At 46.5% G+C, this 144179-nt stretch overlaps 1 protein-coding gene across 3 annotated transcripts; it reads left to right on the top strand.

Annotated features, from left to right (window-relative positions):
- Positions 1-30248: 30248 nt before the first annotated feature.
- PRRG1 (proline rich and Gla domain 1) lies at positions 30249-94877 on the top strand. 3 transcript variants are annotated; one of them, XM_063953462.1, is made up of 4 exons: positions 30249-30680; positions 37062-37110; positions 75802-75962; positions 92311-94877. In XM_063953462.1, the coding sequence occupies exons 2-4, from the start codon at positions 37101-37103 to the stop codon at positions 92821-92823; spliced, it is 684 nt and encodes a 227-aa protein (XP_063809532.1). In that variant the 5' UTR covers positions 30249-30680; positions 37062-37100; the 3' UTR covers positions 92824-94877. The 3 variants fall into 3 exon arrangements, with proteins under 3 accessions (XP_063809532.1, XP_063809534.1, XP_063809533.1); XM_063953464.1 differs by lacking the exon at positions 30249-30680 and adding an exon at positions 31248-31270; XM_063953463.1 differs by lacking the exon at positions 30249-30680 and adding an exon at positions 32938-32961.
- The last annotated feature ends 49302 nt before the right edge of the window (positions 94878-144179 follow it).

Genomic DNA, 144179 nt, shown 5'->3' with positions numbered 1-144179 from the left:
GTAATGGCAATCCTGTACTGCGAATATCAGATAAGCTTGGAGAGGAGGATAAATGGGAACATGTAAGTAAGCATCTTTTATGTCTACTGACATCATGAATTCCCCTTCCTCCAGACTGGAAATCACTGCCCTCAGAGATTCCATTTTGAACTTGAACCTTTTGAGGTAGAGTTTCAGATTTTTCAGGTTTAAAATTGGTCTGACCGAGCCGCCCGGCTTCGGAACTACGAAAAGGCTTGAATAAAAACCTTCTCCTTGCTGTGACAAGGGTACCAGGACAATGACTTGATCCTGACATAATTTTTGAATTGCAGCTGTTACGACTTCTCTTTCTGGAAGAGAAGCTGGCAAGGTCGATTTGAAAAATCAGCATGGGGGGACCTCTTGAAACTCCAGTTTGTACCCATGGGACACTATTTGTAAAACCCATGGGTCCAGGCCAGATTGAAGCCAGATCTGACTGAAAAGTTTCAGACGTGCTCCCACCCGAGCGGACTCCCGCAAGGGAGCCCCAGCGTCATGCTGCAGATTTGGCAGAAGCAGGGGTTGATTTCTGCTCCTGCGATCCTGGAGACGCTGCAGATTTCTTTCCTCTTCCCCTTCCTCTTTCTGCAAAGAAGGGGGAACCTTTGGCCTTTTTGTATTTGTTGGGCCGAAAGGACTGCATGTGAGAGTGCTGTGTCTTTTTCGCCGGTGCAGGAGCATAAGGCAAGAATGTCGACTTACCTGCGGTAGCCGCAGAGACTAACGCACACAGCCCATCTCCAAACAAGGCCTCAACTTTATACGGGAGAGCCTCCATATTTCTTTTGGAATCTGCATCAGCATTCCACTGGCGAATCCACAACGCCCTCCAAGCTGATACTGCCATGGTAGCGGCTTTTGAACCCAAGAGTCCAATATCTTTCATGGCTTATAGCATGTATGCAGCAGCGTCTTTGATATGACCTAACATTAGGAGTATCTCGTCTCTATCTATCGAGTCAATTTCTGATGACAAGTTATCTGACCATTTTTCGATAGCCCTACTCACCCACGCGCAAGCGATGGTGGGCCTGAGCAACGTACCATTGGCCACATAAATAGATTTTAACGTAGTCTCCAACTTGCGGTCTGCCGGCTCCTTCAGTGAAGCCGTCCCAGGTGCAGAGGGAGAATAACCTTTTTAGTTAACCTTGACAGGGCACTGTCTAATACGGGGGGGGGGGGGGGGGGTCGGGGGGGGGAGGGTGACTCCCAACTTTTCCTGTCCTCTGCCGGGAAAGGATAAGCAACCTGAATCCTTTTGGGAATCTGAAATTTCTTTTCAGGGTTTACCCAAACTCCCTCAAATAGAGTATTAAGCTCATGAGAAGGAGGGAAAGTTACATTAATTTTTCTTTCTTTATAAAAATATGCCTTCTCCTGAGGTACAGGAGGAGCTTCCGTAACTTCCAAAACTTCCTTTATAGCAACAATCATATATTGAATGCTTTTTGCCAATTTAGGATCTATCCCCCTGGAATCACTATCGTCGACACAGGAATCAGAGTCAGTGTTGGTATCAGTATGTACTATTTGTGCAAATGGTCTCTTATGTGATCCAGAGGGGTCGCCTGCGGATGAAAAGGCAGAACTATGAAAAATCACATCTTCCACTGATTTTCTCCAGCTTTCGGCATGAGACTCAGACTTATCTAATCTCTTAGTGATATGATTCACACTATCACGTAATTCTTTCACCCATTCAGGCTCGTGGTGTGCCGGCAGCGCCACCACATTACAACTCTGTGTCCCTAAAATGGCTCCCTCAGGGGAAGAGCTCCCTGCCTCAGACATGTCACACACGTGCACAAACACACCACAAACACTCCGGGGCTTATAGGGGACAGACCCACAGTAAAATCTGTCAGAAGGACATAGATAGGATTTGCCAGTTCACAATCCAGCGCCAGTAATAAATTGTCTGTGAAACACAAAATGCCCACTGACATGCAGCGCTTTTATAATGGTAATCACACAATATATAGCGCCAAATTTCACTGTGCCCTCCCTGTTTTGCACCCTGATACTTGGTTCAGCAGTGGAGGAGGACCAGTGTTCTTCTCTGCAGCCTGGAAGGAGAGAAAATGGCGCTGAGCAGTGTGTTGGCTGACTGAGGAGGAAGCCCCGACCCGTAATGGCGCGTTTCTCCTCAGCATTTATGAGGTAATTTTTTATACTGGCTGGGGTAGGACTGTGCCTCAGCATCTTATGCCCCTTTATTTGCCAGTTTTACTAGGTTTCATGCTGCCCAGGGCGCCCCCCCGCGCCCTGCACCCCGCAGTGCCTGTGTATGTGTGGGTAGCATGGCGCGCAGCGTTCCCGCCCGCTGCGCGGTACCTTTTAGCCGTCACGATGTCTGAAGAATTCTTCTTACACTCACCTGTCTTCTGACTTCTGGCTCTGTACGGGGGGTGGCGGCGGGCTCTGGGAGTGAGCACATAGCCGCAGCTAGCGTTCAGTTCCCTTCAGGAGCTAATGGTGTCCTGTCAGCCAGAAGCAGAGCCATGAAACTATTCAGGAAGCTGGTTCCTACTTCTGCCCCCTAAGTCCCATGAAGCAGGGAGACTGTTGCCAGCAGTTCTCCCTGAAAATAAAAAACCTAACATAAGTCTTTTCAGAGAAACTCAGTAGAGCTCCCCTGGAGTGCATCCAGTCTGCCTGGGCACATTTTCTGAACTGAGGTCTGGAGGAGGGGCATAGAGGGAGGAGCCAGTTCACACCCTTGAAAAGTCTTAAAGTGCCCATGGATCCTGCGAAACCGTCTATACCCCATGGTACTGAAGTGGACCCCAGCATCCTCTAGGACGTATGAGAAAAGGGCCTGTACCAGCCAAAAAGGTCCAGCTGGAGGGTATGCCACTGCATCTGCAGCAAGTCTCTGCGCAGTAGATAGGGAAAAAACATCCTTTTACTGCAGCGTCCTATGTCCTGCTGCCAGTCCGCCTGCCCCCTCCAGCATCAACAATCCCCACTCCCTAGCCGCAGCGCAGGTGTAACAAAAGCTGCTGCGGCCAGCGGCATAGATGTGTATGAAAGCGGCGCAGCAGAAGGCTTTCATAGCCCTCCCTGCGCCGCATACTCTCTGAGCCCCGGAGCCTCCTCTGCGTGTGATGTCACAGAACTGCCTCCCAGCCACAGCCACGCCCAGATCCCCAGAGGCCCTGACTCTGCAACAACAGCACCTGGGCTGCCAGCCTGGAAGCCCCGAGATGGCTAATGTAACGGATAGAGTGGGTGATATCGTGGAGGGTAATGTCTGGGCGCTGAATCAATGTAAAAGGTGACAGTGCTGTGCAGTGCAGTGGGTGTGCAGTCTGGGCCGGTGCTAGGGTGTTCGGCGCCCCCCTGCAAACTATAAATTTGCACCCTCGCATACTTTACAAAGGCACAACGCACATAATACCCCCTGTAGTAGAGACACTTACACATGTAACGCCCCCTGTACCAGAGACGCTTACACATGTAATGCCCCCTGTACCAGTGACGCTTACACATGTAACGCCCCCCTGTACCAGTGACCATACACAAGTAACACCCCCTGTAAAAGTGACGCTTACACACATAACGCCCCCTGTACCAGTGATGCTTACACACGTAATGCCCCCTGTACCAGTTATGCTTACACATGTAATGCCCCCTGTACCAGTGACGCTTACACACGTAATGCCCCCCTGTACCAGTGACGCTTACACACGTAATGTCCTCCTGTACCAGTGACGCTTACACAGGTAACGCCCCCTGTAGCAGTGACGCTTACACACGTAACGCCCTCTGTACCAGTGCCGCTTAGACACGTAACGCCCTCTGTACCAGTGACGCTTAGATATGCAACGCCCCTGTATCTGTGCAACTTAGACACGTAACGGCCCCTGTACCAGTGCCGCTTAGACATGTAACGGCCCCTGTACCAGTGACGCTTACACACGCAACACCCCCTGTACCAGTGCCGCTTACACATGTAACGCCCCCCTGTACCAGTGACGCTTACACACGTAACGCCCGCCTGTACCATTGACGCTTACACACGTAACACCCCCTGTAGCAGTGACGCTTACACGCATAACGCTCCTCGTAGCAGTGACGCTTACACACGAAACGCCCCCTGTACCAGTGACGCTTAGACATGTAACGCCCTCTGTACCAGTGACGCTTACACACGTAACGCCCCCTGTACCAGTGACGCTTACACACGTAACACCCCCTGATCCAGTGACGCTTACACACGTAACGCCCCCCTGTACCAGTGATGCTTACACACGTAACACCCCCCTGTACCAGTGACGCTTACACATGTAACACCCTCTGTACCAGTGCCGCTTTGACACGTAATGCCCTCTGTACCAGTGACGCTTACACACGTAACGCCCCTGTACCAGTGATGCTTACACACTTAACTCCCCATGAACCAGTGACGCTTACACACATAACGCCCCCCTGTAGCAGTGACACTTACACACGTAATGTCCCCTGTACCAGTGCCGCTTACACACGTAATGCCCCCTGTACCAGTGCCGCTTACACACATTATGCCGCAGTCACACATACACACACACAACAGACATATATGTGTATATATATATACACAAACACACACACATACATACATACTGTACATACATTACACACATATATACAGTATACAAAGACACTGTATATACACACACACACACACACACACACACACACTCTCTTTCCAAACACTGAAGTCTGGCTGGCCGAAGCTGTAGCAGCTCATCCTCCTGCTGCAGCATGGGTCCCGTCTAGCGCCGCCCCTTATTCCCATCTAGCTCCGCCCTATTTGGCTCCCGCTCGGGCCACTGAATGTCACACAGGGGAGTGGGGGGAGAGAGGAGGCTTTGTGCTGCCAGCGCCGAGGAGGAGAGTAGGTTTTGTGCTGCTGGCGCCGCTGCATGTGTGGCAGCAGCCGGCAGCAGGGATAGCAGCAGCTGCTCAGCACAGGGATGCAGAGCAGGGAGAACGTCTCTCCTTCCTGGTGCCTCCCTGCACTGCATCCCTTTGGTGAGCGGCTAGCGCCGGGCCTGTGTGCAGTGTCTCTGACACTGAACAGCACTCTCACCTTTTACACGGATTCAGCCAGTCACTCAGTTCTGCCAGCCAGTCACTATTGTTAGCACCAGTGTCCCAATAAGCCGCATTAAAGGGAAGTAGACGCACTAAATAAACTACAGCTCCCAGCAGCCCTCAGCGCCAAAGCATTCCGGCCCTTAGGGCTGCTGGGAGCTGTAGTTTATTGAGTGCATCTTCTTCCCTGTAATGCGGCGCGTTGGGACACCGACGCTAACAATAGTGACTGGCTGCTGTGCGAGACTCCAGGAGAGCCACTGCCAAAGGGAGGACAGCAGCTCGGCTGCTGACAGGAGGAGAAGCAGGATAAGCATTACCCGCCCCTCCCTCACTCACAGTACCTCCGGGCCCCATCCGCGCCACCCCAATACACCCGCACCAGCACCCGCGGTAGCTCCGGACCCCCTCCCCCACCCGCAGCAACCCCGCACCCGTCCCTCCCGCCGCACCACCGCATTCGCCCCTCTCCCACCCGTGGCACCCCCGCAGCTGCTCCTCCCCCACCCACGGTGGCTCCGGACCCCCACCTGCAGCACCACCGCACCAGCCCCTCCCCCACTTGCGGAACCACCGCAACCGCCCCTCCCCATCCCGCGGCACCCCCGGATCCCATCTGCGTCTTCCCCACCCGCCACTCCCCCAACCAAAGCACCTACTAGTGATTCATCAGGCCCTACATGCGCTGTTCACCCCATTGCAAGGGGCTTCGACCCCTTAACCATTGCACGCCCTTTGTCCGTGCAATATTTAACCACTCACACAATTATGATTGGAGGTAATACTCCATATAATAAAAATATTGCATGCCACAAGGGTGTGCAAGGGTTAAGGGGGAGTAGCCCCTTACGACGGTGTGAAGAGCGCCCGTAGGGCGCGATGAATCACCTAGTGTATATATATATATATATATATATATATATATTTCATTGCCATTTATTTTAAATCACACATTACTTGGCAGTCATACCCATGATTAGAACCCATAACTTGGTACACTGAAGACAGACACCTTACTGATAGAACTATTTACTTCTGCATATTAAGCTTGCAGATTCTAACTATATGAAGGTACTTTGAATTGTCTGTTCCAAACCATTGCAGCTAGGCAGATATTTGTAGTGTTCAGGCACATACTGTAAGGCCTAATTCAGACCTGATCGCAGCAGTAACATTTTTCTCTAATTGGCAAAACCATGTGCACTGCAAGTGGGGCAGATATAACATGTGCAGAGAGAGTTAAGTTTGGGTGGGGTGTGTTCAGACTGAAATCTAAATTGCAGTGTAAAAATAAAGCAGCCAGTATTTACTCTGCACAGAAACAAAATAACCCACCCAAATCTAACTCTCTCAGCACATGTTACATCTGCCCCACCTGCAGTGCACATGGTTTTGCCCATTGGAGAAAAGTTTTGCTGCTGCGATCAGGTCTGAATTAGGTCCATAGGGGGTCATTCCGAGTTGATCGCTAGCTGCATTTGTTCTCTGTGCAGCCATCAGGCTAAAAAGCGGCATTTCTGCGCATGCGTATGCGGCGCAATGCGCACTCGCAACGTACAAGTACAACAACCAATGTAGTTTCACACAAGGTCTAGCGATGCATTTCAGTCGCACTGGCTGCCGCAGAGTGATAGACATGAAGTGGGCGTTTCTGGGTGGCAACCGACCGTTTTCAGGGAGGGTTTGAAAAAACACAGGCGTGCCTGGAAAAACGCAGGCGTGGCTGGGCGAACGCAGGGCGTGTTTGTGACGTAAAATCCGGAACTGAATGATCTGAAGTGATCACAAGCGCTGAGTAGGTTTTGAGCTACTCTAAAACTGCACAAAATAAATTTGAAGCAGCTCTGCGAAAGAACCGTTCGCACTTCTGCTAAGCTAAAATACACTCCCAGTGGGCGGCGGCATAGCGTTTGCACGGCTGCTAAAAACTGCTAGCGAGCGATCAACTCGGAATGACCCCATACTACATAGATCTGCACAGTCGCTCACAAGGCTGATTATTTCTGTAACAATCATTTTGCAAGTGTCACACGAAGGGTTAGACCCCACAACCTATTAGGCTGGAAACAGGAACCTTACTGATAGAGCTACAGTATTTGCTCCTGCATAGGAAGGATGAGAATTATAACTATAATACTAAAGAGGGTGTAACGTGCAGGGACTAATGGGGTAGTCGGTCATGGAAGAAAATAAGAATTTACTCACCGGTAATTCTATTTCTCGTAGTCCGTAGTGGATGCTGGGCACTCCGTAAGGACCATGGGGAATAGCGGGCTCCGAAGGAGGCTGGGCACTCTAGAAAGATTTATGACTACCTGGTGTGCACTGGCTCCTCCCACTATGACCCTCCTCCAAGCCTCAGTTAGGACACTGTGCCCGGACGAGCAGACATAATAAGGAAGGATTTAGAATCCCGGGTAAGACTCTTACCAGCCACACCAATCACACCGTACAACTCGTGATACTATATCCAGTTTGACAGTATGAAAACAACTGAGCCTCTCAACAGATGGCTCAACAATAACCCTTTAGTTAACAATAACTATTTACAAGTATTGCAGACAATCCGCACTTGGGATGGGCGCCCAGCATCCACTACGGACTACGAGAAATAGAATTACCGGTGAGTAAATTCTTATTTTCTCTAACGTCCTAGTGGATGCTGGGAACTCCGTAAGGACCATGGGGATTATACCAAAGCTCCCAAACGGGCGGGAGAGTGCGGATGACTCTGTAGCACCGAATGAGAGAACTCCAGGTCCTCCTCAGCCAGGGTATCAAATTTGTAGAATTTTGCAAACGTGTTTGCCCCTGACCAAGTAGCTGCTCGGCAAAGTTTGTAAAGCCGAGACCCCTCGGGCAGCCGCCCAAGATGAGCCCACCTTCCTTGTGGAATGGGCATTTACAGATTTTGGCTGTGGTATGCCTGCCACAGAATGTGCAAGCTGAATTGTACTACAAATCCAGCGAGCAATAGACTGCTTAGAAGCAGGAGCACCCAGCTTGTTGGGTGCATACAGGATAAACAGCGAGTCAGAGTTTCTGACTCCAGCCGTCCTGGAAACATATATTTTCAGGGCCCTGACAACGTCTAGCAACTTGGAGTCCTCCAATTCACTAGTAGCCGCCGGCACCACAATAGGCTGGTTCAGGTGAAACGCTGACACCACCGTAGGAAGAAATTGGGGACGAGTCCTCAATTCTGCCCTATCCATATGGAAAATCAGATAAGGGCTTTTACATGATAAAGCCGCCAATTCTGACACTCGCCTGGCTGAAGCCAAGGCCAATAACATGACCACTTTCCACGTGAGATATTTTAGATCCACGGTTTTTAGTGGCTCAAACCAATGTGATTTTAAGAAAACTCAACACCACGTTGAGATCCCAAGGTGCCACAGGGGGCACAAACGGGGGCTGAATATGCAGCACTCCTTTCACAATGCATGAACTTCAGGTACTGAAGCTAATTCTTTTTGAAAGAAAATCGACAGAGCCGAAATCTGTACTTTAATGGAGCCTAGACTTAGGCCCATATTCACTCCTGCTTGCAGGAAATGTAGAAATCGACCTAGTGGAAATTCCTCTGTCGGGGCCTTTTTGGCCTCGCACCATGCAACATATTTCCGCCACATGCGGTGATAATGCTTTGCCGTAACATCTTTCCTGGCTTTAATAAGCGCAGGAATGACTTCTTCCGGAATACCCTTTTCCTTCAGGATCCGGCGCTCAATCGCCATGCCGTCAAACGCAGCCGCGGTAAGTCTTGGAACAGACAGGGCCCCTGCTGAAGCAGGTCCTGTCTGAGCGGCAGAGGCCATGGGTCCTCTGATATCATTTCCTGAAGTTCCGGGTACCAAGCCCTTCTTGGCCAATCCGGAACCACGAATATCGTTCTTACTCCTCGCCATCTTATTATTCTCAGTACCTTTGGTATGAGAGGCAGAGAAGGGAACACATAAACCGACTGGTACACCCACGGTGTCACTAGAGCGTCCACAGCTATTGCCTGAGGGTCCCTTGACCTGGCGCAATATCTCTTTAGCTTTTTGTTGAGGCGGGACGCCATCATGTCCACCTGTGGCCTTTCCCAACGGTTTACCAACAGCAGGAAGACTTCTGGATGAAGTCCCCACTCTCCCGGGTGTAGGTCGTGTCTGCTGAGGAAGTCTGCTTCCCAGTTGTCCACTCCCGGAATGAACACTGCTGACAGTGCTAGTACGTGATTTTCCGCCCATCGGAGAATCCTTGTGGCTTCTGCCATTGCCATCCTGCTTCTTGTGCCGCCCTGTTGGGTCACATGGGCGACTGCCGTGATGTTGTCTGACTGTATCAGTACCGGCTGGTTTTGAAGCAGGGGTCTTGCCTGACTTAGGGCATTGTAAATGGCCCTCAGTTCCAGAATTTATATGTAGGGAAGTCTCCTGACTTGACCATAGGCCCTGGAAGTTTCTTCCCTGTGTGACTGCTCCCCAGCCTTGAAGGCTGGCATCCATGGTCACCAGGACCCAGTCCTGTATGCCGAAACTGCGGCCCTCTAGAAGATGAGCACCCTGCATCCACCACAGTAGAGACACCCTGGTCCTTGGAGACAGGGTTATCATTTGATGCATTTGAAGATGCGATCCCGACCACTTATCTAAGAGGTCTCACTGGAAGGTCCTCGCATGGAACCTGCCGAATGGAATTGCTTCGTATGAAGCCACCATTTTTCCCAGGACTCGTGTGCAACGATGCACCGATACCCTTTTTGGTTTTAGGAGGTCTCTGACTAGAGATGACAGCTCCTTGGCTTTCTCCTGCGGGAGAAACACTTTTTTCTGTTCTGTGTCCAAAATCATCCCCAGGAACAGTAAGCGAGTGGAAGGAACCAGCTGTGACTTTGGAATGTTCAGAATCCAGTCATGCTGTTGTAGCACCTCCTGAGATAGTGCTACTCCGACCAGTAACTGCTCCCTGGACCTTGCCTTTATAAGGAGATCGTCCAAGTATGGGATAAATAAAAACTCCCTTTTTTTTGAAGGAGTATCATCATTTCTGCCAATTACCTTGGTAAACACCCTCGGTGCCGTGGACAGTCCAAACGGTAGTGTCTGGAATTGGTAATGGCAAACCTGTACCACAATCTGAGGTACTCCTGGTGAGGAAGGTAAATAGGGACATGCAGGTAAGCATCCTTGATGTCCAGGGATACCATGTAATCCCCCTCGTCCAGGCTTGCAATAACCGCCCTGAGCGATTCCATCTTGAACTTTGTTATGTAAGTGTTCAAGGATTTCCATTTTAAAATGGGTCTCACCGAACCGGCTGGTTTCGGTACTACAAACAGTGTGGAATAGTAACCCCGTCCTTGTTGAAGTAGGGGCACCTTGACTATCACCTGCTGGGAATACAGCTTGTGAATTGCCTCTAGCACAGCCTCCCTGCCTGAGGGAGTTGTCGGCAAGGCAGATTTGAGTAAACGGCGGGGGGGAGACGCCTCGACTTCCAGCTTGTACCCCTGAGATACTACTTGAAGGATCCAGGGATCCACCTGTGAGCGAGCCCACTGATCGCTGAAATTTTTGAGGCGGCCCCCCACCGTACCTGGCTACGCCTGTGGAGCCCCCGCGTCATGCGGTGGACTCAGAGGAAGCAGGGGAAGAATTTTGATTCTGGGGACTGGCTGCTGGTGCAGCTTTTTCCCTCTTCCCTCGTTTGACCCGCCTGCTTTTTTTTTGAAGCCGAAAGGACTGTACCTGATAATACAGTGCGTTTCTTAGGCTGTGAGGAAACCTGAGGTAAAATATTTTCATCCCAGCTGTTGCTGTGGATACAAGGTCCCAGAGACCATCCCCAACCAATTCCTCACCCTTATAAGGCTCTATGTGCCTTTTAAAGTCAGCATCACCTGTCCAGTGTCGGGTCTCCAATACCCTCCTGACAGAATGGACATTGCAATAATTCAGGATGCCAGCCGGCAAAATATTCCTCTGTGCATCCCTCATATATAAGACGACGTCTTATGTTCGCAAAATAGTATCCCTGTTTGAAAGGGGTACAGACCACGCTGCAGCAGTCTGCAGGTCTCAGTCTAGTACCTGAGTGTGTAATTACAGACTTCAGGATAGCCTCCTGCAATTTATCAGCAGGTACCTTCAAAGTGGCCGTATCCTAAGACGGCAGTGCCACCTTGACAAACGTGTGAGCGCCTTATCCACCCTAGGGGATATCTCCCAGCGTAACTTATCCTCTGGCGGGAAAGGGTACGCCATCAGTAACTTGTTAGAAATTACCAGTTTCTTATCGGGGAAACCCACGCTTTTTCACACTTCATTCACTCATTTGATGGGGGAACAAAACACTGCCTGCTTTTTCTCCCCACACATAAAACCCTTTGTTTTTAGTGGTACTTGGGTTAATGTCAGAAATGTGTAACACATTTTATATTGCCGGGATCATGTAACGGATGTTCCTAGTGGATTGTGTATATGTCTCAACCTCGTCGACACTGGAGTCAGACTCCGTGTCGACATCTGTGTCTGCCATCTGAGGGTTGATGGCCTTTGAGACATCTGGGCAGGCGCGGGCTGAGAAGCCGGCTGTCCCATAGCTGTTACGTCATCCAGCCTTTTATGTAAGGAGTTGACACTGTCGGTTAATACCTTCCACCTATCCATCCACTCTGGTGTCGGCCCACAGGGGCGACATCTCATTTATCGGCATCTGCTCCGCCTCCACATAAGTCTCCTCATCAAACCTGTCGACACAGCCGTACCGACACACCGCACACACACAAGGAATGCTCCAATGAGGACAGGACCCACAAAAGCCCTTTGGGGGGACAGAGTGAGAGTATGCCAGCACACACCAGAGCGCTATATAATGCAGGGACTAACTGAGTTATGTCCCCTATAGCTGCTTTTATATAATTTATACTGCGCCTAAATTTAGTGCCCCCCCTCTCTGTTTTAACCCTGTTCTGTAGTGTAGACTGCAGGGGAGAGCCAGGGAGCTTCCCTCCAACGGAGCTGTGAGGGAAAAATGGCGCCAGTGTGCTGATGAGATAGGCTCCGCCCCTTTTTCGCAGCCTTTTCTCCCGCATTTTTATGGAATCTGGCAGGGGTTAATATACATCCATATAGCCCTGGGGGTTATATGTGATGTATTTTTGCCAGCCAAGGTGTTTATATTGCTGCTCAGGGCGCCCCCCCCCCCCAGCGCCCTGCACCCTCAGTGACCGGAGTGTGTGGTGTGCATGAGGAGCAATGGCGCACAGCTGCAGTGCTGTGCGCTACCTTGGTGAAGACTGATGTCTTCTGCCGCCGTTTTTCCGGACCTCTTCTTGCTTCTGGCTCTGTAAGGGGGACGGCGGCGCGGCTCCGGGACCGAACACCAAGGACTGGGCCTGCGGTCGATCCCTCTGGAGCTAATGGTGTCCAGTAGCCTAAGAAGCCCAATCCGGCTGCAAGCAGGCGAGTTCGCTTCTTCTCCCCTTAGTCCCTCGCTGCAGTGAGCCTGTTGCCAGCAGGTCTCACTGAAAATAAAAAACCTAAATCTATACTTTCTTTCTAAGGGCTCAGGAGAGCCCCTAGTGTGCATCCAACCTCGGCCGGGCACAAGATCTAACTGAGGCTTGGAGGAGGGTCATAGTGGGAGGAGCCAGTGCACACCAGGTAGTCATAAATCTTTCTAGAGTGCCCAGCCTCCTTCGGAGCCCGCTATTCCCCATGGTCCTTACGGAGTGCCCAGCATCCACTAGGACGTTAGAGAAATATCGGCAGTTGTCACGGAATGGAGGAGAGGTGCCCCCTTCAGAGCAGGAGCCCAGCTGACTCCGTTGCCTCCCATAATTACGCCTCTGGCCCCAGTGTCCCTAATGTTTTATTATTCTCCATTGTTAGGAATCTTGGTGGTCATTCCGAGTTGTTCGCTCGCAAGCTGCTTTTAGCAGTTTTGCACACGCTAAGCCGCCGCCTACTGGGAGTGAATCTTAGCATAGTAAAATTGCGAACGAAAGATTAGCAAAATTGCGAATAGACACTTCTTAGCAGTTTCTGAGTAGCTCCAGACTTACTCAGCAACTGCGATCAGTTCAGTCAGTTTCGTTCCTGGTTTGACGTCACAAACACACCCAGCTTTCGCCCAGACACTCCCCCGTTTCTTCAGACACTCCCGCGTTTTTCCCAGAAATGGCAGCGTTTTTTCGCACACACCCATAAAACGGCCAGTTTCCGCCCAGAAACACCCACTTCCTGTCAATCACATTACGATCACCAGAACGAAGAAAAAACCTCGTAATGTCGTGAGTAAAATACCTAACTTAATAGCAAATTTACTTGGCGCAGTCGCACTGCGGACATTGCGCATGCGCATTAGCGACTAATCGCTCCGTTGCGAAAAAAAAATAACGAGCGAACAACTCGGAATGACCACCCTTGTCTTTACACAGTGCTGTTCAGTGTTTCTGCACTCTGCTAGATGAGACTGATGTTAGTTTTGTTAAAGTCTGCCCTTGTCTAGCTTGTTTACCATGTGACAGCTGACTATGCTAAGCACTAACGGGCTAAATCAGACTGGATCGCTGCAGAGGCAACGATCGGCTGTGAATTTTTTTGTGGAGTGTGCACGCGCACCCCAGGAGCCCAGTGAGATGCTAAAAGCATCTCTGGCCTGCGATCACCTCTGCCTGATGAACAGGCAGAGGCGGTCGCAGGGCGGGAGGGGGCGTGCCAATGGGGTTAGAACGCCATTGGCGGAGCCTGGTCCGGACAATGGAGGCATATTGGGAGGCGTTGGGAGGCGGGCCGCGGCGGCTGCGTCACGTCACACGCAGCAACTGCGACACGGGATGCTGCGGGTAATGGCATGCCAGCACGCAGGAGCTCCGCTGGCAGGGAGCTACTCAGAGGGTGCAAGAGCATCACTACCATGCAATGCTTTTGCACCTGGGCAGGGGGGGGGGGGGGGGGGGGTAGGGCCTGACGTGCGGGGCGGACTGGCCCTGTGCTGGGCGTCCCCCCGCATGTCTTAATAAATGATCGTAGATGTGCTAAATTTATCACATCTACGATCAGATCTAAATTAACCCCTATGTTGTGTTACTTAAGGTGCATACCAGGGACGTGCAGTCAGGGGAGGCAGTGCCTCCCCTGTGATTAATTATTAAAATAATGTAAAGAAGATACTTATGACACATATTCTGTGTCATAAGTACTTTCTTTATTTAATTCTAATAATTTGCTGTGCTTAAATGTGTTTGGGAGGCACTGATAGCAGTGCCTCCCAAACACAATGCAGACAGGACAGAGCGGGCGGCGGGGCCAAGCACTGGGCTTTAAAAGCCCATTAAAAAACTCCTAAAAGCGGCACTGAAAAAAGTGCCTCGCTGACAGGAACACCACCCCCATGTCAGCGAGGCACTTGTGATTGGACAGCGGATCCAGTGCTGGATCCGCTTGTCCAATCACCCAGACGCGGCGGGTCCCGGCGGTGAGTGTTGTAGGAGGTAGCCGGGATGGCCCTGCAGTGTGTCCGGCTCTCCCCCCCCGTCCTCCTCCCGCTGACAGCAGCCTCAGTGTGTGGCTCTCCACCCCCCTCCTCCTCTGCCCTCCGCTGAGCGCTGACAGCAGCAGCGTGTGCGGCTCTCCCCTCGTCCTCCTCCCGCTGACAGCAGCAGCGGTGTGCGGCTCTCCCCCCGTCCTCCTCCCGCTGCGCAGTGTGCGGCTCTCCCCCTGTCCTCCTCCCGCTGCGCAGTGTGCGGCTCTCCCCCCGTCCTCCTCCCGCTGCGCAGTGTGCGGCTCTCCCCCCGTCCTCCTCCCGCTGCACAGTGTGCGGCACTCCCCCCGTCCTCCTCCCGCTGACAGCACCCGCGGTGTGCGGTTCTCCCATCCCACTGACAGGAGCAGCGGTTTGAAGCTGTCCCCCGACCATCTCCCGCTCACAGCCAGCAGCAGGTTAGTCAGAGAGTCTCTCTCTCTTCTTCCCCTCCACCTGTGGATTGCTCTCTCTCTCGCTCTCTCTCTCCTCCTCCCCCCCCCCCACCTGTGGATTGCTCTCTCTCTCTCTCTCTCTCTTTCCTCCCCCCCACCTGTGGATTGCTTTCTCTCTCTCTTCCCCCCCCCCCACCTGTGGATTGCTCTCTCTCTCGCTCTCTCTCTCCTTCCCCCCCCACCTGTGGATTGCTCTCTCTCTCTCTTTCCCCCCCCCCACCTGTGGATTGAAGTTTAATGTTCATGTATACAGGTACCGGCCCTATTGGATTCTACTGGACAAGTGGACGTGACCGGCGTGGGATGTAGGTAAGTATGTGTGATTGTGTCAGTGTGATATAATAAATTTTTACTGTCACGGTGTGTGAGTTGTGTTTTTATTTGGGTATTTTTGTTGTTGTAGAACTACAGGCACCAGCGGGCCCATTATTTCCCCGCATGCTGGTACCTGAGGTTCTCCAAGTACCAGCAAGCGGGGGAGGCTTGCTGGGCCTTGTAGTTCCACAACAAAAAACAATATTCTTTTTTTAACACTCTTATGGCTATCAGCCCGGCACACACCGCTCACGGGTGCTGGGGACAGCCTCGGGCTTCACCTCTGGCCCTTGGGTGCCTGGAGGGGGGGACCCCTTCATCTAAGGGGTCCCTACTCCTCCAGGGAACCCCCGGCCAGAGGTGACTAGTTGGGGGGGTAATGCCACGGCCGCAGGGACCTACATAAATGTGTCCCCCGGCTGTGGCATTATGTCCCTGGCTAGTGGAGCCCGGTGCTGGTTTTAAAAATACGGGGGACCCCTACGTCTTTTGTCCCTCGTATTTTTGGAACCAGGACCGGACTAAGAGCCCGGTGCTGGTTGTCTAAATACGGGGAACCCCTCTTCAATTTTTTTCCCAGTATTTAAACAACCAGGACCAGCTTAAAGAGCCCGAGGCTGGTTATACTTAGGAGGGGGGACCTCACGCAATTTTTTTTAACATTTTTTAACCCATTCAGACCCTTCTCCATTAACTTAATGGAAGCCCTGGACAACAGAATTGCATTCATGTCCTCCTCCCACTCCCTTCCCAGTACCAAACACTATTTTTTTTTTCTATAAAAATGTACAATATATCACAAGTATAATGAGCAGGCAGGCAGCGGGCATTGGCAGCATCGGAGTGAGATGCAAATTAGTGGCGGAGGGCTGGGTCAGTTGATGGTGGGCGAGTTTGTAAGCTGGCTCGGGCAGTAGCGGGCATTGGCTCGGCGGCAGTAGGGGTCATCGGCAGGATTCGGTGGGCATTATGGCTGTAGTGCCTCACCAGCCACTGACCTCACCGCACGCCACTGGTGCATACACACGGTAGACGTGTGTATGCACCTTAAGTGTTGGTGTTAACTGGTAACTGTGTAACAGCAGCAGCAGGTGGAAAAGCATACCCCAGATTGTAATATACAAGTTTTATTTTTAAATGCAAGGAAAAAATGTTAAACCACTGCAGGTCAACTGACTTTAACTTTCAAAGTGTGGCAGCAGAAGTCAGTTTCATAAAAAAAACACAATGGGGGCGATTCAAATGTTTGAAAAGTCGGTTGGGTGTCTGTTTTTTCCTTATTAAATAGGAAAAAACAGACTCCCAACTGACTGTTCAAACATTTGAATCTCCCCCAATATACGATAACTCCACAGATTCATATCTCATAGGGGTGTGGTTCATCAAATCGACAGTATCTAGGTCGACAATGTTTAGGTCGACCACTATAGGTCGACAGTCACTAGGTCGACATGGATGGAAGGTCGACAGGGTTTCTAGGTCGACATGTGCTAGGTCGACAGGTCTAAAGGTCGACATGAGTTTTTGTGTGTTTTTTGTGTCGTTTTCTTCGTAGAGTGACCGGGATCCCAAATTAGTGCACCGCGTCCCCTCGCATGGCTCGCGGCTTCGGGCATGGTGCCTTCGCTCCGCTACCGCTTCGCTCGGCACAGATTACCGTTCCAATCGTAGTCCACATGGATCGTTAAGTATGAAAAAATTCAAAAAAAGAATTTTTTTTTTGAAAAACACATGTCGACCTTTAGACCTGTCGACCTAGCACATGTCGACCTAGAAACCCTGTCGACCTTCCATCCATGTCGACCTAGTGACTGTCGACCTATAGTGGTCGACCTAAACATTGTCGACCTAGATACTGTCGATCTTCAGACCGGATCCCAGCTCATAGATGGGTTGCAGCGCATAAACTGCTCATCACATCTGCTAATGCACATTCGTGAGTTTAGTGGTGTAAATAATACGGGCAATGCACTATCAAACAGTAGAGGGCAGTGATATGGTTATACAAATCACAGTACGGATGGTGTAATGGTTAGCATTACTGCCTCACAGAATTGAGGTCATGGGTTTTATTCTCACCATGACCCTGTGTGGAGTTTGTATATTCTCCCCCTCCCACAAACCAAAAAGATACTGGTAGGTTAATTGGTTCCCAACACAAATGACCACTAGCAGGAATGTGTGTGTGTACACGTGGTAGGTAATATAGATTGTAAGCTCCACTTGGGTAGGGATTGATATGAATGGCCAAATAAATAACCGATAAATAAATTAATTATATATTTCACTTTAGTATACTGTATTATACCCCTTTCAGACTGCCAGCAATATTGAAGTGAATTGCAAAGTGAATGTGCAGCAACCCAGGTTGTGGCGAAGTCTGAAAGGAGCCAGTTGAAATAATCTGGTTCAAGCAACCCGGTATTTCAACTCGGGTATTGAGCAGGGTTGAACACGTGGTGTGGTGTGAATGGGTAAGCCGGGTTGATGTGACCTGGCATCCATTCACTGCATAGTTGCCTAACCTTCCTCATTCAGCAGGAGACTCCCTGAAATAGCAGCAATCTCCCCGACTCCCTGAATAGTCCATCAATCTCCCTGATTGCACCTTATCCCCATTATATAGCGGTTACATTTTTTTGGGGAAAAATAAATCAGAAATACAGACTTTCAAATGGGATCATCAGTGCCATTTCCCTGCCCTGGGTATAAGGCATAATTGCCCTTATTTATCAGAGTGATACATTTCACTGTGAGTAATAAATTGCACCAGCCAATCAGCTCCTAACTTCCATGTCACAGGCTGTGTTTGAAAAATGACAGATAGAAGTGGATTGGCTGGTGAGATTTATCATTCACAGTAAAATTTATCACTCATTGATAAATAAGGGCAATATGATCCCTATGGCTGCATGCATTTTAAAATAAGATTTTACTTACCGATAAATCTATTTCTCGTAGTCCGTAGTGGATGCTGGGGACTCCGTCAGGACCATGGGGATTAGCGGCTCCGCAGGAGACAGGGCACAAAAATAAAGCTTTAGGATCAGGTGGTGTGCACTGGCTCCTCCCCCTATGACCCTCCTCCAAGCCTCAGTTAGGATACTGTGCCCGGACGAGCGTACACAATAAGGAAGGATTTTGAATCCCGGGTAAGACTCATACCAGCCACACCAATCACACCGTACAACTTGTGATCTGAACCCAGTTAACAGTATGACAAACGTAGGAGCCTCTGAACAGACGGCTCACAACAATAACAACCCGATTTTTTTGTAACAATAACTATGTACAAGTATTGCAGACAATCCGCACTTGGGATGGGCGCCCAGCATCCACTACGGACTACGAGAAATAGATTTATCGGTAAGTAAAATCTTATTTTCTCTGACGTCCTAGTGGATGCTGGGGACTCCGTCAGGACCATGGGGATTATACCAAAGCTCCCAAACGGGCGGGAGAGTGCGGATGACTCTGCAGCACCGAATGAGAGAACTCCAGGTCCTCTTTAGCCAGGGTATCAAATTTGTAGAATTTTACAAACGTGTTCTCCCCCGACCACGTAGCTGCTCGGCAGAGTTGTAATGCCGAGACCCCTCGGGCAGCCGCCCAGGATGAGCCCACCTTCCTTGTGGAATGGGCCTTGACAGATTTAGGCTGTGGCAGGCCTGCCACAGAATGTGCAAGTTGAATTGTGCTACAAATCCAACGAGCAATCGTCTGCTTAGAAGCAGGAGCACCCAGCTTGTTGGGTGCATACAGTATAAACAGCGAGTCAGATTTTCTGACTCCAGCCGTCCTTGAAATATATATTTTCAATGCCCTGACAACGTCCAGCAACTTGGAATCCTCCAAATCGCTAGTAGCCGCAGGCACCACAATAGGCTGGTTCAGGTGAAACGCTGACACCACCTTAGGCAGAAACTGAGGACGCGTCCGCAGTTCTGCCCTGTCCGAATGGAAAATCAGATATGGGCTTTTATACGATAAAGCCGCCAATTCTGACACTCTCCTGGCTGAAGCCAGGGCCAGTAGCATGGTTACTTTCCATGTAAGATATTTCAAATCCACCGATTTGAGTGGCTCAAACCAATGGGATTTGAGAAAATCCAAAACTACATTAAGGTCCCACGGAGCCACTGGGGGCACAACCGGGGGCTGTATATGTAGTACTCCTTTTACAAAAGTCTGGACTTCAGGAACTGAAGCCAATTCTTTCTGGAAGAAAATCGACAGGGACGAAATTTGAACCTTAATGGACCCCAATTTGAGGCCCATAGACAATCCTGTTTGCAGGAAATGTAGGAATCGACCCAATTGAAATTCCTCCGTGGGGGCCTTCCTGGCCTCACACCACGCAACATATTTTCTCCAAATGCGGTGATAATGTTGTGCAGTCACCTCCTTCCTGGCTTTTACCAGTGTAGGAATGACCTCTTCCGGAATGCCTTTTTCCCTTAGAATTCGGCGTTCAACCGCCATGCCGTCAAACGTAGCCGCGGTAAGTCTAGGAATAGACACGGTCCCTGCTGAAGCAGGTCCCGTCTTAGAGGTAGAGGCCACGGATCTTCCGTGAGCATCTCCTGAAGTTCCGGGTACCAAGTTCTTCTTGGCCAATCCGGAGCCACGAGTATCGTTCTTACTCCCCTTTGCCGTATAATTCTCAGTACTTTTGGTATGAGAGGCAGAGGAGGAAACACATACACTGACTGGAACACCCACGGTGTTACCAGAGCGTCCACAGCTATTGCCTGAGGGTCTCTTGACCTGGCGCAATACCTGTCCAGTTTTTTGTTGAGGCGAGACGCCATCATATCCACCTTTGGCTTTTCCCAACAGTTCACAATCATGTGGAAGACTTCTGGATGAAGTCCCCACTCTCCCGGGTGTAGATCGTGTCTGCTGAGGAAGTCTGCTTCCCAGTTGTCCACTCCCGGAATGAACACTGCTGACAGTGCTATCACATGATCTTCCGCCCAGCGAAGAATCCTTGCAGCTTCTGCCATTGCTCTCCTGCTTCTTGTGCCGCCCTGTCTGTTTACGTGGGCGACTGCCGTGATGTTGTCCGACTGGATCAACACCGGCTGACCCTGAAGCAGGGGTTTTGCCAGGCTTAGAGCATTGTAAATCGCTCTTAGCTCCAGTATATTTATGTGAAGAGACATCTCCAGGCTTGACCATACTCCCTGGAAGTTTCTTCCCTGTGTGACCGCTCCCCAGCCTCTTAGACTGGCATCCGTGGTCACCAGGACCCAGTCCTGTATGCCGAATCTGCGGCCCTCTAACAGATGAGCACTCTGCAACCACCACAGAAGAGACACCCTTGTCCGTGGCGATAAGGTTATCCGCTGATGCATCTGCAGATGCGATCCGGACCATTTGTCCAGCAGATCCCACTGAAAAGTTTGTGCGTGGAATCTGCCGAATGGAATCGCTGCGTAAGAAGCCACCATCTTTCCCAGGACTCTTGTGCATTGATGCACAGACACTTTCCCTGGTTTTAGGAGGTTCCTGACAAGTTCGGATAACTCCCTGGCTTTCTCCTCCGGAAGAAACACCTTTTTCTGAACCGTGTCCAGAATCATTCCCAGGAACAGCAGACGTGTCGTCGGGGTCAATTGAGATTTTGGAAAATTCAGAATCCACCCGTGCTGTTGCAGCACTACTTGGGTTAGTGCTACTACGTCCCCCAGCTGTTCTCTGGACCTTGCCCTTATCAGGAGATCGTCCAAGTAAGGGATAATTAATACGCCTTTTCTTCGCAGAAGAAACATCATTTCGGCCATTACCTTGGTAAAGACCCGGGGTGCCGTGGACAATCCAAACGGCAGCGTCTGAAACTGATAATGACAGTTTTTCACCACGAACCTGAGGTACCCTTGATGTGAAGGGCAAATTGGGACATGCAGGTAAGCATCCTTGATGTCCAGGGACACCATAAAGTCCCCTTCTTCCAGATTCGCTATCACTGCTCTGAGTGACTCCATCTTGAACTTGAATTTTTGTATGTACAGGTTCAAAGATTTCAGATTTAGAATAGGTCTTACCGAGCCGTCCGGCTTCGGTACCACAAATAGTGTGGAATAATACCCCTTTCCCTGTTGTAGGAGGGGTACCTTGACTATCACCTGCTGAGAATACAGCTTGTGAATGGCTTCCAATACCGTCGCCCTGTCTGAGGGAGACGTTGGCAGAGCAGACTTTAGGAACCGGCGAGGGGGAGACTTCTCGAATTCCAACCTGTAACCCTGAGATACTACCTGCAGGATCCAGGGGTCCACCTGTGAGTGAGCCCACTGTGCGCTGAAATTCTTGAGTCGACCCCCCACCGCCCCTGAGTCCGCTTGTAAAGCCCCAACGTCATGCTGAGGGCTTTGCAGAAGCCGGGGGGGGCTTCTGCTCCTGGGAAGAAGCTGCTTGGTGCACTCTCTTACCCTTTCCTTTGCCTTTCCTTTGCAAATATGACTGTCCTTTCGCCCGCTTGTTCCTATAGGAACGAAAGGACTGCGGCTGAAAAGACGGTGTCTTTTTCTGTTGGGAGGGGACCTGAGGTAAAAAGGTGGATTTCCCGGCTGTTGCCGTGGCCACCAAATCCGATAGACCGACCCCAAATAATTCCTCCCCCTTATACGGCAATACTTCCATATGCCGTTTGGAATCCGCATCACCTGACCATTGTCGCGTCCATAAACTTCTTCTGGCAGATATGGACATCGCACTTACTCTCGATGCCAGAGTGCAAATATCCCTCTGAGCATCTCGCATATAAAGAAAAGCATCCTTTAATTGCTCTAAAGTCAATAAAATACTGTCCCTATCTAGGGTATCAATATTTTCAGTCAGGGAATCCGACCAAACCACCCCAGCACTGCACATCCATGCAGAGGCGATGGCTGGTCGCAGTATAACACCAGTATGAGTGTATATACTTTTCAGGGTAGTTTCCAGCCTCCTATCCGCTGGATCCTTGAGGGCGGCCGTTTCAGGAGACGGTAACGCCACTTGTTTTGATAAGCGTGTGAGCGCCTTATCCACCCTAGGGGGTGTTTCCCAGCGCGCCCTAACCTCTGGCGGGAAAGGATATAATGCCAATAACTTCTTTGAAATTAGCAGTTTTCTATCGGGGTTAACCCACGCTTCATCACACACTTCATTCAATTCGTCTGATTCAGGAAAAACTACAGGTAGTTTTTTCAGACCCCACATAATACCCCTTTTTGTGGTACATGCAGTATCAGAGATATGCAAAGCCTCCTTCATTGCCGTGATCATATAACGTGTGGCCCTACTGGAAAATACGTTTGTTTCTTCACCGTCGACACTAGATTCGGTGTCCGTGTCAGGGTCTGTGTCGACCGACTGAGGTAAAGGGCGTTTTACAGCCCCTGACGGTGTCTGAGACGCCTGTACAGGTACTAACTGGTTTGCCGGCCGTCTCATGTCGTCAACTGATTTTTGTAATGTGCTGACATTATCACGTAATTCCATAAACAAAGCCATCCATTCCGGTGTCGACTCCCTAGGGGGTGACATCACCATTACCGGCAATTGCTCCGCCTCCACACCAACATCGTCCTCATACATGTCGACACACACGTACCGACACACAGCAGACACACAGGGAATGCTCTTATCGAAGACAGGACCCCACTAGCCCTTTGGGGAGACAGAGGGAGAGTTTGCCAGCACACACCCAAGCGCTATAAATATATAGGAACAACCCTATAGAAGTGTTGTCTCCCTTATAGCAGCTTAATATATCAAAAAACGCCAAAAAAGTGCCCCCCCCTCTCTGTTTTACCCTGTTTCTGTAGTGCAGTGCAGGGGAGAGTCCTGGGAGCCTTCCTCGCAGCGGAGCTGAGCAGGAAAATGGCGCTGTGTGCTGAGGAGATAGGCCCCGCCCCCTATTTCGGCGGGCTCTTCTCCGGTGTTTGTGAGACCTGGCAGGGGTTAAATACATCCATATAGCCCCAGGGGCTATATGTGATGTATTTTTTAGCCAGAACAAGGTATTCTCATTGCTGCCCAGGGCGCCCCCCGCAGCGCCCTGCACCCTCCGTGACCGCTGGTGTGAAGTGTGTGACAACAATGGCGCACAGCTGCAGTGCTGTGCGCTACCTCATGAAGACTGAAAAGTCTTCTGCCGCCGGTTTCTGGACCTCTTCACTTTTCGGCATCTGCAAGGGGGTCGGCGGCGCGGCTCCGGGACCGGACTCCATGGCTGGGTCTGTGTTCGATCCCTCTGGAGCTAATGGTGTCCAGTAGCCTAAGAAGCCAATCCATCCTGCACGCAGGTGAGTTCACTTCTTCTCCCCTAAGTCCCTCGTTGCAGTGAGCCTGTTGCCAGCAGGACTCACTGTAAAATAAAAAACCTAAAAACTTTTTCTAAGCAGCTCTTTAGGAGAGCCACCTAGATTGCACCCTGCTCGGACGGGCACAAAAACCTAACTGAGGCTTGGAGGAGGGTCATAGGGGGAGGAGCCAGTGCACACCACCTGATCCTAAAGCTTTATTTTTGTGCCCTGTCTCCTGCGGAGCCGCTAATCCCCATGGTCCTGACGGAGTCCCCAGCATCCACTAGGACGTCAGAGAAATAAGATTTCTCGTGGCCACTTACAGTATAAGGAACCTTTCCTAAAACACAATACACAAACAAATCCTGAAAAATATCAGTGTATTTTCTTCTACAAGTAGATCTTACAAACTTTGGGCTCATTTACATTTGGATGTAAGTCATTTTCATAAAAACGTCTCTCAGATAACGAGATTTATTGTAAGAACTTACCTTTGTTAAATCTCTTTCTGCGAGGTACACTGGGCTCCACAGGGAATGACATTGGGGTGTAGAGTAGGATCTTGATCCGAGGCACCAACAGGCTTAAAGCTTTGACTGTCCCCAGAATGCCTAGCGCCGCCTCCTCTATAGCCCCGCCTCCGTGCACAGGAGCTCAGTTTTTGTTAACCAGTCCAATGCAGTAGCAGGCAAAAGAGACTACAACTGTTAGTAGCCACAAACACCACACACTCACAACAGGAGAGGGTGTCAGCGGCTAATGCCATACAAACCCAAAGCAGCTAAGTGCGTCAGGGTGGGCGCCCTGTGGAGCCCAGTGTACCTTGCAGAAAGAGATTTAACAACGGTAAGTTCTTACCATAAATCTCGTTTTCTGCTGCGGGGTAAACTGGGCTCCACAGGGAATGACATTAGGGATGTCCTAAAGCAGTTCCTTATGGGAGGGGACGCACTGTAGCGGGCACAAGAACCCGACGTCCAAAGGAAGCATCCTGGGAGGCGGATGTATCAAAGGCATAGAACCTTATGAACGTGTTCACTGAGGACCACGTAGCCGCCTTGCACAATTGTTCAAGGGTCGTACCACGGCGGGACACCCAAGAAGGTCCAACTGACCGAGTAGAATGGGCCTTTATAGTAGCAGGAGCTGGAAGGCCAGCCTGTACATAAGCATGTGCAATCACCATTCTAATCCATCTGGCCAGGCTCTGCTTGTGAGCAGGCCAGCCACGTTTGTGAAAACCAAACAGAACAAAGAGAGAATCCGACTTCCTGATGGAAACAGTTCTCTTCACGTAGATACGGAGAGCCCGTACCACATCCAAAGACTTTTCTTTGGAAGACAAATCGGGAGAGGCCAAGGCCGGAACCACAATCTCCTGATTAAGATGGAAAGAAGACACCACTTTAAGCAAATATCCAGGGCGTGTTCTAAGAACCGCCGGATCACGGTGAAAAATCAGATAGGGAGACCTACAAGACAAGGCACCCAAATCTGACACCTGTCTAGCGGAAGCAATAGCTAGCAGAATCACTACCTTAAGAGTAAGCCACTTAAGGTCAGCAGATTCAAGAGGCTCAAGCGGAGACCCTTGCAATGCCTCCAGAACCACCAACAAGTCCCAAGGGGCCACAGGCGGGACATAAGGAGGTTGAATCCGCAACACACCCTGAGTGAATGTATGCACATCAGGTAATGTCGCAATTTTTCTCTGAAACCAAACCGACGAGGCAGAAATATGAACCTTGATGGAGGCCAGACGAAGGCCCAAGTCCAGGCCTTTTTGTAGAAAGGCCAAAAGTTTGGCTGTACTAAACTTGTAAGAGTCATGATTGTTAGATGCGCACCAAGCAAAGTAAGAATTCCAGACCATATGATAAATCCGGGCAGAAGCGGGTTTCCGGGCCTTCAACATGGTTTGAATGACCGCCTCAGAAAATCCTTTGGCCCTTAAGACGGAAGCTTCAAGAGCCACGCTGTCAAAGCCAATCGGGTTAAATCCTGATATACACAGGGGCCCTGAACGAGGAGATCTGTGGAAGTAGAAGGGGACACTAACGAGAGACCCTGAAGGTCTGAGGACCAATGCCGTCTGGGCCATGCCGAAGCGATCAGAAGTAGGATTCCTCCTTCGTGTTTGAACTTCCTTATTACTCTGGGCAGGAGTGACACTGGAGGGAATACGTATGGCAGCCGAAAGTTCCACGGAATTGCCAGTGCGTCCACGAACGCTGCTTGAGGATCACTTGTCCTTGCACCGAAGACCGGCACCTTGTGATTGTGCCGAGATGCCATCAGGTCCACACCTGGAAGGCCCCACTTGTCCACGAGGAGTTGAAAAACTTCTGGATGGAGGCTCCACTCTCCGGCGTGTACGTCCTGACGACTGAGAAAGTCCGCTTCCCAGTTTAGGACCCCCGGAATGAACACTGCCGATATGGCTGGTAGATGGCATTCCGCCCACTGAAGAATCCGTGATACTTCCCTCATTGCCATGCAGCTTCGAGTGCCGCCATGATGATTTATGTACGCCACCGTGGTGGGGTTGTCCGACTGTATTTGAACAGGTCTGTTCTGTATCAGATGCTGGGCCAAGTTCAATGAGTTGAACGCCGCCCACAATTCCAGATTGTTTATCGGGAGGAGAGACTCCTCTTTGGTCCACCGACCCTGAAGGCAGTGTTGCTCCAACACTGCACCCCAACCCCTCAGACTGGCGTCCATCGTCAGAAGGACCCAGTTGGAGATCCAAAAGGGACGACACCTGCTCAATCGTTGGTCCTGAAGCCACCAGCTCAGTGACAGGCAGACCTCCGGAGATAATGAGATCATATGAGACCTAACCCGGTGAGGCAGGCCATCCCATTTGGCAAGAATCAGCCTCTGGAGAGGGCGGGAATGGACTTGAGCATACTCCACCATGTCGAAAGCCGACACCATGAGACCTAGCACTTGCATTGCCGAATGTATCGACACTTGCGGACGAGATAGGAAGCATCGAATCCTGTCCTGAAGCTTCAGGACTTTCTCCTGAGACAAGAACAACCGCGGGTTGTGAGTGTCCAACAACGCTCCCAGGTGCATCATGCTCTGAGTCGGGACCAGGGAGGATTTCTTCCAGTTGATGAGCCACCCTTGGGCTTGCAGGAACCGGATAGTCAAATCTATATGACGTAAGAGAAACTCTGGGGAATTTGCCTGATCAACAAGTCGTCCAAGTACGGTAGGATCCTGACCCCTTGACGGCGGAGTACAGCCGTCATTACTGCCATAACTTTGGTGAAGACTCGCGAAGCCGTGGTCAAACCAAAAGGTAACTCCCAAAACTGGTAATGGAGGTTTCCAACCGCAAACCTCAGGTACTGCTGATGCGACACTGCAATGGGAATATGTAGGTAAGTATCCTGTATGTCCAGTGAGACCATATAGTCCCCAGGCTCCAAGGCTAGAACAATAGAGCAAAGAGTTTCCATATGAAACTTGGAGACTTTCACAAACTTGTTCAGAGACTTGAGATTGAGAATGGGCTGGCAAGACCCATTTGGTTTTGGGACTAGGAACAGCGGTGAATAGTACCCCTTGCCTCTCTGAGCCAGAGGCACCTGTACTCCCACTCCTGTGTCCAGGAGGGACTGTACCACCGAATGAAGAGTCTTTGCCTTCACCTGATCCAAAGGGATGTCTGTCAGGCAAAATCGATGAGGGGGACGATTCTTGAAGGATACGGCGTAACCCAGGCATCGGAAGTGGTCTTCAACCATTCCTGGGTAAACCCTAGAAGTCGGCCCCCCACCCTGGGATCTCCCAGAGGGAGACCCGCCCTGTCATGCGGCAGGCTTGTCAGTCTTGAAAGCAGGCTGACGGGCAGCCCAGGCCCGTTTGGGTTTGGGCTTATTGGGTTTGGAAGTGCGAACCTGTTTCGGGTACGCCTGACCTTTTGCTGACCTTCCTGGACGAAAGGAGCGAAAGGAAGTACTTTTGGCCTTCTGCACCGAAGGAGCAGTACTAGGAAGACATGCTGTTTTAGCAGACGCTAAGTCAGCCACTATCTAGTCAATGTTTTCTTTGAAAAGAAGGTCTCCTTTGAATGGGAGTACCTCCAGGGTTTTCTTAGAGTCCATGTCCTGCGAGCCAAAATGGACGTAGTAGAAGCCTTGGCTACCAGAATACCGGCATCAGATGCCGCCTCTTCAATGTAATGAGACGCTGTAACAATATATGACAGGCACTGTCTAGCATGATCAGAAGCATTGGAAGGCAACTCCGCCTCCAGCTCCTGAGCCCACGCTTCCACATCTTCTGCATCCCACGTTGCTGCAATAGTGGGCCTATGCACCGCACCGTTTAGGGTGTAGATTGCCTTCAAACAACCCTCCACACGCTTGTCCGTCGGCTCTCTCAAGGACGTGACAGTAGTTACAGGCAGAGCAGAGGATACTACCAGCCGCGCCACTTGCGAATCCACTGGCAGTGGCGTTTCCCAATTTTTACTAAGCTCCGCAGCGAGGGGGTAGCGAGCCAGCATCTTCTTGTGAGGAGTAAACTTCTTTCCTGGATTTTCCCAGGACTCCTGAAATGGTCAGAGTGGGGTAAATCCTGTTTAACCACCTTCTGACGTTTAAACCTGTCCGGTTTCCTAGGGGCAGTGACAGACTCCTGTTCATCATCAACCTGAAGAATGAACCTAATAGCCTCTACCAAGTCAGGAACATCCACCTGCGAAACAACCTCCCCATCAGAGGCATCAGGATCAGAATCTGTGTGGTCCGTATAATCGCCATCCTCATCAGAGGAGGTGTCTGGGATATGGGTGGATTGTGAGGAAGTAATTGCCCACTTAGAGGACCCCTTGGTCTTAGGCGGATGAGGGTTAGACTTTTGAGTAGTCAGTGATTGGTTCAATTGCTGTAACTGATTGGACAGTTGATCTGCCCATGGCGGATTAACCGTGGGGACCATAAGCGGTTGTACCGGCACAGGAGGTCCCATAGGGGGCGTTAGTCTAGTTACCAGCGTATTTAATAGCGTGAAGAAGGTAGCCCAAGGTGGGTCGTTTTGCCCCCCCCCGTTGCTACAGTCCCACTGGGGGGCAAGGAACCCCCAGAACCAGAACCCTCAGCTGCTATGTTATCCTCAAATGTGTCTGCAGCGTCAACACCACACAATGTGGGATCAGCCCCAGCTCCGTTGCCCTTTGTAGCTGACATAATCAAAAGCTCAATGCAGGGCAACACAGTACAATATCAGCAGTACAGTACCTGACAAGAACCCCCTGTGCAGTGTATTTCAGCACAAACAGGGGATTCAAGAGGTATATCGTGACTAGAAATCACAGAGAAAAATACACACTGAGTATATCCTGTGAACTGCCTATATTATGGTAAACCTGACGCACTTAGCCCCCTCAGGTTATAGAATATAGGGATAGCAATCTGAGTGAGAAACACGAAATGGAGGTCACACAGCAGCTATATGCACACACACAGTCACAGTTTGTACAATGCAGAAATTATGACATGCAATTAAACTGCACTGGTCTAGCAATACAGAGTAGTACTATCTTATCTATAGCTATACACTGAATTAGATATAACAATGCACAGTAAAAACTGGATGTATATCACAGGGTACTTGTACTAAATAACCCTGACTAAATGCACTTTTTCTTAACTAACACTGTCAGCAGACATGTAGAATACTTAAGTGTCCTGTAAAATGCACAGCGCTGACAGCCAGGCGGCTTTACAGAGGAGAATTTGCCCAAACAGTCCCAGGAACAGTGTTGCCCTGTGTAATGACGCCCAAACACTGACTGGGACTGGGAGTGAGGGAGAGAGAGATGTACAGCTCCAGGGCGGGAACATTTACTCTAAATGGCGCCCTGGGGCTGGGGGAGGGGCTACATATCAAAGCCTTATCCCCCTGCTGGACTTCACCACCGGGTACTGGGGGCTTAAGAAAACGGTTTTGTGAGAGAAAACCGACCTGTGCCCATGCCCTGGTGGTCTAGTGGGGTCCCTGTATTGCCACAGTGTCTAGGCCAGCAGGTGCGGCCCGCCTCCCACCGGCCACGCGGGATCGCGATTTACAGTGGGTCCCGTTGCGGGGACCCCTTACCTCCTCCCTGTAGTGCGGCCATGCGATCCGGGAGAACAGCAGCCGTGTGTGTGACTAACATTAGAAGAAAACCGGAGCCTCCGCTGTAGGTACCTGGCAACCAGGGCGCGGGAGTGTACAGCGCCGCTGGGGCAGGTGATGGAGCTGCAGCAGGAGATGTCTCACTGACATCTAACCCCCCCCCCGTTAAGTGCCTGTTTACCCTACTCTACACACCAATGTCATTCCCTGTGGAGCCCAGTGTACCCCGCAGCAGAAATAGCAGTGCTGGTCCACGCTTATAGGCGTTACTTTCACAGTTTACCTGAAATGCGTTTTCAAAAGTAGGAAGGTAGGACGCAAGCTCACAGGTGTATATGCGGGATCCTCATTTGTGGCATCAATATTAATTAATTTATTTATTTTCGATGACATTGCCAGGGGCAAAACTTTTACAGATATAACTGCTTAAACTCGTAAGACCGGTCGGCGTTCCCCTAAGGGCTAAAACACACTACCCGGCTTTTGCCGGCCGGGAAAAACCGGAGTGTGTGTTACAGCCCTAGAGTGCATTGTGCAAGACTTTCGATGCTTGGAAAACCGTGTGAGACAGGACTTTCACAGAGTGAGACAGTTGTTCGTAAACAGCAGATGCACAGCATGCGCAAGGCGTGTGTCAGGGTGGAATAAAGATTCGCCCGGCTGAAGCATGCCACCGGCGGCCGCGCGGTGTGCTGGGAGTTGTAGTTTTCCCCCTCCCTCCTCCTCCCAGCTGTATGTGATCCCGGGATCCTGCTGCTGCTCATGGAGGGATCCGCATCAACGAGGGGACTGTACAAAGCCGCCGCTGGAGCTGCAGTGTGACCCGCTGCGGGTCATCACATCGGGGCTGCACTAGGTACTATACTGCTGTATATATTTCTTACTGATGCTCGGGGTGGTCCTCACCCAGTGTACCGCTTTATACTATACTACATTATACGACCTGCACATCTTTCCATGAGTTGTATCTTCCGTTAGTACAACACGACAATCCTGCTATACATGTCCTGCTGTATGCACGGCTTGCCCTAGTGAGAGAGGCTGCATGTTACGCGATGGCTGCAGCAGTGCTACTTTCCAGGAGACCCCGCTCCCACCCATATGCCTGTGTAGTATACTGTATTATACACAGCCAGACATTTGGCAAAACAACACCGGGAACGGATCGCAGCTGCCGCCCCCTATACAGCAATTCCCAAAGTTCCATTCTGAACGTCCCCGCCTAGCATACGATAAGGCATTATTATTGCATCCCTTGCATATTTATCCTTGGCAAATGTTGGGATGAGGATGTGTTACTCATGCATGGTGTGTGTATGTGATGACACAGTTGGGTGGATACAGTGTTGTTCTTCCATAGCTGGGTATTACTGCCATTTACTTGTTGTTAAAAGCCAGTTACAGTCGGGTAATAGATCAGATATGCTGGTAGCATCACCTTGTTAGGTATTTGTTTGTTTATTGCATTACACGTATATTGATGTGTTTGCTTATTTCCATTAGATAGTTTTTGTATATTTATTATTATTATTATTATTATTATCTATTGTAGCTGCCATTTCTATTTTGGGGTTGTTATAGAAAAAATAAAAATTGTCTGTGCTCTTTAAAAATAAGTGACTACAAATAACTAACTTTTATTGTATACTTATAAAGCACTGTACAGTATCATGTAAAGATTGAAGCGGCTTATTGAAACAAGTTTAATTAGCGATGATAATATAAATTTATATTGGTTATGACATTTATATTGAATTTCTGAAATCGTTGTCATTGGCTAAGACTAAAAAAATCTAATATTTTGATGATTTACTGAGCATGGTACGGTCCATTGTGAATTAAATGATTCTTAAAATAAAGACACTGCTGTTTTTGTTTTTTTAATTCTCTTTTCTATAATGGCATCAATATAATGTTTTTCTCTGCAGTTTATAAAAGTGGTTGTGCCACATTAGACAATTAGTTTGAGAATAGTTTAGACTCCAAAATAGCAACAGAATGGTTTGTTTGTTTAATACTGAGTGGTACACTACATTGGTGCTTTTCATGTTCCTGATGTCATATGCTAAGTACACCTTGGCCCTCATTCCGAGTTGTTCGCTCGGTAAAAATCTTCGCATCGCAGCGATTTTCCGCTTAATGCGCATGCGCAATGTTCGCACTGCGACTGCGCCAAGTAAATTTGCTATGCAGTTAGGAATTTTACTCACGGCTTTTTCATCGTTCTGGAGATCGTAATGTGATTGACAGGAAATGGGTGTTACTGGGCGGAAACAGGCCGTTTTATGGGCGTGTGGGAAAAAACGATACCGTTTCCGGAAAAAACGCAGGAGTGGCTGGAGAAACGGAGGAGTGTCTGGGCGAACGCTGGGTGTGTTTGTGACGTCAAACCAGGAACGACAAGCACTGAACTGATCGCAGATGTCGAGTAAGTCTGGAGCTACTCAGAAACTGCTACGAGGTGTGTAATCGCAATATTGCGAATACATCGTTCGCAATTTTAAGATGCTAAGATTCACTCCCAGTAGGCGGCGGCTTAGCATGAGCAAATCTGCTAAAATCCGCTTGCGAGCGAACAACTCGGAATGAGGGCCCTTACCTGAACCGTACCTACAAATAGGGGTAACTGATTTCTAGAAAGACTGAAACATTTGCATAAGTGATCAGCCGCAGTGAACATAGGATGAACCACAGATGCATCCATAGTCTGTCCTGCTTTTACTATGACTGGTCTTATAGTCATTGTTGTTCCGTTCCTAACATAGAAATACTAAAGCGATAATGGTGATCTTCTGTTACAATGTTGGAAAAGTCATTGACAAAGGTTTAAATTAGAAAAAAAAATGAGTGACATGACTTGTCAAATGTTATATGGAACCAACCTTTGGTACTGTTTGAATTTGCAGTGTGTGTTTTGTCTATTGCATAGCAAAAGTCACCTGTATAGTGTAAAAATTCTGTTTGCCTTATATATTCATAATTGTGTTTTTGATTAGTTGCTGAGAGACATACACAGGGGAGAAAAATAGTTAAATACAGGCTTTCTTTTTTGATCACCAGATTAAACAACATTGGTATTATATCGAGGGTGGTACTTGGACCAGTCAAAAGATCTGTTGGGCCAGGTTCTGTGCCATGTATGTATGTATGTATGTATGTATGTATATAACATTTTTATTTTTATTTTTTTGCAAAGAAAACCATAGGTAGTGCTACACTGGCACTTTGAATGCTAGTCGGTTTCCTTCTTGATAATGATCGAGTTCATAACACAAGAATGCTCCAGTTCTGCACAATGATGTACACACCACAAGGACCCAGTGTGACAGGGAATGAGTGTTCACCATTAACACAAATGTGTCATCACGGGAAACAACCCACTAGCATTCATAGTGACAGTGTTCACTACCCTGAGTGGTTAGGAAGAGCTATGTCATAAAGGAAAGCAATGTATATTATGTCATGTAGCCAGTCACGCAAAATGAAGAAGAAAAAAGCGTTTCTGTGGTATTATTTGGTAACCCTATGCATGCAGCTCTTCTATGTCTTAGCAAGGTCCTATCCCAGCAGAAATGGTCAGGGAGCTCCTCTTTCTTGCTCCTATTTATTATTATTATCAGTTTCTTATATAGTGCAGCAAATTCTGTTGCGCTTTACAATTGGAAATAACAATGATATAACAAACAGTCAGTCATAGAGGTAGGAAGGCCCTGCTCAGAAGCTTACAATCTATAGGGAAATAGACATGGATACACAAGGATAGGTGCAATATATTGCATAGTTGTCCACCAGATTGAAAAGGTTCTTGGTGGGCTGTATGATATGGTCACACAGCAATGATGGCACTGTGTGAGCAGTACTGCTTGCAGTGCATTTTTTCCATAGCATGTTTAATCGCAATAAAAGAAAATATTGTATGGACTGCATCACATTTATGTGAGCATTTACAAACCTGTGGAATGACAGATGGAAAAGCTCATTAACATCATCTCATTGCATTTTATTATGTGCTCCTATTGAGAGGAATATGTTTACTTCCAAGCGCTGAAATGGGACAAGAGCAGTTGTAAACCAGTGCAATATTTATAGCCTGCATATAATTCTATCACTAAGATTCATAACTCGATACAGCTTAAAGTTTTATATTCTCATACAATTATTATATACCTTTTTAATGTGAAATGCGTACGTGACTTTATTGTACCTTCCGGTTATTAAACAAGTTTATAACTTAAGCAGTGTTTTACAGGACTTTAGACTGTAATTAACTTTTTTTTTTTAAATAGGAGCAATTCTATTTACTGTTGATAAACACAAGGATATCAGTGCTGCGTATTCCCTCTAGATGTAATTCTAGTTATGTGACAGCGGGATGTAGTTATCATCACGGCGATCGGGATCCTGGTGGTCAGCATACCGACGCTTGAGCTGTCCTTTTATTTTATCACAGTGCATTCAGTATTATGTGACATTAAGACCTGTAGTATATACTCCTCAGTTGCTGTGATATGAGAACTACTTGAACGTATTGTAAGGTAACAAACTGTGCCTTGCATAGGTATCAGCCAGCAGATTATCTACTTGGTAACTAATGGATGTGGTGCAAAGTACACACTTTATAGAGTCCAAAAGACAAGGCTGGTTAAATATTGACACTTTTTTAATATAGCTATTGAAAGCAGACGTACTAAGCTGCATTACATCATTCTGCATTTTTAAAGTAATCTTCAATCAAACATTTTTTGGCAAAATCATTTAGTACGTTTATGTTTTTTCATTAGGGCTATCGTAAAGCTGATTGTAGTATTCATCTGTAGGCGGATGGGGAAGGGCGCACACTGCACCAATTTTTAATACTTACCTTTCCGGAGTACAGCATCTGGTGCTGCAGTCGCGGCGAAAGTCACAGCCAAAATGGCCACCGCACATGCGCAGTAGTGATTTTGCGCATACGCAGTAGACTCTGGCACAATTCCGGAGTCTACAGCGACGTACAGAGGAGGAGGCCCATCCGGAGGTGCACACGGACCGCCTCCTCTGTTGAAATGCCTCTGCAGTGACCCCAGTAAGTATTTATGCAACACTGTAATGCCCCAGTTTGTATTGGTAGACAACAGCATGACGTGTGCAGGTGAGTCGGACACCCTAAGCCTCTGGGCCCCATACCAATGGCACCCACTTTAGCTACGCCTATGATGACAAGTGTTATGGAGGGCCAGTATCTAAGGCTACTATTCAATTGTTTGTTTCATGTTAGGTACCCTCTAAACTGATCACAAGCTAATCAATTGGCTTTTGCGACCAGCCTGGAGGCTGCAATTATTGTGGATCTCTGCTGGCACCCTCCTGAGATGCAAGCAGAAATATGTGTAAAATAGGGCTTTGTTGCTGGCCGCGACTGCTGGGAACACCGTAACCGGAGTGCTTCTGGCACTAAGCACTGGAGAAGCTGCTTAACACTAAACCTGTGCATTCGGTCTCAAAAATGCACCCACATGGGAATTAATCGAATAGCTCTAGGCACTTAGCCTGAGAGCTACATTCCTGTCCACAATTTGAATCACCCCCGTGGAGTGGAAATGTTCTGTACATGTTGAACAGTCTCAACAATTAGTTGCAGTTGATATGTACAATGGAACTAATTCAGACCAGATCGCAGCAGCAAAATTGTTCTCTAATGGGCAAAACCATATGCACTGCAGGTGGGGCAAATATATAATGTGCAGATAGAGTTAGATTTGGGTGGGGTGTGTTCAAACTGAAATCTAAATTTCAGTGTAAAAATAAAGCAGCCAGTATTTACTTTGCACAGAAACAAAATAACCCACCCAAATCTAACTCTCTCTCTCTCTCTGCACATGTTATATCTGCCCCACCTGCAGTGCACTTGGTTTTGCCCATTAGAGAAAGATTTTGCTGCTGTGATCAGGTCTGAATTAGGCCCAATATCTAAACTGAATGAATGCTGATAAATGTGACTGAAAGTGTTGTGTGGAGTGGTTGGAGTAATAGGCCCTACACACTTGCCGATGTTTCCGATTTGGACGATGTTTGTTTTCAATGATTAACGACCATTGTCCAAATTGGCTTGCTGTGCTAAACGAGGGGAAACCAACGATGAACGACTGCGGGGGTGCGTGTCGTTCATCTTTGGTGCTTACACCCTGAGCGATATAAACAATTTATCGTTCATTACTGACCGAGATCGTTCATATCGCTCATACACATCGGCAAGTATGTAGGGCCCATTAGGTAGGCCACAGTCATAGCTAGTTTGCACTGAAATTTAAAATCTTTCTTCCAAGTTGCTTGTAAATTGATCGTTTGCAGCATAGTTTAGAAACTTTGCATGTTGTCTGTTGACTACATTCAAGCAAATTGTTTTATACTGTATCTGTATTTATTTTGCAACTAAATGTAAGCGTTTCAGTTTTGCATTTTTGGGAAAACGTAGAAAAGAAATTTGATTTTCAGTTTGTTTTTGTTTTGCTAGTTATGTTAAAGTATAAAGCAGTCTGAAACAAGTTCAGTGGTCTTGTCCATCTTGTCTAGAATATGTTTGTATCCATCAATGGTCATTGTTTGATTAGTCTATTGACAGGTGGTTGTAGACTCTAAAACAGAGGTTCTCAAACTCGGTCCTCGGGGGCACACACAGTGCATGTTTTGCAGGTCTCCTCACAGAATCACAAGTGAAATAATTAGCTCCACCTGTGGACCTTTTAAAATGTGTCAGTGAGTAATTAATACACCTGTGCACCTGCTGGGTTACCTGCAAAACATGCACTGTGTGTGCCCCCGAGGACCGAGTTTGAGAACCTCTGCTCTAAAACGTAAAGAAAAAGCCACTGCTGCTGGTAATCTGCTTATGCAGATTTGAGCTTTTTCCCACAGAGCACTTCTTTGTCGTGTCTTTAGTTTACTCGTGAGCAGGGAAGTTTGTACAATCTGTTACCTGGCAGTATGAGACGAGTGCTGCTTCAAAGCAATGAGGACACGCAGTGTGAACAACACATTGTGGTCTCCTATTGAATGTTATAATGGAAGGAAGTGAGGCTGAATTCAGGGAAGTTCCTGTTGCTTATTAGCAAAAAGGCTGGTTTCTTTCTAAATACCCTGCAAGTGAGTGCCATGAAAATGGGAGTTTAAAAAAAAAAAAAAAAAAAATGTAGAAGTTTATTTGAATATGTTTCAACAATTTGTTATTTTAATGGCTATTCTTCATTTTATTCTGCAGGCTCTTGGTTATTTATTTCTTTGCTGAATCAGCAGAATCATGGATAATGGTAAGTAATGTAAGAATGTATCTCTATATTGTAAAAAACTAATTCCACCAAAAAGTGAAAGGAGAGAGAAAATTCTGTTCCATTCTGTATTTTTTTTTTTTTTTGTAAATAAATAAATGGAAAGAGTGCATTTGAAAAACCTGGCTGTTTCTTGTAAGCTATGGGCCATAAAATATCCTCCAGGAGTCATATGGTGTCTATAAAAAACTGAAAGGTCTAGCTTGTATGGATAGCAGCAGAACAAATACTGGGGTTGCTCAAGCACCGTCCCAAAGACATGGCTTCTGTGATATAAACCTATTTTAATTGGTTGCATTATTAATTATGGCTGATTTTCCATTATTATATTCTTGTTGCATATCTAGTTCTACCAAGTCCCTCTTGTATTAATGGATACTATCGCATAAAGCACAAAGAGAAAAGACAACTCTCTTTTTCATGGGGCACTCCTAGAATAATTTAAAACGTAACTTTTAATTAGATTTCAAAGACTTACACTGACATACAAACATGTAACATCTAAATATAAAAAGCAATTGCTGGTGATAATCGTTAGACCTCTGGATATTCAGAATATATTCCTGTATTGGAATGGAATGGCCTTATGACAGAGTTGAAGTCTATGTAATAAATTTAGTTAATACAATTGTTCCTCCTGTATAACCTTATTTTGTTGCAATATTTGAAGAATTAGCAGGAATCCCATCATAGCCAACCATTGAAAACAATATTGCCACATGCATTTTGTTGCAAGGTTTGAAGAATTAGCTTTACAAAAGTCACATCATAGCCAGCCATTGGAAACAATGTTACCACATGTACATAAACATTCATTCCATGGCCATGTTGTGCAGCAGGAAAATAATGTAACAAGTGTAATGACAGTTTTCAGGGCCTAATTCAGAGTTGATTGCAGCAAAACCATGTAACATGTGCAGAGAGAGTTAGATTTGGGTGGGGTGTATTCAAACTGAAATCTAAATTGCAGTGTAAAAATAAAGCAGCCAGTATTTACCCTGCACAGAAACAAAATAACCCACCCAAATCTAACTCTCCCTGCAATTGTTATATCTGCCACACCTGCAGTGCACATGGTTTTGCCCAACTGCTAACAAATTTGCTGCTGCGATCAACTCTGAATTACCCCCTCAGTCCCAAACCATTATAGATGACTGTATTATTAAAGTAGCTGACTGATCCAATACAAGCAATTATACAAACTTTTGTTGCTGTGTTAAATTTGTAAATAGAGGATTAGGATCTAGTTGTGATCACAAAGAAAAAAGTCAGAAGGAAGTGGGGCATAAGTGACATGTACCGGGTTTCTGCTTTTCAAAATTTGCTACACAAGCATCGAATTTCCAATGAGAGAACCACCTGGAGTACACGCATAAGTCCCAAGGCCTGTATCTGCTGTTAAGTCTTGATATGCCCAGTTATAGGCATCAGGTAATGAGAGTACAGGGGAGAGGTCCCTAGCTGAAATCCGTTAATCACCTTTATTCTTCAAATTTGACGAAAAATATTATAAATAAGTAATATAGCATTAGTGTAACATACATGTCACAATTGGAATAATAGCATCCTTGGATAATAGAGGTAAGGACATTCCTTCAATACAATTGTTGATATATATCAGACACATTATAATCGAATAGAAAATCTAAGAAAAATAGGTTTCACATGCACGTAGCATCCAGGGTTTCTGCTGTCTTCAATCATATCTAGCGACATCGAATTGAAGATGAGAGAACCTTCAGACGCCTATGCAAGGATGAAAAGTGTACTTCTGCTGTCGGTATCTTAATTATTAGTTGCCCGATGAGAGAGCACAGAAAATAGAAGAATAAAGGGATGTTATAGAAAAATATTGTGTCTGCAAACTTTTTTGTAGTTATAGTGTTGACTCGCTGATCTTGTGTAGGTCACAGTATATATTTCAAGGGTGATGATAATCTATATCGCCAATACAAGATACCGTACTTTCAACCATGCAATTTGTATATCCAAGGATCATACACATGCACCTAATGAGAGCAAGTATATTATAAGCCCTAAATAGAATATGATAATGTTATTTGCGATGCTGCAAAATAATACATTTGGGCAGAGATGGAATCAATAAATTTAAATGCAAATAGGGTGCTTTTGCAATAGAAAAATGTTTATATAATGCATCTAATTTGCAGGGAGCGTTTTGCATGCACGCCACCAATTACCACATACAAATATAGAGTATATTTACAGTTCACATATGTATATATGATCACTACGATGCACTTCTGTGGAATCTCTATATATTGGTATGTGGAAGTGCTGCTGTTTAGAGACGTGACTTATCTCATCTAGTTATCCGCTCGCCGTTTGGTAAGGGTTTACTGAAGGCACTCGTTTCTAATTTGACCCATCTGGCGCGGCTCTCCGTTCCCTGTCCGTTAGTCTTCACTGGAGATAGTCGTCTAAAGCGGGACTGATGGCATGCTGTTACCCACTCCTGGTCCGGACCTGTTCACAGGGGCAGCAATGGTGGCGTGCACGTGCGCTATCCGTCCGACGTGCACATTTCGCCTGACCGGCTTTGTCAGGGACTGTGATTCCCTACCTATCAGCCACGATACTTACCTCTCCAGGTGTAGCCCCATTGGCCAATCGCGGCATGTCTCTGGTCTCCTCCAATGAGGTTAGACCGGATGTTGCATATTGAATCATGGGATATGTATTTTATTGCACTAGACCTAACAGAAAATGTAACTGCATATGAAAAAGGCATAATTATTAAAAATATTATTGTTGTTCAGGAGATAGAGAAATAAAATAACAAGTATGACAGTGAATCATTATATTAATAAGGCACGGTATGTCACTGGTCTCAAATGAGGTTAGAACAGATGTTACTTACAATAAGTACAATTCGATGCTCGTGTAGCAGATTTTCAAAAGCAGAAACTCCGTACATGTCACTTATGCCCCACTTCCTCTGACTTTTTTCTTTGCGATCACAACTAGATCCTAATCCTCTGTTTACAAATTTAATTTGGCTATGATGTGATTCCTGTAAAGCTAATTCTTCAAATAATGCAACAAAGTAAGGTTTTATAGAGGAACAATTCTATTAACTAAACTTATTACATAGACTTCAACTCAATCATAAGGCCATTCCATTCCAATATAGGAATATATTTTTAATATCCAGAGGTCTAACGATTATCACCAGCAATTGCTTTTTATATGTTATACAGTGGGGATTGAAAGTTTGGGCACTTCAGGCAAAAATTCATTTTAATGTGCAAAAAGAAGCCAAGGAAAGATGGAAAAATCTCCAAAAGGCATCAAATTACAGATTAGACATTCTTATAACATGTCAAAAAAAAGTTTGATTTTTATTTCCATCATTTACACTTTCAAAAGAACAGAAAACAAAAAATGGCGTCTGCAAAAGTTTGGGCACCCTGCAGAGTTAATACCTTGTACTGCCCCCTTTGGACAGCTGAGACCTGGCAGTGTCATGGCTTGTTCTCACTCATCGTCTGGAAAGACCAGGTGATGTCAATCTCAAAGATTTTAAAAGCCCAGACTCATCTGACCTTGCTCCAACAATCAGCACCATGGGTTCCTCTAAGCAGTTGTGTAGAACACTGAAACTGAGAATAGTTGACGCTCACAAAGCAGGAGAAGGCTATAAGAAGATAGCAAAGCGTTATCAGATGCCCGTATCCTCTGTTCGGAATTTAATTAAGAAATGGCAGTCATCAGGAACAGTGGAAGTTAAAGCAAGATCTGGAAGACCAAGAAAAATATCAGACAGAACAGATCGCAGGATTGTGAGAAAAGCAAGTTAAAATCCATGTTTGACTGCACGATCCCTCCAGGAAGATCTGGCAGACACTGGAGTTGTGGTTCACTATTCCACTATAAAGAGATACTTGTACAAATATGGTCTTCATGGAAGAGTCATCAGAAGAAAACCTCTTCTACATCCTCACCACAAAAATAAGCGTTTGAAGTTTGCAAATGAACATATAGACAAGCCTGATGCATTTTGGAATAAAGTTCTGTGGACCGATGAGGTTAAAATAGAACTTTTTGGCCGGAATGAGCAAAGGTACGTTTGGAGAAGGAAGGGCACAGAATTTAATGAAAAGAACCTCTGTCCAACTGTTAAGCATGGGGGTGGATCAATCATGCTTTGGGGTTGTATTGCAGCCAGTGGCACAGGGAACATTTCACGAGTAGAAGGAAAAATAGATTCAATAAGATTCCAGCAAATTTTGGACGCTAACTTGATGCAATCTGTGAAAAAGCTAAAGTTAAAGAGAGGCTGGCTTCTACAAATGGATAATGATCCTAAACATACCTCAAAATCCACAGTGGATTACATCAAGAGGCGTAAACTGAAGGTTTTGCAATGGCCTTCACAATCTCCTGACCTCAACATAATTGAAAATCTATGAATAGACCTTAAAAGAGCAGTGTGTCACAGACAGCCCAGGAATCTCAAAGAACTGGAAGACTTTTGTAAGGAAGAATGGGCGAAGATACCTCAAACAAGAATTGAAAGACTCTTGGCTGGCTACAAAAAGCGTTTACAAGCTGTGATACTTGCCAAAGGGTATTAACTCTGCAGGGTGCCCAAACTTTTGCAGATGCCATTTTTTGTTTTCTGTTCTTTTGAAAGTGTAAATGATGGAAATAAAATCAAACTTTTTTAGACATGTTATAAGAATGTCTGATCTGTAATTTGATGCCTTTTGGAGATTTTTCCATCTTTCCTTGGCTTCTTTTTGCACATTAAAATGAATTTTTGCCTGGGGTGCCCAAACTTTCAAACCCCACTGTATGTTTGTATGTCAGTGCATAGGTGCCGATTTATGTTTTTGCTGGTGGGTGCTCGGCGGGAGGTGGCAACGGGAATGAACGGACGGCCACGGCAGTGACTAATTCCACGTTATGCCACACACCGTAATGCCTATTCCACGTTATGCCACACACCGTAATGCCTATTCCACATTATGCCACACACTGTAATGCCTATTCCACGTTATGCCACACACCGTAATGCCTATTACGCAATATGCCACACACCGTAATGCCTATTACGCAATATGCCACACACCATAATGTGTTATGCCACACAGTTATGACCCTGACACCATTTTATGCCCCACACAAAATAATGGCCCTCTCAAATGATGCAATACAGTAAGGCTTCTAATTACTTTTAAATTACCTGCCTGTTGTCAGGGGTCTCATGCTCGTTGCCAGAGGTTTCATACGCGTTGTTAGGGATCTCCAGCATGTTGCCAGGGGTTTCATGCGCGTTGCCAACAAAGTATGGGAGGGAGGGTCTGGTGTCGCGCACACACACACACACACACACACACACACACACACGTACAGTGGGTCTTGGGGGAGGGGTAACACATACATACATACATACATACATACATACATGCATGCATACACTGCGTCCTGGGGGAGGGGGGCCTAGTGTCACACACACTGCGTCCTGGGGGAGGGGGGCCTAGTGTCTCACACACTGCGTTCTGGGGGAGGGGGGGCTTGGTGATAGTTTGCCCCAATTGCCCCTAGCCGCCGCAGCCCCCGGAGTGCATTGAGACGCGTTTGGGGCTGCAGAGTTCTGTGCAGTGTGAAAAAACAAAACACCACCTCCATTTTTGGTGTTTTTTTTATTTTTATTTTTTTACACTGCACTGTACGGAACTCCGCAGCCCCCAGCACGTCTCAATGGGCTGCGGAGGCTAGCGGCAACTGGAGCAGCACGGCTGGCTTCCGTGGGTGCTCCTGAGTGTCTGTGTGTGCTCAGGCCCGGGAGCACCCACGGAATCGGCGCCTATGTGTCAGTGTAAATCTTTGAAATCTAATTTTAAAGTTAAGTTTTAAATTATTCTAAGAGTGCCCCATGAAAAAGAGTTGTCTTTTCTCTTTGTTCTTTGTGATTTGTTTTTACACCTCCAGGGAGCACCACCGGCTCTGTAAATTACTAGGTGCTCATTCTTACTCACTTTTAGGAAGTGAATAGTATTTACATTTTGTTTCATAATCTCTCTATATACCGGTCTATATATTTATAACTTTAACCCAGTGCGCTATCTTATCCCCAAAACATTCTCCTTTCTCTATTAATGGATACTAAACAGATCAACATTTACTGGATATTTTATTTTCAGCTTTTCTAGACATAGGGGTCTATTTACTAAACCTTGGATGGAGATAAGGTGGACGGAAGTAAAGTAACAACCAATCAGTTCCTAACTGTCATTTTTCAAACCCAGCCTGTACATGGCAGTTAGGAGCCAATTGGCTGGTACTTTATCTCCACCCAAGGCTTAGTAAATAGACCCCTAAATTTCCTGTTACTTCTGTGCCATGACTACATGCTACACTTCTGGTGCTGCCCATGTGAGTGAGGCCTCTTCTGAGCCACTTGTAGTTGCCATTTCACCTCTGTTTGCATTTTCTCCTATTTCAGTTAACTATACTTGTGAATTGCAAATGTCCGTTGTAATATTTATCTTGCCAATTTTTGTTAGATTTTTTTTATTCCAGTTTACTGCGACCATTAGAAAACCTTATGTAGGAGCTGGGCACTGGGGTGATGCCAGGGTACCAGGGGAAGGTGCCATGAAATGTTTAACTCTGCATCTGACCCTAGTATTGCTGCATGTAATATCCATTGTGAGTGCTATGTGCTGCTTTCTGATATAGAGAGAGATTGGTACAAAGAGATCTTGCTTCCTATTTCAAGGACATGATTGATAAAATCCAAAATGAAATGGTATCCTCTTCCTCAGCCAGCAACCTGCTCAATTCCTTTCACTCATTGGGGTAAATTTACTAAGACTAGAGTTCTATTTAAGATGGGATGTTGCCCATAGCTTCTATATTCTACTTCTTTATCCAGAACCTTCTAGAAGATAATACCTGGAATCTGATTGGTTGCTATGGGCAACATCCCATCTTAAATACAACTCCCATCTTAGTAAATTTACCCCATTATCTCCTGCAAGACAGACTCTCACCCCTAGAGTCCATTTTTATTGCAGCTGTCAGTCCCTCCATTGGTTACGGGTATTCTACCTAATTCAATATAAAATACTTTAACTTACACACAAGGCTATTAACCAAACTATACCAACATACATCTCTTTGCTTATCTCAGAGTGTCTCCCGACCTCTCCGATCTGTACAAGATCATCATCTCTCATCAACATTGTTGCAGAAAGGGATGCTATATGTCCCAGGTTTACCGGGAATGTCCCGGATTCAGGGTGTGCATCCCAACATCCCGGACATTGTGTTCAGAATGCCAAAGTGTCCCAGTTCCGGAGGGAAGAGGCTGTGGTGGTTAACGGTGCAGACCAATGTCTCCTGCCTGTCGAATGCTTGTACCATTACGTTTTACACGTCCCCCTGCCTGTCGCATGTGCGCATTATTACGCGTCCCTCTGCCTGTCGCATGCGCACTATTATGTATCCCTCTACCTGTCGCATGCGCACACTATTACTCATCTCCCTGTTGTCACATGCGCACTATTACTAGGGATGCTATGCGTCCCCGATCATTGTCTTATAGGTACCCTAGTCTCCCAGTTTCAGAGAGGGAGACTGGCGGGTAATGGCAGGGACCAATAAGAAAGGTGAGCAGTTACAGGCATAGAAGGAAGAAAGGAGTGAACACATGCCGGGGGAATAGGTGGAAAGGGAAGGAGAGCAGTATAGCTGATGGAGGTTAGGAGAGAGTGATAGAGGGAAGGAGAGGTGTATGGTTGATAGAGTGAGGGGAGGGAGGAAGAGGGGCAATGGACGAGAGGGAGGTAAGGATAATTGTATGGCTGATGGAGGGAAGGAGGGGGTGAGAGATGCAGGTGTAATAGATGGACAGAGGTACAAAGGGTGAGAGAGGGAGGAAAGGAGGAGTGTATGGCTGATAGATGGAAAAGGAGTGAGCAGTGCATTGGCGAGATAGGTGGGGGGGGTATAAGGCTGATAGAGGGAAGGAGGGAGTAAGAGGTACATGAGTGAGAGATGGAAGGAGAGAATAAAAAGTGTAGGGAGAAAGAGGGATAGAGGCTAGGGGAAGTTCAGTCAGTAAATAAGGGAAGGAGGAAGTAAAAGTAGCAAGGATGATGTGAAACATTAAGGAAAGGGGAAATAAAACAGATGAAGTGGTGGATTTACACACGGAAAATAGTATTTTTAAAATTTTATTTGGGTAGGGGGTGTGAGAATGCCCCGGATTTAGCCATGCCCCAGAATTGGTCATGCCCCCACTGCATCCAGGACTTTTATTTTTTAAATATAACAATCCTAGTTACATGACTTTTTTTTTTTCAGGCTGCACCCGTTCTGTGGAATGTCCTCCCATGTACAATACAACTATCCTTTAGTCTTCAAACCTGCAAGCGTTCCCTGAAAACTCACCTCTTTCAAGCAATAGTATCAAACTCCATAACCACCCACCTCCTTTAATCTCTATTAGCTATCGTATCCAATTATAGCCCCTCAATACAGTCCAACATAACTTCGCATATTTTCTTTTTCTTCACCTTTCACATCCTCTTGACCCTTGGCCAACATTCATTTGTGACTGGATTATACAGCCCACATAGAACTTTTGCAGTCTGACCAGACCTTTATGTAGTGCTATTTCCCTATATATTGTAAGCTTGAGAGCAGGGCTCTCTTACCTTGAATCTGTCTGTTATTACCCAGTCTTGTTTTATTACTGTTTGTTCCAAATTGTAAAGCTCAATGGAATAAGCTCCCATGGACTTCCAACAACAAAGAGCAGCCCAATCCCAGAGCAGTGTAGGAGAAACATGTGTCAGACATCTCCTACATGCTAGCACTGTGAGATCTACTATATATTGGCCCTTATAGAAACCTCTCTGTTAGATTCATTTTGTAGTGGATAATTTTTCATATTTTCAAACCAGGTAAGTTCTTGCTAGCATTTATCAAGTATACTCTCTAAAGTGATAGGTGGAAGCTGGTTGGTTGCTATGGGTAACTTTTCCACAAGTCACATAGTTACATAGTGAGGTTGAAAATAGGCAAAATGCCCATCGGGTTCAACCTGTATTCTCTGTTAATCTGCTCATATTATAATGCACCAAAGTCCATTTCTCCACTGTTTACATTGCCAGCATGTTATGTGAGTAGGTAGGATGCTAATGTCAAAACAAAGCTCAGAAGGGTGTGCCAACGCGCCTCTGCTCATTATGTCATGTGACCATGTTAGTCACATGACATTATGGAAAACTTTCAGAATTGTTAAACATTAATTGCAGTCAGTAAACAAAAAAACAAAAAAAAGGAGAAATGGTATATGATGATTGTTATAACTTGCCTGCTTTTTGTGGGGTGTTTTTGTAATGGAATTGCAGTTTTTAAGTAAGAAAAGATGCAAGTTCTTACTGTACTCCAGTGGTGCCCAGATTTGGTGGGTTCCATGATACTTTTATTGTAGCCCACCACATTTGGTCTCTACTATTGTCAATATGCATGAATAGGAATACATTTATGGAGGCATATAATGCAATATGCTTGAATAATAAAATTGAGGAGGGGCATCTACAACCTTGTGGGTATCGCTTAACAGTACAGAGAATTTATCATACAAGTCCATTCAAAAAAATTTTTGGTAGTCTGTGGAATTGGTTTTTAACTTTTTTATAGGACCTCTAACCTCAATTCTAAAGATGTATAGGGTTAACGTTAGAAAGTAACGTAAAGTACATTCATATTCCACTGTAATACACTTAAAAGTTAAAGTATTACCTCCGACGCCAGGATTTAATGCCATCTCTAACATGATCAGGTGCTCAATGTCCTTATGATATATGATAAGTGAAAAGAGAGAATGCAGTAATTGTGTATGATTGACTACCACGCCACAAATTACCTTTCTGCAGAAAAAGTCATGTAACCGTGTGCTCTCGCATAGTGGTCATAGGGCCTAATTCAGATCTGATCGTAGCAGCAAATTTGTTAGCTAACGGGCAAAACCATGTGCACTGCAGGGGAGGGGGGCCGGGTGTGTTCAAACTGAAATCTAAATTGCAGTGTAAAAATAAAACAGCCGGTATTTACCCTGCACAGAAACAATGTAACCCCCAAATCTAACTCTCTCTGCACGTTACATCTTCCTTGCCTGCAGTACAATGAATTTGCCCATTTGCTAACAAATTTGCTGCTGCGATCAGATCTGAATTAGGCCCATAGTCATGCAGATGCATCCCGTGCAGAGCAGGACATCAGCTAAAACATGCCTCTTCCATATCGTACGCACCTAGGATAGGAGAGGTACTAGTACTTTCTAGTGATTATGATGAATAGTAGCAAACCACAGGTGTACATACGTGAATACATACATTTTTTTTCTGTGCATGCCTCAAATATGCCAGATTTACTTTCAACTCTGTGTTGAGGGCCTGACTTCTAAGAAAGCCCTCATCCTAACATGAGACCCTACTTCAAATAGCAATTTGAACTTTTTTACACAGTCACCTCCTTTATTAATATAGTATTCAAATCTGATAAATATGTATATATGTATGTGTGGATATAGAAAATATTTATATACACAAAACATATGACTATAGCAGCACTCCAGACATATAGTAGACACTTAGGCAGCGTAATGTGGCAATGTTGCCACATTACGCTGCCTAAGTGTCTACTATATGTCTGGAGTGCCGCTGTATTCATATGTTGCATCTACATTCTATGCGAGCAACCAGTTAATAATAATAATAATAATAATAATAATAATAATAATAATAATAATTATTATTATTTTCTCTAACGTCCTAGTGGATGCTGGGGACTCCGTCAGGACCATGGGGAATAGCGGCTCCGCAGGAGACAGGGCACAAAAGCAAGCTTTTAGGATCACATGGTGTGTACTGGCTCCTCCCCCTATGACCCTCCTCCAAGCCTCAGTTAGGTTTTTGTGCCCGGCCGAGAAGGGTGCAATCTAGGTGGCTCTCTTAAAGAGTTACTTAGAAAAAGTTTTTAGGTTCTTTATTTTCAGTGAGTCCTGCTGGCAACAGGCTCACTGCATCGAGGGACTTAGGGGAGAGATTTTCAACTCACCTGCGTGCAGGATGGATTGGATTCTTAGGCTACTGGACATAGCTCCAGAGGGAGTCGGAACACAGGGCTCGCCCTGGGGTTCGTCCCGGAGCCGCGCCGCCGACCCCCCTTGCAGACGCTGAAGATGAAGAGGTCCGGAACCAGGCGGCAGAAGACTCTCAGTCTTCATCAGGTAGCGCACAGCACTGCAGCTGTGCGCCATTGTTGTCAGCACACTTCACACAGCGGTCACGGAGGGTGCAGGGCGCTGGGGGGGGGCGCCCTGGGCAGCAATGTATAATACCTGTATGGCGAAAAATACATCACATATAGCCCTTGAGGCTATATGGATGTATTTAACCCCTGCCAGATATCTAAAACTCGGGAGAAGAAGCCCGCCGAAAAGGGGGCGGGGCCTATTCTCCTCAGCACACAGCGCCATTTTCCCTCACAGAAAAGCTGGTGGGAAGGCTCCCATGCTCTCCCCTGCACTGCACTACAGAAACAGGGTTAAAACAGAGAGGGGGGGCACTGATTTGGCGATATGTATATATATTAAAATGCTATAAGGGAGGAACACTTATATAAAGGTTGTCCCTGGATAATTATAGCGTTTTGGTGTGTGCTGGCAAACTCTCCCTCTGTCTTCCCAAAGGGCTAGTGGGTCCTGTCCTCTATCAGAGCATTCCCTATGTGTGTGCTGTATGTCGGTACGTGTGTGTCGACATGTATGAGGAAAATATTGGTGAGGAGGCGGAGCAAATTGCCTGTAATGGTGATGTCACTCTCTAGGGAGTCGACACCGGAATGGATGGCTTATTTATGGAAATTACGTGACAATGTCAACACGCTGCAAGCCGGTTGACGACATGAGAGGGCCGGCGAACAAATTAGTATCTGTCCAGGCGTCTCAAACACCGTCAGGGGCTGTAAAATGCCCATTTACCTCAGTCGGTCGACACAGACCCAGACACGGACACTGATTTCAGTGTCGACGGTGAAGAAACAAACGTATTTTCTTTTAGGGCCACACGTTAAGGGCAATGAAGGAGGTGTTACATATTTCTGATACTCCAAGTACCACAAAAAAGGGTATTTTGTGTGAGGTGAAAAAACTACCTGTAGTTTTTCCTGAATCAGATAAATTAAATGAAGTGTGTGATGATGCGTGGGTTTCCCCCGATAGAAAATTATTGGCGGTATACCCTTTCCCGCCAGAAGTTAAGGCGCGGTGGGAAACACCCCTCAGGGTGGATAAGGCGCTCACACGCTTATCAGAACAAGTGGCGGTACCATCTACGGATAGGGCCGTACTTAAGGAGCCAGCTGATAGGAGGCTGAAAAATATCCTAAAAAGTATACACACACATGCTGGTGTTATACTGCGACCAGCGATCGCCTCAGCCTGGATGTGCAGAGCTGAGGTGGCTTGGTCGGATTCCCTGACTAAAAATATTGATACCTTTGACAGGGACAGTATTTTATTGACTATAGAGCATTTAAAGGATGCATTTCTATATATGCGAGATGCGCAGAGGGATATTTGCACTCCGGCATCAAGAGTAAATGCGATGTCCATATCTGCAAGAAGATGTTTATGGACACGACAGTGGTCAGGTGATGCAGATTCCAAACGGCACAAAGATGTATTGCCGTATAAAGGGGAGGAGTTATTTGGGGTCGGTCCATGGGACCTGGTGGCCAGGGCAACTGCTGGAAAATCCACCGTTTTTTACCCTAAGTCACATCTCGGCAGAAAAAGACACCGTCTTTTCAGCCTCAGTCCTTTCGTCCCTATAAGAGTCATATCTGCCCAGGGATAGAGGAAAGGGAAGAAGACTGCAGCAGGCAGCCCATTCCCAGGAACAGAAGCCCTCCACCGCTTCTACCAAGTTCTCAGCATGACGCTGGGACCGTACAGGACCCCTGGATCCTACAAGTAGTATCCAAGGGGTACAGATTGGAATGTCGAGAGGTTTCCCCCCTCGCAGGTTCCTGTAGTCTGCTGTACCAATGTCTCCCTCCGACAGGGAGGCAGTATTGAAAACAATTCACAAGCTGTATTCCCAGCAGGTGATAATAAATTTACCCCTCCGACAACAAGGAAAGGGGTATTACTCCACACTATATGGTGGTACTGAAGGCTAGGTGAGACCTATTCTAAATCTGAAAAATTTGAACACTTACAAAGGTTCAAATCCAGATGGAGTCACTCAGAGCAGTGATAGCAAAGAACAAGGGGACTATATGGTGTCCCGGGACATCAGGGATGCTTACCTCCATGTCCCAAAATTTGCCTTTTCTCACCAAGGGTACCTCAGGTTCGTGGTACAGAACTGTCACTATCAGTTTCAAGACGATGCCGTTGGATTGTCCAAGGCACCCCGGGTCCTTACCAAGGTAATGACCGAAAGGAGGATTCGTCTTCAAAGAAAATGGACGACCTCCTGATAAGAACAAGGTCCAGAGAACAGTTGGAGGTCGGAGTAGCACTATCTCAAGTAGTTCTACAACAGCACGGGTGGATTCTAAATATTCCAAAACCGCAGTTGTTCCGACGACACGTCTGCTGGTCCTAGGGATGATTCTGGACACAGTCCAGGAAAAGGTGTTTCTCCCAGAGGAGAAAGCCAGGGAGTTATCCGAGCTAATCGGGATCCTCCTAAAACCAGGAAAAGTGTCAGTGCATCATTGCACAAGAGTCCTGGTAAAAATGGTGGCTTATTACGAAGCGCTTCCATTCGGCAGATTTCACGCAAGAACTCTTCAGTGGGATCTGCTGGACAAATGGTCCGGATCGCATCTTCAGATGCATCAGCGGATAACCCTATATCCAAGGACAAGGGTGTCTCTCCTGTGGTGATTACAGAGTGCTCATCTTCTAGAGGGCCGCAGATTCGGCATTCAGGATTGGATGCTCGTGACCACGGAGGCCAGCCTGAGAGGCTGGGGAGCAGTCACACAAGGAGTGTGATCAAGTCTGGAGAATTCTCTCCACATAAATATACTGGAGCTAAGAGCAAATTTATAATGCTCTAAGCTTAGCAAGACCTCTGCTTCAAGGTCAGCCGGTATTGATCCAGTGGGATAACATCACGGCAGTCGCCCACGTAAACAGAAAGGGCGACACAAGAAGCAGGAGGGCAGTGGCAAAACTGCAAGGATTTTTCGCTAGGCGGAAAATCATGTGATAGCACTGTCAGCAGTGTTCATTCCGGGAGTGGACGACTGGGAAGCAGACTTCCTCAGCAGGCACGACCTCCACCCGGGAGAGTGGGAACTTCATCGGGAAGTTTTCCGCATGATTGTGAACCGTTGGGAAAGACCAAAGGTGGACATGATGGCGTCCCGCCCGAACAAAAAAATGGGACAGGTATTGCGCCAGGTCACGAGACCTTCAGGCGATAGCTGTGGACGTCCTGGTAACACCGTGGGTGTAACAGTCGGTGTATGTGTTCCCTTCTCTGCTTCTCATAACCAAGGTATTGAGAATTATAAGACATAGAGGAGTAAGAACTATACTCGTGGCTCCGGATTGGCCAAGAGGGACTTGGTAACCGGAACTTCAAGAGATGCTCACAGAGGACTAATGGCCTCGGGAGCTAAGAAGGGATTTGCTTTCAGCAAGTACCATGTCTGTTCCAAGAGGAACCGTGGCATCGGCCTTTAAGAAAGGACCTGCTCCAGCAGGGACCTTGTCTGTTCCAAGACTTACCGCGACTGCGTTTGACGGCATGGCGGTTTGAACGCCGGATCCTAAGGGAAAAGGCATCCGGAAGAGGTCATACCTACCCTGGTCAAAGCCAGGAAGGAGGTGACCGCACAACGTTATCACCACATGTGGTAAAAATATGTTGCGTGGGTGAGGCCAGGAGGGCCCCACGAAAAAATTTCAACTAGGTCGATTTCTGCACTTCCTGCAAACAGGAGTGTCTATGAGCCTCAAATTGGGGTCCATTAAGGTTCAAGTTTCGGCCCTATAGATTTTCTTCCAGAAAGAATTGGCTTCAGTTCCTGAAGTCCAGACGTTTGTCAAGGGAGTATTGCATATACAGCCCTTGTGTGCCTCCAGTGGCACCGTGGGATCTCAACGTAGTGTTGGGATTCCTCAAATCATATTGGTTTGAACCACTCAAATCTGTGGATTTGAAATATCTCACATGGAAAGTGACCATGCTGTTGGCCCTGGCCTCGGCCAGGCGATTGTCAAAATTGGCGGCTTTGTCTTACAAAAGCCCATATTTGATTTTCCATTCGGACAGGGCAGAACTGCGGACTCGTCCCCAGTTTCTTCCTAAGGTGGTGTCAGCGTTTCACCTGAAACAACCTATTGTGGTGCCTGCGGCTACTAGTGACTTGGAGGACTCCAAGTTGCTAGACGTTGTCAGGGCCCTGAAAATATATATATATATATAATTCCAGGACGGCTGGAGTCAGAAAGTCTGACTTGCTGTTTATATTGTAGGCACCCAAAAAGCTGGGTGCTCCTGCTTCTAAGCAGACTATTGCTCGTTGGATTTGTAGTACAATTCAGCTTGCACATTCTGTGGCAGGCCTGCCACAGCCAAAATCTGTAAATGCCCATTCCATAAGGAAGGTGGGCTCATCTTGGGCGGCTGCCCGAGGGGTCTCGGCTTTACAACTTTGCCGAGCAGCTACTTGGTCAGGGGCAAACACGTTTGCTAAATTCTACAAATTTGATACCCTGGCTGAGGAGGACCTGGAGTTCTCTCATTCGGTGCTGCAGAGTCATCCGCACTCTCCCGCCCGTTTGGGAGCTTTGGTATAATCCCCATGGTCCTGACGGAGTCCCCAGCATCCACTAGGACGTTAGAGAAAATAAGATTTTACTTACCGATAAATCTATTTCTCATAGTCCGTAGTGGATGCTGGGCGCCCATCCCAAGTGCGGATTGTCTGCATTACTTGTACATAGTTATTGTTACAAAAAAATCGGGTTATTATTGTTGTGAGCCATCTTTTTTAGAGGCTACTTCATTGTTATCATACTGTTAACTGGGTTCAAATCACAAGTTGTACGGTGTGATTGGTGTGGCTGGTATGAGTCTTACCCGGGATTCAAGATCCTTCCTTATTGTGTACGCTCGTCCGGGCACAGTACCTAACTGAGGCTTGGAGGAGGGTCATAGGGGGAGGAGCCAGTACACACCATGTGATCCTAAAAGCTTGCTTTTGTGCCCTGTCTCCTGCGGAGCCGCTATTCCCCATGGTCCTGACGGAGTCCCCAGCATCCACTACGGACTATGAGAAATAGATTTATCGGTAAGTAAAATCTTCTTCTTATTATTATTATTATTATTAGGAGTGCTGGGCCTTTGGAGTTCGGGTCCGACCGCCGGTCACATAACTACATCCCATATAGATATATTAAATAGCTCTAGAATGCTTTCATTTCTAGAATTCTGTTACATGTGTGGCTCTAGAATGCTTTAATTTCTAGACTTCTGTTACATGTGTACAATAACATTAGAGCGTGCCCTATTGTATGGGGCAGTTAGATGTTTTTATTTTTTGTATATAACGAAACATTTGTCCTTTTTTGCTCTAGAAACTGATTTTCTCTCTGCACAGATAAATGATCTCGCCTGACAATAGCTTCCTGTAAATAGGCTTCTGTGCTGGCTGTGAATGCTGGCACACAAACTGCTGTATCGCTCTCAGCAGATGTGATGTGATAAGCCCGGGGGATCTGTCTCCCAGAGAAATTGCAATTCATGAGCTAAAAGGCTTGTGATAAGCACGTGCCAGCAGTGAATGGTGGCATTGTCGTGAGCACCACTGTGACAATTGTGGCGTGTGGCATCTGTTACCCTTTTCAATTCGGTATGTAACAGAATGTCTATTTGTTTTATTTTATTATTATTCTGTAACATTAGATGTAGCAATTCATTTTTGCAGTATGTGTACAAGAACATATTTTTATGGCAGAATTTAGATGAACTACATTTTGCTATTTCAAAATATATATATTTTCATTATTTTTTAACTTTTCAGACATAAAAATCAAAAAATCTCTGATTTACCATGAATAGATTTTTCTAGCACTTTTTTTTTTTAAACACGTTTTAATTTAGTTATAGTAATGTTTTGTGTCCTGTGTAAAACTACCGAAGTTTTTTAACAGCACCGGATCTTAGTATATGGGTAGATACTGGTTATTTCACACAGTGCCGAGCTTCTAATGCAGGGGTGGGCAACTATTTCAGCTGAGGGGCCACTTAACACTTTTCAATGAGTATTCAAGGGCCGGCATAGGCACGCGCCAAAAATATGGGGAAGGGGTGTGTCCACAAAATAATACAGATTCATATTAGGCTGCACAATAGTCTCTATTATTCAGATTACACTGCACAGTAGTGCCACTTACACACATTACTCCAGGTAAAGCCCCTATCACACATTTTGCCTGGTAGAGCCCTCTTTTACACAGTCCGGCAGGCGGAGCCCCCTGTTCAGTGGCGTAACTAGAAATTTTTACTCCCCAAAGCCAAAAAATTCTTCGGCGCCCCCCCCCCCCATGCTCCATAATTGGGAGCAAGAAAGGGATAAATATGCGCGCGCCTAAGGCGCGCGCGGCAAAAAGGGGTGTGGTTTCGTTGGAATGGGCGTGGTTTCACATAAAGGGGCGTGGCATTGCAGGAAAAGACTACCTTATACCCCAGTTTTGCAACCTGCACGCCCATACGTTGGCCACCACAGGAAAGAAAAATAATCCTGATTCATGCCCCTTAAATTATTTGTCATTTTTCCTCCTTATAGTAATGCCCAGTATACATTATGCCACATACTGCAATGGCCCTTAGACATTATGCCGCACACAATAATGCACATGACACAATATGCACACACTGTAATGCCCCCGACACATTATGCCACACACCGTAATGCCTGTGACACATTATGCCACACACCGTAATGCCTGTGACACATTATGACAGGAATCGCAATGCCCGTTATACATTATGCTACACACTGCAATGCCCCTGATACATTATAGCACATACAATGTCTGTGACACATTATGACACACACCGCAATGTCCGTGATACATTATGCCACACACTGCAATGCCCGATACATTATAGCACATACAATGCCTGTGACACATTATGCCACACACTGCAATGACCTTGAGACATTATACCACAATGCCCATGATATAGTATACCATACACCGTAATGCCTGTGACACATACCGCAATGCCCTGCCCGTTATACCCTATGCCACACACCGCAATGCCGGTTATGTATTATGCCACACTGCAATGACCCTGAGACATTATACCACAATGCCCGTGATATAGTATACCACACACCGTAATGCCTGACACATTATGACACACACCGCAATGTCCGTGATACATTATGCCACACACTGCAATGACCCTGAGACATTATACCACATATCACAATGCCCGCGATATAGTATACCAATCACCGTAATGCCTGTGACACATTATGACACACACCGCAATGTCCGTGATACATTATGCCACACACCGTAATGCCCATTACACATTAAGTCCTACAGTAAGGCTTCTAATTACTTTTCAATTACCTGCTCGTTGTCAGGGGTTTCATGCACTTGGGTGTCATGCACGGTGCCAGGGGTTTTCATGCTCAGGGTGTCATGCTCGTTGCCAGGGGTTTCATGCACTGGGTGTCATGCTCGTTGCCAGGTGTTTCATGCACTGGGTGTCATGCTCGTTGCCAGGTGTTTCATGCACTGGGTGTCATGCTCGTTGCTAGGAGGTAGTCCTTGTTGCTAGGGCTGTGCTCCCAGTGCCACATATGTCCCCAGTGCCAGATATTCCCCCACGGTGCCAGGTACTCACATGCCCCAGTGCCAAATATAGCCCCCCCCCCCATGTGCCAGGTACACATATACCCCCCCAGTGCCATATATTCCCCCCCAGTGCCATATATTCCCCCCCAGTGCCATATATTCCCCCCCAGTGCCATATATTCCCCCCCAGTGCCATATATTCCCCCCCAGTGCCATATATTCCCCCCCAGTGCCATATATTCCCCCAGTGCCATATATTCCCCCAGTGCCAGATATTCCCCCCCAGTGCCATATATGCCCCCAGTGCCAGATATTCCCCTCCCCAGTGCCATATATGCCCCAGTGCCAGATATTCCCCCCCCCCCCCCGCGCCTGCTGCTTTTTGGAGGGACACGGAGGGCACAGCTCGCCTCTCCTGTGTCTCTCCTGCTGCATCATCTCCGGCGGCCGCGGGTCTAATAGGGGGAAGTGCCGGTTCGTGAGCCAATTAGAGCTCACGGACGGCACTTCCCCCTATTAGACCCGCGGCCGCCGGTGATGATGCAGGAGGGACACAGGAAGGCGCGCTGTGCCCTCCGTGTCCCTCCAACAAGCGGCGGAGGGAAGGAGACCGCAGACTGACATGCGGACGCTCGTCCGCATGTCAGTCTGCTGTAAATCAGTGGCGCCCCCGCAGCCCCTCGCCCCCAAGCCACCGCGAGGGCTGCGGGGGCAGTAGTTACGCCACTGCCCCTGTTAACACATTACGGCAAGCAGAGGTCCCTTTTACACATTGCGGCAGGCAGAGTCCCCCTTTTACACATTGCGGCAGGCAGAGTCCCCCTTTTACACACAACTTTAAGAAGAGGGGGGAATCGGGCATTACAGACACGGCTCTCTGTCAGCTTTGGTGGGGGTGGACTTTAAGTTATGGCAGTGGCAGAGAGGAATGGGGGCGGGGGTGGGGCATTACAGCCCGCAGGTCACTGTAAGATTTTGGGGTAGGTTGTATTTTAAGATGCTGCGCTGGCAGTGAGAGGGGGAGTGGTCTCTGGCATTACGGCTCAGCCTCACAGTAAACTCCTGCGGCTGCTGTGGTATCGGGGGTTACAGCCTGCGGATTACAAGCTCAAGATCAGGAGGATGGCTTTAAACTGCAGCGGCGGCATGAAGATGGGAAGGAGGGTCAGGCATTACAGCCCGCGGCTCACCGTAAACTCCGGCAGCTGTAGCAGCAGGGTGATCTGGCAGTATTGCCCGCGGCTCACGCTCAATCAGGGGGAGGGGGTGGTCACTGGTCAGGCTGCACTGTAAACTGTGCGCCTGTTGTTGGGATGCTCAGTGTAACGTGAGGGGTGGTGTCTGGGCTCTGGTGGCAGAGGGGGTGGGATCACGCATTCTCTGTCCTCCCCCCTCCCCTGAACTCATATGGCAGTCTCTACGCCCGCTACCCTCTCCTCTGGACCCACATATCAGCTTTTAAAAATTAGACTCCCTCCCTCCCTGGACACAGGTTACTGCTTCCTCCCCCTACTCGGCACCCCAGCCCCCCTCAACAGGCAGCGCCAGCTATCAATTTACCCACCTTGGATCCTTTTTTTTTTTAAAGGACATATCGGCTCCCGCTGCCCAGATGATCCGCTGCCCACTGGAGAGATCAGCTCAAGCTGCCCGCAAGAGAGATCCACTGGCCGCTGCACAGAGCTACACTTTTCTTAATGTGGCTCCGCCCCCAGCGCCTGAGACGTCAGAAAGGAAATCCCAGTCAGCAGCCCCTGTGACGTGACCGGGATTTCCTCAGCGGTGCCGTGTCTCGCAGAGCTGCTGTAGCGCAATGACAAGTGGCTCAGCCAGTCAGGCCGCTTGTTATTGCACACTGGTGGGTGAAAGCGGGCCAGGCAGGATTGGTTTGCGGGCCGCATGTTGCCCACCCCTTTTCTAAAGAGTGCCCCCAGTGATCACCAGGTTTTGCTAGTCTCAGTTGCACTTATTGGGCTTATTTTCAGGCTTATCTCCTTTGTCCCGGTATTACTTTGACTTTTTTTGTCATGTGTAGTTATGCATACCGTGGCAAAGGTCTGCTGCTTATTGGCTGTTCTCCTCCTCCTGGGGCAATTTTACAAAGACAGTGTTTCTTCTATTTAGTCATCTGGGTCCCCTGATGGAACAGGCTACAGAAAGCCAGGTTATAGAGTGGAGCACATCATATTCCTGTCACATTGCCCACTCGCTACCATAGAGAAGATAATCTGGGTGCGGAGCAGCCAGTAGTAAGGTTTGGTCATGCATGTGTATGCATACTCACAGGAATGCAACCGAACTCACGGCATAGTTACAATGAACAGATCCCACAAAACTGAACATTTTTGAGACCAGGGATACCAAGGCACAGACCCCAATTCTGGTACAATCCCGGAGCATCTGGGACATACAGCAAACCTATACCATGATCAAACTTCTATGGTGGTACTGGTATAGGGAAGGCACACTGGTCTCATTGTTGGAACAGTTTCACATCAAAGCATTACACACCACCAACATACATTGCATATAGACATTTAAGAATACTGGGGCAGTCTGATGCAAGCTATCCAGACAAGTAGGGGCACCAGATGAGCTTAACCTTTAGTAAATGATTGCATTGTACCTACCTTACACCCATAGTGTGTTTCATAGCCAGGGCTGGATTAACCTTCGTGGAGTCTGGGGTACCTAAAACGGGGAGGGACGGGGACCACCCTCCCTTACTCCTCTCTTGCTTCTCCCTCTGCACCTCCATGAAGCAGCAGATATTCATGGGTCCAGCCCTGGTCACTACCCGGGTTGGATTCCTGGGTCACTGGACTGTTTTTTTTGTTTGTTTTTTGTTATGGGAGCAGTTTCCACTGAGCCACGACCCGGATTATCACAGCAATAATCCAGGTTTTAGCAGCAGTGGAAAAGGGGTGTTAGTGTATGGAATCATAGCTGTAAAATGTGACAAAATCTGCATACAGACATCCACTTGCACAAGACAGAAATGTGTATTTTACTTAAAAAAACAAAACAAAAAAACCATACATACAACTCTGGATGAGTCATAATGTTAAGACTGTGAGGTTTATTTACTAAAGTGCAGGTTTTTAGAAGTAGGGATGTTGCCCATAGCAACCAATCAAATTCTTTTTATATTTTATTTAGCAACTTTTACAAGATAATAGCTAGAATCTGATTCACTATGGGCATCATCTCCACTTCTAAAAACCCGCACTTTAGTGAATATACCTTTTATGTGTGAGGCCACATCTCTATCCTATGTGGTCAAATTAGACAGTTCTGCCCATTCAGGGGTTTTTTTTTTGTTTTTTTTTAAGCTGTGTTTTTAGTTGTTCAGGTGTATACAGTATGTGTCCTCTGAGTGTGCCCTTAAGAGTTCCTGATTTAGCCGATGAGTAATGCGATGCTTGCTGAAATACTCTGTCTAAAACAATCTGAGTGTAAAATAGAAACACAGCTACGTAGGACTTGTGCTTTGGGCATTCAACAACTAAAACCACTTCCACTATAAAAGAAAAATGTAAAAGTCCTTTCATATGCAATGGGTTATGAAAGGTTGCTGTTCTAATCAGTTAATGTGTAGTAGAGTAGTACATTGTTATAGGAAAAAGGTTTAGTAATGATTGTGTCCTTGAGGTTTATTTCTACATTACATAACTCCCAATTGTTCTGATTTAAGGGCTTGAAAGTTGGGAGGTATAGAGGCGAATAGTAAAGAGCCCCATACACTACAATGATAATGCCCGATTTCATCCGATTTCGACCTTTAGGGCCGATAAATCGGATGAAAAGAGGCAAATCGGATGTGTTTTACATCCAAGCCAATCCAATGCGCGGTCCCGTGAGCATCGGATTGGAGCCCCTAGATCGTTAATGCTGCACTCTCGTGATATGTTGGTTCCCGTAGGCATGGCTAAGATCGCATAAGATACATCGTATGCAAAAGGACCGCATATGATATATCTATTGCGATCCTGCCGCCCGGGGAAATCTTATGCAACCTGAGGGTCAGACATGTCGCTGTAGTGTATGGGGACCTTTAGACTGGTGCTGGTAGTGTGCAGGTTCCTGACAAAAAAACAAAAACTATGACACCAAAATGCACAAAAGTCTTCTGTGCATGTGTTATTTTCCGGCACAATCTTCCTAAAAATGTAGGAAGCAGTAGCCATATGTAACAATGGATGCAGCGAGAGCCCATGCGCATCCATTATAGATACTCCACTGAAGGTCATCTTCATGCACTACTGCTCTACATAGCAGAGAAGCATTGAACTGGTGCTGCATGCAGTAGCCATTATGCTCAAAGTATTCAAATTGTGATTTTGTGGGGGAGTCCAGCATGTTGGAAGCATGAAGCAGAAGCTCCTCAGCACTTATCCTAGTTCTCTAACAGTAAATATCATGAGGTAGACAGGGTTCTCTCTAAATAACCGCATATGTAAATGTTCAGATATCAGTCCTAGAGGTCTACAAAAACAGATACGTTAAAATGTAAAACATTACCTCCCCACAACACTCGGTTAAAGCTTTTACCACAGAATGAGGACAAAATCCTGATGATATCTCATGTACAGTCTCTAGACTAAAGCTCTCATGAGCAGGGCCATCTTCTATCTTGTGCTCCTCTCCTGCCTATGTTGGCACCAAAACTTTAGGCTCAATAGTTGGCGCTCTCTCTTTGGGTACTGTGTCTGCATATGAACCAGTGTCTATACAGTATATCTGGTATCCCATGTTCTACAATGTTTGCTAAGTGTTTTTTGCATTTTGTTTCCCTGTATTTTGTTTGCACTGGTTATGAATACGTACTTTCAAGGCGCTGCGGAACCCTTGTGGCGCCATATAATTAAAACATAATAATAATGATACGTATAGGGCTAATAGCGGGGAATGCAGTGATCTGATTTATTCTTGCATAGCTTGGCCTGTCTGCATGTTGGAATAAATACTCTGCCAAGCCTTTGCTCAAACTTTGCCTGCTTTAGTTGGGGGACTGCTCTCCCGAGTCCTAACATGGGCGACTGCTGCAGAGGCATGAGAGTGAGCGCGATGGACATAAAGTAGAAGTACGTCAGCTGTTTCATATATATATCAGCTCAGTTTTTATTTATAAATTTAAAATTATTTTAATTGCTTTTTATCTTTTGTAGTTTTTTTTACATGTAAATAGAATGGATAGTTTAGATCAGCGGTGGCCAACCAGTGGCTCTTGAGCCGCATGAGGCTCTTTCTTTATTTAAATGTGGCTCCCAACACTCTAAATCATGTGACCACAACAGATACAGAAACTGCTACACTCCAGCCAGGCACGCAGCAGCACTACAGCGACTGAAAATTGAAGGAGCCAGATACTAGAGGTGAGACACCCGCTGGCAAACAGAGAACACATTAGGGACTGCAGCAATGGCACGACTTGGTGGGGGAACGTTAGTGACACCTGAGGGTGGGCTAGAGTGACACAAGGCGGAGCTGGCTGGAGTGATACAGAAGGGTCCCGGCAGGAGTGACACATGGAGGAGCTGACTGGAGTGATGAAGGAGGGTGCTGGAAGTAGTGACACATGGGAAAGCTGGCTGGAGTGACATAGGAGGATGCTAGCAGGAGTGACACATGGGAGAGCTGGCTGGAGCGACATGGGGGGTGCTGGCAGTAGTGACATAGGAGGGTGCTAGCAGGAGTGACACATGGGAGAGCTGGCTGGAGCGACATGGGGGGTGCTGGCAGGAGTGACATAGGAGGGTGCTAGCAGGAGTGACACATGGGAGAGCTGGCTGGAGCGACATGGGGGGTGCTGGCAGGAGTGACATAGGAGGGTGCTAGCAGGAGTGACACATGGGAGAGCTGGCTGGAGCGACGTGGGGGGTGCTGGCAGGAGTGACATAGGAGTGTGCTAGCAGGAGTGACACATGGGAGAGCTGGCAGGAGTGACAGGAGGGTGCTAGCAGGAGTGACACATGGGACAGCTGGCTGGAGCGACATGGGGGGTGCTGGCAGGAGTGACACATGGGACAGCTGGCTGGAGCGACATGGGGGGTGCTGGCAGGAGTGACATAGGAGGGTGCTAGCAGGAGTGACACATGGGAGAGCTGGCTGGAGCGACATAGGAGGGTGCTGGCAGGAGTGACACATGGAGGAGCTGACTGGAGTGATGAAGGAGGGTGCTGGAAGTAGTGACACATGGGAAAGTTGGCTGGAGTGACATAGGAGGGTGCTAGCAAGAGTGACACATGGGAGAGCTGGCTGGAGCGACATGGGGGGTGCTGGCAGGAGTCACATAGGAGGGTGCTAGCAGGAGTGACACATGGGAGAGCTGGCTGGAGCGACATGGGGGGTGCTGGCAGGAGTGACATAGGAGGGTGCTAGCAGGAGTGACACATGGGAGAGCTGGCTGGAGCGACGTGGGGGGTGCTGGCAGGAGTGACATAGGAGGGTGCTAGCAGGAGTGACACATGGGAGAGCTGGCAGGAGTGACAGGAGGGTGCTAGCAGGAGTGACACATGGGACAGCTGGCTGGAGCGACATGGGGGGTGCTAGCAGGAGTGACACATGGGACAGCTGGCTGGAGCGACATGGGGGGTGCTGGCAGGAGTGACATAGGAGGGTGCTAGCAGGAGTGACACATGGGAGAGCTGGCTGGAGCGACGTGGGGGGTGCTGGCAGGAGGGACATAGGAGGGTGCTAGCAGGAGTGACACATGGGACAGCTGGCTGGAGCGACATGGGGGGTGTTGGCAGGAGTGACATAGGAGGGTGCTAGCAGGAGTGACACATGGGAGAGCTGGCTGGAGCGACATAGGAGGGTGCTGGCAGGAGTGTCACATGGGGAACTGGCTGGAGTGACACATGGGGGAACTTAAGTTTATTATGTGAATCTGGCTTTTTCAATTTTATGTGAAAGTGTTTTTTTCAATGGATCTGACTTTAAATTTTTTTATTTTATGTCGTTCTGGCTTTTTCAATGTATTTTATACCAGGGGTGTGGACTAGCAGGCACAGGGCCACATTCCATTTTTGCATGCGCGCCTTCGGCTCGATGTCGGCTCTTTGACGTACCTAACAAGGTTTTTTGGCCCTTTGTCACTGACTGGTTGGCCGCCCCTGGTTTAGATAATACAGTTAAAGGTCCGTTTTTTTTTTTTGTTTTTTTTTTTAAATTGAGAAATACTTTTTAAAAATTGTGGAAAAAGACTGTGGTGCAAGCAGATTTTTTTTTTTCGTACAGGTACTCTGCGCATGTGCTGGAAAATGGCCATAGCCACACATCACTAGGGGCGCAGCCATATGTCACTAGGGGTCTTGCCACATGTCACAACCCTTTTCATGGCTAAAAAAGTGGGCGTCTGGTGTGGGGGTACTGGCGGACAATTTCTTAATGTTATGCTGTACTAGAGCGTACCACCACACTTGCTGCACTGCCACTGTACATGTTCTTCAAAGGTCCAATGATCCCTCCTTGAAGTACTCCGCTGAGACAGAACCTACCATTGGTGCTTGAAAAGTGCTTTTATCTATGAGACCTAAAGGTAAAGGTTCGAACAATCAAAGTGTTGTACGCAGCACTCACATAGTGATGTGACCCTGATGAGAACAGGCATAAGCAGCTGTTGATTGAACTGTGATCACTGACCACTGCAGTTTTCAGGTGGTATTGAACTATAATATTGCTGCTGTGAAGAGTCCACTCCTATATAAATGGACTCTTATAACAAAATGTTAGAAATCAGAATTTGTGCAAGGCGTGTACATCACCTGTAAAACTAAACACTGCAAAATATTGTGTGCACATGTACAAGCAAATGAAAGTGGCATTTATAGAGACAGCAGCACTAGTTCTCTAAGATGTCTAACATATTTGAGTTGTACAAGTTTCCGACTAAAACAATATTTTATTAATATTATTAATACTGTAACTGGCAAGGCATGCTGGCAATTGTAGTTCTGCTGCAGCTAGATTGCCACAGTTACCTACCCAGAAAGAAACGCATATTGGTACATGTTTGGCTAAATAATTACTCTATAATCTCACTTGACTCTGTTATCTTCCTTGTGTGCTTCTACCTCCTGCCAAGAAATATCACAAACAGTGCAGTGCTGTTATTTTTTAGCTGTGGAATTTCCTCTGGTAAGCTCAGGGGGCCACTGGTGATAAACTTCCTTGCAGTGGAATGCACAATCTGACTGATTCGCTGGGAACGGGGAGGGATTGTCCATAGGAATTAGTGTCCGCTCTGGGAGGTGACCTTTTCATATGCTGTTACTGTTCATTAATATTTTATTTCATTTGTCTACTCTAGCCCCATTTTGTTTAATGCAAACTCTTAAGTGATTTAACTGATGCTAGAGTATTAATAATTTTATGTTGTATTGGAATTTCTAATTTTTTTTTTTTTTTTTTTTTTTACCTTTCTGATTTATTTTTCTTTTATATATGTATTTATTTATTTACCCAGGTATAGAGAATGAAATATGAAAACTGACCTAAAAAATACCTAAAATGTATGCTTTTAAAATGTCTCCTATTTTTCTCTAACGTCCTAAGTGGATGCTGGGGACTCCGTAAGGACCATGGGGAATAGCGGCTCCGCAGGAGACTGGGCACATCTAAAGAAAGCTTTAGGACTATCTGGTGTGCACTGGCTCCTCCCCCTGTGACCCTCCTCCAAGCCTCAGTTAGATCTCTGTGCCCGAACGAGAAGGGTGCACACTAGGGGCTCTCCTGAGCTTCTTAGTGAAAGTTTTAGTTATATTTTTGCCTATAGAGCATTTAAAAGATGCATTTCTATATATGCGTGATGCACAGCGGAATATTTGCCGACTGGCATTAAGTCTAAGTGCGTTGTCCATTTCTACCAGTAGAGGGTTATGGACACGTCAGTGGTCAGGTGATGCGTATTCCAAACGGCATTTGGAAGTATTGCCTTAATAAGGGGAGGAGTTATTTGGGGTCGGTCTTTCAGACCTGGTGGCCACGGCAACAGCTGGGAAATCCACGTTTGTACCCCAGGTCGCCTCTCAACATGAGAAGACGCCGTATTATCAGGCGCAGTCTTTTCGTGGACAAGCGGGCAAAATGTTCCTCATTTCTGCCCCGTGACAGAGGGAGAGGAAAAAGGCTGCAGAAATCAGCCAGTTCCCAGGAACAGAAACCCTCTCCCGCCTCTGCCAAGCCCTCAGTATGACGCTGGGGCTTTACAAGCAGAATCAGGCACGGTGGGGGGCCCGTCTCAATGAATTTCAGCGCGCAGTGGGCTCACTCGCAAGTAGACCCCTGGATCCTTCAGGTGATATCTCAGGGGTACAAATTAGAATTCGAGACGTCTCCCCCTCGCCGTTTTCCTAAAGTCGGCTTTACCGATGTCTCCTTCTGACAGGGAGACAGTTTTGGAAGCCATTCACAAGCTGTATTCCCAGCAGGTGATAATCAAGGTACCCCTCCTGCAACAGGGAACGGGGTATTATTCCACACTGTTGTGGTACCGAAACCGGACGGCTCGGTGAGACCGATTCTAAATCTAAAATCTTTGAACACTTACATACAGAGGTTCAAATTCAAGATTGAGTCACTCAGAGCAGTGATTGCGAACCTGGAAGAAGGGGACTACATGATGTCTCGGGACATCAAGGATGCTTACCTTCATGTCAAAATTTACCCTTCTCACCAAGGGTACCTCAGGTTTATGGTACAGAACTGTCACTATCAGTTCAGACGCTGCCGTATGGATGGTCCACGGCACCCCGGGTCTTTACCAAGGTAATGGCCGAAATGATGATATTCCTTCGAAGGAAGGGAATTTTAGTTATCCCTTACTTGGACGATTCCCTGATAAGGGTAAGATCCAGGGAACAGTTGGAGGTCGGTGTAGCACTATCTCAGGTAGTGTTGCGGCAGCACGATTGGATTCTCAATATTCCAAAATCGCAGCTGGTTCCGACGACTTGTCTTCGGTTCCTAGGGATGATCCTGGACACAGTCCAGAAAAAGGTGTTTCTCCCGGAGGGGAAAGACAGGGAGTTACCCGAGCTAGTCAGGAACCTCCTAAAACCGAGCCAAGTCTCAGTGCATCAATGCACAAGGGTTCTGGGTAAAATGGTGGCTTCCTACGAAGCAATCCCATTCGGCAGATTCCACGCAAGAAATTTCCAGTGGGACCTGCTGGACAAATGGTCCGGGTCGCATCTTCAGATGCATCAGCGGATAACCCTGTCACCAAGGACAAGGGTGTCCCTCCTGTGGTGGTTGCAGAGTGCTCATCTTCTAGAGGGCCGCAGATTCGGCATTCAGGACTGGGTCCTGGTGACCACGGATGCCAGCCTGCGAGGCTGGGGAGCAGTCACACAGGGAAGGAATATCCAGGGCTTATGGTCAAGCCTGGAGACATCACTTCACATAAATATCCTGAAGCTAAGGGCCATTTACAATGCTCTAAGCTTAGCAAGACCTCTGCTTCAAGGTCAGCCGGTGTTGATCCAGTCGGACAACATCACGGCAGTCACCCACGTAAACAGACAGGGTGGCACAAGAAGCAGGAGGGCAATGGCAGAAGCTGCAAGGATTCTTCGCTGGACGGAAAATCATGTGATAGCACTGTCAGCAGTATTCATTCCGGGAGTGGACAACTGGGAAGCAGACTTCCTCAGCACGACCTCCACCCGGGAGAGTGGGGACTTCACCCAGAAGTCTTCCACATGATTATAAACCGTTGGGAAAAACTCGACAGGTATTGCGCCAGGTCAAGGGACCCTCAGGCAATAGCTGTAGACGCTCTGGTAACACTGTGGGTGTACCAGTCAGTGTATGTGTTCCCTCCTCTGCCTCTCATACCCAAGGTACTGAGATTGATAAGATGGAGAGGAGTAAGCACTATATTCGTGGCTCCGGATTGGCCAAGAAGGACTTGGTAACCGGAACTTCAAGAGATGCTCACGGAGGATCCGTGGCCTCTACCTCTAAGAAGGGACCTGCTCCAACAAGGACCCTGTCTGTTCCAAGACTTACCGCGGCTGCTTTTGACGGCATGGCGGTTGAACGCCGGATCCTGAAGGAAAAAAGGCATTCCGGATGAAGTCATCCCTATCCTGATCAAAGCCAGGAAGGATGTAACCGCAAAACATTATCACCGCATTTGGCGAAAATATGTTGCGTGGTGCGAGGCCAGTAAGGCCCGACGGAGGAAATTCAACTGGGTCGATTCCTACATTTCCTGCAAACAGGAGTGTCTATGGGCCTGAAATTGGGGTCCATTAAGGTTCAAATTTCGGCCCTGTCAATTTTCTTCCAAAAAGAACTAGCTTCAGTCCCTGAAGTTCAGACGTTTGTAAAAGGGGTACTGCATATACAGCCTCCTTTTGTGCCTCCAGTGGCACTTTGGGATCTCAATGTAGTTTTTTGGGTTCCAAAAGTCACATTGGTTTGAATCCCTTAAATCTGTGGAGTTAAAATATCTCACATGGAAAGTGGTCATGCTGTTGGCCCCGGCCTGGGCCAGGCGCGTGTCAGAATTGGCGGCTTTATCCTGTAAAAGCCCTTATCTGATTTTCCATTCGGACAGGGCGGAATTGAGGACTCGTCCTCAGTTTCTCCCTAAGGTGGTTTCAGCGTTTCACCTGAACCAACCTATTGTGGTGCCTGCGGCTACTAGGGACTTGGAGGACTCCAAGTTGCTAGACGTTGTCAGGGCCCTGAAAATATATGTTTCCAGGACGGCTGGAGTCAGAAAATCTGACTCGCTGTTTATCCTGTATGCACCCAACAAGCTGGGTGCTCCTACTTCTAAGCAGACTATTGCTCGTTGGATTTGTAGTACAATTCAGCTTGCACATTCTGTGGCAGGCCTGCCACAGCCAAAAATCTGTAAATGCCCACTCCACAAGGAAGGTGGGCTCATCTTGGGCGGCTGCCCGAGGGGTCTCGGCTTTACAACTTTGCCGAGCAGCTACTTGGTCAGGAGCAAATACGTTTGTAAAATTCTACAAAATTGATACCCTGGCTGAGGAGGACCTGGAGTTCTCTCAATTGGTGCTGCAGAGTCATCCGCACTCTCCCGCCCGTTTGGGAGCTTTGGTATAATCCCCATGGTCCTTACGGAGTCCCCAGCATCCACTTAGGACGTTAGAGAAAATAAGAATTTACTTACCGATAATTCTATTTCTCGTAGTCCGTAGTGGATGCTGGGCGCCCATCCCAAGTGCGGATTGTCTGCAATACTGGTACATAGTTATTGTTACCAAAAAATCGGGTTATTGCTGTAGTGAGCCATCTTTTCTAGAGGCTCCTCTGTTATCATGCTGTTAACTGGGTTCAGATCACAAGTTGTACAGTGTGATTGGTGTGGCTGGTATGAGTCTTACCCGGGATTCAAAATCCTTCCTTATTGTGTACGCTCGTCCGGGCACAGTATCCTAACTGAGGCTTGGAGGAGGGTCATAGGGGGAGGGGCCAGTGCACACCAGATAGTCCTAAAGCTTTCTTTAGATGTGCCCAGTCTCCTGCGGAGCCGCTATTCCCCATGGTCCTTACGGAGTCCCCAGCATCCACTACGGACTACGAGAAATAGAATTATCGGTAAGTAAATTCTTATTATTAAAATAGAACTTAGCATGTGTCAGGGCACTTGTGTCTGGATACCAGGGGTACCAGATTTTTGAAAATCTGCACTGGGGAACCGGATATATACAACTTCAAAGCAGTGCTCCTCATCCGAGCCTGTTAATTTCTCTTCCCAGTCAGACATCTTGGGTTCTGTCAGATTTAAGGTAGACATACACTATACTATAATCTGTCAGATAATCTGTGGTTGGAATGAAAACCTGACAATCGACCATTTGCTACCAAACACTGGATATTGGACAAAACCTGATGTTTATACAAATTGGTTAAATCATGGACAGGTTTTGTCCATTTTCCAGTGTTTGGTAGCAAATGGTCGATTATCAGTGGCTCTCATCCATTACCAGGTTTTCATTCCAACCACAGATTATTTGACAGATAACTGTATAGTGTATACCCAGCTTTAGAGTTTTAATGAAGGTATCCTCCAAAAGCTGGGACTCTCCACTTTTGGTGGACACTGGCAGCTTGTGTCTACTATGCCCAGAACCAGAGATCTCAGCCTTCCAGCAGCTGGTCCCTGCTCAAGTTCCACACGCCTAGTATGCTGTTTTATATATTCATTGGTGGATTGCTCTGGCTCTTGAACTCTGATCCCCAATCCCCAGTACCTACTGAAAGGTGGGACTCTCCAGTATCTGTCTGCCAGCAGAATAAATTCTGATCAGTGTCGAAGGGACCTCTACTCGCAGTATGTTAGTTTCCTTTGTCAGTAGGAAGTGCAGATCAGAGAGGTAGACTGCAAAAGTAGAAAGGAAGAAATAAATATGATGTTATTGGAGGTTGTGGGGGCTCAGATATGAAAATGATGATGGAGAACTAGACACACTCCCGTGGTAGGGCTAGACAGGTTGGTATAGAAATCCCATCAGAATGAGACAGCGGCATCCCAGTGGATCACAGTTTGTCTTTTCACTGTATCCCTAACCCCCTCAGTCAAACCCTACCCATAGTGCCTAACCCCAGTACTTACTGTCGAGATCTGTCGGGATTCTGACTGTCTGCGTTCCGCTGTCTGTATTCTGACCATCTGGATCCTGATCGCATCCCAGTCTAGACAGATCCGACTCCCCTTTTTCATCAAAATGTTCAAAAAGGTAGTGTTGACTATTTGATTGGTCAGCTACTGTTGGTCGGTGGTTTTAAACCTTTGGTGGTCCGAGTATTGCACATGCACAGTCTGTGCTTGCGCAAAACACATTAACCATAGGACTCAGCCATTGATATACCATCTGTGGTTGGCCATCGATGTTGAAAACACTCACCATTGGATTCTGACCATTGATGGCCAACCTTACGGGTTGGGTATGGGATACCGACAGTCACAATACCGGCTCCGGCATCCCGATTGACAAAATCACGAAAAGGTGGCCACAACAAAATTAACCCTAACCCTCCCTTCTTGCAGCATAACTATAACACTCTCATCCCGCAGCCTAACCCTGCCATGCATACTTATGTTTGGGATTCCGGTTGTCGAGATTCCAGCGTCCGCATTCTGATAGCTGTCAAGATTCTGGCGGCGGTATTCTGACCTCCTACAGCCTGTATGTCAGGATGCCAATTACATCCCAATCCTACTGATGAGTCCCCAAATTCCTTTTTATACCACTGTCTTGGGGTGTCCTTAAAAATTGTCATAACAGAGATATTGGAACTGCCTGCATATCATTTTTTTTAAAGTATTTGCTGAATCAAAATTTTCTAAAACTATACATTTTAGCTTTTATTAATTTTATTTCATTGAAAATCTTGGAACATTTATTTTACAATGGAACATTGCTGAGTGACTGCAAGCTGAACAGGATCTGGTCAGGATCCCAGCAGTCAGACTACTGGCACTGGAATCCCAACACTATTCGGAATGTCGACATCGGCATCCCGAATAGGGTCTCCAGCCCAGCACTGGAATCCCGACAGCCAGGATCCCGAACGAGCAAGCACCGCCACGCCAGAGAGGTAAGCCACGGGATGGGGTGTTAGGGTTAGGCTGCACCCTAGGGTGTTAGGTTCAGGCACCCCCCAGGAGGGTTAGGTTTAGGCTGCGGGAAGGTGTGGTTAGGTTTAGGCGCCACCGGGGAGGGTTAGGGTTAGGCTGCAGTTGGAGGGGAGGCGGGGTGTTAGGATTAGGCTACAGAAAGTAGGGGTGCCAGGGGGAAAGGTTAGTATACTTACCTTCCCCTGTCGGGATTCTAAACATAGGGATGCTGCAGTCAGCCTTCAGATGTGGACTTCAGAGATGAATCGGAAACCTCTCTTACTAAATAGTACATACTTGTATCTGTAAAACCTGGCTTTAGTTTCCGTAGTCTTTTGTGTCTGAAGCACCTGAAAGTTAATAGGCTGTAGCAGAGTTGCGAGCTCCTCTCTGTGAACTCTGTGTGATATAGCATAGACTAAAGCTTGGGTACACACCAGATGATATTTTGAACGATTTGACCAATTCCGACGGATTGGAATGACCAATCATTCAAATCATCCAGTGTGTGCGCATTATGCCTGCTGCTGCAGCGTCATCTGTCGCATCTTCAGGTCTACCCTACATGCTGCTCAGTCTGAGATATCGTTTGCATTGCCATGTAGCATAATAAAGGACAGAACAAGAGATTGTTCCTTCGTTCATTACATCAGCTAGTGTGTACCGACTATCTTGCCTGATCCGGGGCGTGGGTAAAATCGCCCTGACCATCGGCATGATTGCTGGTCGTCTAGTGTGTACCCAGCATAAGGATACTGTAGCCATTTAACTCTACGAGTCAATATCCGTGTATGTAGCAGCAATGGCAGTTGTGATGCATGAGACGGATATGTGTGTGTGTGTGTGTGTGTGTGTGTGTGTAGGAGGAGGAGGAGGAGGAGGGAGGAGGACTGTACTAGGCACAGGTGTCTACTAAACATCATGGCATGTATCACAGGCACCTATACATGACTGTCTATATTAAATATGATTAAGCTATGATCTGTGTGAAAGCCGAAAGGGGCCCTAATGAAAGGTCTGATTTAAGTGCTACAATAGTTTGTGTGATGCATGACTACACCATTGCTAAGTATGCTTTTTCATGGGCCCAATACTGTTCCCTGGTCAGCCATTCATGTGTTTTTAAAGGCGCATGGTTTGTATGTTTACAGTAGATATTGCAGGATTTTGTGATGTCTAAAATCAAGATAAATCATGGTGGACATTTTCCACCTTTTTGATATGACATTGACGCCAATAAACTGCAGGTTAAAAACTAATGTAAAAATTTTGACAAAAGCATTACTTACCAAAAACCTGCAATTTCAGTAAGGGCATCAAGAATGTTTACATCCATTGTCTGGTACATGTGAGGTAGACAAGTAGTATTGTATGTGTTTATGCAGACGGTTGTTATATTAATGTTTGGACAAATGGCTGTGTTGAAGTACATAGCTTGTTTATTAATACTAATATGTTTCTGTGTGGTCTGCTAGGTTTGTATAGTATGTTATCTTGCTGCATTTGGTTATGTGCATTGCTAATGTTAACTACTGGCGTCTCTAGTATACTTGGAGTGGTGTTTAAATACATCTGGAACATGAATAAGATGCTAAATTTTAACAAAAAAATAGTGCGCTACACCTCTTGGGGCACCTCGGTCACGCCGGCCTCACGCCATATAGAGTATAGACACTAGGGTATGAGGACACGTCTGTATATAGTCAACAGAAGAGTTGAACTTAAGTTATTCAGATAAATGATTCCTTTTAAAGCATAACACTACCCAAACTGTAAAAAGTTACATTGGGCGGTGTACGAAATGTTAAACATCATGAGGCATATCCAGTTGTGGACCATGTTTCACCCCCGTGAGTTAGTGTGGACCCAGCTGATCTTTATGGCAGCTCGGATTCGCACAATTTTGTTTGTGTGAGATGCAATACCATTGCCGTCGTTTCAACGCAACTCGAAACCCTTCGCCTGCAATTGCATTCCCCCCAAAAATCTGAGTTCTTACATGCAAGCTGCGCCCTGTTGGGTACTCCAAGTTATCCGTTCGGTCTCACTCTGTACTGCACTCCTTCATTCCTGTCCAGCCTTTTTGGAGCCAGCTGAGTGGTTGTCGATTACCCTCACTGCAAGGTTTCGAGGTAAAATTTTTGCTGTATTCCAGCTCATCTGTGCCACACCCACCATCACGTCACCTGAATTCCAGCTTCTCATTACATCATCTGTATCCCGGCTTCTCTATGTCTCTTCCTCTCATCCTGACTGTTATATATGCCCCGATGATAGCTTACCGCCATGGGGCTAATTTAAAACAATTACTTATGCGCCCCACGGAGTATCCAGAATCGAAAGTGTCTACTGCCCAATTAATGCAATCAAAACCTGGAAGTTTCTCATGTGGGAACTGCACCACATGTAGATCAATGATGACTGGTCCATCATTTAGTCACCTGCATACAGGGAGGACGATAAAAATCAAAAATAATTTACATAGTAGATTAGATTTTGTCATGTATATCTTTAAGTGCCCATGTGGGCAGAGTTACGTGGGTTTAACTACTCGAGTGTTTCGGGATCGTATGGCCAATTATAGGTCTTCTATCCATACAGCTTTGTTAGCAGGACAATCTGACAAACCAGTTGCCCGACATTTTCTTGGATTCATAAACTTGATACAGTGGCCTCTAGGGGGCTGAATGAGACTAACCCATTTAATATATTCTTTTAAGGATGTGTTCTCAGATTTCTATACGATCATGTAACGCTTGGGAGATTGAGTGTTACATCTAACCTATAATATGGCCACCACTGGTATCAGTTTGTTACTAATACCCCTTTTCCACTAGCTAGCATGGGTCGCAGTCGGGAGCCTGACATGGCTGCGACCCGTGCTAGAGCCCCCTTCTACATTGCGCTCACCAACCCGGCAGGGGCGGCGCTGGGAGATCACATGATCTCCCAGCGCCGCCCTTCCGTACAGTGTAAACGGGAGCCGTGTCGCATCAACACTGCTTCCGTTTACACTACAACCCTACCCGGATCATTCCCGTGTCCTGCCCAGGTAGCTACCCCGGTAGGATTCACGGGTCACTTGATCCAGGTGTTTGCGGAGGGACCCTTTTCCACTAGCAAAAAACACGGGTAAATGCGTGCCCCCGTGCATTTACCCGTGTTTTTGGAGCTAGTAGGGGGGGGGGGGGGGGGGGAATATATATATATATATATATATATATATATATATATATATATATATATATATATATATATATATAACAAATGTTTTTATAGATCGGTGCGCTTATCCAACAATCGGGAATCCCCTCTAAGGGTCAGTCATTAGCAGTTTAAAAAGTCTCAAAAATGTCACTGTCCTCAGTAAATTGGCAGGATCATCTAAATCCTATGGGCACACTCCAGACTTCCTGGCGGCAGCTCAGTTCCTCAGTAAATGACCCGGGTATATTCAGTCATTTGAAATTCTATGGTACTAGGAGAGAAGAACAAGCGCCTTATGGTGCAGTAATTTTGTTAATAGTGTATTGCAGACACAACAAATGGAAAGGTCCGTACCAGATAACAACTTTTGTTAGGGCCTATCGATTCCTTATCCAGTAGGTGTTCTCCACATATATATCAGGAAACATAGAACATCTCCCGCTGAGATAGTTTTTTTTTTAGGAGATCCCCTCCCCTTGGGCCTGGTTTAACATGTTCAATCGCTCTGTAAGTTAAGGTTTCTGTGCTGGAATTATGAACCTCAGCGATCGGGACGGTCCGCGTCACTTCCGGTTGACGAAAAACACACAATGCGGTGCTTTTAAGCACTGCATGTGTGTAATGAATAAAAAGGAGTTACCCATTGATCCACCAATGTTTTTAATTACAAAAGGGTGTTTAAAGAAAGACTTTAGTCCGCCGAGTCTACTTCCGGTTCCGGGAATGACGCGAACCGGAAGTGATTACATTGTTATAGAGCAGCTATAAATATGTGCATGCTGCTTGATATTGCATTCTCCTGAGGAAGCCTGAAGGGCGAAACGCGTTGAGATTGAGAGACCTGACTGAACAACCTACCTACCTACCTGTATCATTAAGCTAAGCCTTTTATGTTTTATTTCTATGTATTAAAAATTATTTTTTATATTTTGATACAAGGTAGTCTGCTATTGCTTTATACGGACCAGCGTGGGTCGATCGGATAGAGGTTTATCTGACACGTGTTGTTAAAAGATTTTATTTGGTACGCGTGATTTATAGGGGTGGGACCCCCAGACGATATATTTAAGATGCTACACTATATGGCGATGTTCTATGTTTCCTGATATATATGTGGAGAACACCTACTGGATAAGGAATCGATAGGCCCTGACACAAGTTGTTATCTGGTGGAGAACACCTACTGGATAAGGAATCGATAGGCCCTAACGCAAAGTTGTTATCTGGTACGGACCTTTCCATTTGTTGTGTCTGCAATACACTATTAACAAAATTACTGCACCATAAGGCGCTTGTTCTTCTCTCCTAGTACCATTATATATATATATATATATATATATATATACATACATACATACATACATACATACATATATATATATATATATATATATATATATATATATATATATATATATATATATATATATACATACACACACATACACAGGATCTGTAGGCGAGAGAGGAGACTTTTATAGACATTAACCCATTGGTGGCTGGCCCTTGGGGGAGGGAGCAACTACCCTGCAGAGAGGGAAGGGGATGGGCGTCTTGCACGGCTGCTGGCTGCGCTGCATCAGACATGTCAGTATGAAGTAAAATAAATGTCTCTCTGGGGCAGATGTATTAAGCCTGGAGAAGTGATAAAGCAGTGATAAATGCAAGGTGATACGGCACCAGCTAATCAGCTCCAATATGTAAATAAACAGGAGCTGATTGGCTGGTGTGTTATCACCTTGCACTTATCACTGCTTTATCACTTCTCCAGGCTTAATACATCTGCTCCTCTCAGAGATATCCTTATTACTGTGCTGGGAGAAGAGCCGCCTTCTCGGGTGTCGGCTCACTAAGGCAGCTGCATGAAGCTGCTCAATGGCAGCTCCGACCCTGCCTTTATAGATTGATGCTTTGTTGTATTTTATTTCTGTGTGCTACATATTTCTTATAAGTTGAACATTTTCACTTTTATTTTTAGTGTTTCTGTCAGAAGATCAGGCTAACTCCATATTAAAGCGGTATCCCAGAGCGAACAGTTTCCTAGAAGAGATAAAGCAGGGAAACATTGAGCGGGAATGCAGAGAGGAATTGTGCAGCTATGAAGAGGCAAGGGAAGCTTTTGAAAATGATGAGAGGACTGTAAGTATGAACCAGAGTTGTGGCTTGAGTTGGAGGTATAAGTCTAGCCATGGGTACTGGTCTAGGTCAGATACAAAGGAATGCTGTTGGAAAGAAACATTTTCCTCTGAAATGTAGTTAAACCAACCCAGTATAGTTTATGGTTTATTCAGAAAACCATTATCTAGAAAGTTTGGAAAATAAAAATAAAAAGCTATTTTAGTCCTCCATTGGAGGACCAAGAAATACATTGGGGGGTGAGTACAAAAGAGCATGGGCACTTTATAGCTGAATGGTTTGTGCATGATCACTAACCTTAAAACCACATACCTGCTAAAAGCACTTCAGTTAAGTTTATAAAAGAGCCAAAGAAAAGGAAAGTTAGGAAGGAGATAAATAAAAGAGGAAAAACAAGAGCATAAATGGAGGTCGACTAATAGCCCCCAGTGGACACACAGAAAATAATTTTACATATGTATGAAATTCTATTTTCCAGCTTCTCCATTAGGGGACATTGGAAGTTTGGGACATCCCAAAGCTGGTTCTAGTGGTCCAAGCATCTGACTTCCAAAACTGCCGTCCCTGGATGCAAGTACATGAAACTTATATAATCTGGTAAACAGATGATTGGGTGGCAGCCACACATAACTGCTAAATTGTAGGCCCATTCCATACTGTACAGAAGGTACTCACTGACTTAGTAGAATGAGCTGAGGGGGTTTCAGACCCAGAATAAGCCTGACATAACAGGGATGTAATCCACCTAACTATAGACTGCTTGGAAGTCAGCCGGCCCTTTCTCTGTACATCGTAAAAGATAATCTGTTTTGGGGATATCACTTGTCCTGCCAACATAAACTCTATCACATCCACAGATCTATTATGATCCGGTGATCACAATATCCTGGTTGATGTGAACACTAAAAACTACTTTCGGCTGATAATAGGGATAGTCCAAGTTTAATGAAAGGTAGAACATACAAGACAGAGTTCTTCTCTGAAACTAACTGAAGAAATAGAATAAATTGTTTTATTTTTTTCAGGTGAGAAATGTAAAATATAAAAAGGACATTTGTGTCTGCTCAGGGATAACAACAATTGCCATTACTTACCAGTTAATGGAGGAAGAACTTTTAAGAGGACCTTGTTTTGGCCAGTAAAAATAATAATTACCAGTAATTGCTTCTTGCAACCATGTTAAGCAGAGCTGTGCAGAGAATACTTAATCATTCACATGCTCACTGGTGCTTCGAGATGAGGAAAGTGTTTTTTTGAGGGTGATTTTAAACGTACATTATATACTGTATACATAAAACGACATACCTGACATGCTGAGTACAAAGCCACTCCTGCTGAATTGGTTATCTACTTCTTACTATTCATCACACTTGGAGAACTAGAATTCCATGGCCTATACAGTTCACAATTCCTCAAGTCCCTTGAAGAATTTTGTTTGTTTAATATTGTTCATCATTAAAATAAAAAGAATATTTCTACTTTAGAGTCCATAGGGGGTCCACAGGGATACCATGGGGTTGTAGGTGGTTGAGGACTGGGCACCAAACAGCTAAAAGCTTCATATCCCAGGATGCACTGGTCCTGCTCCCTGCCTGCAGCCAAGACCTAGTCAGTATTTGTTTTGTCCCAGCAGGAGCCAGTGCATTGTAGGCTTTGTTTTTATGATTTGTTTTATTTTTATTGTAATTATTTTTTAGAGCAAGCAGCGTTAGGCTGTCCATTAGCATGCCGGCGCTGCTGCTCCAACAACTCCCCGCCGATGTCAGCAATATTGGTAACTGGTCCACGGATTTCGGGGAGCATCAGCACGGCACTGATACTGAGATGCTCAGGCTGCAGCCAGACAACGGGGAGCAGTCTCCCGCTCACTGGAGATCGCCTTTATGGCAGCCTTGACCTCCGATGTGGAGACCACCAGAGGCACTGATGTGGTTGCACGGTTTTTCGGCTTGTTCCATTATACCATCAGGTATTTTACAGGCATTGGAGATTATATGAGGCCAGCAGCCCTGGGGTTAATGTCAGCAAGGGGAGGAAGGCTCTAAAGGGGGGTACACATAGAGAGATCCGTGTTTAAAATCTAAGCAATCTGACTAGATTGCTTAGATTTTAAGCACTGATCTGCCGTGTGTATGCCCCCCAGCGATAGCCGCATCGCTATCGCCGGTGCTAGATTGGGCTTCTTCCCCAGCTCAGAGAGCAAACCCTCAGTGAGGTTCCCTGCCTTTGAGCTGTATATTTGAATCCTTCTCCCCAGTGAGACGCTCAGTTGCTACATATGCTCCCTGCAGCAGGTGTCGGGAGGATCCTGTCTCCCTGTATAACTTTCCTTCGGTCCATGTTTATACCGCATATGAATCCTATCGGTCTTTGTGACTTGTTTAGTTGATTCTGTGCCCAAATTATTTATGCATGTTATGTGGCTTTTGTATGTATATCTGCTGTTGTGATTTACTGTATTCTCACCTGTCCGCTTTATCTATCCTTATGCTTTCTCTCTAAGCCCATTAGAAAGAAAAGATGTAAAGGTGTATAAGTGCTTTGCATTTACTGTTATCTGTGAAGGGGTGTCATTTTGCATTGTCTGGCTTTCTTTGTGTTAACACCATGTTTGCTTGAGACAAAGGAAAAGAGTCTCCAGCTCCTACCTTAATTACATGTAAAACCTGTTTTGCTGGCTTATCTCAACAGGATTTTGTACAAGATGGTTTGTGTATAAAGTGTTACGTCCCTATTCAGGAACCACCTTGGGTTTCAGGTAATGGCACAGTTAGTAGATCAAATGTCTACTACTGTTCTGCATCCTATTGTAGGTTTTCCTCAACAGGCACAGTGCGGATGGTGTGATGGTTAGCATTACTGCCTCACAGCACTGAGGTCATGGGTTGGATTCCCACCATGGCTCTAACTGTGCGGAGTTTGTATAATTCTCCTCGTACTTGCGTGGGTTTTCTCCGGGTGCTCCGGTTTCCTCCCACAATCCAAAAATATACTGGCAGGTTAATTGGATCGCAACAAAATGAACCCTAGCATGAATGTGTGTGTGTGTGTGTGTGTGTGTGTGTGTGTGTGTGTGTGTGTACGTACATGTACATGTATAGATTGTAAGCGCCACTGGGGCAGGGACTGATGTGAATGGCCAAAATATTCTCTGTAAAGCGCTGCGGAATATGTGTGCGCTATATACTGTAAATAACTGGTAATAAATAATAATAATAGGTACAACCTGCATATGATGCCCCCCAGTTGCAGCCTCCTTGGATGGCTACCTTTACCATTCTGTTCAGAGTCTAGCTCAAACCTCTGTGGCTTTTCAACAAATGTTACAAGGCGACAGACAAGCTAAAAGTCATAGACGTGCGTCTCCTTCCTTACAGCCTATGTATGTTTTAGATTCTCAAGGTATCATCAGATCAGGAAGATATATACCTCTGATCCTGAGTCTATCTCTATACAGAGATACATAGTTCAAAAGTGAACGTACCGGCTCTATAATAATGGCGGTCAAATCAATTTTGAATATTGAGGAGGAGGACCCAGCTCCTAGGCCTAAAGCTCCAATATTTAAATTACAGAATGTTGTTAAAGTAGAGTTTCCTCCTTCAGATCATCTTTCTGACCTGATGCAGGAGGCCTGGAATACGCCTAGCAAGTGGTTCCAGATACCAAAGATACTTAAATCTTTTTACCCTCTTTCAAATAAGGAATGTGCTAAATGGAAACTGCCCGTCTGTAGACGCGCATGTAGCTCATGTGGTAAGAAGTTCTACATTACCTATTCCCACAGCTTCCTCACTCAAGGATTCTACGGACAGAAAGATGGAAATTTTGTTTAAATCCATTTTCTCTGACGTCCTAGTGGATGCTGGGAACTCCGTAAGGACCATGGGGAATAGCGGCTCCGCAGGAGACTGGGCACAAAAGTAAAGCTTTAGGACTACCTGGTGTGCACTGGCTCCTCCCCCTATGACCCTCCTCCAAGCCCCAGTTAGATTTTTGTGCCCGGCCGAGAAGGGTGCACACTAGGGGCTCTCCTGAGCTTCTTAGTGAAAGTTTAGTTTTAGGTTTTTTATTTTCAGTGAGACCTGCTGGCAACAGGCTCACTGCATCGAGGGACTAAGGGGAGAAGAAGCGAACCTGCCTGCTTGCAGCCAGCTTGGGCTTCTTAGGCTACTGGACACCATTAGCTCCAGAGGGACCGAACATAGGCCCAGCCTCGGAGCTCGGTCCCAGAGCCGCGCCGCCGGCCCCCTTACAGAGCCAGAAGCAAGAAGAGGTCCGGAAAAATCGGCGGCAGAAGACATCAGTCTTCAACAAGGTAGCGCACAGCACTGCAGCTGTGCGCCATTGTTACTCAGGCACACTTCACACTTCGGTCACTGAGGGTGCAGGGCGCTAGGGGGGGGCGCCCTGAGCAGCAATGTAAACACCTTGGCTGGCATAAATACACCACATATAACCCCCAGGGCTATATGGATGTATTTTAACCCCTGCCAGAACTCCCCAAAAAGCGGGAGAAAAGGCCGCCGAGAAGGCGGCGGAGCCTATCTCCTCAGCACACGGGCGCCATTTTCCACCACAGCTCCGCTGGAAGGACGTCTCCCTGACTCTCCCCTGCAGTCCTGCACTACAGAAAAGGGTAAAAAAGAGAGGGGGTCACTAATTTGGCGCAGTTTTAATACTAACAGCAGCTATAAAGGGAAAAGCACATTTTATAGTGGTATTCCTGTCTATATATAGCGCTCTGGTGTGTGCTGGCATACTCTCCCTCTGTCTCCCCAAAGGGCTAGTGGGGTTCTGTCCTCTATCAGAGCATTCCCTGTGTGTGTGCGGTGTGTCGGTACCATTGTGTCGACATGTTTGAGGAGGAAAATGAGATGGAGGCGGAGCAATTGCCTATTATAGAGTTGTCACCCCCTAGGGAGTCGACACCTGAGTGGATGAGCTTATGGAAGGAATTGCGTGACAGTGTCAGCTCTTTACGACAGACAGTTGACGACATGAGACAGCCGGCTACTCAGCTTGTGCCTGTCCAGGGGTCTCAAACGCCATCAGGGGCTTTAAAACGCCCGTTACCTCAAATCACAGACACGGATACTGACTCCAGTGTCGATGATGAGGAGACAAACGTGACTTCCACTAGGGCCACACGTTACATGATTGAAGCAATGAAAAATGTATTGCATATCTCTGATAATACAAGTACCACTAAAAAGGGTATTATGTTTGGTGAGAAAAAACTGCCTGTAGTTTTTCCTGTATCCGAGGAATTAAATGAAGTGTGTGATGAGGCGTGGGTTTCCCCCGATAAAAAACTGATAATTCCTAAAAGGTTATTGGCATCGTACCCTTTCCCGCCAGAGGATAGGGCACGTTGGGAAACACCCCCTAGGGTGGATAAAGCGCTCACACGCTTGTCTAAACAGGTAGCACTACCCTCTCCTGATACGGCTGCCCTAAAGGAACCTGCCGATAGAAAGCTGGAGAATATCCTAAAATGTATATACACTCACACGGGTGTTATACTGCGACCAGCAATCTCCTCAGCCTGGATGTGCAGTGCGGGCCTGGCGTGGTCGGATTCCCTGACTGAAAATATTGATACCCTAGACAGGGACAGTATATTACTGACTATAGAGCATTTGAAGGATGCATTTCTATGTATGCGTGATGCACAGAGGGATATTTGCCGACTGGCATCAAGAGTTAGCGCGCTGTCCATTTCTGCAAGAAGAGGTTTATGGACGCGGCAGTGGTCAGGTGATGCAGATTCTAAAAGACACATGGAAGTATTGCCTTATAAGGGGGAGGAGTTATTTGGGGTAGGTCTATCAGACCTGGTAGCCACGGCAACTGCTGGAAAATCCACATTTTTACCCCAGGTAGCTTCTCAACCTAAGAAGACGCCGTATTATCAGGCGCAGTCCTTTCGGCCCCATAAGGGCAAGCGGGCAAAAGGCGCCTCATTTCTGCCCCGTGACAGAGGGAGAGGAAAAAGGCTGCAACAAACAGCCAGTTCCCAGGAACAAAAGCCCTCTCCCGCCTCCGCAAAGTCCTCAGCATGACGCTGGGGCTTTACAAGCGGACTCGGGCACGGTGGGGGCCCGTCTCAAGAAATTCAGTGCGCAGTGGGCCCACTCGCAAGTGGACCCCTGGATCCTTCAGGTGGTATCTCAGGGGTACAAATTGGAATTCGAGACGTCTCCCCCTCGCCGTTTTCTAAAGTCTGCTTTACCGACGTCTCCCTCAGACAGGGAGGCAGTATTGGAAGCCATTCACAAGCTATATTCCCAGCAGGTGATAATCAAGGTACCCCTCCTACAACAGGGAAAGGGGTACTATTCCACACTATTTGTGGTACCGAAGCCGGACGGCTCGGTGAGACCATTTTTAAACCTAAAATCCTTGAACACTTACATACAAATGTTCAAATTCAAGATGGAGTCACTCAGGGCAGTGATTGCAAACCTGGAAGAAGGGGACTATATGGTGTCTCTGGACATCAAAGATGCTTACCTACATGTCCCAATTTACCCTTCTCACCAAGGGTACCTCAGGTTTGTGGTACAGAACTGTCACTATCAGTTTCAGACGCTGCCGTTTGGATTGTCCACGGCACCCCGAGTCTTTACCAAGGTAATGGCCGAAATGATGATACTCCTTCGAAGGAAGGGAGTTTTAGTTATCCCTTACTTGGACGATCTCCTGATAAGGGCAAGATCCAGGGAACAGTTGGAAGTCGGAGTAGCACTATCTCAGATAGTGCTGCGCCAGCACGGTTGGATTCTCAATATTCCAAAATCGCAGCTGATCCCGACGACACGACTTCTATTCCTAGGGATGATCCTGGACACAGTCCAGAAAAAGGTGTTTTCTCCCGGAGGAGAAAGCCAGGGAGTTATCCGAACTAGTCAGAAATCTCCTAAAACCAGGCCAAGTCTCAGTGCATCAATGCACAAGGGTCCTGGGAAAGATGGTGGCTTCTTACGAAGCAATCTTATTCGGCAGATTCCACGCAAGAACCTTCCAGTGGGATCTGCTAGACAAATGGTCCGGGTCGCATCTTCAGATGCATCAGCAGATAATCTTGTCACCAAGGACAAGGGTGTCTCTCCTGTGGTGGTTGCAGAGTGCTCATCTTCTAGAGGGCCGCAGATTCGGCATTCAGGACTGGGTCCTGGTGACCACGGATGCCAGCCTGAGAGGCTGGGGAGCAGTCACACAGGGAAGAAATTTCCAGGGCTTGTGGTCAAGCCTGGAGACATCACTTCACATAAATATCCTGGAGCTAAGGGCCATCTACAATGCTCTAAGCCTAGCAAGACCTCTGCTTCAAGGTCAGCCGGTGCTGATCCAGTCAGACAACATCACGGCAGTCGCCCACGTAAACAGACAGGGCGGCACAAGAAGCAGGAGGGCAATGGCAGAAGTTGCAAGGATTCTTCGCTGGGCGGAAAATCCTGTGATAGCACTGTCAGCAGTGTTCATTCCGGGAGTGGACAACTGGGAAGCAGACTTCCTCAGCAGACACGACCTCCACCCGGGAGAGTGGGGACTTCACCGAGAAGTCTTCCACATGATTGTGAACCGTTGGGAAAAACCAAAGGTGGACATGATGGCGTCCCGCCTCAACAAAAAACTAGACAGGTATTGCGCCAGGTCAAGGGACCCTCAGGCAATAGCTGTGGACGCTCTGGTAACACCGTGGGTGTACCAGTCAGTGTATGTGTTCCCTCCTCTGCCTCTCATACCCAAGGTACTGAGAATCATAAGAAGGAGAGGAGTAAGGACTATACTCGTGGCTCCGGATTGGCCAAGAAGGACTTGGTACCCGGAACTTCAAGAGATGCTCACAGAAGACCCGTGGCCTCTACCTCTAAGAAAGGACCTGCTCCAGCAGGGACCCTGTCTGTTCCAAGACTTACCGCGGCTGCGTTTGACGGCATGGCGGTTGAACGCCGGATCCTGAAGGAAAAAGGCATTCCGGATGAAGTCATCCCTACCCTGATCAAAGCCAGGAAGGATGTAACCGTACAGCATTATCACCGTATTTGGCGTAAATATGTTGCGTGGTGCGAGGCCAGGAAGGCCCCTACAGAGGAATTTCAACTGGGTCGTTTCCTGCATTTCCTGCAAACAGGACTGTCTATGGGCCTAAAATTAGGGTCCATTAAGGTTCAAATTTCGGCCCTGTCGATTTTCTTCCAGAAAGAACTGGCTTCAGTTCCTGAAGTTCAGACGTTTGTCAAGGGGGTACTGCATATACAGCCTCCTTTTGTGCCTCCAGTGGCACCTTGGGATCTCAATGTAGTTTTGGGGTTCCTAAAATCACATTGGTTTGAACCACTCACCACTGTGGACTTAAAATATCTCACATGGAAAGTGGTAATGCTGTTGGCCCTGGCTTCAGCCAGGCGTGTCTCAGAATTGGCGGCTTTATCCTGTAAAAGCCCTTACCTAATTTTTCATACGGACAGGGCAGAATTGAGGACTCGTCCTCAATTTCTCCCTAAGGTGGTTTCAGCGTTTCACTTGAACCAGCCTATTGTGGTACCTGCGGCTACTAGGGACTTGGAGGACTCCAAGTTGCTGGACGTAGTCAGGGCCCTGAAAATATATGTTTCCAGGACGGCTGGAGTCAGAAAATCTGACTCGCTGTTTATCCTGTATGCACCCAACAAGCTGGGTGCTCCTGCTTCTAAGCAGACTATTGCTCGTTGGATTTGTAGTACAATTCAGCTTGCACATTCTGTGGCAGGCCTGCCACAGCCAAAATCTGTAAAAGCCCATTCCACAAGGAAGGTGGGCTCATCTTGGGCGGCTGCCCGAGGGGTCTCGGCTTTACAACTTTGCCGAGCAGCTACTTGGTCAGGGGCAAACACGTTTGCTAAATTCTACAAATTTGATACCCTGGCTGAGGAGGACCTGGAGTTCTCTCATTCGGTGCTGCAGAGTCATCCGCACTCTCCCGCCCGTTTGGGAGCTTTGGTATAATCCCCATGGTCCTTACGGAGTTCCCAGCATCCACTAGGACGTCAGAGAAAATAAGAATTTACTTACCGATAATTCTATTTCTCGTAGTCCGTAGTGGATGCTGGGCGCCCATAGTTATTGTTACAAAAATCGGGTTATTATTGTTGTGAGCCATCTTTTCAGAGGCTCCTCTGTTATCATGCTGTTAACTGGGTTCAGATCACAGGTTGTACGGTGTGATTGGTGTGGCTGGTATGAGTCTTACCCGGGATTTAAAATCCTTCCTTATTGTGTACGCTCGTCCGGGCACAGTATCCTAACTGAGGCTTGGAGGAGGGTCATAGGGGGAGGAGCCAGTGCACACCAGGTAGTCCTAAAGCTTTACTTTTGTGCCCAGTCTCCTGCGGAGCCGCTATTCCCCATGGTCCTTACGGAGTGCCCAGCATCCACTACGGACTACGAGAAATAGAATTATCGGTAAGTAAATTCTTATTTATTTTTTTTACACGCCCAGCAATGGGCTCTTGAGGATACCCTGCCTTCAGATGCTTCCAGAGAACAGCTGGCGCATATCTCGCATATTACGGAAGCAGCATCTTACCTGGGTGAGGCAGCCCTGGATACAGGAGTTCTGGCTTCTAAAGTATCTGCACTATCAGTGGCAACACCCCGGGGGGCTCTGGCTACGCTCCAGTGTAGCCGATTTTGTGTCAAAAATGGCTCTTGAATCTATTCCTTTCACAGGAGATAATCTTCTTTTTATTACTGAATTGGACAAAAGACTGACCACTTTTGCGGCTTCTAAAACAGCCTATTTACCTTCAGCTGCCCTAAAGGGGGGTACTCACGGAGCGATATTCTAAGCAATCTGACTAGATTGCTTAGAATATCAGCATGATCGCTCCGTGTGTAGCCCCCTCAGCGATAGCGATGCGCGGCCCCGCACATCGCTATCGCTGCTGAATCTAGCGGGTCGCTCACTTCACCCGCTGGGTGAAGTGAGCGGCCCCCCCGTCTTCCCCCCCCCGCACGCTCAGCACAGATCGCGCTGTGCTGAGCGGCAGGAGAGATGTGTGCTGAGCGGTTCGCTCAGCACACATCTCTCCTTAATCGGCCCGTGGGTACTGGGCTTAAGGCCCAAGACATTGTCCTTTTGGCCACAGGGGATGGCTAAGGGTCAGTACTTTCACAAGCAGACCAGTTATTTTAGGGCCAAACCTCGGTCCAAGCAGTCATGGGCTGCCAGGCGATCAGCCGCAAAGGGAGGTCGGACAGAGGATAAATCCTCTGCCAGATGGGTTGGGACTCACCCTAGAGGTTACCAGGGTGGGAGGCCAACTTCTTTCCTTTGCAGCTACCTGGCATCGAACTACAACAGATGCCTGTGTACAAAAAGTGGTCACCCATGGATACGTTGTCTCCTTTCGGAGACGCCCTGCTCAACATTTCTTTTGCATGGATCTGCCGGCAGATCCTATTGAAGCCTTGCCTCAGCAACAGTATATTCAGGCCCTTCTGCAATCAAGAGTCATTGTACCGGTGCCTCTACAACAACAGGGGACAGGTTGTTACTCCACACTGTTCCTGGTCCGCAAACCAGACAGCTTTTTCCAACCCACACTCAACCTCAACGTGTTCAACAAATTTATACCAATTGCCCAGGTTTTGCATGGATTCCCTCATCAGGTCCATTGTCCTGGCTATGGAACCTGGGGATTTTATGGCTTTTCTGGACATTTAGGATGCATACCTGCATGTGCCTATCAAAGCCAGCCATCTGCAATACTTCATGTTTGCTATCCTTCACCAACATTATCTGTTCTAGGTGTTGCTTTTCGGACTGTCTGTGGCTCCTCGAATATTTACCAATATTATGGCAGTCATCAATGCACATCTCTGGCATCAGGGTGTCCGAAGTTTCCCATACCTGGATGACCTACTAATCTTGGCTTGGTCTTCAGAGGTTTTGCAACAACACCTTGTTAAAGCTGATTAACTTACAGGACAGAAAAAGCAATACCTTTAACTTATATTTGTGCAGGCAGCTGCAACCGCTAAGCGTGTGTGTAACCCCTAACAGATGCGCACATGTTGCGTAAGCACGCTGTAAGCACAGAGTAGCTACACGTGAGGCGGAATACACTTTATAACCCCTAGCAGGAAAGGAACACGACACCAATTGTATTTTAAAATGTTGGGATCCGACCCACCAACAGTTATTTACTAAAAGGGGGTTACAACAATAATACAAATACAATAAGAGAAAGAGGCTACAATCAATGATACATACGTTTGTTTCGCCAGCGCCACCCGGTCCTCGGTCAGTCAAGATAGATGACCTTCAGAGAATGTGTGACCGGCCAGGCAGCTTGGCTTTTTATACAATATTCCAAAGCATGAAACAATAGAAACTGTATGCTCTTCTTCCATTGGTTCGGGGGTGGGACATATCCTGTGCACAGGGGATCATTGGTCAGCTCAAGCGGTGGGCGATGGCTAAGTCTTGAGATGTGATTACTGTTGTTGCATCTGAGTTCCCGCCCCATGACCAGTTAAACCCACCACATTAATCATACATAAATCTGGTATTATTAATAACTTATTGTTGCAATATGTGACAATATTCTCATACCCACCGGATTACTGCTTATGTGACCCTGAACAATATGATCCGACACATGATATGATTATCCATTTCCATCCTCAAGAGATATATATATATATATATATATATATATATATATATACACACTGCTCAAAAAAATAAAGGGTACACTTAAACAACACATCCTAGATCTGAATATCTGAATTAATCAAATATTCTTATTAAATACTTTGTTCTTTACATAGTTGAAAGTGCTGACAATAAAATCACACACAAATTATCAATGGAAATCAAATTTATTAACCCATGGAGGTCTGGATTTGGAGTCACACTCAAAATTAAAGTTGAAAAACACACTACAGGCTGATCCAACTTTGATGTAATGTCCTTAAAACAAGTCAAAATGAGGCTCAGTAGTGTGTGTGGCCTCCACGTGCCTGTATGACCTCCCTACAATGCCTGGGCATGCTCCTGATGAGGTGGCGGACAGTCTCCTGAGGGATCTCCTCCCAGACCTGGACTAAAGCATCCGCCAACTCCTGGACAGTCTCTGGTGCAACGTGGCGTTGGTGGATGGAGGGAGACATGATGTCCCAGATGTGCTCAATTGGATTCAGGTCTGGGGAACAGGCGGGCCAGTCCATAGCATCAATGCCTTCGTCCTGCAGGAACTGCTAACACACTCCAGCAACATGAGGTCTAGCATTATCTTGCATTAGGAGGAACCCAGGGCCAACCGCACCAGCATATGGTCTCACAAGGGGTCTGAGGATCTCATCTCGGTACCTAATGGCAGTCAGGCTACCTCTGGCGAGCACATGGAGGGCTGTGCGGCCCCCCAAAGAAATGCCACCCCACACCATTACTGACCCACTGCCAAACCGGTCATGCTGGAGGATGTTGCAGGCAGCAGAATGTTCTCCTTGGCATCTCCAGACTCTGTCACGTCTGTCACATGTGCTCATTGAGAACCTGCTTTCATCTGTGAAGAGCACAGGGCGTCAGTGACGAATTTGCCAATCTTGGTGTTCTCTGGCAAATGCCAAACGTCCTGCACGGTGTTGGGCTGTAAGCACAACCCCCACCTGTGGATGTCGGGCCCTCATACCACCCTCATGGAGTCTGTTTCTGATCGTTTGAGTAGACACATGCACATTTGTGGCTTGCTGAAGGTCATTATGCAGGGCTCTAGCAGTGCTCCTCCTGTTCCTCCTTGCACATAGGCGGAGGTAGCGGTCCTGCTGCTGGGTTGTTGCCCTCCTACGGCCTCCTCCACGTCTCCTGATGTACTGGCCTGTCTCCTGGTAGCGCCTCCATGCTCTGGACACTACGCTGACAGACACAGCAAACCTTCTTGCCACAGCTCGCATTGATGTGCCATCCTGGATGAGCTGCACTACCTGAGCCACTTGTGTGGGTTGTAAACTCCGTCTCATGCTACCAGTAGAGTGAAAGCACCGCCAGCTTTCAAAAGTGACCAAAACATCAGCCAGAAAGCATAGGAGCTGAAAAGTGGTCTGTGGTCACCACCTGCAGAACAACTCCAGACCTCTGCAACACCTGATTTTGTCTCAATGGAACAGACCGCATCAGAATCTCAGATCAGACAATGGTGTTGACACCAGAGGTTTGTCTCTCTCTCTTGTGGTGGCTACAGATGTCCCACCTAGATATGGACCACCCATTTTGGATCTCAAACTGCGTACAACTCGCCACGGATTCCAGCCCCCACAGGTAGGGTGCAGTGACCACTCAACAGTCCTTTCAAGGACATTGGTCAGTCCTGGAGGGCCCCTGCCCTTCAACATACTGGAACTCAGAGCAGTATACAAGGTGCTCTGTCTGGCACATGGCTTTCTTCAAGACCGGCCAAGATTCAATCTGACAACGCAACAACAGTAGCCTACCTCAAACGTCAGGAAGGCACGCAAAGTCTAGCCGCGATGAGAGAAGGGGCACACATCCTCAATTGGGCAGAACATCAGGTTCCAGCAATATCAATGGTATTCATCCCAGTAATTCTCAATTGGGAAGCAGAGTACCTAAGCTGACAGGACTTACAATCAGGAGAGTGGGCACTACATCCAAAAGTCTATCAGGTTCTAGTGTACAGATGGGGCCTGCTACAGGTGGATCTCATGGCATTTCATCACAACCGCAGACTTCCAGTATAAAGGTGCAGGACCCAGGATCCTGCAACCACCTTCGTGGACGCTTTGGCAGTACAGTGGAACTTCAAACTGATGTACATCTTTCCACCATTCGCATTACTTCCAAGAGTACTTCACAAGTTAAAGCAGGAAGGAGGCACAATGATCCTCATAGCTCCAGATTGGCCAAGATGTCCTTAGTTCACAGACCTGCAGGGGTCTGTCAATCGGCGATCATCTAAGCAAGATTTGTTAATGCAGGCTCCATGTCTACACCAGGACCTGGCTCGTCTGTCTTTGATGGCATGGCTCTTGAGACATCCCTTTTAAAATCAAAGGTTTTCTCAAGCACCGTTATCTAGGCAATGCTTAAAGCCCGAAAACTGGCTTCTGCCCGAATTTTTTGCAGGACTTGGCACACCAGTTTCCAGTGGTGCTCTACTAGAGGCTACAATTCTTCTGATTTTAGAGTTGCCAGAGTGATTGCTTTTCTTTAAGCAGGATTGGACTTAGGTCTTCACCTAGCGTCCCTCAGAGCACACGTATATGCTGTATCCATTCGGTTTCAGCAAAAGATTGCTTCCCTACCGGATATCAGAACTTTTTTTTTGCAGGGAGCCTTTTTCATTCAGCCTCCATTTGTCCCTCTGGTGGCTCCGTGTGACTTGTCTTTGGTTCTACTCGCATTACAAGCAGCTCCATTTGAACCTTTTGATACAGTGGAATTAAAGTGGCTGAACAAGACCCCCTCTTTTTTTTTTTTTTTTCTTCTTACTGGCCATTGCCTCTGGTTGCAGAGTGTCTGATTTAGTGGCATTATCATGTAGCCCCCCCCCTTTTTTTTTTTTTTTTTTAGCCAGACAGAACAGTCCCCATAACTAAGTCTGGATACCTTCCTAAGGTGGTCTCAAAATTTCATACCTATGAAGAATTTGTAGTTCCAGTCTTTCAGATGCCTAACCCTTCCACAAGTGATGTTTTATGATATGTGCACTTCAGATTTATGTAAAGAAAACAAAGTCTTTTTTTGTAAATCCGATGCTCTTTTTTGTGTTACACAGTTTTCACAAAAAAAGCTGGCCTAATAAGCAGACCTTTGCCAAATAGAGCTGTTTGACTATTTCTCTGGCATACTTGAAAGCAGATCTTCTTCCTGTCCCTGTGTGCTTTAGGCTCATTCCACTCGATCCACAGGGCCTTCATGGTCGGCTAGCTGTGGGGTGTCTGCTGAACAGTTGTGCAGAGCAGCCACGTGGTCTCCCGTCCATACCTTTCTTAGGTTCTACTCCTTTGATACAGTTGCTTCTCAGGATTCTGCCTTTGGGAGACTAGTTCTTGAGGCTCAGGCACATCACCACCCTTAGGGGAAACTTCTTTGGGCATCCCCATGGTATCACTGTGGACCACCTATGGGCTCTGAAGAAGAATATAAGACTTATGGTAGAACCTACCTTTGTTAACTCTTTTGTTTTGTTTTTCTTCGAAATCCATAGGATCCACAGGGCACTCGCCCTGACTCATCTGGTTTCTATGGGTATTTATTTTGTTTACTAAATTCTCCTCTTCTGTGAGTTTGTTTATTGGTTGTACCATTCTTCCTTCTTCTCTGCCTGCTCCTGCCTTAGGGCTTGTTAACTATACTGACAAGGCCTTGGCTGGAGGCGGGGTTATAGCGGTGCAAGACCAGTGCATCCTGGGAGCTTAAGCTTTTAACTGTTTAGTGCTCAGTCCTCAACCACCTACAGCCCCATGGTTTCCCTGTGGACCCTATGGATTTCAAAGAAAAAGCGTTAACCAAGGTAGGTTCTACCATAACTCTCTTATTTTTCTGTCCATTATATTTCAGATTCCTGTGGAGACAACATAATTTAATGGGGGTTTAAATACCACAACCAAATCATATGTAGAATGAGTCTTGTCTAATAATTTCATAGGACTCTTTGGGGCTGATTCTGGTTCGCATGCAGGAATGGCCATTGCATTTTTTAGACATATCTGAGACTATGCACCTCCTGTGCATCTCAGTTGCAACTGTGATTCTCCGCACACTCTGGTCATATGCGCAGTGTGACTTAGACACATGCACAGAAGAAAAATGCAAGGCTGTTTCCGACATAATCATTGCATCTGACTCAGTCCTTTTATTTGCTGTCATACTCTAATGTATGTTCTTCTCAAATTTTGTAGTATTACTACACTATATTAATTTATTATGTAAAGAGGCCCACACATCAGGCTGCTATCGGGACAATTCCCCATTCTGTCGATGCCTGGGTCAGGGGATCGGGGAAATCCTCGATTTGCCGATTTGTACCTCGATTTGCCGATTTCTACTGGCGAACAGTCAGGGAATCCGCAAAATACAGCATGTTAAAAATCCCTGACTCGGATTGGCAAGTCAGGGATTTTTAACATGCTGTATTTTGCTGATTCCCTGACTGTTCGCCAGTCGATGTCCATGGTTCGGCATCGCCAAAACTGGGTATCGTGGCCCAGATGTATGTCTTGCAAAATATAAAAAAGAAAAAAGTTCCTTACATGGTTTCATTGTGTTTGTGTAAAATATATATGTGTTATTAGTAAAATGTTTATTTGTTGAGACATTTGTTTGTTTTCTTGCTAGAAAGAGTTTTGGAAAGACTATACCAGAGGACATGGGGACTCCAATGCAGAAGGCAGTTGGTATACATTTTACATCGCTTTCCCCTTGATCACAGTCTTTTTTGTTATCCTTTTGGTTATCTTACTTGTGTGGAAGTGTGTCTTTAAAAAGAAGGCAGGACGCCGGACTGCTTACGCTCCTAGAGATGTGAGAGAAAACACTGCCGAAGCAAGGAATGATCATGAAGGAGGAAACCATCCACAACATTCCAATGTGTTGTGTACAGTGGAAGATTCTTTTGACAGGGCTCGGCCACCGAGCGGATTTATTGATTTTGATGTTCGTTCAGATACTTTGTCAGCTGGCTTTTCAAACTGCGACCCACCCCCATCCTATGAGGAAGCCACTGGAGAGAGGGGTGTCAGAGTTAGTGAGCCACAACGGAATCCCGCAGAACCACCTCCACAATATGAAGAAATAGCTTTGTGTACCTCTGTAGTCACAATACCTCATGGGGTCACTAATGCCAAGTAACCCAATGTTGATCAGTACACATTCTATTCTCTCTTTCATTGCAAATGAGGAGTTTCTAAGCACAATAATCTTTGGACAATTTTTGACTTTCGGAAGTATTTCTTCATTTGAGCACATAAGTCCACAGCAAGCACAACTGTAAAACAGTGGTTTCCAGCAACTGTCCTGGGTGGACTGAATATATGAATTTGGTGTAATTGTGTCCATATTGATTATGGAAATATGTATGGGTTGTATTATATGCTCCTTTAACAACAAAGTAAGTTAACGATGTGCTGTATAATATTTAAGACCATATTTTATTTTTCTATCTTCTCACACTATTTCTGCCTTTCTCCCTTCGTGGGTGATGCTGGTATTGCAATATAACCACTGTTAACCTTACTGCGTTTTTTATGATTTTGAATAAAGCTTGACTTTTTTATTTTTTAAATTTGTGCCTAAATTCTCTTTTGGATATATTATTTGAAAGTGAAATATATACTTAAAAATGCCTCAGGTCACAGTAACACCTAAGAATGAAAAATGTTTTGTATTTTTTTTTTTTTTTATGCAACATTTGCTAAACAACATCAAATATAACGCTCTGATAAAATGTTTTCATTTTCTTTATCAATGCTTTTCTTAAGTAGGGTTTTTGTATAACGGCTGCTTTGGGATTTATTTAATGAAGAAGTTATTTTTAAAGAAAAACGAGACTTTTAAGCCTGCAGTTAATCTTCCATGGATTTTCAGAAAGTGTTTTTTTATTTTTTTTATGTTCACATATATATGTACGTTTGGAATATTACCTCCATTAGTCTTCCCTCCTGTACTGTCCATGATTGTTCCATATTTCTTCTCTCTTGTGAAATAGATGAGGCTATGATGTCAATATGCATCTTCAGGCTTAACTTGCTTAGTGTTGGCTCTTATAACCCCAGAGGGGTTGGGTTCGTGTGACCAGCGGTCGGGAGACCACCGGTCACCATACCAACGCTGTGGATCCCAGCTTTTAGGTGCCTGGCGTGGTGGGGGAGGGGGCGAGCGCAACGAAGCCCCTTGCAGGCTTGGCCGCTCGCCACAGGTTCTATTCACACTCTATGGGTGTCGTGGACACCCACGAGTGGGAATAGTCCCTGTTAGTCGGTATGCCAACTGTCAGGATAAGTGAGGGGGCGGGATCCCGGCATCGGTATTGTGATCAGCAGTCTCTTGACCGCCAGTCACAACTACATCCTCCCCAGAGGGAAGTTCTAAAAGGTATGAGCTACATTATAGTATTTTTTTATTTTTTTTATTTTGACTTACTAATACTTTAATGTTTCTTGGTGAATATAGAAGTGCATTTATTTTTCTTCTTCTGAAGTACAGTATACCAGAATTTTGAAGTTTTATAATAATTACATTACTAACTGTAAAATGTATATATGGACGTTTAACCACTGTTATTATACATTGTAAAACTGCCAACATACGACTGTTATCATTCGGGTCAAAAGTTATGTCATGTTTAAATAAAGCAGTCTGCATTATGACATTGAACATAAATACTGTTCCACACTTGTAAGCTTGCAGATTCTTGCTATTTCCTTGCAAAATATTGAATTTGCGAATTCTTTTTAGTATCACTTTGCTCACTAATTCTGAAATTCATAGATGGATGTTAAAAATTTGCACTTTGTTTCAATAAATAATTGTAAACAGCAACTGGTATAAAGCTTGATATTGGAAATCTTGACACTTCTCCGTAATATTGTTTGTTGAATGAATAATTGTCTGCAGAATCTCTTGAAAATACTGACATGGCTCATTCAGTAACAAATATTACCAATGTGCGTTTGGGACTAAGTATTATCCACATTCTCTTGAAACATGTCAGGTGTGAAATAGCTAAAGAGGGTACAGTATATCTGACATCAGCAGACTACATGTTTGCACACAAGACACTTATACATTTGATTGTTATTACATTTCAATGGTATTTGAATTTTTTTTTTCTTATCTCCAAGTGAACATTTAGATTTTGGTTTTGTTACAAGCTATTTACACTCAATAAAGGAATATGTATGGACCATTTGTATTCCCTATGTGTACTTATATTGTTTGACTGTGTTTAAAGGATTGACTGAGTGGATTTGTGCTGGCTACAGATTAAGATGGGGCATTATAGTTTCTGTGTCCCCTAAAGTATTTTAGATACCCATTCCACAGGCCTTCGCAGGATTTCTGGATGAGGGTTTCCAAATTTTTTATTTTAGGGCAAGTGTCACCAGCCCATGAAGGATGCATAATTGTAACAAGCTATAGTCTGCCCCAAAGTTCAGTTTATGTAATACTATATTTCTGACATATGCAGACCCAAAGCCACTTGACAGAGTATCTTTGTTGCAATTATTGAGCACACACACACACACACACACACACACACTTACGCCCTTTTATACTGCATGTAGTGGCTGCTGGCCAAGTGCTGGGGAAGGCGGATTTCTGGTCAACTGAAAATCCCCCTCTGCATTTGCCTATGCGTTCAGAAGGGGCTTGCATATATACTTTTTATAACTAGCATTTATGTCCTCTAAACAAAAATAGGTACATTGCAACTTTTCTAGAATAACAACTGGACCTGAATCAGGCCCATAGTGCATCAATGTGGTAAACTATCTAAATGGTTCAAAATAACTACATATGTTTGTGCCAGATAGAAGAAATTACAGCGCTCATGAAATGTCAGTGTTCTGGATTTGATGTTTCTCCGGAAGGGTCCACAGTATAACAATGGGATATGATGGAGCGATAGCGGATTGGCATCAAATGATCACAAGCTTTCAGTCCTCCCAGGATGCAATGGGCACGTCCATATATCCCCACCCACTGGCTCAGGCAAATCAGTTTTTGTTTGGTGCAGCAGGAGCCGGACCATGGTCAGAGGGCTGCTGTTCTTGGCAGCCCTAAGCTTTTTTATTTTATTTTTATAATCTTACTATGTTTTTGAGTGATCTTTCTTAACAGCGTCTTATACGCATATTGGAAAGAGTCGCAACAACGCTTACCCATGTGTACAGTGCTGTCTCAACGGGCGTCTGTGTCGGATATACTAGCAGGTCCAAGCAGACGTTACCAGGCTGTGGCCGGAGCACGGGAGAAGGTAAGGCCTCTGTTCCATGTAGGGAATACGGACACAGCTGCACTGTATTGGGAGGAGACTACCAAACAGTAGCTGACGCGCCGCCACCACGGGTGCTCCAGCGCTAGATCTTAGGGATCATAAGGCACCAGGAATAGTATGAGGCTGCGATCCTTAGGGTTTATGTCAGCGCGGGGGGTGGGGGGGAGTTAGACGCTCTCCTGGTCGCCCCTCCCCCCAGTTCATGACCAGTTTCTGCGAGTCACCCTCCATGAACTGTTACCTCACTTCCGTCTCAGATGCTACCATGAGGGGTCTCGGTCGCAGCATAGGCCGCTGCATCTGTGTTCACTAAACGCTACTGCGAGGAGACCCAGTCGCAGTACAGGCATCTGTGTGCACAGTGCGTCAGTGTCCACTTAAAGTTCCCGGAGCAGCAGTGTACACTAGTAGCGTCTGGATCCACTCAGCGTTCGCTAACGTATTGATCGATTTTGGAAGTGAGGTGAGTCTCCCTGTATTCCACTCTACTGAGTACGGGTTATACAGCACTAAATTTCTATCTACTTGTCAGTATGAATAGTTAAGTTTAAGTGCCTATTGCATATGAGTCTGTGTACATTACTGTGGTTTTCTTCGCATTGCGTCTGAATACTCTAAGATCTGTATAAAACAGAATTCAGTAATATGTACGCCTACATACTTTACAATGTATTTGTAGTTGATTATGTGCTCATATGACTAATATATAACATGTGACTGACTGCTAGTGTGATTGCTGACTTTATATATGTTTGTCAGTTGCTTCTTTTGGTGATATCACTTTAGAAGGTTAAAGTGATTACAGTCACAAATTGTATAGTACACTGTTAAAGTGCTTTATCATGTCTAAGAGCGGCAAAGGTGACAAGGGTACACTCATAGTAACACCAACACTCATATCATGTTTGTCTTGCAAAACTGTGTTATCCTCTCAGGATCTGGTACAGGATGGTTTATGTGCAAATTGTTTTGCATTTCAGCAGATTACAAGGCAGATCCCTGTTCAACGTCAGGTACAGATAGATCCACCTTGGGCGATGTTTGCACAGACCTTGTCCAGTATAGCTGAATGGGTAATTCCTACAGCTTCGCTACCAGGAATGAGGTACACTAATAGCCCATACATGCAGCTCCCTACCTACGGTATACCATTTCCCTCACCAGCTTCTCCAAAGAGACAAGCTGATAAACCAGTTTTAACTAAACCGTCAACTTCACAGGTTACACAGGATGATTCATTGGACGATGAAAGCTCTATATACTATACTTCGGCATACAAAGAACAATTAGAAGGTCTCAGCTCAGTGGATATAGCTGAGTTAATTAGAACAATAAAAGCCATTCTATCCTTAGAGGATTCAGCAGAGCCTGTGTTAAAGGCCAAGGCACCTGTATTTAAACGGCCCAAAGTAGGTAGGACCGAGTTTCCATGGTCAGACCAGCTAACGGAAATCATGGGGGCTTGGGCTACACCCAGTAAAAAATAAAGAATTCCCAAAAAATGGGATTCCAATTATCCTTTTCCAGCTGGGGACTGTTTAAAATGGGAAATGGCTCCCAAAGTAGATACGCATGTCATTCGATTAGTGCGAAAATCTATATTGCCATCAACATCATTGGATGATGTCACTGATAGCAGAGTGGATGGTTTTCTAAAAACCATATTTTCTCTGGGGCAGTCATAAGGCCAGCCATGGCTTCAGCTTGGATGGCAAAAGCAGTTGCTGCCTGGATAGAGGTACTGGAAGACAGTCTTTCAGCACCTTCAAGGGAGCAAGAATCCTATATAGCTCATATAAAACAGGCTGCAATATTCTTGGAAGAAGCAGCATTAGATATGGGCACTATTGCCTCCAGGGCATCAGCTTCAACAATAGCTGCTCGCAGAGCAGTTTGGTTACGTACATGGAATGCTGATTCAGAATCTAAGAAGGTTCTGGAATCTTTGCTTTTTACTGGAAGTATTCTGTTTGGTAAAGAATTGACAGATATTCTGGAGTCAGAAGCAGACTCTAAAAAGGTAAAATTTCCTTCCACATATAACCCCAAACATTGTGGTCCCGCTTTTCGGCCCTTTGGGTCACAAGGAAAAGCAAAAGGAAAAAGTGATCGTAAGCAGCCCCAATATAATAAATTTGGTAAGGCGAAAAAGCAATGGGCTACCAGAATTCCAGCATCCAAACCAGAGAATAAGCCATCAGCCTGATGGTGTGGGCCTCCTCCTGGGGGACCCCATGGTAGGAGGCTGAATTCTTTAGTTTGCACAGATATGGCAGCAGTCTACAACAGATGCCTGGGTGCAAGAAGTGGTATCTCTAGGTTATGTTTTTCTCTTCAAGAAGCATCCTCCTCGAAGGTTCTTCTTCACCAGCCCATCTTAGGTAGAGATGAAGGCCAGGGCTTGACAAGAAGCAGTTCAGAAATTGCTTCAGTCAGGAGTAATCATTCCAGTACCCCCCTGCACAACGGGGACAGGGGTTTTACTCCAACCTGTTTTTGGTTCAGAAGCCAAATGGGTCATTCCAGCCAATTCTCAATCTCAAGATGCTGAACAAATACATTTGGGTCCCATGGTTTCACATGGAGAAGTTACGCTCCATAGTTTTGGCCATGTAACCAGGGGATTATATGGTATCCCTGGATATTCAGGATGCTTACCTACATGTTCCTATAGCACTGTCCCATCAGTGCTATCTCAGGTTCGCTATCCTCCAGCAGCATTTTCAGTTCCAGGCATTACCCATTACCATTTACCAAAATCATGGCGGTTATGGCAGCTTATCTTCGCGAGCAGGGGATAAGAATTTTTCCAAACCTTGATGACCTGTTAATTCTAGCACAATCACAGGAATTGCTCTTGGACCATCTCCAACAGACAATAACATGTCTGCAGAGGCACGGATGGCTCATAAATTGGGCAAAATTGTCTCTAGTTCCGTCACAATGGATGACTCACTTGGGGGCTGTACTGGATTCAAGTCTGCAGAAAATATTTTTACCTCGGGACAAGATAGCCAAGGTACAATCAAGGACTAAGGAGTTGTTACACAGTCAAACAATATCAATCCACACAGCAATGCGACTGATGGGTTTGATGGTGTCAACATTCGACATGGTGGAGTATGCACAATTCCACTCAAGACCTATGCAGCATCTGATTCTGGCAAGATGGAATGGAATACATCAGACAATAAAGAAACAGACTATGGTAATTTTACACAAGGTAAGAAAGTCATTAGCCTGGTGGCTACAAACATCCCATCTAGACAAAGGGAGACCCTTTTGGATATCAGATTGGGAGATCCTGACAACAGATGCCAGTCTTCGGGGCTGGGGAGCAGTGTCCGGAAGATTATGGTTCCAGGGACAATGGAACACAGAAGAAAGTCGCCTGCCAATAAATCTGTTAAAACTTCGGGCCATATACATGGCACTGATTCAGGCAAAGGACACTCTTCAACGAAGACCAGTCCAGATCCGCTCGGACAATGTAACGGCGGTAGCATACCTCTTCCATCAGGGAGGAAAGCGCAGTCAAACAGCAATGAAGGAGGTAAGTCGCATACTACAATGGTCAGAATTCCATCTTCCAGCATTGTCAGCAGTATTCGTTCCGGGAGTCCTAAACTGGGAAGCGGACTTTCTCAGTCGACACGCCATTCAGGCAAGCGAATGGGCTCTACACTCGGAAGTCTTTCAGACTCTGGTAGACAAGTGGGGTTTGCCAGAGATAGATCTCATGGTGTCTCATCTGAACAACAAAGTACCCTTATACGGGTCAAGAACAAAGGATCCCGGAGAGATCTCTGTGGACGCTCTGTCAGTGAAATGGGACTTTCATCTGGCGTATCTGTTTCCTCCGATCATCCTTCTATCCAGGGTGGTGAGGAAGATAAAAGAAGCAAAAGGTGCCGTGATTCTAATAGCTCCGGCTTTGCCCAGAAGGCAGTGGTACACAGATCTGCAGAGAATGTCGATGGATGCTCTACTTCTGCTTCCTCAATGTCCAGATCTACTAATGCAGGGTCTTTGTTATCACAGGCATCTGGATCGACTATCGTTGACTGCGTGGCTCTCTAGAGGATTCTCACAGCAAGTAATTCAAACAATGCTCAGAGCAAGGAAACCCTCTTCAGCTTGCATTTATCACCGAATATGGCAGGCCTATATTCATTAGTGCAGTGAAAGAAATATGGACCCGAAATCTTTCCAAATTTCTCTAACGTCCTAGTGGATGCTGGGGACTCCGTAAGGACCATGGGGAATAGATGGGCTCCGCAGGAGACATGGGCACTGTAAGAAAGAATTTAGGTTCTGGTGTGCTCTGGCTCCTCCCTCTATGCCCCTCCTCCAGACCTCCGTTTGATACTGTGCCCAGACGAGCTGGGTGCTTTTCAGTGAGCTCTCCTGAGTTTGCTGAGAGAAAGTATTTTGTTAGGTTTTTTATTTTCAGGGAGCTCTGCTGGCAACAGACTCCCTGCATCGTGGGACAGAGGGGAGAGAAGCAGCCCTACTCTCTGAAGATAGGTCCTGCTTCTTAGGCTACTGGACACCATTAGCTCCAGAGGGATCGTACGCAGGATCTCACCCTCGCCGTCCGATCCCAGAGCCGGAAGACAGAAGCCGGGCGAGTATGAGAAGCAAGAAGACTTCAAATCGGCGGCAGAAGACTCCGTTCTTCAATGAGGTAACGCACAGCACTGCAGCTGTGCGCCATTGCTCCCACACACCTCACATACTCCGGTCACTGTAAGGGTGCAGGGCGCAGGGGGGGGGCGCCCTGGGCAGCAATTGGGACCTCTTTTGGCAAAAGTTTAGCATATATACAGTTGGGCACTGATCAAAAAGCGAGATCAAGAGAGCAGTTGCTGCTCAGCGTAGCACTTTCTCTGGAAGTGTTACGGCAACACGGCTGGATTCTAAATATTCCAAAGTCGCAGTTGGTTCCTACGACTCATCTGCCTTTCCTAGGCATGATTCTAGACACAGACCAGAAAAGGGTTTATTTCCCGATAGAGAGAGCTCAGGAACTCATGACACTGGTCAGGAATCTATTAAAACCCAAACAGGTGTCAGTGCATCACTGCACTCGAGTCCTGGGAAAGATGGTGGCATCATACGAGGCCATTCCCTTCGGCAGGTTCAATGCGAGGACCTTTCAATGGGACTTACTGGACAAGTGGTCCGGATCACATCTTCAGATGCATCGATTAATCACCCTATCCCCCAGGGCCAGGGTGTCTCTCCTGTGGTGGCTGCAGAGTGCTCACCTTCTCGAGGGCCGCAGATTCGGCATTCAGGACTGGGTCCTGGTGACCACGGATGCAAGCCTCCGAGGGTGGGGAGCAGTCACACAGGGAAGAAATTTCCAAGGTCTGTGGTCAAGTCAGGAGACTTGCCTTCACATCAACATCCTGGAACTAAGGGCCATATACAACGCCCTACGTCAAGCGGAGACCCTGCTTCGCGACCAACCGGTTCTGATTCAGTCAGAGAACATCACCTCAGTGGCTCATGTAAACCGACAAGGCAGCACAAGGAGCAGGGTGGCGATGGCGGAAGCCACCAGAATTCTTCGCTGGGCGGAAAATCACGTAAGCGCACTGTCAGCAGTGTTCATCCCGGAGTGGACAACTGGGAAGCAGACTTCCTCAGCAGACACGACCTCCACCCGGGAGAGTGGGGACTTCATCAGGAAGTCTTCTCACAGATTGCAAGTCGGTGGGAACTGCCACAGGTGGACATGATGGCATCCCGCCTCAACAAAAAACTACAGAGGTATTGCGCCAGGTCAAGAGACCCTCAGGCGATAGCTGTAGACGCCCTGGTGACACCGTGGGTGTTCCAGTCGGCCTATGTATTTCCTCCTTGTCAGGCCCGGGTGTTTTTGTGAATCCGTTAACCCGGGACCAACCACAGGTGTAGGTGCTGGGCTATGAAGAAAGCAGGGAGGACGAAGAAAGTTCCGATTCATATATTTATTCAAAATAATAATTCAGTAAAGAGTTAACTGACAAGTTGTTAATCATCATATTATACTGAAGTATTGCAGGAATAATATGCAAGAGAAAACTCAAAAATAAATAAAAGAAATGTTCATGGAAACATATGCAAAACAAGCTGATGAATAAATGTTGGATTGTCCAAATATAAACAAACTTTGATGCTGAACTGTAGAATGTTATTAACTGGATAATGCAGACATGAAGAGATAACTGTAAGGATTAGCAATGGAGCTTTGAGAGTTAACTGAGAGACTGTGATGAATTATCCTTGTAATGACAACATAGCAAAAAGTACTGAATTGGGTTACTTGCGGGTTCCGGAGATCACTGTGAAACTGTAGTAGAAGACAAGGTGATGAATGGGTTAAATGCAGAGTTGAACAAACGAACAGCTGAGAGAAATGAGATCCTACAGACTTTGTAGGATAGGCAGACTGACAAGGTAACCTCATGCAGGACACTGGGAATCCAAGTATTTCCAATAGGTGTGCAATTGACTGATAGCACAATGGAGAGCCGGTAGATCTTTGGCAGTGAAGGCTGCAAACGGACCTCTGGGAACGGAGGCGATATCTGGACCACGGGAATCACACAGGAATGCACGGAGAGCGTTCAGAGCTAGAGCACAGCTTTGATACAACAAAGCACTGGCCCAGAGTGACATAATCCCAGCCTACTTAAAGGCAGCACAAGCACGGGATTGGCTTACACCTGCCCACAGGTGTTTTCACAAGTGCTCAGTATTAGCTATTTGGTCTCCAACATGGCCACCTCCTATACAGCAGACACACCGCAGTGCCTTAGGCCATTTGGTCCCCGCACTCACAGTTCCCAGACTCTGCATTACCTGTGCCATTGATCACGCCGTGTCCCCACACGGGCGCACAGCACCGCGAGCAACCGCACTGGCAACGGATGAACCCCAGAACCCGCAAAGGTGAGAGACCGGTTCGTGACAGTACCCCCTCTTCTACGGGTGGTCTCCGAACACCTTTGAACCTTGTCAGGATTTTTGGAGAAGTATTTCTGTACCAGTCTTGGAGCATGAACATCTTCAGAGAAAACCCAGGATCTCTCCTCCGGGCCGTAACCCTTCCAGTCGACCAGAAACTGTAAACGTCCATATCGGGAACGTGAGTCCACAATCTCTTTAACTTCAAATTCCTCATTCTGCAAAGAGTGAACTTTAGGAGATTTGGACTGGGTAGTACGGAACTTATTGAGAATCAAAGGCTTCAGTAAAGATGTATGAAAGGCGTTAGGAATTCTCAAAGACGGTGGCAACTTGACTTTGTATGACTCAGGGTTGAGTACCTTTACAATGGGAAATGGACCAATAAACCTGAGAGCAAATTTCTTAGAAGGAACTTTGAACTTGAGATTGCGCGTAGAAATCCAAACTTGGTCTCCCACTTAGTAATTCGGTACAGCTTTACGTTTTCTATCTGCAAAAGATTTATAACGAGTGGAAGTTTTGACCAAGGACTTACGTACGCAACTCCAGATGCTAGATAGACGTTGAAGCTCTTGATCTGCTGCTGGAACCTCTAGGGCTGGCAATGGATGAAACTCTGGTGGAGAACTTCTTGGACTCTTATGTTGGGCACATTTAGGACATGCTGCTATAAACTCTTGGACATCGGCTTTGAGACGTGGCCACCAATAAGACTGTTGAATAAATTCGAGAGTCTTTAGAACCCCATGATGACCCATGAAGGAAGAGGAGTGAGCCCAGGTAAGCAGCCGTTTTCGGAGACTTGTGGCAACAAAGGTCTTGCCAGGCGGAGGAACTGGAGAGGTTCGAGTCATTAAAAAGGACGTAGGATTCACAATGGCTTGATTCGTGGTAGCATCATTTAATTCAGAAGAAGCAAAGGACCGGGAAAGGGCATCTGCCTTTTTGTTCTGAGACCCTGGACGATAGGTGAGTTTGAAATCAAATCGTGAGAAGAAAAGCGCCCATCGAGTTTGTCGTGGATTCAAACACTGAGCTGACTGCAGATACAGAAGATTCTTATGATCAGTATAAACTGTAATGCGATGTTGAGCTCCTTCTAGAAGGTATCTCCACTCCTCAAATGCCAACTTGATGGCAAGTAACTCTTGCTCACCGATTGCATAATTACGTTCTGCCGGGAGGAACTTACGGGAGAAATATCCGCAGGGATGGACCTTTTTATCTTCAAAGACTTGTGACAACACAGCTCCTACTGCTTCTGTAGATGCATGCACCTCTAGTAGAAAGGGACGATTCAAATCAGGCTGTCGAAGAATGGGGGCTGACACAAAGGCTTGCTTTAAATCAGAGAAGGCTTTGATTGCTTCAGAAGACCAGTTCGTAGGATTTGCTCCCTTGCGAGTTAGGGCTGTGATAGGAGCAGCTAACGTAGAATAATTCTTAATGAATCTCCTATAGAAATTAGCAAAGCCAAGAAATCGCTGAATCCCCTTGAGAGTTGTAGGAGTGGACCAATCCCGGATAGCTCGCGTCTCTGGGATGGATAGCGGATGAATTTGTCCCCTAGGAGGGGTCTTGCCCGGAACCAGGACGACTGGGCAGTCCCATTCACGATGAGGAGGTAAAGAGTCTGCTGCTTGCTTACTGGAAACATCCGCAAGGGATTGATACACCGGAGGTAGATCGGAAAGACTAATTGACCGAAGAGGTACAATTGCAGCTACACAGTCCTTGGTACAAGATTTACCCCATGAAAGGACTTCCATGGTTTGCCAATTGAGTTGAGGATTATGTTTCTGCAGCCAAGGTAAACCAAGTATCACATCTTGAGAGGCTTTGGGAATCACGTAGAAGGAGAGGTATTCGGAATGGAGCTCACCAACTTTCATCTTGAGACATACGGTTCGATGAGTAATTATACCATCTGGAATTCGACTTCCATCCACTGCTGTAACGGCAACTGCTGCTTCCAGAGGCATGGTTTGAACTTTAGACCGCATGACAAAGGCTGAGGAGATGAAGTTCTCGGCTGCCCCGGAATCTAGGAGAGCTGAAACTTTCACTGTAGAACTTGGAACTTCTAATTGAATAGACAAGGTCGGCTCTTTCCCAGAACGTGATTCTAGAGTAACTCCTAGCTTAACCTCTCTTGAATAAGCTAGGAGGCGAGAGTTTCCCGGTCGGAGTTTGCAGAATTTAACTAAATGTTCGGAGGACCCACAGTACATGCAGAGGTTACCCTGTCGACGACGAAGTCGTTCCTCCTCTGTGAGGCGAGAGCGCCCAATCTGCATAGGTTCTTCAGTCATTACTGGAGACTGTGATGAAGAATCTTGTCGAGGTCTAGGATGATCACGTGGACTGGATCGCTCTGCCCTGGATTTCTCTAAACATCGCTCCCTGTGACGTAGGTCAAATTTGTTACAGAGAGAAATCAATTCATCCAGTTTAATTGGCACATCCCGGATAGTTAAATCATCCTTGATTCTCTCTGAAAGTCCATTCCAAAACGCGGCGATCAGGGCCTCCTCATTCCAGTTTAACTCTGAAGACAACGTGCGAAACTGAATAATATATTGACTGACAGGACGTAAACCTTGACGTAGACGGAGAATCTCCAAGGATGCTGAGGTGGTCCTGCCTGGTTCGTCAAAGATTCTCCGGAAGGAAGATACGAACTCTTTGTAATTAGAGAGGATAGGATCCCCTCTCTCCCATAATGGTGATGCCCACTCCAGAGCCTGACCGGAGAGGAGGGCAATAATATATGCAACCTTAGAACGAGCCGATGGGAAACTGGCAGACATCAGTTCAAACTGGATCCCGCATTGATTCAGGAATCCTCTGCAAAGTTTTGGAGTTCCGTCAAACTTACTCGGAGAGGGTAACTGCAAGCGGGACGTAGGCAGCGTCACAGGAGAAGCTGTAGTGGTAACTGGGACATCCGGGGTTGGAATCTGGACTTGGGACGTTTTAATAGCCGTATGAAGAGTCTCTAAACGGTCTGCCATAGTTTGCATAAACTGCACTATTTGTGTCTGTATAGACTCCTGGTTTTCCAGACGGGAAAGGATATCTGACGTAGCACCGCCTCCTGCGAATTGGTCACTTGACGGATCCATGTGGCCAGTGCTTACTGTCAGGCCCGGGTGTTTTTGTGAATCCGTTAACCCGGGACCAACCACAGGTGTAGGTGCTGGGCTATGAAGAAAGCAGGGAGGACGAAGAAAGTTCCGATTCATATATTTATTCAAAATAATAATTCAGTAAAGAGTTAACTGACAAGTTGTTAATCATCATATTATACTGAAGTATTGCAGGAATAATATGCAAGAGAAAACTCAAAAATAAATAAAAGAAATGTTCATGGAAACATATGCAAAACAAGCTGATGAATAAATGTTGGATTGTCCAAATATAAACAAACTTTGATGCTGAACTGTAGAATGTTATTAACTGGATAATGCAGACATGAAGAGATAACTGTAAGGATTAGCAATGGAGCTTTGAGAGTTAACTGAGAGACTGTGATGAATTATCCTTGTAATGACAACATAGCAAAAAGTACTGAATTGGGTTACTTGCGGGTTCCGGAGATCACTGTGAAACTGTAGTAGAAGACAAGGTGATGAATGGGTTAAATGCAGAGTTGAACAAACGAACAGCTGAGAGAAATGAGATCCTACAGACTTTGTAGGATAGGCAGACTGACAAGGTAACCTCATGCAGGACACTGGGAATCCAAGTATTTCCAATAGGTGTGCAATTGACTGATAGCACAATGGAGAGCCGGTAGATCTTTGGCAGTGAAGGCTGCAAACGGACCTCTGGGAACGGAGGCGATATCTGGACCACGGGAATCACACAGGAATGCACGGAGAGCGTTCAGAGCTAGAGCACAGCTTTGATACAACAAAGCACTGGCCCAGAGTGACATAATCCCAGCCTACTTAAAGGCAGCACAAGCACGGGATTGGCTTACACCTGCCCACAGGTGTTTTCACAAGTGCTCAGTATTAGCTATTTGGTCTCCAACATGGCCACCTCCTATACAGCAGACACACCGCAGTGCCTTAGGCCATTTGGTCCCCGCACTCACAGTTCCCAGACTCTGCATTACCTGTGCCATTGATCACGCCGTGTCCCCACACGGGCGCACAGCACCGCGAGCAACCGCACTGGCAACGGATGAACCCCAGAACCCGCAAAGGTGAGAGACCGGTTCGTGACACTCCTCTTCCTCTCATACCCAAGGTGCTGAGAATAATAAGAAAAAGAGGATTCCAGATTGGCCACGAAGGACTTGGTATCCAGATCTGCAAGAAATGCTCACAGAGGACCCGTGGCCTCTTCCTCTAAGACAGGACTTGTTGCAACAGGGGCCCTGTCTGTTCCAAGACTTACCGCGGCTGCGTTTGACGGCATGGCGGTTGAACGCCGGATCCTAGCAGAGAAAGGCATTCCGGATGAGGTCATTCCTACGCTGATAAAGGCTAGGAAGGACGTGACAGCTCAACATTATCACCGTTTCTGGCGAAAATATGTTGCTTGGTGTGAGGCCAGGAATGCCCCTACGGAGGAATTCCAGCTGGGCCGTTTCCTTCACTTCCTACAGTCAGGAGTGAATTTGGGCCTAAAATTGGGTTCCATTAAGGTCCAGATTTCGGCCCTATCCATTTTCTTTCAAAAGGAGTTGACTTCTCTACCTGAAGTTCAGACGTTTGTAAAGGGAGTGCTGCATATTCAGCCCCCTTTTGTGCCTCCAGTGGCACCTTGGGATCTTAACGTGGTGTTGAGTTTCCTGAAATCCCACTGGTTTGAACCGCTCAAAACGGTGGAGTTGAAATATCTCACGTGGAAGGTGGTCATGCTATTAGTCTTGGCTTCGGCTAGGTGTGTGTCAGAGTTTGCGGCTTTCTCACATAAAAGCCCCTATCTGATTTTCCATGCGGATAGAGCAGAATTGCGGACCCGTCCACAATTTCTGCCGAAAGTGGTTTCATCCTTTCATATAAACCAACCTATTGTGGTGCCTGTGGCTACTACTGACTTGGAGGATTCCGAGTTGCTTGATGTGGTCAGGGCTTTGAAGGTTTATGTAGCCAGAACGGCTAGGATCAGGAAAACAGAGTCTTTGTTTATCCTGTATTCTTCCAACAAGCTTGGTGCTCCTGCTTCAAAGCAAACTATTGCTCGCTGGATCTGTAACACGATTCAGCAGGCTCATTCTGCGGCTGGATTGCCGCTGCCAAAATCAGTTAAGGCCCATTCCACTAGGAAGGTGGGCTCTTCTTGGGCGGATGCCCGAGGGGTCTCTGCATTACAGCTTTGCCGAGCAGCTAATTGGTCAGGTTCAAACACTTTTGCAAAGTTCTACAAGTTTGATACCCTGGCTGAGGAGGACCTTGTGTTTGCTCAATCGGTGCTGCAGAGTCATCCGCACTCTCCCGCCCGTTTGGGAGCTTTGGTATAATCCCCATGGTCCTTACGGAGTTCCCAGCATCCACTAGGACGTTAGAGAAAATAAGATTTTACTTACCGGTAAATCTATTTCTTGTAGTCCGTAGTGGATGCTGGGCGCCTGTCCCAAGTGCGGAATTCTTCTGCAATACTTGTATATAGTTATTGCTTCAATAAGGGTTATGTTATGGTTGCATCAGGGTTGAACTGATGCTCTGTTGTTGTTCATACTGTTACTGTAAGTTTATCACAAGTTATACGGTGTGATTGGTGTGGCTGGTATGAATCTTGCCCTGGATTACCAAAATCCTTTCCTTGTACTGTTAGCTCTTCTGGGCATAGTTTCTCTAACTGAGGTCTGGAGGAGGGACATAGAGGGAGGAGCCAGAGCACACCAGAATCCAAATTCTTTCTTAAAGTGCCCATGTCTCCTGCGGAGCCCGTCTATCCCCATGGTCCTTACGGAGTCCCCAGCATCCACTACGGACTACGAGAAATAGATTTACCGGTAAGTAAAATCTTATTTTCTAGGGTCTTAGATTTCCTTCAGGCGTGAATGGATAAAGGTTTGAAGGTGGCTTCCTTGAAAGTACAAGTATCAGTATTGACTGTATGGGTCCAAAAGAAAATTGTCAATTTACGGAATGTGCGTACTTTCTTCCAGGGAATGCTGCGAATTCAGCCTCCTTTAATTCCTCCTACAGTGCCTTGGGACTTAAATTTAGTCCTGAAAACCCTTCAAGTTGCTCCATCTGAGCCACTTAATAAAGTGGATCTTAAATGGTTGACGGCTAAAGTTCTCTTTCTACTGACTATGGCATCAGCTAGAAGAGTGTCAGATTTAGGAGCGCTGTCATGTCGTTCTCCGTTTCTGATTTTTTTTTTTATCCAGATAAAGCAGTTCTTAGAACTAGGTCTGGGTATCTTCCTAAGGTGGTGTCTAAATTCCATCTTAATGAAGAAATTGTAGTCCCGGCTTTTCAGGTACGGGACTTTCTGCGGGAGATGCGTCGCTGGACGTAGTTCTGGCATTAAGGATTTACGTGGCTCGTATCAATGCCATCAGAAAGACGGATTCTCTCTTCATTCTCTACGGATTTCGCAAGAGAGGATGGCCTGCTACTAAACAGACGCTGACAAGATGGCTTCGAATGACAATTTCAGAAGCATATTCTCGAGCTGATCTCTCTGTTCCAGCTAATGTCTCTGCTCACTCTACTTGTACGGTAGGTCCTTCATGGGCAGCACAAAATGGTGCTTCAGCAGAACAGATATGTAAGGCAGCCACATGGTCTTCCATTAACACATTCATTAGACATTATGCCTTGGATACTTTTGCCTCTCATGATGCTGAATTTGGGCGCAAGGTACTCCTGTCCAATCAGGAGCGTACCCACCACTAAATTGCTTTGGGAAATCCCATTGTTATCCTGTGGATAACCTGTGGACCCTGCCAGAGAAATATACGTTATGGTAAGAACTTACCGTTGATAACTGTATTTCTCCTAAGTCTACAGGTTCTACAGGGATCCCACCCTGACGCACCTGATTTGAGGATCTTTCTACTCACTAAACCTCTTCCTTCTTGTACGGAAGGGTATGCATGTGTGTTCTTCTCGCCTGCTTAGGGCTCTACATGATGCTCCTGCCTAAATGCTTTGGAATACAACTGATTTGCCTGAGCCAGTGGGCGGGGATATATGGACGGGCCCGTTGCATCCTGGGAGGACTAAAAGCTTGTGATCGTTTGGTGCCAATCCGCTGTCGCTCCATCATATCCCACTGTTATCCTGTGGACTTAGGAGAAATAACATTATCAACGGTAAGTTCTTACCATAACGTATATTTCTCTATCGTCCTAAGTGGATGCTGGGGTTCCTGAAAGGACCATGGGGAATAGCGGCTCCGCAGGAGACAGGGCACAAAAGTAAAGCTTTTACAGGTCAGGTGGTGTGTACTGGCTCCTCCCCCTATGACCCTCCTCCAGACTCCAGTTAGATTTTTGTGCCCGGCCGAGAAGGGTGCAATTCTAGGTGGCTCTCATAAAGAGCTGCTTAGAGAGTTTAGCTTAGGTTTTTTATTTTACAGTGATTCCTGCTGGCAACAGGATCACTGCAACGAGGGACAGAGGGGAGAAGAAGTGAACTCACCTGCGTGCAGGATGGATTGGCTTCTTGGCTACTGGACATGAAGCTCCAGAGGGACGATCACAGGTACAGCCTGGATGGTCACCGGAGCCACGCCGCCGGCCCCCTCACAGATGCTGAAGCAAGAAGAGGTCCAGAATCGGCGGCTGAAGACTCCTGCAGTCTTCTTAAGGTAGCGCACAGCACTGCAGCTGTGCGCCATTTTCCTCTCAGCACACTTCACACGGCAGTCACTGAGGGTGCAGGGCGCTGGGGGGGGGGCGCCCTGGGAGGCAAATGAAAACCTTTAAAAAGGCTAAAAATACCTCACATATAGCCCCAGAGGCTATATGGAGATATTTACCCCTGCCTAAATGTACTAAATAGCGGGAGACGAGCCCGCCGAAAAAGGGGCGGGGCCTATCTCCTCAGCACACGGCGCCATTTTCTGTCACAGCTCCGCTGGTCAGGAAGGCTCCCAGGTCTCTCCCCTGCACTGCACTACAGAAACAGGGTATAACAGAGAGGGGGGGCAAAATAAATGGCAATATATTAATATAAAAGCAGCTATAAGGGAGCACTTAATCATAAGGCTATCCCTGTCATATATAGCGCTTTTTGGTGTGTGCTGGCAGACTCTCCCTCTGTCTCCCCAAAGGGCTAGTGGGTCCTGTCTTCGTATAGAGCATTCCCTGTGTGTCTGCTGTGTGTCGGTACGTATGTGTCGACATGTATGAGGACGTTATTGGTGTGGAGGCGGAGCAATTGCCAAATATGAGGATGTCACCTCCTAGGGGGTCGACACCAGAATGGATGCCTTTATTTGTGGAATTACGGGATAGCGTCAACTCGCTTAAGCAGTCGTTTGCCGACATGAGGCGGCCGGACACTCAATTAGTGCCTGTCCAGGCGCCTCAAACACCGTCAGGGGCTGTAAAACGCCCCTTGCCTCAGTCGGTCGACACAGACCCAGACACAGGCACTGATTCCGGTGGTGAAGGTGACGAATCAACCGTATTTTCCAGTAGGGCCACACGTTATATGATTTTGGCAATAAAGGAGATGTTACATTTAGCTGATACTACAGGTACCACTAAACAGGGTATTATGTGGGGTGTGAAAAAACTACCAGTAGTTTTTACCGAATCAGAAGAATTAAATGACGTGTGTGATGAAGCGTGGGGTGCCCCGATAAAAAAACTGCTAATTTCAAAGAAGTTATTGGCTTTATACCCTTTCCCGCCAGAGGTTAGGGAGCGCTGGGAAACACCTCCTAGGGTGGACAAAGCGCTAACACGCTTATCAAAACAAGTGGCGTTACCCTCTCCTGAGACGGCCGCACTTAAAGATCCATCAGATAGGAGGATGGAAAATATCCAAAAAGGTATATACACACATGCAGGTGTTATACTACGACCAGCTATTGCGACTGCCTGGATGTGCAGTGCTGGGGTAGTTTGGTCAGAGTCCCTGATCGAAAATATTGATACCCTGGACAGGGACAATATTTTACTGTCGTTAGAACAAATAAAGGATGCATTTCTTTATATGCGTGATGCACAGAGAGATATCTGCACACTGGCATCACGGGTGAGTGCTATGTCCATTTCGGCCAGAAGAGCTTTATGGACACGACAGTGGACAGGCGATGCGTAGAGGAGTTATTTGGGGTCGGTCTATCGGATTTGGTGGCCACGGCTACGGCCGGGAAATCCACCTTTCTACCTCAAGTCACTCCCCAACAGAAAAAGGCACCGACCTTTCAACCGCAGCCCTTTCGTTCCTTTAAAAATAAGAGAGCAAAGGGCTATTCATATCTGCCACGAGGCAGAGGACGAGGGAAGAGACAGCAACAGGCAGCTCCTTCCCAGGAACAGAAGCCCTCCCCGGCTTCTACAAAAGCCTCAGCATGACGCTGGGGCTTCGCAAGCGGACTCGGGGGCGGTAGGCGGTCGTCTCAAGAATTACAGCGCGCAGTGGGCTCACTCGCAGGTAAATCCCTGGATCCTGCAGATAATATCTCAGGGGTACAGGTTGAAATTAGAGACAGAGCCACCTCGCCGTTTCCTGAAGTCTGCTTTACCAACGTCCCCCTCAGAAAGGGAGACGGTTTTGGAAGCCATTCACAAGCTGTATTCTCAGCAGGTGATAGTCAAGGTACCTCTTCTACAACAAGGGAAGGGGTATTATTCCACTCTTTTTGTGGTACCGAAGCCGGATGGCTCGGTAAGGCCTATTCTAAATCTGAAGTCCTTGAACCTGTACATAAAGAAGTTCAAGTTCAAGATGGAGTCACTCAGAGCAGTGATAGCGAACCTGGAAGAAGGGGACTTTATGGTATCCTTGGACATCAAGGATGCGTATCTCCACGTTCCAATTACCCCTCACACCAGGGGTACCTCAGGTTCGTTGTACAAAACTGTCACTATCAGTTTCAGACGCTGCCGTTTGGTTTGTCCACGGCACCTCGGGTCTTTACAAAGGTAATGGCCGAGATAATATTTCTTCTTCGAAGAAAAGGCGTATTAATTATCCCATACTTGGACGATCTCCTAATAAGGGCAAGGTCCAGAGAACAGCTAGAGATGGGTTTAGCACTATCTCAAGAGGTGCTAAAGCAGCACGGATGGATTCTGAATATTCCAAAATCCCAATTAATGCCGACAACTCGTCTGCTGTTCCTAGGGATGATTCTGGACACAGTTCAGAAAAAGGTTTTTCTTCCCGAAGAAAAAGCCAAGGAGTTATCTGACCTGGTCAGGAACCTCCTAAAACCAGGAAAGGTGTCTGTACATCAATGCACAAGAGTCCTGGGAAAAAATGGTAGCTTCTTACGAAGCAATCCCTTTCGGCAGATTCCATGCAAAGGGATCTGTTGGACAAATGGTCAGGGTCGCATCTTCAGATGCACCTGCGGATAACCCTGTCGCCGAGGACAAGGGTATCCCTTCTGTGGTGGTTGCAGGAGGCTCATCTATTGGAGGGCCGCAGATTCGGCATGCAGGATTGGATCCTGGTGACCACGGATGCCAGCCTGAGAGGCTGGGGAGCAGTCACACAGGGAAGAAATTTCCAGGGAGTGTGGTCGAGCCTGAAAAAGTCTCTTCACATAAGCATTCTGGAACTAAGAGCAATCTACAATGCTCTAAGCCAGGCGGAACCTCTGCTTCAAGGAAGACCGGTGTTGATCCAGTCGGACAACATCACGGCAGTCGCCCATGTAAACAGACAGGGCGGCACAAGAAGCAGGTGGGCAATGGCAGAAGCTGCCAGGATCCTTCGCTGGGCGGAGAATCACGTGATAGCACTGTCAGCAGTATTCATCCCGGGCGTGGACAACTGGGAAGCAGACTTCCTCAGCAGACACGACCTTCACCCGGGAGAGTGGGGACTTCATCCAGAAGTTTTCCACATGCTATTAAACCGTTGGGTAAAACCAATGGTGGACATGATGGCGTCTCGCCTCAACAAAACACTGGACAGGTATTGCGCCAGGTCAAGAGATCCGCAGGCAATAGCTGTGGACGCGCTGGTAACACCTTGGGTGTACCAGTCGGTATATGTGTTTCCTCCTCTGCCTCTCATACCAAAGGTATTGAGGATTATACGGCAAAGAGGAGTAAGACTAGTGGCTCCGGATTGGCCAAGAAGGACTTGGTACCCGGAACTTCAAGAGATGGTCACGGACGATCCGTGGCCTCTACTTCTGAGAAGGGACCTGCTTCAGCAGGGTCCTTGTCTTTTTCAAGACTTACCGCGGCTGCGTTTGACGGCATGGCGTTTGAATGCCAGATCCTAAAAGGAAAAGGCATTCCAGAAGAAGTCATTCCTACCTTGATAAAGGCAAGGAAGGAAGTCACCGCGAAGCATTATCGCCGTATTTGGCAAAAATATGTTGCGTGGTGCGAGCAGCGGAGTGCTCCGATGGCGGAATTTCAACTGGGTCGTTTTCCTACATTTCCTGCAATCAGGATTGTCTATGGGTCTCAAATTGGGATCTATTAAGGTTCAAATTTCGGCCCTATCAATATTCTTCCAAAAAGAATTGGCCTCAGTCCCTGAGGTCCAGATTTTTATCAAAGGAGTACTGCATATACAGCCTCCTGTGGTGCCTAAGGTGGCACCGTGGGATCTAAATGTAGTTTTAGATTTCCTCAAATCCAATTGGTTTGAACCACTAAAAAATGTGGATTTGAAATATCTCACATGGAAAGTGACTATGTTACTGGCCCTGGCTTCGGCCGGGAGAGTATCTGAACTGGCGGCTTTGTTTTATAAAAGCCCTTATTTAATTTTCCATTCGACATAGGGCAGAGCTGCGGACGCGTCCGCATTTTCTCCCTAAGGTGGTATCAGCGTTTCACCTGAACCAGCCTATTGTAGTGCCTGCGGCTACAGACGACTTGAAGGACTCCAAGTTGTGGACGTTGTCAGAGCCTTAAAAATATACATTTAAAGGACGGCTGGAGTCAGAAAATCTGACTCGCTGTTTATACTGTATGCACCCAACAAGTTGGGTGCACCTGCTTCTAAGCAGTCGATTGCTCGTTGGATTTGTAACAAAATTCAACTTGTACATTCTGTGGCAGGCCTGCCACAGCCTAAATCTGTTAAGGCCCATTCCGCAAGGAAGGTGGGCTCATCTTGGGCGGCTGCCCGAGGGGTCTCGGCATTACAACTCTGCCGAGCAGCTACGTGGTCAGGGGAGAACACGTTTGTAAATTTTTACAAATTTGATACCCTGGCAAAGGAGGACCTGGAGTTCTCTCATTCGGTGCTGCAGAGTCATCCGCACTCTCCCGCCCGTTTGGGAGCTTTGGTATAATCCCCATGGTCCTTTCAGGAACCCCAGCATCCACTTAGGACGATAGAGAAAATAAGAATTTACTTACCGATAATTCTATTTCTCGGAGTCCGTAGTGGATGCTGGGCGCCCATCCCAAGTGCGGATTATCTGCAATACTTGTACATAGTTATTGTTAACTAATTCGGGTTATTGTTTAGGAAGCCATCTTTCAGAGGCTCCTCTGTTATCATACTGTTAACTGGGTTTAGATCACAAGTTGTACGGTGTGATTGGTGTGGCTGGTATGAGTCTTACCCGGGATTCAAAATCCTCCCTTATTGTGTACGCTCGTCCGGGCACAGTACCTAACTGGAGTCTGGAGGAGGGTCATAGGGGGAGGAGCCAGTACACACCACCTGACCTGTAAAAGCTTTACTTTTGTGCCCTGTCTCCTGCGGAGCCGCTATTCCCCATGGTCCTTTCAGGAACCCCAGCATCCACTACGGACTCCGAGAAATAGAATTATCGGTAAGTAAATTCTTATTTTCTTTATCTCTGGTTTTACCTCTAAAAAATGGGTATAATAAAGTATGTTCAAATGAGAATTTATTACAATTTATACAGTAGATCTGTATACCTCATAGAAATTCAGATAAAGTCCATCAGGAAACTTGGACTCTCACCAGTGCTATTTTTCTGTAATAACTGCTTCAGGAATGCTGGGGCTGGGTGAAGCCATTACAAAATTATCTATCTATCCACCTATATCCATATCAGTGACGTGTAGTGAGGTGAAGCAGAGCCTTTCCTGTCATGCTAACGTATTCTCCAGAGTTTTGACTATAAAAAGTATATTAAAAATACAAAGAATGTATTAGAAATATATTCTTGGTATTGTTTTAATCATTTTTATAGTCAAAACGCTGGAGTAAAATGTCTATGGCAGGGGAGGCATTCCTACCTTGTCCGCACATCTGTGATCAAAACTTATCAATTTCCAGCTGTATATACTGCTGCACCTGTGTATAATACCCACATGCACCCTTGGGCTCATTTTGTGTGTAAATCTGGCTCTGGTACTAGACATTGCCTCCTGAACCATTTACCTCACTGCACGTTTTATATATATTCAGGAAAGAAAGGAAGACTCGTACAAATGTTTGTTTAGGCAACGTTTCAGCGCTTCCTTGCGCTTTTATCAAGCCAGTTGAATGCCGTTCAAACATACAAGGGTTTTTATACCCACAATCCCAATTAACCCTACAGAACACACTCGCATTTCCTGTGCAATTACAAACCAAGACAGGAAGAAAAACCCCGTCACCATAGTTACAAAGAACACATTTGTTTAAAAACAGTCTAAAAGACAAATGAACAATCAACTTATTAAAAACAGATCATCATATTACAAACTCATGGACATATAATGATCATGTACAACTGTCTCCATGTATACATATATGGACTAACCGTTATGTTGCTAAATTTAGGAAAATAGTTCACTTCTAGTTATACAGTTTAAATGTATGTAAAAATCACTTGTCGACATAAGACCTGCATAAATGGCCCAAAAGTATCATTTCACTTGTTCCCCCCTCACTTAGAAGTCATCTCAAATTATACAGAGACTTGCATACCAATGTTTTCATTTAACCCCCTAGGGGTCAAAGCAACAAGTCGTAAAATCCACTCAGCCTCCCTCTGTAATAATTTAGTAGATCTATCACCTCCCCTAACAAGGGGGGTAGATGGTCTATAATCCTATATCGCAAGGAAGAGAGATTATGTTTGGCTTCTACGAAATGGCATGCCACAGGTTGGATACCTGCATGTTCCTGCCGCATATACAGTCCCGTGTCTCCGGGATCATGCAATAATATTTTCTTAAAATACCATTACTAAACCAGACAATAGTTATTATAATAGTGCACATTTGGAAAAGCATATAGAAATAAAATATACAAAATGTGGCCCTGTTGCTAATTATATATCTTAAATAGCAATATTGAAGTAACCAGTTATTTCTTTTGCTTCATAAGCTCACTGTAATAGTCCCAGCCAGGTCCTAGTTGCCGTTGTGACATCATAATGATGCTCAGAACGCATCATTATGGGGCTCAGGCTTATACTGCTGACAGGCTGTAAAAGTCTCTTCTGATAGGTAGTTGTTGGAGGGGAAAGACAAGTGCTTACTTGTGCTAACTCAATATTTGTTTTATCATATTTGAGTAGCATCTGAAAATATCTGGTTATCATCTGGATATACTGTATCTGAATAACATTTGGATATACTATATCTGAATAACATCTGGATATACTATATCTAAATAACATCTGGATACAAAGCTCTGATATAAGAGATAGCAGGTAAGTGGACTCCTCAGATATTTCTATTATGTTGACAAAGCAGAAAAAAACAACATTTTATATGGCTAATTAGTGACATTGACATATTTATGCTTCAGCAGAATATACGCAGCTTACTGTACTGTATGTAGTTAAAACTGCATCTACTGTAATACATAGAGATTTTCTGGATTTTTTGGGGCACATGGACTCAACATAAGGATATTACAACAATTTTAATGTTATATATGGTAGATTAGATCTGGATAAAGTATTTGGATGTCAGCTGCTGATTTGCCTGTGGCTACAGGTCAGTTATATAGTGTTAAAACATTACAACAAATATTGGGAGCAATATTTCATATCCATAAAGCAAAGTGTTGCCAGCACAAGGGGGTCTATGTAGTAAGCCTTGGTGAGAGATAAAGTGGACAAAGATAAAGTACCAACCAACCAGCTACTAACTGTAATTTGTAAAGATTGTTACAGTACAGTTGGTCAATATTCAGTAATACGCATATATTTCCAGGGATAAACATGTATATCCTGGGACAGTCAATGGAAGTTAGGGCCAGTTGGCAACTCCGCATTTGGGTTGGCTGTGCTGAAGGCCAATTTAACAGCATTGTAGGCCCAGGGCAAAGCAAAGCACTGGGGCCCATACACACCCAATCACAGGAATAAATACAAAAAAAAGTACCCCTCCTGCGTTCCTGCGCCATCTCTCCACATGATTAGAGCCATGAACTGTCTGGCTGAAGGCTGGGAGGCAGGTAGAGAATTCTGACTGGCTGCTCTGATTGTGTGTAATTCACAGAGCGGCCAGGCTGCATTCTCTAACTGCCAAGAAGCTCCAGAGGCACCAGCCCAGGAGCAAAAGCAGTATTTCTGGAGGGGGTTCCAAATGCTTGATATTATAGTAATTGTTGCCAGCCCATGAAGGATATATAATTAGCATGTAACAAGCTGTATTCCCAAAATGCAGCTTATGTAATACAGTTCTTCAGAAATATGTAGGCCCAATGGTCACAGTAAACCACTTAAAGTACCAGATTGTCTCCCTGGTGCAATGATTGAGAACTCAGATCCACTTACACACACACCAGATTTTGTAGGAAAATCTGCAGTTACTGGCCATTTGCAGCAGCTCCATTCTGCCATTTATACTGCATGTAGTGGTCACTGGCCAGGCTGTCAAAAGGGGGTTTCTGTGCAATTGGAAACCCCCTTGTGTTTGCCTATGCAGCCCATCCCTGCTCGATAGCACCTAGAATTTTGGGGCCCAGGGCAGCTGCCCAGTAAGCCCACACATTAAGATGGCCCTGGCTGTGCTTAGTAGAGGGACACAAATCTGGTTATGATGAAAAGGTAGTACCCCACACTGCAGATCTCTCCTAAATTATGATAGCCAGCCCAGGCATTCTAGCTCAGGGACTGTGTGTAGAGAATATAAAGGTACCAGTCTGTGTTATTTTACTTATTACTTATATTACCAATACTCCTCATGTTAAGGAAGCCTCTCTGCTGTTTTTTTTAAAAAGGTTTAAGTAATGAATGAATATGTGTACATTGCTGTGAGATGGATAATTCACCTATGTGTTTCTTTCTTGCACAGATCCCATCGGACCATGCAGACCAGTGCCGTTTCTTGCGGCGGGCGAGCCGTGCAACCGCACGAGGCGCCCGCCATGGCACTTCTGATGCTCTTTGCTTCCCCCCTCCTCTCTCCTCCCGAGTACCCAGCTCGGGGGGCGGAGTTTCGTGGAATGACGCGGGTGCGTCGTGACGTCACAACTCAAATGCGTCATTCCGCGAAACTCCGCACCCCGAGCTGGGTACTCGGGAGGATGGGGATCCAAGCTACAGGAAGGGTCGGCGCGACGTATACGAGGGAAGCGGCCGAAGAGCGGAAAGAACTGCTTCAAACGTAAGTCTCTCTCTCTTTCCCCCACCCTCCTCTGCCACCTGCCGGAATGTGTAAAATGGGGACTCTTGCCTGCCGCAATGTGTAAAATGGGGACTCTTGCCTGCCATCATGTGTAAAATGGGGACTCTTGCCTGCCATCATGTGTAAAATGGGGGCTCTTGCATGCGCAATGTGTAAAATGGGCACTCTTGCCTGCCGCAATGTGTAAAATGGGGACTTTTGCCTGCCGTAATGTGTAAAATGGGGACTCTTGCCTGCCGTAATGTGTAAAATGGGGACTCTTGCCTGCCATCATGTGTAAAATGGGGACTCTTGCCTGCCGTAATGTGTAAAAATGGGGACTCTTGCATGCCGTAACATGTAAAATGGGGATTTAATGTATCAATTGCATTGCGGTGTATGGCATAATATCAAATTTTTTGATTTTTTTTTTTTTTCCTGTGGTCGCCGTGATCTGTCAGTGCAAGGTCAAAAACTGGGGTGTAAGGTAGTCTTTTCAGATGAGGCCACGCCTCACACAGATGAGGCCAGGCCCATTTTATCAAGGCCATGCCCCCTTGCCTAACCTTTTTCTTTTTATATCTATATGGGGGGGCACTTTTTTTTAATGTCAATGGGGGGAGCACATTTTTTTATCTCGCACTCGGAGCCAAATTGGCTAGAAACAGCCCTGATGGAGACGTTTCATGTGGCGCTGTTTGTGGCCCTGGCCTTATGTGCCTTTGTCATGCTGTGCCTCTTCTTGCACACTCTGTGGGGGTAAGTTACTAACATCATTTGCAGACTCTAGTATGGTTTATTTGGCTAGATGTTATTACTAGACATGTTTTACTTCTAAAAACCATTTGTGTGTTGTTGTTTTGGCATGCCACTGTGATTTCGTATCTGGATTTCATTACAGATGGTAAGAAATATGTAACATTGTGTATATTGGAACTCTTTTTATTCCTACATTAGCATTTCTGTCTGTAATATTCATTTAAAGTCTCATTAAAAACCATTTAAAGTAAATTTTCTAATGACCCCATCACACTTGGCCAAACTAGTCCTACTGTCCTTATTACTGGTACTTCCACCCATCTGTCATGTGTAGGGCTGGCCCGACCATTATGCTGGGTATGCAGCCACATAAAGCGCCACACTGTGAAGGGCACCATTGATGCCTTCTCCATTTGCCGAGACCTCGCGGGAACTCCAACCCGGAAGTCTCGTGCAGTCCTGGCGGCTCACTGTGGCATCCACCAGAATAAAGAAAGAGCCTCAGATCACTGATGATCTGTAACACTAGCAGTTGGACAACTTCCATCAGGCACTGCACCCAATTTTTCAGGCAGCTGCACTCAATATGCTGCCTGTGTTGCTGTGATGTAATACATTCTGCCATGTGATACTTTGTACCATGATATACTGCTATCTGACATCATACAGGACCTGTGACTTACTGTCATTTCTGCTAATGTTTCTTGTTAGTTGTGTATGAGCTCTAACTGACCCATTCTTCATATTTTTGCAGTTGGCTAACTGACAGCGAGAAGCAAAAGCAAATTGACATCGAATGGGCTGCTGCTTTTGGCCAAGGTAATAATAATTAAATACAGGACTTACATTATACTATTCAGTCAAACTACTAAAGAGAGAAAAAACAAACATCAGTAAAAATGTGTTAGATAGTGCTTCTGCCTATTTATCAATGACTACCACTGTGATATATTCACTTTTATATAGCAAGTGTTAGACATGGAAAAAAATGACTAAAATTGTTTCCTGATTTTCTTGTTTCCGCAGATCAGCCGGTGGTAACACTGCTATAAATTGGAGAGCTGGGGTTTAGGGCTTCTGGCGACACCCCAAGAAAAAAAAAAACGACACTGGGCAGCCACCTCATGGGTATGTTGGAAGAGCTGCTGATTATTTTTAAAATGTTGACGGTTACATCCAACTCATTGTTAACTGAATAACTTAATTTAAACCCGGGCAAAGCCAGGTACTTCAGACAGGTAAGATAGGTTATGGGTAACCTGAAATATTACATATTTTCCAGAAATGCCTAGGGCAGTGGTCTCCAACCTTAATTGGGGTGTGAGTCACTTTTGGGAAAAAACCTCTGGAAGAGCTCCCCCCTCCCCCCAATGCACGCTCTTTCCTGTGAAAGTGGGTGTGGTCTCACAAAAGTGGGTGCGGCCTCACAACAGTAATGCCCCCTGCGTACTGCCAAACACAAGTAACAGTAACAGCACATGAACTGTAGGAACCGGTGTTAATGGCTGCTCGAATGGCAGTGCGATGTTGTGCCATCCTTTCACGGAAAGTAACCTCAGTCTTCCCAACATTAATTTTAGAACAGGGGCAAGTTATGTAAACCACAAACCGGCTGGTGCACGTGTGCCGATGCCGTATGTTATACTTAGCCCCTGTAAATGGGTGATGAAAGGAAGATCCAGTTTGTAAAAAGCTGCAAGTAGTGCAGTTGGGGCATTTAAAACAACCATTTTTAGGTTTACTAAAGAAGGTGGTACCTGGTTTCTTCCCCAATTGCGACACATCATTTCGTACTAAGTAGTCTCTGAGGTTCTTGCCTCATCTGTAACATGTCTTGAGGGACTTGTTGTGCAAGGCCCCCAATTCTTTGTCAGACGTGAGCATTGGCCAGAAAGACTTAGCTCTACTGTTGATAAGTGAGCTCATATGTGTATGTTCGCTAACCCATACATGGCGGTTAGTGTTTGTATTCTTGTAGCCTTTGTAACTATGGTGACAGGGTTTTTTCTTCCTGTCTTGGTTTGTAATTGCACAGGAAATGTGGGTGTGTTCTGTGGGGTTAATTGGGATTGTGGGTATAAAAACCCTTGTATGTTTGTACTGCATTCAATTGGCTTGATAAAAGTGCAAGGAAGTGCTGAAAAGTTGCCTAAACAAGCATTTGTATGAGTCTTCTTTTCTTTCCTGAGTGCCACCATTGGAGGATATATATATAACAGTGGGGCAAAAAAGTATTTGGACAGCCACCAATTGTGCAAGTTGATCCACTTAAAAAGATGAGAGAGGAAAAAAAAAAACCTAGGAACTCACATTGTATGATTTTTAAAACAATTTATTTGTATATTCTTGCGGAAAATAAATATTTTGACAATCAAAAAGTTTAACTCAATACTTTGTAATATAACCTCAGTTGGCAATTACAGAGGTCAAACGTTTCCTGTAGTTCTTGACCAGGTTTGCACGCATTGTAGCAGATATTTTGGCCCACTCTTCCATGCAGATCTTCTCTAGATCTGTCATGTTTTGGGTCTGTCGCCGGATAACACGGACTTTCAACTTCCTCCACAGATTTTCTATTGGGTTGAGGTCTGGAGACTGGCTAGGCCACTCCAGGACTTTTAAATGCTTCTTACGGAGCCACTCCTTAGTTGCCCGGGCGGTGTGTTTGGGGTCATTGTCATGCTGGAAGACACAGTCACGTTCCATCTTCAATGCTCTTACTGAGGGAAAAAGGTTTTTGCCCAAAATCTCACGATACATAACCCCATTCATCCTCTCCTTAATACGGATCAGTCGTCCTGTCCCCTTTGCAGAAAGGCAGCCGCAAAGCATACTGTTTCCACCCCCGTGCTTCACAGTGGGTATGGTGTACTTGGGATGCCATTTATCATTCTTCTCCCTCCAAACACGGCGAGTGGAGTTTATACCAAAAAGTTAAATTTTGCTCTCATCTGACCACATTACATTCTCCCAATCCTCCTCTGGATCATCCAAATTGTCACTGGCAAAACTTTATACGGGCCTGGACATGTGCTGGCTTAAGCATGGGGACCTTTCGGGTGCTGCAGGATTTGAATCCATGACAACGTAGTGTGTTACTAGTGGTAACCTTTGTGACTGTGGTCCCAGCTCTCTTGAGGTCATTGACCAGGTCCCCCGGTGTTGTTCTGGGCTGATTCCTCACCATTCTCAAGATCTTTGATACCCCACGAGGTGAGATCTTGCATTGAGCCCCAGGTCGAGGGAGATTGTCAGTGATCTTGTATTTCTTCCATTTTTTTATAATTGCGCCAACAGTTGATCTCTTCTCACCAAGCTGCTTGCCTATTGTTGAGTAGCTCATCCCAGCCTTGTGCAGCTCTACAATTTTGTACCTGGTGTCCTTAGCTATCTGGTCTTGACCATGGTGGAGAGGTAGCAGTCTGACTGTTTGAGGGTGTGGACAGGTGCGTTTTATACAGATAACCAGGTCAAACAGGTGCCATTAATACACGTAACGAGTGGAGGATAGAAGAGTTTCTTAAAGAAGAAGTAACAGGTCTGTGAGAGACAGAAATCTTGCTGCTTGGTAGGTGTCCAAATATTTATTTTCCACAAGAATATACAAGTAAAATGTTTAATAATCGTACAATGTGACTTCCTGTTTTTTTTTGTTTTTTTTTATTCGGTCTCTCACAGTTGAAGTGTACCTATAATGGAAATTACAGACCTCTCTCATCTTTTTAAGTGGGTCAGCTTGCACAATCAGTGGCTGTCCAAATATGTTTTTGCCCCACTGTATATATATATTATGAAGTTGAGGCATTTTCTGCATGCTGCAGAACACAAAACACGGCACTGCAGGATCTGATGCAACAATCAGTTTACTCCTTCAACGTTTCGGGGACTCGCACCCCATCTTCAGGAAGGTACCTTCCTGAAGACGGCGTGCGAGTCCCCGAAACGTGTGTGTGTGTTCTTTCACATTTACTATGTCAAAGGAGTGTGTATCATGCACAGCAGAGTGTTTTTCTCAATCTGAGGGATCACTGCAGAGTACTCGGGATAGTACACATTCTCAGGCTAGTGGATCTGAACCAGTATGGTTAGATTAATTAAAAGGGATGATTTCAAATATTTCAAATAAATTATCCCAAAATGAGGAGACGCAATACTTAAGGCAATCTGTTGACCTCATGAAAAGAGATTCAGTGGTCATTCCATCATCTGAGACCCCTGCCATTTGTCCACAGAAGCGTACTGACCCAAATCATGCAGGCTGATACCGATGATAATGATGTATCAGACCTAGAGGAGGGTGAGGTGAACTCGGGAGGGGGGGATGTAGCTTTGTCACAGGGTATACAGGCCCTGATAGAAGCTATTAGAGATGTCCTGCACATTCCTGATAAGGTGTCAGAGGACGAGGAGGACTCTTATTTTAATGTGAAAAAGAAAACCTCAGCTACTTTCCCTGCATCTAAGGAATGAAATTCCCCATTTGAAGCAACTTGCGTAAATCCTCACAAGAAGTTTCAGGTCCCAAAACGGTTACTCACATCCTTCCCGTTTCCTCAGGATGATAGGAAAAAATGGGCAAACCCACCGATCGTTGATTCATCAGTTTCTAGGCTGTCACGTAAGATAGTTTTACCTGTTCCTGGGGCAGCTTCTTTGAAAGATGCTGCAGACTGCAAGATTGAGACCACTCTCAAATCTCTGTACACAGCTGCGGGGGTGGACCACTATAGCATGTGCATGGATCTCTAGGGCTATTGCAAAATGGTCAGGTAATCTAATTGACGGGTTAGATTCCTTATCCAGGGGGGAGATAATTTTATTCCTACAGCATATACAGGATTCTGCTAACTTTATGGCGGAGGCCATAAAGGAAATTGGTTTACTCAATGTGCGCACCACTGCCATGGCAGTGTCAGCATGCAGGGGCTTTTGGCTACACCAGTGGACTGCGGACGCAGATTCCACGAAAGGCGTGGAAAGCCTACCTTTCACAGGTGAAGCCCTTTTTGGAGATGAACTGGATATGTGGATATCCAAGGCTACAGCGGGTAAGTCTACATACCTTCCTTCCACAGCTCCCCTGGCTAGAAAATCCTACACTGCCCCAACTCTGCAGTCCTTTTGGACAGCGAAGTTTAAAAACAAAACCGAAGGTTCTTCTAAGGCAATAGAGCCTTCAAGGCAATAGAGGTAGACCTAGAAAACCAGCAACTGCAGGTTCACAGGAACAGAACCCCAGTTCTGGTCCCTCTACACCTTCAGCATGACGGTGGACCACACTGCCCGGAAGACAGGCAGGTGGGAGCCCGTTTAAGATTATTCAGTCACATATGGGAAACGTCATGCTAGGATCCCTGGGTCAAAGATCTTATAGACCAGGGCTACAGACTCCCACCTCACAGATTCTTCAAATCAGGCTAACTAGCTTCACTTGAAGCAAGTATGACTTTACAGGAAGCAATTCAAAAACTGGTACAGACTCAGGTCATTGTTCCAGTTCCACTTCAGCTGCAAAACCAGGGTTATTATTCCAACCTGTTTATAGTACCGAAACCGGACTGTTCAGTAAGACCCATTTTAAATCTCAAGTCATTGAACCCGTACTTACGGGTGTTCAAGTTCAAGATGGAGTCTCTGAGAGCGGTGATCTCAGGTCTGGAGGAGGGAGAATTCTTGGTGTCGCTGGATGTCAAGGATGCTTACCTTCATATTCCGATTTGGCCACCTCATCAGGCTTATCTCAGGTTTGCCTTACAGGACTGTCACTACCTGTTCCAGGCCCTGCCATTTGGCCTCTCTACGGCACCGAGGGTGTTCACTAAGGTAATGGCAGAGATGATGTTTCTCCTCCACAAACAGGGAGTGAACATAATTCCGTACCTTGACGATCTGCTGATAAAAGCACCATCCAAGGAGAGGTTGTTAGACAACATTGCCCTCTCAAAACGACTACTCCAGGATCACGGGTGGATTCTGAACCTACCAAAATCTCATCTGGAACCAACACGGGGGGCTTCCATTCCTGGGGATGATACTGGATACAGAGGCACAGAAGGTATTCCTTCCATTGGAAAAGGCATTGGTGATCCAGTCGATGGTGCGGGATGTTCTGAAACCAACCCGGATGTCGGTGCATCTAAGCATTCACCTTCTGGGGAAGATGGTAGCCACCTACAAGGCACTACAGTACCGAAGGTTCCATGCAAGGCCCTTCCAACTGGATCTGTTGGACAAGTGGTCCGGAGTGCATCTACACATGCACCAGAGGGTCAGTCTGTCCCCAAAATCGAGGATTTCTCTTCTGTGGTGGCTTCAGACTTCTCACCTGACCGAGGGCCGAAGGTTCGGGATTCAAAATTGGATTCTGCGAACCACAATTGCAAGCCTCAGAGGTTGGGGAGCAGTCACCAAAGGGGAACAGTTCCAAGGAAAATGGTCAAGTCAGGAAGCCATTCTTCCGATCAACATTCTGGAACTAAGGGCCATATAAAACGCCAGTCTACAGGCATCGCATCTTCTTCAAGATCAAGCCATTCAAGTTCAGTCAGACAATGTGATGACAATAACGTACATAAACCAACAAGGTGGAACAAAGAGCATAGCATCAATGTCAGAGGTAACAAGGATTCTCCTCTGGGCAGAAAGACACGCTGTGGCATTGTTCGCGATCTTCATTCCGGGAGTAGACAACTGGGAAGCAAACTTCGTCAGCAGACACGACCTCCACCCATGAGAGTGAGGCCTTCACCTGGAGGTGTTCGGGTGCATGACGTGTCAGTGGGGAATTCCACAAATCGACATGATGGCATCTCATCTCAACAAGAAGCTCAAGAGGCATTGTTCCAGGTCGAGGGATCCACAAGCGGTGGCGGTGGACGCTCTGGTGACCCAAAGATTCTCAAAAGAATAAAAAGGGAAAAGGTTCAAGCAATTCTCATTGCTCCGGACTGGCCAAGAAGGGCCTTTGATGTGGATCTACTGGATATGCTCCTAGAGAACCCATGGCCTATACCTATTTGTGTGGACCTTCTCCAACAGGGGCCATTCGTCTATGAAGACTTACCACGGCTATGTTTGACGGCATGGAGGTTGAAATTCTAGCCCAAGAAAGGGATCCTGGATATGGTTATTACAAACCCAATCCAAGCCAGAAAGGGGGTAACGTCTAAACATTACCACCGTATTTGGAAAAAATACGTCTTGGTGTGAGAACAGGAAATTTCCTGCAGTGGAATTTCAACTGGGACATTTTCTCCTTTTTCCTGCAGTCAGGTGTGGATGTGGGCCTACATTTGGGCTCCATAAAAGTCCAGATTTCGGCCTTATCCATTTTATTCCAGAAACAATTGGCTTCTCTCCCTGAGATTCAGACATTTTTGAAGGGGGTTCTGCACATCCAACTGCCCTTTGTGCCTCCTACGGCACCTTGGGATGTCAACGTAGTGTTGCAGTTCCTGCAGTCGGATTGGTTTGAGCCTTTACAGGACATAGATGTCAAGTTTCTTACGTGTAAGGCCATCATACTGTTGGCATTGGCTTCTGCAAGGCGTGTGTCGGAGCTGGGAGCTTTGTCTCACAAGAACCCCTATTTGATTTTTCATGAAGATAGGACTGAACTCAGAATTCATCAGCAGTTTCTTCCAAAGGTGGTGTCTGCGTTTCATATCAACCAGCCTATTGTGGTTCCGGTGGTTACCGACACCTCTGCTACTTCAAAGTCCTTGGATGTTGTGAGAGCTTTGTAGATCTATGTGAAGTGGACAGCTCGTCACAGAAAATCTGGCGAAAATCTACATTACCTCTGCCTTCAACATCATTAAATGATGTCACGGATAGGAGAGTAGATGGTTTGCGAAAAAACATTTTTTTCCTGTCTGGGGCAATCAATAGACCAGGCATGGCTTCAGCCTGGATTGCTAAAGCAGTGGCTGCCTGGACGGATGCATTGGAAGGGGAACTTCAATTACTTCTAAATAGCAAAAATCCCAAGTTGCACATATCAAACAGGCTGCAATATTCTTAGAAGAGGCAGCCTTGGATATGGGTACTATTGCCTCTTAAGTATCAGCTTCAGCAGTAGCCACTCACAGAGCAGTTTGGCTATGCACTTGGAAAGCGGATTCAGAATCCAAGAAGGTTTTGGAGTCTTTACCTTTTACTGGAGATATTCTCTATGGTAAAGAGTTAACCAGTATTTTGGAGTTAGAAGCAAACTCCAAGAAAGTAAAGCTTCCTTCCACTTACAAATTTAAGCCTAAAATCCCAGTTTATTGGCCTTTTCGGTCTCAAGGGAAAGCAAAAGGAAAGGGAGAGGGCAAACAGTCCCAATACAACAGGTCTGGTAAGACTAAAAAGCATTGGGCTACCAGAGGACTGTCTTCTAAAACAGAAGATAAGCCATCGGCCTCCACCTGGGGGAGCCCAGGGTGGGAAGCCGACTTCTTCATTTTGCACAAATCTGGCAGCAGTCTACCACGGATGCCTGGGTGAAGAAGTGGTATCTCACGGTTATGCATTTGCTTTCAGGAAAAACCCTCCTCAAAGGTTTTTTTGTACCAGACCGTCTTTCGTAGAGATGAGGGCCAGGGCTTCACAAGAGGCAGTTCAGAAATTGCTTCAGTCAGGAGTAATCATTCCGGTTCCTCCTGCACAATGAGGACAGCCAACCTTTTTGTAGTCCAGAAGCCAAATAGGTCGTTCCGACCCATATACAATCTAAAAATGCTGAACAGGTACATTTGGGTACTTCGTTTTCATATGAAGACTTTACATTCCATCATTTTGGCTATGGAGCCAGGGGATTTTATGGTGCTCCTGGATATTCAGGATACTTACCTACATGTTCCTATAGCCCTGTCCCATCAGCGCTATCTCAGGTTCGCTATCCTTCAACAGCATTTTCAGGTTGAGGCTCTACCATTCGGATTGGCAACAGCTCCAAGAGTATTCACCAAAATTAAGGTGATAATGGCAGCTTATCTCCACCAGCAGGGGATAAGAATTTTTCCATACTTCGACAATCTTTTAATCCTCGCACAGTCTCAGGAATTGCTTCTGTGTCATCTGCAACAGACAATAGAGTGTCTGCAGAAGCACGGTTGGCTCATAAATTGGGCAAAATCGTCTCTGGTTCCGTCACAGCGGATAACTCACTTGGGGGCTGTATTGGATTCAAACCTTCAGAGAGTCATTTTACCTCTGAACAAAATAGTCCAACTTCATTAAAGGATTCAGGAGCTTCAACACAATCGGAAAGTATCCATTTACTCAGCAATGCGTGTGATGGGATTGATAGTGTCAACATTCCACATGTTGGAATATGCTCAGTTCCATTCAAGGCCGCTGCAACATCTGATCCTTACCAAATGGAATGGTTTTCATCAGACAATAAAAGCACAGACTATAGTCCTTACTCAGAAAGTAAGGAGGTCATTAGCCTTGGTGGCTACAGACAGCCCATCTGGACAAAGGGAGACCCTTTTGGATATTGGATGCCAGCCTTCAGGGCTGCTGAGCAGTGTCAGGAAGAAGTTGCTTTCAGGGGCAGTGGACCAAGGAAGAAAGTTGCCTGCCAATAAATATATTGGAATTCCGAGCCATATACATGGCGTTGAATCAAGCAAAGGACATCCTTCAGGGGAAACCAGTCCAAATCCACTCGGACAATGCAACGGCAGTAGCGTACCTCAACCATCAGGGAGGAACTTGCAGCCAGAAAGCAATGAAAGAAGTAAGTCACACGTTAAAGTGGGCAGAACTTCATCTTCCAGCCATGTCCGCAGTGTTCGTTCCAGGAGTCCTGAACTGGGAAGTGGATTTTCTGTTGGCACACCATTCATACAAACGAATAGGCTCTACACCCAGAAGTCTTCCAGACTCTGGTCGACAGATGGGGGTTGCCAGAGATAGATCTCATGGCATCCTGTCAGAACCACAAGGTGCCAGCATACGGATCAAGAACAAAGGATCCCAAAGCGATCTTTGTGGATGCCCTGTCAATGAGATGGGACTTTAATCTGGCCTATGTGTTTCCTCACATCGCCTTGTTACCCAGGGTGGTGAGAAAGGAAAAACAAGAAAAAAAGTGCCGTGATACTAATAGCTCCAGCTTGGCCCAGAATACATTGGTACACAGATCTGCAGAGAATGTCGATGGATGCTCCATTCCTACTACCTCAACATCCAGATCAACTGATTCAGGGGCCTTGTCATCACAGACATCTGGATCGACTGTCTTTGATGGCGTGACTCTTGAGACTTCCATCCTGAAGTCAAGAGGATTCTCACAACAGGTAATTCAAACAATGCTTAGAGCGAGGATTCCCTCCTCAGCTCGCATTTATCACCGAATATGGCAAGTCTATTTTCAATGGTGCAGTGAACAGAAATTTGACCCCAGGTCTTTCAGAATTTCCAGAATCCTAGTATTCCTTCAGGCAGGAATGGATAAAGGTTTAAGGGTGGCTTCCTTGAGAGTACAAGTGTCAGCACTGACTGTAAGGTTCCAAAAAAAAATTGCCAACCAACAGGATGTGTGCACTTTTTTTCTAGGGAATGCTGCGCATTCAACCTCCTTTTTGTTCCTTTTACAGTGCCTTGGGACTTAAGTTTAGTTCTAAAGGCCCTTCAAGTTGCCTCATTTGAACCACTTAAAAGAGTGGATCTTAAATGGTTGACAGTTAAAGTTCTCTTTCTGCTGGCCATGGCTTCAGCTAGAAGAGTTTCAGATTTAGGGGCTTTGTTATGTCATCCTCCATCCCCCCTTCTGCGAAGCCACGCCCCCTTTTCACCCGCGACCGCACCGGGTGTTATAACAGTAAGTGACGCCTCTGTGTCAAGGTTAGCCATCACTGTCCTAGAACAATGGTAAGCTGACAATTGAGATCAAGGAACAAAGGCACACTGACACAATAACATGGGGACTTGTAACAATGGCACACTGACACTTGGGGGTTTATTTACTAATATTCGTGTTTGTGCCGACTTTTAGGGAGTTTGATCTCGAATTTTATCGGACGTATTTTACTGCAACTTTTTGAATCAATCTACGGTAATTTGCTAAGATGCAGAGTTTTCTATTTTCGTTTTTTCCGATGTCGATGTGATTCGTATTGTCGGGCAGTGTTTTACGGGAATGATTAGTAAAACACTTGCCTGGCATAACACAATGAATCCCGGCCGGATCAGTGAGATCCGTGCAGGGTTTCATTGTGTATATTCTATTAAGTGATGAAAGGGTTAAAAATGACCAGCCTCGGGCTCTTTGTGCCGGTCCTGGTTGTAATAATACAGGGAAAAAATTGTGTATGGTTCCCCCATATTCAAACAACCAGCACCGGGCTCTGCGTCCAGTCCTGGTTCAAAAAATACGGGGAACAAAACACGTAGGGGTCCCCCGTATTTTTTAAACCAGCACCGGGCTCCACTAACCAGAGAGATAATGCCACAGCCGGGGGACATTGTTATACTGGTCCCTACGGCCGTGGCATTACCCCCCTAACTAGTCACCCCTGGCCGGGGTACCTGGAGGAGTGGGTACTCCTTAAATCAAGGGGTCCCCCCCTCCAGCCACCCAAGGGGGCCAGGGGTGAAGTCCGAGGCTGTGTCCCCCCCCCCCCCCCCATCCATGGGCGGTGGTTGAGAGGCTGATAGCATTTGTGTAATATTAAAGAATATTGTTTTTCATAGAAGAACTACAAGTCCCAGCAAGCCTCCCCCGCAAGCTGGTACTTGGAGAACCACAAGTACCAGCATGCGGGAAAATAACGGTCCCGCTGGTACCTGTAGTTCTACTACAAAAAAATACCCCCCAAAAAAACACTACACACACACCGTGACAGTCCAACTTTAATTACACACACTTACACACTCACATACTTACCTACCTCCAACGCTGCGATTCGCATCCCCTTGTCCAGTAGAATCCACGGATTATCTGTAAAAATAAAATTATACTTACAAACAGTCCAGTGTAGATCAGTCCTCTTCTTTAACTTTGTAATCTAGGGACTAGGAGAGAGAGAGACGGAGGAAGGAGACGCCGTTACACGTCATCGTTGGACGCTCGGCAGAGCAACCTGCTCACATACCGCTAACTGGCGGTGAGGAAACCAGGTCCGGAGACCGGAAGCAAGCCGCGGTCAGCGGCTTGCAAGGTAGGGACAGCAGGGCTAGATAGGACGGGACAGCTGTATATAAACATCACCCACTTCTGTTACCGGACCAATTTTACATTTGGAATCCTCAAATACTCCATATCCTCATCTTAAAAAACAAAAACACCTCTAAAAGGGGCTGTAAACATTATAACTAACTCAATTTTTATTACAGGTATGAGCGGTATATTTCACAACAAGCGCTCCTTTGTTTAAATTATTTTGGTATTCTTATTTTAAGTGGAGCAGCTAACATATACAAGCGCAGTAGTAATCACATATTATAATCCAGGGACTTGTTTAAAATAAAAAAATGAATAACCCGAACCACGCACTTAAGGGGTGCCCTGGAACAATTGCACACTGACATTTGTTGTCTGAGAACAATAAAACACTAACATTTGGGTCCTACAACAATGTTATAAAGACACATTAAATCCAGGAATCATGATATACTGCCACTTGGGCTCCCAGAACAATAAACTACGACATGATATCCCTGAACAATATACTCACACGACATCTAAAAACAATGGGGGTCATTCTTAGTTGATCGCTCGCTAGCTAGTTTTAGCAGCCGTGCAAAGGCTATGCCGCCGCCCACTGGGGAGTGTATTTTAGCTTAGCAGAAGTACGAACGCATGTGCAGCCGAGCTCGGCAAAAACAGTGCAGTTTCAGAGTAGCTCTGAACCTACTCAGCGCTTGCGATCACTTCAGCCTATTCTTGTCCGGATTTGACGTCATACACCCGCCGAGCCACGCCTGCGTTTTTTCAGACACGCCTGCGTTTTTGCAAACACTCACTGAAAACGGTCAGTTGACACCCAGAAACACCCCCTTCCTGTCAATCTTCTTGCGGCCGTCAGTGCGAAGAAAAACTTTGCTAGAACCTATGCACAACCACAAAGAGCTTTGTACCCGTATGTCGCGCGTGCGCATTGCAGGGCTTACGCATGCGCATAAATGCCAGTTTTTCACCTGATCGCTGTGCTGCGAAAATCGGCATCGAGGGATCAACTCGGAATGACCCCCAATGACCTAATAACACTTGGGCTCCCAGAACAATAAACTACTGACATGACATCCTTGAACAACATACTCACACGACATCTCAAACAATTGGGCCAGAACAAATGGGAAATGACACATTGATACTTGAGGAGGGGGAACATCAGCACTGTTAGTGGCCCCCCTTCCTCCCATTCCGACACATTTCTTATCTGTTTTTTTGGGGCTCCCTTTCGTCTGATAGCCCAGCTCTGATGCTGCTCCTGCCTCACATAGCTGAAGGGTCTGTGGACATAGATTGAGGCCGGCAGGGTTGTGAAGGTGAAGGTGTCTGTACAGGCCATTGCCATCCTGCAATACATACCCCCGCTTACCGATTTGTGCCAGCCCAGCCAGACACGCCCCCCTCTCATAACTACACCACCCAGACACCTCCCCCTCATACACTACAACACACAGACACCCCCAGTCTCTCATACACTACAACAGCCAGCCCCCGGCCCCCATACACTACAATGCCCAGACACCCCTCTCTCATACACTACAACACACCGAGATCCCACCTATACACTACAACTCTCAGACACTCTCTCATACACTACAACACCTGGACATCCCACCCCTTTCACCTCCACTCACCAGCTGTAGCTAAACAGGGCCTTGTAGCTGCACACAGGCACACACTGCTCCCATCTCCAGTCAAGAGGAAGCAGGTCCCACAGTGTGAGCAAGAGGGTTGAGGGAGGAGAAGCCGAGAGTGAAGGAAAGTGCTGAGCACAGCAGAGGCGGAACTACCGGCAGTGCAAGCAGTGCGTTGCACTGGGGCCCGCTTCTGTCCAGGGGCCCAAGCATGTAATGAGTGAAACTGACTCATTACATGCCGCTGTGCGCTGCAGGCAACCGCTGCCCGCAGCGCACAGCCGCCCGGAGAGAGGAGAGGAGAGGAGCAGCGGCACGGACGGGGGAAGGAGGAGGAGGGAGGTAAAGGAGGGAGCCGCAGCAGCGCTTTGTTACTGGTGGAGGCGCTGCTGCTGCTGCCCCTCTGCTTCCCTATAGGCTGTCTTCCGAGAACAGCCTATAGGGAAGCAGAGGGGCAGCAGCGCCTCCACCAGTAACAAAGCGCTGCTGCGGCTCCCTTCTTCACCTCCGTCCTCCACCTCCTCTACTGCCCGGGAATCGTCCGACGCGGCTGCACCGAGGAGCCTGAGCCGCGTAGAGGGTAAGTATAATTCTTTCTTTCTTTCTTTTTCTCTTTTTCTTTCTTTCTTTCTCTTTCTTTTTTCTTGGGCCTGCCTGCCGCTATGTGTAAAAATGGGGGACTGCCTGCCGCTATGTGTAAAAAGGGGAATCAGCCTGCCGCAATGTGTAAAAAGGGGGGACTGCCTGACGTAATGTGTAAAAAGGGGAAATCAGCCTGCTGCAATGTGTAAAAAGGGGACTGCCTGACGTAATGTGTAAAAAGGGGGAATCAGCCTGCCGCAATGTGTAAAAATGGGGGACTGCCTGCCGCTATGTGTAAAAAGGGGTAATCTGCCTGCCGCTATGTGTAAAAAGGGGTAATCTGCCTGCCGCTATGTGTAAAAATGGGGGACTGCCTGCCGCTATGTGTAAAAAGGGGAATCAGCCTGCCGCAATGTGAAAAAGGGGGGACTGCCTGACGTAATGTGTAAAAAGGGGGAATCAGCCTGCCGCAATGTGTAAAAAGGGGGGACTGCCTGACGTAATGTGTAAAAAGGGGGAATCAGCCTGCCGCAATGTGTAAAAATGGGGGACTGCCTGCCGCTATGTGTAAAAAGGGGTAATCTGCCTGCCGCTATGTGTAAAAAGGGGTAATCTGCCTGCCGCTATGTGTAAAAAAGGGTAATCTGCCTGCCGCAATGTGTAAAAATGGGGAATCTGCCTGCCGTAATGTGTAAAAATGGGGACGCTGTCTGCCGTAATGTGTAAAAAGGGGACGCTGTCTGCCGTTATGTGTAAAAAGGGGATGCTGTCTGCCGTAATGTGTAACAAGGGCACGCTGTCTGCCGTTATGTGTAAAAAGTGTACGCTGTCTGCCGCTATGTGTAACAAGGGCACGCTGTCTGCCGTTATGTGTAAAAAGGGCACGCTGTCTGCCGTTATGTGTAAAAAGGGCACGCTGTCTGCCGTTATGTGTAAAAAGTGCACGCTGTCTGCCGTTATGTGTAAAAAGGGCACGCTGCCTGCCGTTATGTGTAAAAAGGGCACGCTGTCTGCCGTTATGTGTAAAAAGTGCACGCTGTCTGCCGTTATGTGTAAAAAGGGCACGCTGTCTGCCGTTATGTGTAAAAAGTGCACGCTGTCTGCTGTAATGTGTAAAAAGAGGAATCTGTCCGCTGTAAGGTGTAAAAGGGTCTCTACCTGGTGTAGTGGTGCTACTGTGCGGCGTAATTTGAATAATGGAGACTACTGTGTACCGTTTTATGAATTGGTATTATTTTGTGGCCACACCCCTTCCCCACGAAGCCACGCCACTATGTATTTTTGCGCGCGCCTACGGCGCGCACTGCCCCTGTTTTGCATGCAGGGGTGGGGCTCCGATGCCGTTTCTTGCACACAGTGCTAAAATGTCTAGTTACGGCACTGTTGCTAGGTATCCATTTCTCTGGCCCTGAGCAGGTCCCCCTCACCAGATCCTCTCCAGGGGTGAGGGGGTGGACTTGGATGGGATGTGTGTGGGTGGGGGGGGGGGGGGGGCAAAGCATTTTGTTGCACCTGGGCCCACCGCTCGCTAGTTCCGCCACTGGAGCACAGCATGTACTTAATGAAGTGCACCGGCCTCTTAGCTACCTGCAATACTACGATTTCCCCCAGACTCCCAAGTAATGCAACTGTCCGCTTCCGAGAGGAGGCCCGGGTCGGGGGATCGGCGCTGAAGTGCTCCTGCACTGCCTTAACATAGGGCCCAATTCAGACCTGATTGCTGCTGTGCGTTTTTGCACAGCAGGCGATTATCAAACTACTGCACATGCGTATGCACTGCGCATGCGTGACAGACAGGATCGATGATTATGGGCAAAAATTAAATTTGCACGGCGTACGCAAGGTGATTGACAGGTAGAGGCCGTTCGTGTTGAAAAACTGCCCGTTTACCGGGTGTGTCCGGAAAAACGCAGGCGTTCCCAAGCGTTTTATGGGAGGGTGTGTGGCATCAGCTCCGGCCCCGATCAGCCTTATTTCTTCGCACTGGAGGAATACGTTTTGAGCTACACAAGGACTGCACACACTGCACAGAATGGGAAAAACATTTGACGGTTTTGCAGCTGTCCGCTGACTGAGGGGAATTTTCGCACACCGTACACGTACAATCACTCACTTGCATGGGGAAAATTTTCACTCCCCCTGGGCGGCGACTATCTGATCGCAGGACAGTGTAATTTGCAGACAGCGATCAGGTCTGAATTAGGCCCTTAGTCATAGTTTGACAGTCACATCAAAAGGCAGAGCGCCTCTCCAGCCCGGCACCCCCCTGCATTGCTGACCTCGCTGAGCGGGTAGTGCCGGCCCTGTACAGAACAAATGTAGACCTTTCCCAAAATAACTGTACAGAGCAAAATATAGGCTGCAAGCTATTTATTAAAACTTAGCTTAAAATTAATATTTGCAGGTCTTCTACATACTCCTGGATCTAAAGAATGAGAACTAAAGTAAGGCATGTGCGTATGGCACAGTACATTAATATTCTAGCAGCAGATTAGGTTGTTATTATTATGGTCACACTCGTTCTATATTCCGGGTGACATTTTATAATTTCTGATACTGCAATAGAATTTATAAATGCTTCCATGGGTCTACAGTGTTAGATGCTGCATCTACTGTACACACGTTAGATTGGTGCCCTATAATATTTTTACATTGTGCTCTCCTGGGAAATATGTGAAGATGATTTGCTATAACATAAAAGGGATACACCAACATATTAACTTGTCAGGAGGAAAATGTAAATTATTTTTGCAGAGTTATCTTGACAGCATCAGATTGTTGGTTCCCATAAGAATTTATATGCCACAGAAGTGATGATAAATATCAGGCATTCCTCAGACATTTTAGATGGAAATCAAAGTGACAAATCGTGAAAGAGCGGAGATCATATGCAGCTTAGAGTGTCAATAAACTTTATTTATTGGTTCACTCAGAGCAGTATAATATTTGTGCTGCTTTATGGGCCTGATTAATCTATGGATGCACACCGGCTGCGTCTCTTCTGCAGTCGCATCTTTATGCTAAAGCTGTGGTTGCTTTAAAACAACTGAGACGCCCACTAGCAGCGTCTTAAGCCAGTTCATTTCCATCTGTCTCCGCATTTCCCTGTGTGTCATCTCATCCAGGCATAGCCTCTTCTGCTGAGTGCAACCTGTGTAGTGTGCCACGGATGGCTGCCTCTCCTGGCACCTTTGTGGTTAGGATGACTAATCCCTGGAATAGTGGAAAAATAATATCCCTTCTGAGCGCACCCTAATGCAGCCTGTACACCAATATAAAGAGCTAAGACTAATGCTCTACAAAACGATGCAAATACAAGGATAATATTGTGTAAATGGCGCTCCAGAATAATGATAAAAAATATTACTCCCCTTTAAATCCAATTATTTAAATTCTCCTTGCATCCTGAAAATGACATAAAGGGGGATAAAAACACAACAACAAACCATGTAATACTGTTTGTATAGGCAATTACACTGCATCCAGTGGCGGCACTAACACCAGTGCAAGCAGTGCCTTGCACTGGGGCCTGCCACTGTCAAAGGGCCCAAAGCCAGTGCGGCATGTAATGAGTCAAACTGACTCATTACATGCCGCTGTCTGCCACCCGCCGAGGAGAGGAGCGCAGCGGCCATGGAGGGAAGGAAGAGGAGGGAGGTGGAGGAGGGAGCCGCAGCAGTGCAGTGTAATTGGTTGAGGCACTGCTGCTGCTGTCCCTCTCCTTCACCATAGGCTGCCCTCCGCCGCTGTGAATGCTGGGAAGCGCATCCACCAATTACATTGCGCTGCTGCGGCTCCCTCCTCCACCTTCCTCCTCCTCCCTCCTCCTCCTTCTCCCCTACCCAAGATCATCATCTGCCATCACGCTGCACTGAGGAGCCTGACTGCCAGTGGAGACAGTAAGTATAATCTATTATTTCTTTCTGTCTATCTATCTATCTATCTATCTATCTATCTATCTATCTATCTATCTATATATTCTGTCTGTCTGCCTTAACGTGTAAAAAGGGGGACGCTGTCTGCCGTAATGTGTAAAAAGGGGACGCTGTCTGCCGTCATGTGTAAAAAAGGGGACGCTATCTGTCGTAATGTGTAAAAAAAGGGGGACTGTCTGCTGTAATGTGTAAAAAGGGGACGCTGTCTGCCGTAATGTGTAAAAAAAGGGGATGCTGTCTGCCGTAATGTGTAAAAAGGGGACGCTGTCTGCCGTAATGTGTAAAAAAAGGGGATGCTGTCTGCTGTAATGTATAAAAAGGGATGCTGTCTGCCTTTATGTGTAAAAAAGGGGACTCTGTCTGCCGTTATGTGTAGGAAAAGGGGACGCTGTCTGCCGTAATGTGTAAAAAAGGGGGACGCTGTCTGCCGTAATGTGTAAAAAAGGGGGACTGTCTGTTGTAATGTGTAAAAAAAAAGGGGACTCTGTCTGCCGTAATGTGTAAAAAGGGGATGCTGTCTGCCATAATGTGTATGTAAAAAGGGGATGCTGTCTGCCATAATGTGTATGTAAAAAGGGGATGCTGTCTGCCATAATGTGTATGTAAAAAGGGGATGCTGTCTGCCGTAATGTTTAAAAAGGGGAATCTGTCAGCCGTATGGTGTAAAAAGGGCTCTACCTGGTGTAGTGGTGCTACTGTGCAGCATAATTTCAATAATGGAGACTACTGTGCACAGTTATATGAATTGGTATTATTTTGTGGCCACACCCGTTCCCCACGAAGCCACACCCCTATATTTTTTGCACGCGCCCACTGTGCGCACTGCCCCTGTTTTACATAGAGGAGGGGCTCCAATACCGTTTCTTGCACACATCGCTAAAATGTCTAGTTACGGCACTGTTGCTAGGTATCCATTTCCCTGGCCCCGAGCAGGTCCCCCTCACCAGATCCTATCCAGGGGTGAGGGGGTGAACTTGTATGGGATGGGGGGAGGGCAAACATTTTGTTGCACCTGGGCCCACCGCTCGCTAGTTCCGCCACTGACTGCATCCAATTATAAATAAAAATCATTAATTATAGAGTGTAGTTCAATACACCACTCTAGGAGCCTCGTATTATTGGGGTTGCTCCTCACACATTTGAATCACAACTGTATGTTGATATTCAATCATGTAGTAGTATGATCTCAAAGCTTTCACCAACACCAAATGACAGATAGTTAATGGGGTTGCCCTCCACACAGTGCACTCACAGCATCCCACTTGTGGTTTAGCACGTAGTAGGTAACTTGTACAGATTCCAGGGCAACTCTTCAGATGCTAAACACTATTTTATTCACGTCCAGAAGACAAAAAGTGTCATAGATACAGTCTCAAAAAGGATTTATGAAAACATAAAAAAATAAAAAATAAAACATGCAGGTGAATCTCATACCCATATAGGAAAGTCTCTTGGAGTTAGCTGTTAATAGGGATCACAAAATAGCAAAGGGACTTTCCATAGGTCTGGGTGACACCTTGGAAAAGATTCTGGACGAATCAAAAGCATTCGGCTTCTTGCAATGGTATCCGGTCTATAGATCTACACTAAAAAGGTCTACAGTCAATAGGTCTACCACTAATGGTAGACATGCATTAAGTCAAGAGGGTCAAAGGGTCAACATGTAAAAAGGTAGTTAAAAAAGTCGTCAGGTTTCAAAAGTCAACAGGGTCAAAAGGTTGACATGACAATGGTCGACACATGTATGGTAAACACACTTTTTTTTTATTATTTTTCATTTTTTCCAGCTTTTTCATACTTTACCATCCACGTGGACTATGATTGGGAATAGTAACCTGGGGCATGGTGAACAAAGCGAGCCATGCAAGGGGACACGGTACACTAATGGGGCTTGTTTGTGACAGAAAAATGCCAAAACACCCAAAAAAACGTGAACTTTTAACCCTTTTGGCCCTGTTGACCTTTTCTACTGTCTATCTATTCCATGTCAACCTTTTGACCCTGTCGACTAAATGCATGTCTACCGTTAGTGGTAGCCCTATTGATTGTAGACCTTTGTAGTGTAGTGTCTAATAATCCACACCCTCTGGCAACATTTGTGTACTCACCCAGACCTTGGAATGTATGACCTAAAATGGCTGCCTCAATGCTGTACTTTGTTCATGGCGTACTTACTTGGGCACATATCCCTTGTAATGCAACACACCTGCCATGTAATGCAACACACACACGCCTTGTTATACCAGAAACATCTCCAGTAAATCAGTAGACTTGCTTTGGCACAAATTGCCTCAAATTCATCACACATCCTTGGGCACACAACCACTCATGTACCCCTAGCTGGAGGTCGTTACCCATTTTCTTATAGCACACATCCTCTTTTCCCCAGTGTTTCCTCCATGGTGGGTGACAGTGACAGCATAGTCATATGACAGTCATGTTGTGGCGCACTGCATAAATCAATATGTATATAACAAAAAATAAATAAAAAACAATAAAATTACATGAGATTCACAAAAGTGACAAATATAGGAAAAGGTGTGAATAAAATGTGTGACAGTGTGCCTACAGCAGCACCACTATGTTATAACAGTTGCTGAACGGAGCTCTGTGTGGGTTGTAAATGTTACTCTCACAGATAAAATGGCCACAGAGAGTTTACCAGACTATCAGCTGTGGCCCACTACACTGTTTTACAGGAGCAATGTAGGTTTTCTTATTCACAAAGTATACCCATCATTCCTCTATATTTTTCCAGTACAACATTAGAATGTAATCCTTTTTACAAATATAATCACCATTATAAAGCTATTTGGGATTTCTAAGCTCTATATAATGCCCTCACCCGCAGGAGGATGACAACACAGGTCAGCAGCTGCGGATTGGGATGCCCCCCCCCCCCCTTACGTTGACTTCAGTGGCCGTGCTCCGCCCCACTTTGGCAGATTCCTATATCTGCGGCTGCATGCGCAGAACAGAAGCTCATTCAAACTGGAGCCGCGGCAGTGAAGCTAGTGTGTGCTGAGGCAAGTGACCAGGGACAGCGAGCGCACAGTGGGGCCAGGCGTCCAGGGCCAGGCAAACAGTGTAATAGCAGGGGGTGCCCTGGAGCCATACAACCCTTGGTCCCTAGGACCCAGCAGCCTACAGCAACTGGAATCGAGACCTTGTCCTCAGATGGAAGCATGTGCAGGTTAGTGGTGCCGGTGACTCTTTGATGATCTGTGAGATTGTGTCTGACTGCAATGCGCCCTCCCAAGTTCCCTTCCCCGATGCTGGATTTTTCAGCTGCACAGTCAAGACGGGGCTGTGCTGTGATTGGAGGTCGGGGGTTGGATGCCTAGAAGAGCTGCAGTATCAGGAAAGTTATTCCTGAATCAGCCAGCTTCCAGCCTTGGGCAGGTCACCCAGCCAGAGTGTGGGGGGTGTTAAAAGTTCAGTTTAAGGAGCTGTTCAGCTGCAGTTAGCAGAGATGGGCATTTAGTTGCAGCAGCAGCAGCAAGTGGGATCCTCTCTCCTCACGGCCACAATACATACAACCCCTCTCCCCAATCTCTTGCAGTGACTCTTCAGCTCTCCTTCATCTCTAGCAGTGACTCTCATGTCTACCGTGTCCCCCTTTCACCCGGCGGCAGTGGCTTACACTTTGCCCCCCCAACTCCCACCTGGCGGCTGTGGCTTGCCCTGTGTGTCCCCCCCCCCCCCCCCCTCCCACTTGGCGGCTGCATGCGGGGAGGAAAGGGACACACATCATGGGAAGGTGAAATAGCTTGTGTGTCAGCATCGGTTTGTGTGTCAGCGTCTGTCAGTGTCAGCATCTGTGTCAGTTTCTGTATGGCAGTAAGTCAGGGTCTGTGTTAACATCCGTCAGTGTGTCAGCATCTATCAGTGTATCAGCATCTGTCTGTGTCAGCATCTATCTGTGTCAGCATCAGTGTGCCAGCATCTGTCTGTGTATCAGTGTGTCATTGTCTGTTTGCATGTCAGGGTCTGTGTGTCAACATCTGTGCAAGCGTGTAAGCATCAGTGTGTCAGCATCTTTCTGTGTGTCTCTGTCAGCATCTGTTTGTGTGTCAGCTGTGTGCGTCAGCCCCCTAGACCGAGTACCCCCCCCCCCCCCCCCGAATGCAAGAACATACATAGTCCACCCCATTTTTTATTATATTTTTGTAGGCCAATGTGTTTTAATATTTTCAATCTGGGAGCCAATGTATTATATTTTTTTCTGTGGGGGATATTTTTTTTATTTTTCCTGTTTGGGGTCATTGTGTTTTTCTCCTGTGGAGGCCAATGTGTTTGATTGTTTTTGTAGAGGCCAATGTGTGTGTGTTTGTTTTCTGTGGTGCCAATATATGGGGGGAGGGGGGGTTATGTGGAGGCCAATGTGTTTGTTTTTTTCTGTGGATGCCAATATGTTTTTTGTTATGTTGGGGCCAATGTCTTTTTTTTTTTATTTCCTACGGGGGTCAGTATGTTTGTTTTTTTTCATGTCGGTGGTCAATTTGTTTGTTTGTTTTCTTGTGAAAGCCTGTGTGTTTTTATTTTATTTTTTCTGTGTTGTTTAATATGTTTTCTTTTGTGTAGGGCCAATGGTGTGTGTTTGTTTTTTTCTGTGGTGGTCAATTTTTTTCTTTTTGGAGGCGTAGCATAATGTGAATAACGGACATTATTTTGCATTGTAGTGTGAGTAAGGGACACTACTGTGTGGTGTAGTATGAATTAATGGTACAGTTGTGTGGCCATGCCCCTTTTTTGGCACATGCAACTTCCATATTTTAATTATATGGGGGGGCGCCAGTCCCTTACTTTGCCAGGGGTGCTCGGAACCCTAGATACACCCCTGCTATGGGGACACATGTATCGGGCCCCAAGAATCCAATGGGCCATGGTACTGGCACACCTGACTACCCAGAAACCAAACAACTAAGCTTCGCCAATGCATTTGGGGGGGGGGGGGTAGGCAAGTGTCCAAATCCCCACCACTACCACCATGAATAGGAAAAAACTGTGAGGTCTTTAGCAGAGAGAATCCTCGTCATTGCTTCTCTCTGCGTTATACACACATTTTATAGATGGAACTGCTGCAGCCTCCTGCCATGTGGAACTTTCCTCCTCTTGAGTCTGGCATTGATAAGTCAAATGGCAAGTTTAGTTAAAAAGCATAAAGGAATTATTGTAAAAAAAATATTGTCCTGGCACCACCAATTACTTATCCTATCTGCCATGTCAATGACCTTCATATTTGTACAGCAAGCAAGACCATAATTATTTCTACTAGTGATGTCTTGTAAGCAGTGACGTGCGGTGGAGTGAGGCAGGTGGGGCAGAGCCTTTCCTGTCATACTAACGTTTGTGCCAGAGTTTTGACTGTATAAAGTATATGAAAAATAGAAATACTTTGTTTGAAATATCTTCTTTGCATTATTCTAATCATTTTTATAGCCAAAACTCTGGAGTAAAAAGTTTATGGCAGGTGAGGCAGTGCCTATCTTTTCCACACATCTCTGATCAAAACTCACCA

This window comes from Pseudophryne corroboree, chromosome 2 (assembly GCF_028390025.1).
Source record: "Pseudophryne corroboree isolate aPseCor3 chromosome 2, aPseCor3.hap2, whole genome shotgun sequence".
Lineage (NCBI taxonomy): Eukaryota > Metazoa > Chordata > Amphibia > Anura > Myobatrachidae > Pseudophryne > Pseudophryne corroboree.
This window is presented reverse-complemented; position numbering and strand designations above follow the sequence as displayed.

Excerpts from the sequence above, each read along its gene's own strand:
- PRRG1 (XM_063953462.1), top strand. Across the intron at positions 75,963-92,310 it reads TTGAAAATGATGAGAGGACT|AAAGAGTTTTGGAAAGACTA; the intron begins GTAAGTATGAAC and ends TTTTCTTGCTAG.